Raw genomic sequence first — 144,179 nt, forward strand, 5'->3', positions numbered from 1 at the left:
TAGCAAGCAATGATTTGAGTATTATTGATGTGTAAACTGTTGAAGTGGAATGTGAGTACAAAGCTCATCTTGAAATTCAATATAATTTTTGAGATTGTCATCAAAGTGCTAAAGTGGCAAACTGATTAGGACAAGAGGAAGCATGTAAACATAGACAATTGGAAAATACTCTGTGCATTCCACCCGGTTGCTAACAGTGGCCTCTGCACAGGACAGGACATTGCACGCTAAAAATAAAAATATTAAAAATAAGTCAGGCAAAAATAAAAGCTTTTGATACAAATCCAGTGTATTTTTAAAACAACAAGGGATCTCAGAAATAAATACTGAAAAGCTTAAGAGGAAACAGGGGTGGTTTTGGTGCTAAAAGGCAAAAGATATCAATCTATACATATCAGTGAAAACTTAATAGGTATTATTATTACTGAAATGCCCTGGAGGAGCCTAAGATATCTAAGAAGTGTGCATAGCCTGTTGTAGAAATCCATTCTCAGAATCACTCACACCACTTAACATTGCACACCATCTAGTTAGTGGGGGGAATTACTTGGGCTGCAAATATACCCACTTACCTGTAAATGAGATCATTGAACTCAAGGGTGCTTATTTCTGGGTAGGAATGTATAGGGTTGTGCTATTTGTCTGCTAATGTCAAAATCTGCCCCTTTATCTTTTGAGGAGACTATGTCTCTCTATATAATAAAAATGTAAGAATGTCATCATGCAGCCTCCATTGGGGGATTTGTAGTGGCACATCACAATCCTGGATTTGCATGAAGTCAGGGTGGGGTAAGGGAATGAAAGTGAAGACAGGTTGCACAATAGCAGTAGCCATGACACGGGAGTGAGAAGGCAGAAACTGTGAGTGGTGATTTACTACAATAGAAGAAGTTTGACTAAAGCAGAGGTGGAAAAATACAGAGAGGAAAATGGCAATTTTAAACAATGGCTGAAGTTTTAGTAAAGCCAGGATGGAGAGCCAAGTAGCAATTTTTAAAAATGGTAGAAGTTTGAGTAGAGCAAACAAGGGGTAGCACTGGGAGGGGAGTGGCAGTTTAAGACTTGAGTGCAACCAGGGAGTTTGAAAAGGTTCAGTTGTGTTAACGCTTTTGTGTTAGCCTCTTTGTTGTACTCATCTCGATTTCTTGTTGAAACTTCTTTTAAGAACAATCCCTCAGTGTTCTTCCCATCCCTGCTTTAGTCAAACCTCTGCTGTTGTTTAAATAGTAACTTTTTTGCTTCCATTGTGCCTCCCTTCTTTCTTTCTTTCCATTCCTCAGCTGTTTCATGTAAGAGAAAAATAATAATATGGTGCTCTCAAATATTCCATAGTACCTTCCCACAATGTATTTCATTCCTGGTACCCTGTGTTGTCTTCAACATGAAGTTTCACAGTCAACATATTAATTTATAACAGGTATGTGGTGGGTGTGTAAGAAGATCAAAGCCTTCTGGAATGAGATTTATTTAGAACTTTAAAAAAAACATTAAATTCGGTCCTCCCTTAAAGAGGTATTGCGGTGAGACCCGGAAAACTGACATCCTGTGTTGTGGGTGGGTACGATTGGTCAGCCACAACACCCAATTGGTAGGTCCCTCGAAGCTGGGTGCAATCTGGCCAATGGGACGCAGTCCAAATGGTTCAAGGGACCTATTTATGCCCATGCACGTGACCCAGAGCTTCCTCTTTTGGTGCGTGCATTCGGAACACCCGCCCACCTCTCCCTACTTTTAGGGCTTGCGCTTGACCTTGCTATGCCATCGTGTGTCATCTGCCCTTGGGACGGGGCATGGCAGGAATTTTCCCCACTTGGCTGATTGGCTTTTGCCATTTGGGTTTCGCCTGCCACACAGCAAATCATCACAACTTGTAAGGTTGCGGATAGGCTCTGGTTCAGGTGATAGGGATGGGAGAACGCTCTCGCCATCCCTGTGTGAAGGGTATTCCGTTAAAGGAATCCAGAGATTCAATGGTTTGGTCAACCCCTGAGAGGGGGTTGTGCCCATGCCTGAGTCTAGGGGGACACTTGGGTGGCGGGTTTAGCCCATTCCTGGCTTTGCGCTTATCCAGGTGCTCACCCTTGGCTGACCTGTGCTGGAACCCTGGGTCAGCGCTACCTGCAAGGGTGCAGGGAGCTAGTCGAACCAGAGCCTATGCAACCAGTCACTTTCTGCAATCAATAAAGTTGTGGCCTAAATTCTGCAAAAAACCAAAACCAAAATTTGAGTCAAGTGTGAATTTATTTAGGGGGGAGGTTTCTGGGTCTGAACATGCAAAAGTACCTCTTCTTTAAAAACCTGAATCATTTTTACTTGGCATTACAGGACCTACATCCCTTGGAATGTAAGAAAAGTTTTTTTTATATGCCACAGTAGCTGCGAGGGTTCTCATTGCTACTTATTGGAAAAGTGATAGAATCTTATCATACCACAAATGATGGTATGTGGTATGATAAGGTCAAAACACATAAAGTGTTTAAAAACCATATTGTCAGGAAAGCATTGTTTAATGTCTGGACAAGATATAAGGACCTACTTGAAAATAAAACCCCAAGGTGGTTGTCACCGATGGAAGCGAAGGCTCAGAAAAAGCTCAATATGGAGGCCAATGGCCGAAATATTGGGAAATTTTGGAACAAGAGGGAGACAAATTAAAATTGCAGAGCTTTGAAAAACTAAAAAACAAAGTGCGAGATTGGCTTCATTATTATCAAATAATGGAAGCATACAATTTGGACAAGAAAATTGGCTTCCAGGTGGAAAAATCAAAATTGGAAACAGAACTGTTAGATCCCAAAACTAAGACCCTGTCAAGGATGTATAATCTGCTGCTGAAATGGAATACTCAGGATGAAACGGTGAAATCTGCTATGATCAAATGGGCACAAGATGTTGGACACAACATTATGTTGGCTGACTGGGAACAGTTATGGACCACAGGTATGAAGTTTACGGCATGTAATGCCTTAAGAGAGAATATTATGAAAATGATATACATGACACCAGTCAAGCTTGCAAAAATATATCATTTGCCTGATAATAAACGCTGGAAATGTAAAGAGACTGAAGGTACATTCTTTTACCTTTGGTGGATGTGCCCCCAAGGATTAAGGCTTTCTGGGAGATGATCTATAACGAAATGAAAAAGGTATTTAAATATACCTTTTTGAAGAAACCAGAGGCCTTTCTCCTGGGCATGGTCGGCCAATCGGTGTTAAAGAAGGATAGAATTTTCTTTATGTATGCTACAGCAGCAGCAAGAATACTCATCGCAAAGTACTGGAAGACACAAAATTTACCCACCCGGGAAGAATGGCAGATGAAGGTGATGGATTACATGGAACTGGCGGAAATGACTGGCAGAATCCGAGACCAGGGAGAAGAGTCGGTAGAAGAAGGTTGGAAGAAATTTAAAGACTATCTACAGAAACATTGTAAAATTAAGGAATGTTAGAAGGATGCTGGAATGAAGGTATGTGGTTTTAGCAGTAATGTTACAGAGGAGTATGTAAAAATGGATTGTTAACAGGTGAGAATGTAAAGTTACAATATATTAAGATAAATTATTAAGATAAAAACAAAGATGGAAAGGATTTGCTGAATTAACTAACTGAACTAGAACACAAAAAAGGGAGGTGTGAGGAGGTCAAGGAAACAAGCAAATGAAAGATAAGATATGGGGGGGGGGGAAAGGAAAAGTGATAGAATCCCCTCTAAATCAGAATGGATATTGAAGCGTGTAGACTATGCCGAGCTAGATAACCTTTCTGAAAAGATCAAAGATAAATCTAAGCAGGAGTTTATTTCAAATTCTAACAAGCAGGTCAAGTTAGGCAATAAGTTTAAAATGAATGAAATATGGAAAGGACGGGAGGTCAGACGCTTTGGAAGAAAAAAATATTGTTAAAATGTTTGTATTTTTGTGATTTTTAGTGACTCAGTTTATTGATAACAACGGATGTAACTTTATGTTGTATAGATGTAAGTAAGTACAATAAAGCATTGAAAATCTGAAATAGTAATAATAATAATAATAATAATAATAATAATAATAATAATAAATATAACAGGTATTTTATCAACAAGCAAACACCCATTTGGTACAACACCCAGCAACTAGACTGAACCTTCTCTAACTGAACAAGCTAACTGAAAGATTTGCTCTTCAGATGGTATTCATCATAAAGATACAATAGCATATTTCAGCATATGGTCAAAACAAAACAAAAAATTTCCTTCCAGTAGCACCTTAAAGACCAACTAAGTTAGTTCTTGGTATGAGCTTTCGTGTGCATGCACACTTCTTCAGATACCAAAATTTTTTTTTGTTTTGACTATGGCAGACCAACACGGCTACCTATCTGTATCAGCATATGGTGTGTGTGCAAAGGGGGCTACAGAATAGGAGAGAAGAGAAGGCATGAAAATGGGTTGAGTTGAGAAAAGGAGGAAGCAGGGGAGAAGGGAGAGAAGGTGAAAATGTGCAAAAGGAGTTGCAAAAAAAAAGGAGGGAGTTGGAAGCATGGGAATGTGGGTGGAGAGGAAAGCAGGGGCATGAAAGGGTTTGCAGAATAAGGGGATGGTGGCTTCATAATTGGGCAGAAAGTGGAAAGGTGCTTAGTAGTTGCAATGTGTAAGCAGAGGAAGATGCAGGAGCAGTGTGCAGGGCAGGTTGCACAAAAGAAGGTGGGAGGTGTGGGCAAGGGGGTGGAGGCGACAACAGGTGCCAAGTGGGGGCTGCAGAATAGAAGAGACAAGTGGGGTTGGGAAGGCGAAAGGTGAGCTTCCTAGCTGCATGGGGTGGGAAGGGGGAGGCAGCTTTCCCCCACCCTAGTGCTGGAGAGGCGTTTTGCTCTGCCTCCGCTATCAGAGGCAGCATGCCTCTGAACATCACTTGCTGGGCATTGCCAGAGGGGAGGGTGCTCTTGTGCGCAGGTCGGGCTTGCGAGAGTCCCCTTGGCATCTGCTTGGCCACTGTGAGAACAGGATGCTGGACTAGATGGGGCCTTGGTCTGAGCCAGCTGGCTCTACTTATGTCCCCTGACCACTGACAACACTGTGTGGGGCATACGTAGTCTAAAACATATAGAGGGCAACAGGTTGGAGAAGGCTGCTCTAGAGAATAAATTTAGAGTATAGGCAGGGGATTTTTAATCACTATATCTCCTGACTTTTTTTTTTGAAACTTAAAAGCTGGAGGGTATTTGCCTCATGGTAACAGTGCTGTGGAACAACTGTTTAATCCACAGCCTAGGCTATTTTCCTGATAGGTTTGTCCGCCCACCAGTGGGCAGAAAGAAATGTGTGCCCATCAAAGGAGTAATGTTTGTGGGGTTCAGTTCCCCCTCTGGCTGTATTCACTTTCTTGGGTAAGTGTACTTGTCTCATAATCTTGCTGGTTTTTCCTCTCTGGGTGTTTTGTATTGAAGAATGTCTAATCAAAGCGCTGGCGTGGCATTTAGCAGAGCCCGTGGCCTTGGGCAAATCACTTGCCTCACTCTAGTTCTGCGTTTTGTTTCCAAGATCAGCCACTGACAACCAAATAACTCTGCAAAGGTTACAAGCGGGACATGAGGGCAACAGTAATTCCCTGCCATTTGTCCCCAGCACCTGCTATGCAGGAAGAGAGAAGGGGATTGTGCTTGTAGATTTTTGTTGCATGAGCCCAATGGGTGTTCCCAATCTAAAAAAAAAAAAAAAAAGTCTTCTAGAAGGCCTTCAACATGTGTAATTCCTTGTTCATGTAAAACATATCATGCATGGCTTGGCTCACTTTCTTGAGGTAACTGCTCTGTTTATTTCCTGCTTCATGACTATGGCACTTTTGTTGTATGGATCTGCTATGTGTGGACGATATTTCTTGGTGACAAGGGACTTGAAAAAACACATGGTATTGCTTTATAACCAGAGGGCTGTTTTTCAAAAGCTATCTATCTTCAGGGGACCCTTTCCATATTAAAAGCTCCCTGGTGTTTGCCACAAACCTGCATGTTATGAGAGGATCAAGGTGCATGTTCTGTTCAAATATGTCCATTGAGCCTGGCTTCCATCTTTTGTATTGTCCCTCAAGGGTGCAGGCTCAGATCACAATCTCCAGGACTGAACATTCTAGAGGAAGATATCCCTAGCAAAGGTCAAACTGTCTTTGAGGGAGGTTTGTCTACCATCATCGGACTCCTTTGAGAGACCCCTGGTAAGCTACCAAGAAACCCAGGGCTCCACAGAGCACAGTTTGAAACCACTCCAACAAACAGAGCAAGCTCTGCACCATTTCAGTCTGTCACTATGCAAGCAGAAACTCATGTGAGCACCTTCTCTTGCTGCTGCCCAACTTTTTTCCCCTGGGAAGGAGCACAGTGTATTAAGAGTATAGATCAGTTTCACTCGCATATCACTTAAAGGGCTTTTGAACCTCTCTCCTGCTCTTGGTATCATTACACGAAAGACACCCCCCCCCCAAAAAAAAATCAGTTTTAAATGCTCTGATATCAGATTTTTACATTGATTTATGACCACGCAGGAAGTCCCATTTACAATTGCTTGTCAGCCTTCCTGACATTATTGTATCATCTCTGTGAACAGAAGCACATTTTTGTATTCCCCCCTCCCCCATTTTACCACAAAGTAGCCAACATTTGGGAATGGCTTTTTGACATGTTAACCTCTTCACCTCGCGTGGTGGTGTTGATTTGATCTCACTATTAGCGAGTGTCATGGTTATAAAAATTAACAAACCAATAATCAAAAAGTACTATCTGTCTAAGGCTATCCCAGACACAGAGCCTCTAAAGAAAATACAGTGGTACCTCGGGTTACATACGCTTCAGGTTGCATACGCTTCAGGTTACATACGCTTCAGGTTACAGACTCCGCTAACCCAGAAATAGTGCTTCAGGTTAAGAACTTTGCTTCAGGATAAGAACAGAAATCATGCTCCAGCGGCACGGCAGCAGCAGGAGGCCCCATTAGCTAAAGTGGTGCTTCAGGTTAAGAACAGTTTCAGGTTAAGAACGGACCTCCGGAACGAATTAAGTACTTAACCTGAGGTACCACTGTACATACATATATTTGCAATAAAGGCAAATGGACATCTTGTTTTCTTCTATACTCACAGGGACTTTCCTACTGGCATTTTGTTTTTGCTGGTATATTCTGCAACATTTCACTCATGCAATGGTAGCGCAAAAGTGATGGGTTTATACTGGGCCATCCACACACAATTCTGCCTTGTTAGTTCTTCTGTGATGCTTCTTGAGTGTTCTTGCACTAATGTCATCTGGAGGAGCAGCCTTACACAACAGGGAAACAAAAGTGGGACAAAAATAAATAAACTAAAACATTTGTTATATTAAAAGTTACAGGATTTCAGCAGGAAGTTACAGGAGACACACTGACTGGAAACAAAACATATGTAACCCTGAAGCATATAATTGCCCTGATACCATCATAAGCACACATCATAAATATATAATAAAAAGGATGCCAGGAAGAGCCCATAGAGCAGGCCTGTCCAAAGTCCATTTCGGGGGCCTAATCTGGCCCGCCACTCAGTTTAATTCAGCCCCTGTGCCAGTTTATTTCCTGGGGTAAAATCTTTTAAAAAGCTCAACTTAAATCCTAAAAAAAGCTCAACAACCTTGGTCGGTCCTCACGCATGTCCACTTCATCAAATCTGGCCCTCTTTGAAAAACGTTTGGGCACCCCTGCCATAGAGAAAAAAGTGGTCTGTATCCTTCTCTCTTCCTCTGTGTTGCCAGTCACTCGTCGCTTTTTTTTAAGGCTCTGATTATCTGATTGATTTAAAGGACCTGTGTGTATACACCAACCCTGTAATGCATAATAATTGTTCAATATTAAGAAGGAATGAAGGATGGAAGGTAGGTAGGTACTGTACTGTAGAAGCAGCATTGACAGGAATGCTTGTCTTGTATTACACGTGGGGGGGGGGGAGAGTGCAATTGCTCCACTCTGCTGGGATCTAAGTGGGTAAATAATATGTAAAGGCAGAGTTACATGCAAGTACTATGTTATGGGATTGTACCCAGGCTTATTTACCAAGTTCTACGGCTCAGCATCTGAGGTAGGCAATTGAGGTAAACCTTTTTCCCACATTCATTCAAGGAGTGCATTATGGCATTTAAACAAAGAAAAGTGTCATTGAAATGGGGGGGGGATATTTCACAGTGATAATTCACAGTGTAAACCTATGCACAATGATGGCAACACTTCATACTACGTGTCTGGTTTTTGCCAGGGATAATATTTGCTAACTGCTATCAGTTTGGCTTGGATCAAAGCATCACACAGGTTTGAGGGACATTAGCATTTTTTCAGGTTTAGGCCTCCATAAAGATAACAGGGAGTAAGGAAGCAAAGGAGAAAAGAGGGGCAAGATAGCTGGTGGAAGAGTGTGGTATAAGCAATGGGCTTAGAACCTGAAGGAAAAGGTAGATGAAGGGGAAACTGATGAAAGGGGAAGTAAAAATAAGGAAATGTGAAAGGAAAAAAGAAGGTGAGGCAATGAGCTGACACAAGAAGACATACATATATGACACCCAAACTTACATTCCTCAGTGATTCGCCATTCTGTTATCTGCAGATGGGTTTATTAACAGCATCCATTGAAAGCAATTGTGTTTGATATGAAATCTCCATCTAATATATTTGATGGGCATTGGCTTATTCACAAAGAGAAGTCATCAGCTGACATTCCAGTCATGGAGTGGTGAGCATACATGTGTGAACACATCCTCAGAAATGCAATAGAGTGTGTGTTTCTAGAGAAAGATGGGGAGATAGACAGGCTGAGCAAGACACTGTGGCTTTTGAGAAGCAGAGGTCATCAAAACCCAACAAGTGGAAGAAGCTGGCTGTTGTAGCACTGGCATATGGAGAGGATTAAAAGAAGGCATGCATATGCAAGCACAGAAAACCCAGATATAAACAAAGATAGCCTTTTTGTTTGCTACATGCAGGATGCAGACACATTCCTAAAAGTAACTGGAGCACTGCATCCTATACACACTTTAAAGACGCTACCAGTGCAATCAAGACTCTGTGGGTGCAAAATTGGTCTCTTGACTGACATGTTTTTAATTTTCAAAGGATTGTATTCCTTCTGTTCCTGAAATGCATCCAGTGCATTCAATTATAGCTAAACAGCTTAGGCCAAACCAACTTAGGAGTTTGCTACCTTTACCCTCCAAATCTCTGTGATTAATTTAGGGTGTCCTCCATCCACAGGGAGGAAAAGAACAAATGAGCTGGCGCTGTTCAGTGCTTTCATGAAGAAGGTTCCCAAGTCCATTACCAATCGTCAGCAAGGTTGAATGATCCACGGGATCCACGTGTTAATGATGTGAGATAAAGGCTAAATGAATGAAATAAATGAAGGCAAATCCGTCTTCATGACTTTGCTTCTTTTACAGCCCAATCCTGAACTCAGTGCAAGGTCTGCTCACAAGTGAGTTCAATGAGACTTACTCCTAGGTAAGTGTGAGCATGGGGCAGAGCTGGCCTACCCATTATGCAGGGTGAGGAGCTGCCTCAAGTGGAAGGGGGCGGCACTCCCGGAAGTGCCCTGCCTCACTGCCACAGAAGCAAATCTGAGTAAGGGAGGTTTTAATGCTGCCACAGCAGCATAGTGTTCTACCACCCAGCTTCACCAACAAGTGGGAAGGCAAAGGGTTTCTCCTTAAGGTGCCAGCCCTTGCAGAGCCTCGTGCCCACTCGGTTACGGGGGCAGTAAGAGGCATTTCACCTCAGGTACTGAAAAGTCAGGGGGGCTGGCACGGGGTTATAGCCTTATTGCTCTGACCACAGTTGCAAACTTACTGGATCGAGCATGTCATTGAAGATTAAATGTGGTTCATTCATTTATAAGGATTTTTTTATAATAAAAAATACCTTTTAACGAAAAGATAGAATCCTGAAGGGTTCTAGATCCAGAGAAATTCAAAACAGAAATTACATGTCTGATACAGTCCAGTTAATAGTAACAATGGTTGTTCAGTGATTTATATATATTTCCAAGAAAGGATGTTTAAAGTTGCATTCCAGTACGTAATACCTACCTGGAAGTAGTCTCATTGAACTCGATGTGACTTACTTCCGAGTAGATATGCATAGGATTGCATATCCAGCTCAAAAGTGACAGGTCCTTCCTGCTGTGCAGTTTGATACCTTCCTCCATCTGGAAGTTCAAGACTAAATACCTTTAAAAAAGGTAAAGGTAAAGGACTCCTGACAGTTAAGTCCAGTCGCAGACGACTCTGGGGTTGTGGTGCTTATCTCGCTTTACAGGCCGAGGGAGCTGGTGTTTGTCCGCAGACAGTTTTTCCGGGTCATGTGGCCAGCATGACTAAGCCGCTTCTGGCGCAATGGAACACCGAAACCAGAGCAACGCACAGAAGCACTGCTTACCTTCCCGCCGGAGTGGTACCTATTTATCTACTCGCACTTCATGCTTTCAAACTGCTAGGTTGGCGGGAGCTGGGACCGAGCAATGAGAGCTCACGCCATCGTGGGGATTCGAACCGCCAACCTTCTGATTGGCAAGCCCAAGAGGCTCAGTGGTTTATATAATACATTTCCATGGGGCTTACTTCTTTAAAAGCATACTTAGGATCTAAGTCAAAAAATGAAACAAAATCAAAACAAGGCTCTTGTTTGATTGATGGTGCTTGTGTTAGAGGGCTAAAGGACTGAAATGAGAATGTGTTTCTGACGTTCCTCCCTATTTAAATCTCTCACTTCCCAGCTCAGCCCAGAGAATGATCTCTCTAGATGCAGATTTGTGGGGGGGCGGGGGGGGGGGGAGAGAAAAGGCTTTGGAATGACAAATATGCAATAATTGATATCCTTAGATTCTCTATAAATTGCAGAGTTATCTTCAAGATTTACAAGCCACTTTGAACCTGCTTTTATTGGACAATCTGGTTTACTGGAGGCCCACCTCATGCTTCATCAAACAGTCCAGTTTAAGAGAAGGCAGGTTGTGCACAGGTTGTCAGCCAAGAATGGCTAGAATGCAGTAATCAAGTGAAGAAACAAGCACTTAGTGTTTGGTTTAATTTTAGAAGAAAATAAAATTTCAGGTGCTCAATATATATACAGGCGCTCTTGAATCTTCATGGACACATACAATAAAATCCTATACATGTTATTCATAAGTAGGGATGGGCAAGAAATTTGGTTTGGTTCAAATTTTAATCTTAATGTACCTCATTTCCACTTTCTAAAACAATATTCAAACTGAGACAATAGCTAGCCTTTGGAAGTCACACTTCTTTGAACTCTTATTGTGCAGTTCTCCAACCCCAAAAGTGTGCAGAAATGTGTATATTAGAGGGAAGTAGCATACAAATGCATTTATTGCTGAAAATAACATATTACCTGCAAAAATGTGTATATCAGGAAAAACTGTATTACAAAAAATGAATGAATAAGATTGCACTCTGAGTTATGATTAGCACTGACTATTGGACCATGCACTATGGTCTTTATACATCACCTGCATCTGGTGAAATGACAAAGATGTACAAAGTTCAAAGTGTATTTTCTTTCCATTGACCTATCTCTGTCTCTGCCACTGAGAGTTTCTGAGTCATGGCCACCATTATTAGGCAGAATGTTTTCCACAAGTCAGGCTTTCATGAGAACATTACAGCTGTGGTATAATTGCCCCAGTTAAAACCAAAGGGTTTCTCTTGGTATCCATTTGTAATTGCTATCTGCTATTAGCACCAGACGAGAATTACCAATTCCCTTTTCCTTCGGTGATCTCATTTCAAAGGCACATCAAAAAGAAAGGAAAAAAGTAGCAAGGCACCAACATAATATCATGGTCCCTTGTACTCTATCTGGATTTTGTGGTGTCCACAAATGTGATCCACAATGATTTATGACTTCTAGCCTTCCCGTAGCACAACTGCTTACCACATGGTAGTGTGTATGACAGGAATTACTTCTAAATTTATACAAGAGGTTTTTTTAGTTCATATGTCAAGAGTTTGCCATTTTCAATTATTTATTAAGAAAGCAATATTTTTCTAAGGTGGGTACAGAACTTTTGTTCTCTGCTTTCAATTAGCTGGGAATTTACTGTATTCAGCCAAATGTCCATTCATCAAATTCTCAATTCCTGGCAATCTGGACAGATTCTAAGTTTACTTCTTTATGGTTAAAATAGAGGAGGATGCTTATGTCTCGTGCTAAATCACAGCTGAGGACAGACTAGTCTGGAGGGTGGAGAGATCTGTTTGCTGAAGCTCTTTATGTGTATTTAATAGATGTTAGGCTAAACTCCTCTTTCCCTTCCTCACCTATCTAAATGAGGGTGGCCTTCTGCTTGCTAAGAACATACAGTGCAAGCCTAGGCATGTCTCCTCAGAAATAAGACCCACTGACCACAATGAGGTTCACTCCCAGGTATGTATGTATATAGGATTGCACACTTAAGCATATAAGAAAAGCCCTACTGGATCAAATCAAAAGTCCCACATGTTACAGAGGCTATCAAGATGCTTCTGGGAAGCCCATAATAATCAGACCATGAAGGCCAGGATGCCCCTGTACCCCCTGGCAACTGGCGTTCAATGGCATATACCTCCAGCAATGGCTTAAGCATAATGGCTAACAGTTGCTTATAGATCTCCATCAATTTGTCTACCCGTTTTTAAATCCATATAATCCAATGGCCATCAGTGTATCTTGTGACAGTAAATTCCATACATTGATGCCTCGGGCTGCAGCAACTGAAATTCATCCATAGAATAACAGCAAGATAGTGCCCATCTTTAACTTACTCTTGGGTGGCCTTCTTCTTGTTTGTGATTTCTGTTGTAATGGCCATTAAATCTGACTGACTGATAACACTCAGAATTCGTACCGTATGGTCAACGACCACTTTGCTCGGGGGTTTCCTTTCCAGCCCCCATGCTTGTCAGTGGAGCCCATATAAGCATGCCCGCTCCCATTCCACCCTGTTCTACCCTTTTTAAAAAATGTTTTTGGTCACTTCCTGGTTCGACGCTCTGCATGCGTGCACAATCACGTGACTTTCAGATGTGCATGAAACGATCACTGCCTGTATCTCAAGTGGTGCCCAGTATGGAATCAATGCAAGTGATTTTATCCATAATGCTTTGTAGATGACATAGTAGCCAGCTAGTGGTTTCTTCTAATCACTTAGGAAGGGACTACTTGGAGCAGGATTTGTTCCACTTAGAATAGCTTCACAAATGCAGTAGCGGGGGGATGACATATTCATTTGTCACCGTTATTGCTACAGAGAAGACTCTAAAATGTGTAATTTTTTTTATACGCAGGGAAGGATGGGAATTTCGTTTCATGTTTTCTGTGTTATTGGCTATTTTAAAAAAAAACAATGAAACAATAAGTTACCAAATATATATGCAGTTTGAAGAGATCTGAAAAAGTCATCTAGTCAACCCCCTTATTGATGCAGGAAACCTACTACTACAATCACCTCTGATAAGTGGCTGTCCTGCCTTAGTTTGCAGAAGAGTCCACCACCTTCTGAGGCCTTCTGTTGGACAAATGCGGAGGAAGCTAATTTAAATTAATTAATGATATGCCCAGTCATGTTTCTGAAAAAGGAAGTGGCTCTGTAACTCTGTAATAGGATGGCGGGTTGGTCTGAATGACTTCTCAAGGATCCTCTCAACCCACAACTTTGTGAGTCTGTAACTTGGCCAGATCTGTCCTAGGCATGAAATCAAACCTGTGCACATGCTGTACCCCTGGGCTTCTCAGACTCAGATCATTGTGGCACATGTAATCACACTTTCTTCAGCAACAGGCATAGCGGCAATGTATTCACCAGCCTCACCTTCTTCCCAACAGTTACATAGCCACAATCACACATATGGTGATGATAGATTCTCCAGCCCGGTCCAGCAGCAGTTAAAATGATGGTATCCTTGCTTCACTTTCTCTTTGAGTAATTCTCTCTCTTCTCTGAATCTTCACAAAACTGCTTTCTTGGAATATCTCCAGCTAGCCCCATGAACTATTTTCTCAGCACTGTACATTGAAGTCAAACACTGCAGCATCATGCTGATCTTGGAAGACTATCACCTGTGCTTTCATATTATCCCATCCCCATCTGGAATAATAATCCATATTATTACTTGTTATTGCTCAGGCCTTTCTCGATGCTTCCCAAGCAGAAAATATATAGCCCTCAAAAGCAGCCCACAGCCCATCAATCTGTCCTTATTTCCACACTATCACCAAACCATGCAGAAAGTTTGCTCTGGCTCTATTTGACGGTCAGCCAGGAATCTCTCCCACACAAGATGCTTCTTTTCATCCCCCCCCCTTTTCCCATTGCCTAGTTTCCTCCCTTCCCATTGTGTCCTCTAACAGACGACACTGAACCACAGCTCCGATTCAGGCCATAGCTACCACCAAATTATTCTTGTCAGCACAAAAGCATATAACTCCAATATGCGACCCCAGTAATGGATCGCCTCAATATCTAGTTACACAGTTTTCCTCACAAAACCTAAATGTTTTATGAGCCAAACAGGAAGAATACATTCAAAAATATGTGTGTGTGTGTACACACACATACACACTTTCGATTACTGGCTTTTTTCTCAGTAAACAGTCTTGACACACCAAAATAATTCATGTTAAACATCAGGATAATATTAAGTTTCTGTGTTTTCTTTGCTTTTCACTATTCCCTTTGCTTGTACAATAGTTGTTTTCAGTCGCTCTGTGACCCTGGGGTGCTTCCAGACAGGTGTTTATTAGGGAATTGTTGCTGCTCCCAAATTTTGTGTGGTGTCCACGCGACATCATCATATTATGTCAGCCCATACTTCTGTTTTTACATTTAATCTGGTTTTTAACTTTTCTGTAAAAAAAACCAATAGAAATTTACAGGTGATAATGCTGTGAAAAGCTTCATTTGCAAGCTCTCTCCCTCTCTCTCTCTCTCTCTCTCTCTCTCTCTCTCTCTCTTTCTTTTTCTCTTTCTTTTTGACTAGTTAATAACTTTAGAAAATAAGCCAACAGGGTGGCTGCTCTTAGAAACCCACTCCTATAATGAATTCAGGTTGTGGGCAGCTTCTCACAGACATGGTTGTGGGAGAATTCAGTTCACATTTAAAGGGGAAGCTGCGTAACTCACATTATCCAAAATAGTACGCAAACTGAAATGGAGCTACCATTCAAAATGTGCTCTTCTCTGCATTGCAATGCACTTCAAGTCAAACAATGTCTACAAAAATGCTAAGTGGTGCCTAAAGATGCACATATCAGTGAAAACAACATACAAAAAGGCATCACATTAAGGGAAAATTGCTTTGCAGAAAATGTGTATAGTAGGCCAAAAATGTGTAGAATAATATGTAAACGAGAAGAAGTCCTCACTAAAATGCTCATGAATTTTCACGAGGACTTTTTTAAAAAAACAAATTGCAAACTGATGTGGAAATATGAAGAAGTGAACTTAAGACTGGGAAATTGAGAAACTGAAATGGACAGATATGCCCTTTTGTACTTGCAGAATTTTAGTAGTAGTCAGGGTTGCAAAATAAACAGGGGCATGCCAGCTAAACAAAGACTGTCTGTTTGTCCATGCAGTGGTACCTCAAGTTAAGTACTTAATTCGTTCTGGAGGTCCGTTCTTAACCTGAAACTGTTCTTAACCTGAAGCACCACTTTAGCTAATGGGACCTCCTGCTGCCGCCACACCACCGGAGCACGATTTCTGTTCTCACCCTGAAGCAAAGTTCTTAACCTGAAGCACTATTTCTGGGTTAGCGGAGTCTGTAACCTGAAGCATCTGAAACCTGAAGCGTATGTAACCCGAGGTACCACTGTACTTTCTTCCAGAAAATGCCCCTGGGTGAAGATGGTGCTTTCAGCATTCAGGAGAGGCCTAAAGCATCTACCTGTCATACAGAAATTCCCAAGTTCAGGAAAGGTCTGTGAAGGACAGACTGGATACAAATATAACTGACAGTTAGTGATTGGTGGCTAGTCATCACCTGCAGCCTCTAGGTGGGGCTAGCAAGGAGCAGTTCTTCCCCAACCCTCTGCAGAGCAAAAAACAGTTTTTGTTTGATCTCTGACAGGGTGGTGGTGAAGGGGAGATACTCCTCCTCGCATTGATAACTCCTGTTTTCAGACCTGATGCTTCTTTAAAGTTACAAAATCCAAGACATAACTCAGTTATCCCCTTTCATCATTCCCATTTTGCATAAGCAATATGGGTGGTGTCTATTCATTTTTACATATGAAGTGTTTTTCTTACATATGAGCTCTCCTTAGCATCTGTCTAAAGTTCTACAGCCCGGGCAATTGTGAATTGGTGTGTTTATTTTACTAGCAGAATACACCTGCAACCTAAATATTGTATGATAAGCAGATGTTCGCATCTATAAATTGCACCAAGCACCATGATTTATGGGCCCATGAGCATCAGAGTTAGCAAGTGAGAGCCAAGGTCACTGTTGGACTTTTCACAGGGAATAAATCTTGACATTGTTTGGGAGATGGGTGGGGAGAAACCAAATAATTATAACATATAACAATCTGAGAGGTATGCCACTGATGATCTGTGAAGCAGATGTAAGACAGGTTGATTTTGATACATGACACTAACCTTGAAGAGCAGATTAAACTAATGAAATTTAGGATTTAGAGTAAACCATGAATGAGAATGGTAATAAGCCACTGTGTGTCTAGGGCTTCCCTTCTGTTCTGGGAGTAAGCCCCACTAAAATTAATGGGGCCTACGTCTGGGTAAAAACATGCCCAGGAGTGGGTTGCACAGCTGGAAAATAAATTGTGATTTTTAAGTGGCATGGGTTTTTATAACACTTCAGCCTTTGTATGGCTTGATCCTGTGTGTCGCATTTTGTTGTACATTGGATTGTAACCATAAAAATGCCCCAATATTTCCATTTGCCCTTGCCTACACACCACAGGAAAAAAATATCTCATTTTAGAAGAATGGTGATTCTGTTGATCCACAGTCTCAGTACTGTATCTTTCTCTGCATGATCTTTGCCACCTCATCATCCATTCAGACCACAAATGATTTAAGCCAGTATACCTATAATTCAGCCACTAGATTTTGAACACACTTCATCAAATAGAATTGATCCACAGCAATGGAACTTCGTATTTTAGACCAGGCTCTTGTTCCAATAGCCTTCATTGGCACTTAGGGTGTGTCCAGATGGCCTGCTTATTGAGTATTCACTCTGATTTTTTTCCCCCCAGGAAGGCCACACAACCTTGCATCACAGCAAGTGTCACCCCACACTTTCCTGAGCATTTCCCACTCACTTTACTTACCACAAGAAAAATCTAATCTTTTGTGGAAATGGGTTTGTTGTTCATGAACTCTAAATCAGCTTTCATTGCAGAACCTGAATCTGCTGGTATGTTATTGAATCACACCCAAACATAGGGACAGTCTGGAAGCTCCACTAGGCTTTGCCTAAACCAGCTTTTCCCCATGCATTAGTACAAGGCTAGCCAATGTGGTGCCCTCTGGAAATTGTTGGCCTACAGCTCCCATCATCCCTGACCTTTGACCACATTGGCTACGGTTGATGAGAGCTGGAGTCCACAAACATCTTGAGGGCTCCGCATTGGCATTCATACCTATTTAAGTTGGGTTTCCAGCTGTCACCACAAAGATTATGCCTGTCTCTTCAAAAACTCTGAGGCAGTGGAGGATACAGTCCTTATTGCTTCCTCCAAGCGCCCTTCAGATCTCCTACTGGCCCTCCTACTGACCCATCACCTGCCTCAGGAAAAATCTAGAGAATGGACTTTTAGGACTGTGATGCCTCTCAAGGAAGAACAACTGCTGAGTCAATGTTTTCTAAGGAGAGGCAGTTTCCCTTTCTGTTATTACTCTAGCCAAAGGGATATATTTGCTGTTTAGAATTCAGCTAGAGCCCTTGGTGCCTAGCAACACTTATCAAAATGATATATTGCAGAAGTGCTGGTGGCTAAGAGCATTAGGTGAGTGCAAAAGTAAACACTGTATTACCCTTTATTGTCTGTCTTTATACTATGATCCATCTAACCTGGATAATAGAGTCTGTGGGAAGGGACATTTGTCTTTCCTGAACTTCTTTGGAGGTTTATCAAAATCAAACAGCAATATATTTGGTTCCTGGAAAGGAGGCAGCCTTCGCACCTGTTCTAGTGAGATCACAAACACTGTTGGGAAGGAGAATAAGGATGAGTCATGCTATCCTGCATCCTGCTTGTAAAGAGCAGTTAGGAAAACATGCCTTGCCTTGTAGATTGTGCTACCTGTGTAAATGCTGCCTTCTAAATGACTTTTAGCCATTTGGCAGCTTCTGAAAACCTAGAATCATAGAATCATATAGTTGGAAGAGACCACAAGGGCCATCAAGTCCAACCCCCTGCCAAGCAGGAAACCTACTGTGCTTTGATCAAAAAGCATCCTCAGCTCTACAGTTTAGCATGCAGAAACTTTGCTCCATGCTAGCAGTGAGATCTCTCTTGCTAGATCTTTCCACGTCAGGCAGCCATTGTAAGTGCACAAGGATGGCTGGTTCTGAAGAAGAAGAAAACAACAACTTGCAAGTGAAACTTCTACTGTAATGGAGATTGAGAAATGAAGAAAGCTTCCTCTGCTTATTTCTGTATATCAGGTTGCTAATAAAAGCACAAGGGGAGGCCAATAAAAAAGATGGCATCCTTAACTTAGGCAAATGGGTCAGAGTTGGAAGACCACTCCTTGATTCTTTTATTTACTAGGTGACCTTAAAGGTCATTCCAAAGCTGTTTTCCCGCCATCACCACACTTGGTATCTCAATAGCAGAAGCAACAGTTCCACAGATTCAGAACTACCCCTATGAGTGATTGGTAGCCAAGGTAAGACTGATAATGTCTTCACCTGCCACTAATGGTTTCCAATGATCTTGAAGCCATCCTTGGATAGAAACACATAACAACTCTGTGGTGTGGGTTAAGCTGAGAGTAGATGACGTGCTCAAGGTCACCCTGTCTGCTTCATGGCTGAGGAGATTTGAACCCTAGTCTTCCAGGTCTTTGTCTGACACTCTAACTGCTACATCACCCCAGAGTAGCAATGCAGCAGACTATTGCACTGTAATTCTACCTATGAACATATGAAATGTGAGAGAGACTACACTTGGAAGACTTAGAAGTCACCAGCATTTATAAAGGAAAAAAAATCAATTTGGCTAAATCATTCCGCCTGCCCCCTCCACAGCCTTTTCCTACTTGCCACCCCACATGAATATGTAGATTAAGTTGGTTCATTTTTAGTGCTTCCTATTCATCACAAGCTGATTGCTCCTCCATTTCTCATTACTGTAATAAGGCTCTAAAAATCAAAGTCATCTCTCACTCCATGGAAGATAGTCCAGACCAGACAGCTGCTTCCTTCAAAGACTTTCTCTCTTCATTCTCGCTTCAGCCTCCTCAGGGAGTTGAAGGGGATGCAGGGCTGTGTGGGGTACCAACTGTGAACTATTCATCATGGATCTTCTCTCTAAGGAGCCATCTACCTTGAACCATTTATTAACAGGGCAGTGTGTGTGTGTGTGTGTGTGTGTGTGTGTGTGTGTGTGTGTGTGTTGCTGTAGAAATAAATCTGCATGGGGGACACCAGATGCATCACATAGTTTGTGTTAATTTATTAAAGTGTGTTGGGAATTTGGGGGAGGGGGTTCAGCACAAATGAAGCTGTGAGAATGAAATTTCATAAATAAACATTAGAATAAGTGGCTAAGGGGCAAAGTAAAAGCAGACATGCCTGGGAAATCCAAAGCAATGGGGAATACAGTGTTTGTCTCTTACATTGCTATCCCATGCATCCTGACAATACGGAATTGTTAAAACAAAAAGGGATAGCGAAGAGCTCCGAAAGGACCTCTCCCGAGAGAGTGAATGGGTAGTAAAATGGCAAATGCAATTAAATGTAAGCAAGTGTAAAGTCAGGGCAGAAAAATCGTAATTTCACATCTACTTTCATGGGGTCTGTACTGGCATTGACTGGCCAGGAACAAGACTTTGGGGTCACAGTGGATAGCTCAAGGAAGATGTCAATGCAGTGTGAAGCAGCTGTGGAAAAGGCAAATTCCAAGCTGGGGATCGTAAGGAAAACGATTGAAAATAAAACGGCTGATGTCATAATGCCATTATACAAATCTATGGTGAGACCACACTTACTGTTTACTCACCTTTAAAAGGATATTCTAGACAAGGGTTCAGAAAGGGACCACCAGGGTGATCAAGGGGTTGAAGCGACTCTCCTATGAGGGAAGGCTACAACATTTGGGACTTCCTAGTTAACAGAAAATGTGAGTAAGAGGCAATGTTATGTACTGTATGGAAAAAGTAGATACAGAAAATATTTCCTTCCTCTTTCATAACACTAGAACTTGGGAACATTGAATGAATCTAAATCTTGGAAGATTCAAGACAGATAAAAGGAAGTACTTCTTCACAAAGCAGATAATTTCATTTCCACAATGATGGCTATGTTCTACTTTCAGGGCTGGAGGCAGTACGCTTCTGAATACCAGTTGCTGGAAACTGCAGCAGGCTTCTCATAGGCATCTGGTGGCCACTGTGAAAACAGGATGCTGGACTAGATGGGAACATTGGCCTGGTGCAGAACGTTTTTTCTTAAGTTCTGTTGCTTACTCAGACATAAGTCACACTGCATTCCATGGTGCTTACTCCAAGGGAAGTGTGTGTACAGTTGCAGCCACAATTAAAATGAGAAGCAAGATTTCCAGGAAAAAAATAGCAGGTATATAGGTTGGTGGTTTTGGGGGCTTGGATGATAGCTTGAAAACAAAACAAAACACTTGAGTTGTGATGCCACAGGACCCAGAAACCCAGGTTTTCCTTTCATATTAAGCTAAAGTTACACACTGTATGATTTTGAAAGTCTAACAAATGAAAAGCAGCTAGCCTGCCAACATAGAGAACTCATTTGCACAACTGCTTTGTCCAGCTGAAATTTGCCCAGTTTTGGTTCACGGAACCTGTGCTGACTTAGTATTTGGTTGTTTGCTCTTAAAGAGGCTGCCAAGTCCTGTGTTTACGCAGCAGTGGGCTTTCCTGTGCCAAAAAAATAAAAATACAAAATCCCATCTCTGTCCCTGGATTGTGGTGTTTCCTGCCCAGTAGTTTTGGTTCAGACAAAATGCCTATCATGTGATCATTGGTCCAAGTGGGCCCACAAGTGAGCTGGCAAGAGCCCCCATCAAAGGAAGTGGAAAATGGCAGCAGCACATATCTGGACTGATCCTTGTAGGGGCCAGAGGTAACAGTGTTCCTAAAATATGATCACGAGTGGTCTGAAAGATGGCAGTCCAGCCACCCTTTTGGAGGTGTTAATGCTGTGAACCCCTTTATCATGGGCTCAGGTTGTATATACTGTAAGTGTAAATAAACCAAATGTCATAATGACACCACAGACTCCGCTGTGCCTCATTTCCACAGACCCCAAGTAAACGCCTGGAACCCCAGGAATCTCGCACCACTTAGAGATTGGGGTGGCATGCAACACTCCATAATGAAAAGTGTGAGTTACTTTAGCCATACCTGCTGTTCTCGGTTTTCCTTGTTGAATTTCACTCTCATTCCTGACTCTGAAGTTTAAGGTGGCTAGGTGCAAAAGAGGACAGGGCTCCTGAACTTTTAATAGCCATGTAGTACAGTGGTACCTCGAGTTAAGTACTTAATTCATTCCGGAGGTCCGTTCTTAACCTGAAACTGTTCTTAACCTGAAGCACCACTTTAGCTAATGGGGCCTCCTGCTACCGCCACGCCGCCGGAGCACGATTTCTGTTCTCATCCTGAAGCAAAATTCTTAACCTGAAGCATTATTTCTGGGTTAGCGGAGTCTGTAACCTGAAGCATATGTAACGTGAAGCGTATGTAACCTGAGGTACCACTGTAGAGGGAATTGCTGCAAGTGTAACCTATCCTGTAAGATTCACCTGCTGAAATTCTCTCTTCTGTGGCCTATTAAATGTGCAGGAGCCCTGCCCTCTTTGCATCTGGCCACCCTCCTGGGTAGCCTTGTAATGTACATATGCCACAAGGAATGGGGAGCTTTCTGCAAGGTGCACAGTGCCGTAAAACCCCACTTGCACAAGCAACCCTACAAAGAGCTCAGCACTCTCTCACAGTTGAGGCTGTTGAAAGGGGTTTTTTATGAGGTGTTGGCTGCAGTTTGATGCACACTTCCCTAAAAGTAAGTCTCACTGAAATCTGTGGGACTTACCTCTGAGTAAACATGCTTAGACAGGGGCTGCATGGATATTAGGCAATCCCTCTTGGCCATTGAGGAGGTTTGTTTGTTCTTCTAATAGAACCCAGATTCCAGCAGAGCAAGACCATTCTCTCCTGAAAGGCAAGCAAATAGCTGAGAAATGCCATAAATTGCAAGAATTCAACTTAAGGGCGCAAGAAAACATGATCTGCATTATAACTACCTTTCTGTCATGCACTACTTTCTTTGAGGAAAGTTCTCAGTGGGAGCTCAATCTTTTATCTCTGACTAAAGAAAAACGTATTTGGGGGGGGGAGGTTTGAATAAAGCAATTTCAGCTGGTTTTAATTTGCCCAGAAGGGAAAAGTGCATATTTCCCAATATAAACATGATTTTTTAAAAAAACAAAAAACTTGAGAAAGTACATGCTATGGAGAGTTTTATTTAGAATTATGTTTTACACACTGGTACTGTGAGGTTTCTCCCACCCCGTCCCCCTGAAATATTTCCCCTCCAGGCTGTGAAGGAAGTTTGGCTCCAGTGGAAACTTTGTAAACCTGAAAAGAACGGCTCAGAACGAGCTGCTTCGATGCCAGCCCCCAAAAGACTTTGCCAACACAAACCCCTTTCCGTTTACTAGGACTTCCCTGAGTGCAGCATTTTAACAATCAAGCTGATCCTTAGGAAAATCAAAATCATTATCAAACATTCTTTGTAAACAGTTTAAGGTTCAGCATGAGAGAAATTAGGCTGTCAGTTAACCAGCTATGTGGGACCTATATATTGTGCGATCCTCATAGGGTTGCCAGCTGGCCAGAAAAAATAGCAACCCCTCCGGTTCCTCCTCTGGTGCCTTTAAGGGCTGCCTGCACTCAAACCTCAGCCAGGGTAAAACTTTTCACAGAATGGAGATGCCTGCTAATTATCAGCAGATTAAATTGTTTCTAAAGGTGTTTGAGGGGAAAGGGGGCTAAAAAGTTGACAACTCTGTCCAGTCGCAAGTTCTTCCACAACTTCCATGTCCTCCCCAGTAGACCTGGTTGCCCACACTCCAGTTGGCACACAGGTGGTCGCTTGCACATTGTCCCCAAAAAGTTCATACATCACTTAGGGGGCAGGACACAGGAAAAAGACACAAACTGTGTTCCATGTTGAAGGAAGGGCAGGGTGGGAAAGTGATTTAAGAAACAATGAAGCAATGAAAGCATTTTAAATTGCTGTTGACACTTATGCTTTTAAAATTGGCTGAACTGAATCTACTGTGAGGAAGAAATAAAAACGCTAAAGTGGTTTAAATGCTACAAAAAAGGATTTGAAATTTGGGCTTTAACAAAGGGAGGTTTCCTTCTTTCACGGGAGAGACGATTACCCTTCTTGGGTAATTGGGGGGGGGGGGAGATCATGCAAAAAAAAAAAAGCAACTTCAGCCTGCAGCCAACTCAGATTGACTGTCATCCCATTTACTACACGATCCCTAATTATCTGGGAATGCCTATGTCACTCGCTACAAAATGGTGGCACAAGCAGCACAGCAAGTTGGGGAAACTGTGGCAAACCATCATTGAACAAGGTAACATCATATAATTTGATAGGATTTTTTTTTATAAGTGTTTCAGCTCTTTTGAAACCACTACCTTTGCCTTTAAAAAAGAGAGGAGCAACCTTATTAATGGTGGTGATGGTGACAGTGATGGATTAGTATAACTTAAGACCAAATCCCTCCCTGGCCATTAAATTCACATAATGGCCTTGGAAAATCACTATATCTTCAGAAGTACCTGTATTTTCCAGACCCTGGAAGCCATGAGGACTGAAACCCAAACATGCCAAACAGCCAGTGACAACGCTATAACATTGGTTTTCTACCAAGTACACAATTTAGCTTTTGCAGGGCACTGCACACATCTTTAATTCCAGCATTGTGCCCAATGTTTAATTTGCAGTAAATTCTACACATGCTGCTAGATTCTCATTGCCACCTAATCAAAGGGCTGCTTGGGCTAGAAATCAGCCAGATTGCCTTATTTCCCCCACTCTAGCCAACAGCTACCAGATGAATGACTGTGAGAATATAAACCATACCCTTGTGGTTAAACAAAAAGAGAGCCACAAAGTGTTTTGTACACCAAAGCTTAAATAGAAATTTTGCGGATAAAAGATGCCTGCCCTCAGGTGTGTTTGCATAACAGACTCTGACTGGGTGCTGTTCTACAAGGATAAGAAGAGAATAGGGTATGTGGAAATAAGGCAAAGGAGGGGGTCCTTAAAGAAATCCACATATGTCCCATCCCATCACCTCCCATTTTCAGCCAAATCATGCACTCCTAATATCCCTCAAAATACAGTTGTTATGGGAGCAATCACAAAAAGTAAAGGGTTGCTTCCCCTCTGGTAAGCCAAGTACTAGAATGCAGTATAGGGAATTATGGATTTCGGAGAACAGTTCAATGTGGGTTTCCAATACCTTTGAAATGAGCAGTGAATCTTATTGGCTTCTAGGGGCTTTTCAAAAGCCATGTGTCAGCCAAGCAATTATTCGCAAATTCCATTGCCATTCCCAAGTATTTGTGGAGTTGTGGGAAAAGTATGTGGATATTTCTCTGAATTTTGTTTCCCTTGTCCCCCACCAGTTTTGAGTGTGTAGCCCAGTCATTAATTCTGGTAAAAAAAAGGATGAATGAGATGCCCTCTTCAAGGTCAGTAGTAAAAGGCTAGGCAGCCATAGCGCTCTTTTCAGGCACATTTTCTTTGGGGTTGAGGATGAACAATGTGTTAATGTCTCCAGCCCCACCCCCCAACCCAAACTTGTTAGCAAAACAGCAAACTGCTCAGCTGTAAAGGTCACCAGAATATTAATTCATTGGGCTGCTGACCCTTCTGATGCGCTGTGTGAAGCAGAGCTAGACATTTGCACTGCTGGGAACATAAACTAAAATATGGGCTTTATATTCCTCTTGTTTTCATTGGAATTCTCTTCAAGCTCCTCCTCTATCACCTGGAGAAACATCTTCCAGTGCCCAATGAATTCACTGGAGGTAGTTTCAGCCAATGCCAACATTTTCTCAAGCAGCAGAGATTCCGTTTGCATGAGGCAAACTCCCACACCAACCTCCTTCCGTGCATGGCCATACCGACACTATTTTTTTAATAAGGCAGTGCCAATGAGTTCAGCTTCAAAACAAAGTTTGCAAAAAGGTAAGAGCACTCTATCCCACTTTCCCTGATGTTGATGTTGACAAGTTCTGGGCAGCCAGATAAAAGGCTGTCTTTATACTAATATACTATTCAGATCAACATTACCTCATCACCATCCACATGTAATAAAATCTAATTTGGAGTTTACCGGCAGAGTCCAGCTCTCCCACTGTGATTTTAGACTTATGTTTGGTCTCTAACCCTCCAGAGACACTAACTATATTTTGACCTGTTCGCCGGATGGTACAGACCACAGTGTTGATGCATAACAGGAGCACGCCTGCTGCTGCCACTGTTCTGTGTCATGGACGTTGAGGTAAGTTGGCATGCATAAAGTCAGATCCTGCTGCTTATCTGTTTTCAGGTCATAAATATTGCGGTGCTGATTCTAGCTATATTAATTTGCTTTGGACTTGCTGCAAGCGTTTCCTTCCTCGTGTTCTTCTAGCACTCTTAGACAATTTGTCATAGCTCAGGATTTCTGTTATAACCCCACAGCCCTTCCAAAATAATTTACATCCTTTGGCAGGTGTAGGATTGGAGATACGTCTGACCTTCATAAAATGGGAACATTGCGCCCCCCCTTGCTGAGGCCTGCCAAGCTGTTCAGAACCTATTAGCAGTATCCAAATATTAACTCACTGTTTTACAAAGCATCCCTGAGTCTTGTCCTGAAATTTTCAGAGGAATCAAAAGTCATGGGCAATACCTGCAGAAGGGCTCCTCCTGAGAGCAGCAGGGTTGGTGTGTTAATGGATGTGTCCACACTACAGTTTAGAGTGGATTTAATGCATTCCATATATGCATGTTTTTCTCATTGTCCAGGATGTCAATTTCGGGTCTATCCATTTCTCATTCTTTTTGCAGTCTTAAATTCTGTTCTCCACATTTCTGCCGCAATTTGAGAATTTGGTTTTCAAAAATCCTCATGAAAATTATTCTAATGAAATATCTCCTAATAAACATGTTTGTTTGTAGTTTTGATTAATGTACACACTTTTGCAATTTCTCCAAATGTAAAGCATTATCATATGTTATTTTCACTAATATATTCATGCTGTGTACACTTTCCCCGAATCTATGCATCTTTGAAAACATCATTTGGTTGGCAAACTGCATTGCATAATTCAGAGAGGTGAGAATTCTGAAGGCCAGCTGTGCTTCTGGTCTCACACTGTTTCGAAAAGTGCAAGTATGATAGAGCCAGATTTACACGTGAAATAAATTGTATTTCTCTGCCATCCCTAGCACGTACTTTCCTCCCATTATTCTTCAGATAATCAGATTAGGAAAAATAAGCCATTCCTCATCCACACACCACACGGAAGCCAGTGCGGTGTAGTGGTTAAGAGCGGTGGACTCGTAATCTGGTGAATTGGGTTCGTGTCTCCGCTCCTCCACCTGCAGCTGCTGAGTGACCTTGGGCTAGTCAGACTTCTCTGAAGTCTCTCAGCCTCACTCACCTCACAGAGTGTTTGTTGTGGGGGAGGAAGGGAAAGGAGATTGTTAGTCGCTTTGAGACTCCTTAGGGTAGTGATAAAGTGGGATATCAAATCCAAACTCTTCTTCTTCTTCACAGTCACTGCTGGGTGGATGCTTCTTCAGAAATCTCTCATTGCCCAGAATCTTAATAGCAGGCCTGGTGTCAAGAGTGGAAGACCCAGCAGAACCAGCAGCACCAACCACCAGCAGGCTGAGAAGCAGCAACAGCCAACACTGGCAATGAAAAATGCCTCTCCAAGCTGGCATGGCCCTCCTTGAATGGGTAAACCCATCTTCTGTGCCACACTGCCATATCACCCAGGTGGAGAGTCTGCTTCTTGCCATGGTCATTCAGTTGCTCACTCAAGGGACGTGAAGGAGGTAAAGGTGGGTTAGAACTTGGAGGATGAGGGCATAGGTGTGCCAAAACCCTTTTGCTGAGAGCCACCCCACCCTCCACCCCACAAATAGATCCAATCTGTCCTGTTTAATAGTAGGTTGTAGGGTTCACTTTTGATTGGAAAACCTGATTGGCCTTTCACCATATCGGCACTGAAATCTGGAACCAGATAAAATCCCTTTGTGGCTGTATGTGGTTTGTGTGAGCTGCTAACTGGCTACCCCCCTGCAAAGTCAATGAATTCATCTCAATGCATGCCAAGTGGGACCTTTGAGACCTTTCAAGTATCTGACCTTGCTGAGCAGGCCTGAGAACATCAGCCAGTGTTACTGAATGTGAAGTGTTCGCATGCATTTGTATGATGCCCTGGGAACAAGTTATTTGGATGATGTAGCTGTTCTTCTCAGAACATAAAACCCAAGGAGTTTGAAGAGAAGTTGAATTAATTTTTTTTAAAAAAAAAAACTTGTACATTAAATCATGCCGGGGGCAGGGAGAATGAAAAGAGGCTATTTCTGGGTGGCTTGCTTCTGAGGTAGTTAATCCTTTGGCTGCTAAAAGAGCAATCCCCATGGTAAAGATAAGAATACTCTAAAGGCCATGAAGGCCCCAGAGGTCAAAAACATGAATCTCAAAAGCAGCTTAAAAGAAGGCTTATTTCATGGAAACAAGCTCAGCCAAAATGGCAAAGCCTAACAGAAACAGTGGTGTTAAGCATTGTGCATTGTTTGTAGGAGAATCTGATTGAAAGAAATGGCACAGATCAAACTGGGGGGAGGGGGGCAAATGAAGTTAGGTTGGTTTGTAAAGCTCTCAGTCATTTTGGGTCATCAGCACGTCAAGCAACATTATGAATGCATTTTTGCAAAGAGTTTGATGGCACAATTACATTCCTAGCTGACTGACTGCTTGACGGAATGAAGCTGTGACATGTTATTGAAGATGCTTCACTATTTCAATCATTGTTTTTAAATATCAGAGAAGGCTTGGTTTTCTTTTCAGCTGGACTCGTTAACCATCCTCTCTGTTCTGAACAAAAAGGAAATTCATTCTTCCTATAAACGAGATGTCTTATTAGCTCTCAGGTTGTCATTCACGGCCATACTTCAGCCACACCATTCACTATTCTGTGAAAGTGGGGAAAGGATGGTGATGTGCAGTTAAAGGGGACCCATAAATTCATCTGAATTTTCGTTGTTTAAAGGCTGCTATGCAATTCAAACTGTGTATTGACAAGGGCAGAGGAATTTGGGGTGTGATTTCTCTCTGCCAATATATCTATCAGATATATGCAGTGGGGGGGGGGCCTGCAATGAGAAGCAGAATGCACACACCACCACAACCAGACCACCTGGGTCATGGAGAAGATGGAGGAGCTCCAGATGGGTCTGAAGAATTCGTTGTTATTTATACAGCCAGCATAAATGTTTTTCCCGAGATAACATTTCTCCTGGTATATTGGGACCACCAACAAAAGGAGGAGGGACTGAAATCTTGCCGCGTTAATAGTGGTGGTGTTTATGGCTTTGGCATTTATTAACTTGTGGGGGCTGTTTATTGGTCCATAAAATTTACTAATGGGGATATTATCTGTAAATTATATGCTTCCTCTACTGTTCAGGTTATTTATAGTGGCATAGTTATAGTTTATCACCATTTACCGGCATAAATCCCATAAGGGGACTTTAATTGCAAATTGCTTGTTTATGCTGTGAATAAACTAGAGCAGTAATGTACAATATGTTGAGCGTGCACATATACACTTCCTTACACAACTACCTCCCTCCACTTTATATTATACTTCTATAGTACAGTCACAAAAATCAACCTGGACCCTATGCAAACTCTTATCTTTATAAACAGAGGCTTACATGGCATTTAAGCCAGTACTTCAGTGCATTGCAGAAAGCAGGAGTGAATGTTTTCTGTAACAGGAGCAGACAGAATAGTCTGGCCCAAATTCAAAGCCCTCTGGAGAAATTGGTGTCATTTAAATTGAGCTTTGAAACTGGTCAATGCCCAAGTTTGGAACGTCTCATACACAAGATGTGATGACAGTTCATGAGGGCAATCTAGTGTGAGAGTCAGTGTGATGTAGCAACTGCAGCAGGACTGATATAGTGTCTCCAGATGTGGTTGGAGTCCCAACTCCCATCAGCCCTAGCAAGCACTGCCAACCATCAGGGATGATGGTAGTTGTAGTTCAGCAACATATGGAAAGCATCACATTGGCTAGTACCATAAAGCTCACCCTGGGTCAGCCAAATTCTCTCCTTAACCTATGTCACTGGCTTATTTGTTGTGATGTTATTTTATCACCTTTCCACTCTGAATACAATGCACTCAAGGTGGCTAATGTCATACTGAAGAACAATGCATCTAACAATGAAAAGGAAAAAAAAAAGCAAGTCCCATCCCTACAAAACAATGGTATAATGGTTTGTGTTTATGCCCTAGTTTGAAGCCCTTCAAGCTTCTGATCACAGTCCAATCAACTAAAGATGCATACAGTGTTTCTGAATTTGATTTAGCTGAGTAACCTGCTCGACCAAATGATTACAAACATTTGTGAGCTTCTCCTTAGGCTGTTTTACTCTAATTGTTCCACAAGTTTGCAGATGATAAACCAAGGACTGTAACCAGTGAATTTTTGTGATATTGGTTTATTGTTATTTGAGCTCTTCCTTTTAGTTTCCTGGACTTGTAACTTTATTTCCAAGCAAAATTCCATGTCGGCAAAACAGTCGCAATCAATAAAACTTTGAAGAGAGAAGATACAAGAACTCAAAGGCAAGGGATACAAAGCAAGACAAAAAGAAACACAAACAGCACCAGATGATTCTTAATATAAAGAAAGCAAAGCATAAAGGTACATTGTCAATTTTATGTTTCCTATAATGAATAAAAAGCCAAAATTCTCTAATTTCTTGAATAATGGAAACCTTTCTTTAATTCGCTTGTGGTCTTCAAAAATCTGCCCACGTTCCAAATTCCAGTTGTATATTCATAAATGCTTGGAACAGAAGTGCTTTTCCGGTTAGGAGCTATCATGACCCTTTCCTGGCTGCACAAACTATATATGAAAAATGACCAAATTGCAATTTTCCACCCCCACCCCCAATAAACCAGACAAGAAGTTGGCCAATAGGTCAAAAGAAAACTTATAATTTGCAATATCCTTTCTACTTTCTATCATTTGCCCGCCTTGATGTTTCTTTGTTTTTGGATAATACCATAAATGTGTATCTTATCTGCCACAGTCTTACCACATCTCCAAGTTAGAGTTTCAAATGCCACTGAAATTATGTTTTAGATTTTTTTCTTCTATTACCATATAGATATTAATACTGAGAGAAAATTATGGTAGATCCACTGTTATATTTGTCGTGGGACTGCATAATTAAAATTTATTCCCAGCTATGATAGAAGTCTGTTTGCAAGAACCTTTTTTCTTCTTTCACTGGGAAGCATTCAAGCACACAAGCCCTTACCAGAATCTGAAGCTGCAGAACCAGGAAGTGTGCTTTCACTTCATCTGGCATTTGCTAAAACTAGATCATAATGGGGCAATTTGCAGCCCTTACAACCACAAAGTCAGATCACTCAGAACACTCAGATCTGTAAGCCGCTACTTGCAGATCTGGAATGATACTGCAAGGCACAAGATTGCCATCTGAGAGAGGACTAGGCCTGTGTCCAAGCTCAAAGTAACGTATCATGTTTTTATTATGAAAGCCATCCTACTGCAAAAGTGTTCGTATCTTTTCCAAGTTGCATAAAAGGCAAAAGTTTTGCCAGGCACATCTTTTCCGAGTGAAGATATGCAGCTTTTAAAGGGTCAGGAGTCATGTCAGGGTCTGGATCAGCATGGCCACTATCCCCAAGCAACTTGTAAGAAAACAGAAGGGCAGCAGAGTCTGGCTGTGTGTATGTGGTGGTGAGGGACATGGTCCTTAGCTAGAAACTTCACAAAAACATTTGGAAACTCCTGAGTTACCCAGTGCTCACTGCACATATAACAACCAAGAGTAAAGGTAAATTTAAATGATTTTAATTGTGAAAGTGCATGTACAGTACAGTCTATTGAAGTTTGAAAGAATTACAAAAGTATCTAAATTATATTTCTACAATAAAGTAAAAAAACCAAAAACTTACATTTCCCCAAAAATCTATAACTGTGATTCTTTTATTTAAAAAAGCATGTACAGTAAGTCTCCAGAGAAAGGAAGTTGCAACATTTATCTGCAAGAGGTGCTAAGAATCTTCATTACCAAAGAGATCCACCATGAGAGGTAAGTATTGAACCTTCTTCACTGGAAGGGTCGGTGGCTCCCCTCTCCATTCATCTTCGTACTAAAAATAATAGAATAAGTGGTCAAAACACATTTAGGGCTGAAATGGAAAGCAGCCAGAAATGGCACAAAACACAATGAAGCCATGCTGTCCTCATTTCCGTCCATAAATCGTTATACAAACAGAACTATGGTATTATAGAGTAACATTAACAAGAATACGTTTAAGCTTAAGAAATCAGATGCAAGTTTCTAGAACGAATGGCCTTAAAACAGAGGCAGAGACAAGGAAAAACCTCAGCAGCATTAAAACTCACCTGGGGAATGCAAAATCATTCTAATCAGCCTTAATTTGAGGAGAATCAGTAACAGGAGACTAGCAAAATCTTAGAGGCTACTCTGAAGGCAGGACTGAATATTGATTCACATGCCCAATCTAAAAATACACCACCACCACAAGAATCCACTGGTTACGTGCAACTAGTGAGGAGCTTGCTCTCCTCAGCCCACCTTGTAATCAACTTGGGTTTCCATACTTTCTTAGAGAACCTGCAGAAAAAGCTTGAGCTTTCCATGAGCTTTCCAAGAAAACTCAAAAAGACCAAACCCAAAAAAGCTCTCCACAGTGCTTCCTCCCTCCATGCTTTCCTAAAACTTACCATGATAAAAGGGTGTTGGTGCGAAAAACAGCTGAGCTCAGCAGTGGCAGAAGCCTCATCTTTAAACCAGACCTGGATGTGCTTAATTTCCCAGTGCCTCACAGAAAACTCCCCTTTCCCAGGCTCCAGAGGCATGCCCAGGCCCATCTTAAGGATGAGGTCTCTGTAGCTCCAGAAGCTCCCTGCACTATCTCTCTTTCCATTTGAGAATCAGTGCGATAAAAACAGAATACATTCAATATACTCCACTAACAATATAATATGACCCAGTTGACAGTTTGATGGCTGTCGGGGATGGGAGAAGACCTCATCTTTAAACCAGGCTTTGGAATTTTGGGACATAAATTGTTTAGTTTTTGCTAGAGATTAAGCTAGCTGGGGAATAGTGATCTTCAGTACAGCATTCTTGGAGAAGATATCAGGGCAGTAAACTGCATCTATGAAGCCATGGGACCAGCGAGGAGAAGATTTATTTCCTGGGACCTGTTAGCTTAGAAACTGGTAGACAGATTAAATAAAACTCTCTGGATTCAGTTAGTCAATGAGAGCGCAGCCTGAGGTTTCTGTGTGTCAGATATAATCATCAAGCACTCCAGAAATACTCAATCCTAAATCACAAGTGAGATGAAGATATAATGGATAAAGTTCAAAAATCCAACAGGGGGATTCAAATTCCATTCCTTCCTTTAGTTTCCCTCAGGACCCCCTTTTCATTAAAATGTACTCATCAAAATTATCTTCAGCGATTTAAACAATTAAAACAAGGGGGGAAATACACCAAAAATACTTTGAGACAAGCTGAGCATAGATTTTTACTTTCAATCCAGATGTCATGCAGCAGCAGGAAATCGGTTGGAAATTTGATGTACTGAGACACCCAACATGTGGCTTATGCCTCATCAGAAGAACGTGCAACCTCAACAGTAAAGTAAGAAGTGGCCCCCGGAATATGAATATAAGCGTAGTGAAGTTTCAGAATCCACAAAATGTTTTGGATGTTTTGTTCTCATTCATTACTAAGTACATTTTTTATTATTTGACTGCAATAAATTTTTGGGACTTCCTTTGAAAGCTACAGTAGGAGGTTCTTGTTTGTGCAGGTCCATTAGTCAGAAATACTTTTGGCTTACCTGTAAAGGCATCAAGATGGTTTGGAAAACTGGAATTGGATGATCTCTCCAGTTTAGCCCATCGACTAGTTTCTTATAATTTACTTGCTCTTTGCAATCTTCACACCTAAAATCAGATTGGGAATGCACATATTCAGGAAGTGACTGGCTATTACTTTGCTTAACACAGCAATGATTTTTCATCCTTTACCTAGAAACTATCTTCTTTTTGAACCCATAAGAACCAGATGGACATGAATTCATGATGTGTGCATGTGTGCAGAGGGGGAAAACATACCCTTTGTCACTCATTGACAGCCATTCCCTCAGCAAAAGGCGGTGGGGCCAGTGGGGGGGCGGGTCTAGCATGTTTCATCTCCATAAAGTTGAATGCAAACTACAGCAGCCATGATTCCATGGAACCTATTTGCAACTGCTGTCTTGGTTATAGTTTTGAAACTATTTTTCACGCTGATTAACGTCTACATACCACCTTGTAAAAACAAAATCTACTGTGAATACTATCTGGACAGAACTAGAGAATTATATAGAATCCCTGGACTCCCTATATCCTACTGCAGTGTTTATCATTGCAGAGGATTTTAACACACGTATGGGAGCCATCCGTTACAATCAGATTCTGGAACCAGATATCTACTTAGCCAGAGGTACCTCCCATTTGTCTAAAGATCATATTTACAGTAGCCCAAGTTGTAAGGCGGATGGACTTGCTAATATTAAACGGTATGATAGAGGGAGATAGACCCGAGGAATATACCCACTTTACAAAGCATGGAGGCAGTGCTATAGATTACAATCTCACGATTTGCATATAAGTTTGTCATGGTGTTTGAGGTGGGCCCTTTTCCCTTCAATATATATTACCTTTAAATAAAACCTTGTAAAAAATAATTTTATGGTGATTTATTACAATAGTTAACTATTTCTGCTTTTTACCTCAAATGCAATGTATGAAATGTTTATTATTATTATTATTATTATTATTATTATTATTTACTATTTTTATTACTGTTATGATTATGACTATTTATTGAATTTATATACCGCCCTATGCCCGGAGGTCTCAAGGCAGTTCACATAAAAGGACCACAGTATATAAAATTAAAATAAAAGCAATAACCCAATAATATCCCCCCCAAAAGAGCCACATTTTAAAAGGATATGGAATGTTGATCAGGTCAACCAAAGGCCTGGCTAAAAAAAGAGCATTTTTGCCTGTTGCCTAAAGGTGTATAGTGAAGATGCCAGGAAAACTTCCCTGGGGAGAGCATTCCATAGATGGGGAGCCACTGCAGAGAAGGCCTGTTCTTGTGTTACCACCCTCCGGGCCTCTCGAGGAAGAGGCACACGAAGAAGGGCCTCAGAAGATGATCTCAGGGTCCAGGTAGGTTCATATGGAAAGAGGCAGTACCTTACCACAGCGGGAGTACCAAATGAAAATTCCAAATGAAGTGGGAGTGCCAAATGAAACTGTTTAGGTGAGTCTAGTTTGAGCAACCTGCTATTATAAGAATTAGCAAATGATGTAGAATAAAGGAAAATTACCATGTTCATTTATTTTGATTTCATATGCTTGGAGTAGACACTGAATTATATCTGGAATTCTCCTATGAAAAAAGGATGAACACCTGGTTTGAACTGGTGTTCATGTTCCCTTCTCCTCTGTCTGGGAGGGTACGCAGTGAGGAGGAATGTGGCAGGAGTATTTTCTGAATATTGTGCTGGCCTGCTTATGTTTGCTTTCTCTTCCCCAGGCAATTCATGCATTGATGCTACTATCAGCTAGCACAATTTAATGGCAGGGAGGTTGTGGTCTCTGTAGCTCCCATGGTTTATCTATCATAAGGGAATATTTCTTATAGGCTGATTCCTATGGGACTCATTTCTGAATTTAGAAGCTGAATTCCATGAGGTCCGACCATCCTATGTGAAAATTTTAAAAACCTTTGTTTATCAGCAGTATGCAACTGGTTTAGGGATGTTCATTATGTTCCTGTGTTTGCTTGCTGATGGGGAATCTGGAAAATTGCCACAAATATGTTTTACATTATTATTTTTTCTTCTGGTTTGGGACAAGTAATCACTTATCACATAAAAATATTGAACCAATAAAAAGCCAGAATTTTAGAGATTATATCCAAAATCCTGGATAATAATTATTCCCAATCCCTTATGTTTAAATAGCAAACACACCCAATAAAAGTCAACAGGCATTAAACCTGATTTACACTTCAGTCTAAGAATAAAGTGTATTCTTTCAGTAAGCTCTATGGCCCTTGTAATATATTCTGTGTGTGGTTTTTTTACAGCTACTATTACAACCTTTCATCACAAAAGTATCTTTTGGGAAAAGACTAGATGGCTACACTATGCTAACCTCCTGCAATTTTATTAATAAGTTTTTGCTATTCTCTGCTCACAGGGTGCTTCTTTTGGCTGACTCGGAAAAGACCGGGGGGAAATGGAAGAGCTACAAGGTTCTAAGGAAGAAATGCTTGCAATGCATGTACAGTGTCTGATGAAAAACTTCAGAACTCAGAAAGGGACTTCTGGTGGTTAAGCAGAGGTAATGGCCCAGTGCCCTGAAAAAGCCTTGTTCTTCTCAAATAGCTACCATTCTCCAGCCTCTATTCCACAGTCCACCTGTCTCCATTTTCCAGACCCTTCTCACCTTCCATTTCCAAATCATTACCCCAAAATGAATCAGTCAGTACAAGTTAACCTGGCTACCCGGATCTCAGAATCAGAATCTATTATGCACAGCAGCCATATGCAGATTTGCTTAATTTGTGTCATAGGTTTTTGAATAGAAGGCAATTTTTGGATACATATATACCCAATTGTTTATTATTTTCCACTGGAGGGTATGCACTTTATTTTTTAAAAAAAAACAAAAACAAAAACAGAAGGCAGTATTTTGACACTGTGTTTCTCTTAACTACAATAAATAGTTGCTCCATGCATGCCGTTCCAAACAGAAGCCCAGATTACCCCTTCTGTTAACTTCAGGTCCTTTTGCATGCCCATCAAGTTTCTTCTTCTCCATCCACACTTCCTTTCCTGGTAACTGATTTGCAGTACAATCTATGCATGTTTACTCAGAAGTATGTCTAACTACGTTCAATGGGATTTGCTCCCGGAAAAGTAGCAATCTAGCTGCTGGGTTCTGAACTTAAGTTTCTGAGCACTCTTCAATGGAAACTCCCCACAACACACTTCAGTAGTCTACACCGAAGGTTATCGGAGCACAGGTAACTGTGGCCAGGCTCGCTCTGTGCAGAATGGGATTGTGCCCTAAGAGACGGCGTAAAAATCTTTGAAATAAGTGAAGTGGGGAGGGGAGATCAAAAGCAGCCATGGGCCACAGGGACCAGTTGGGCCTCTAGTGTCAAAGCTACCTCAAACTGCACCTCCTGACTGTGTTCCTAATCTTTCACAGGAAATGCGGCCCCGTGAAGATGGGGTTGAGCACCAGTTATCTACCTCCTTTTTCACTGTTCCTATCAAAGCCTGAGTTGTGTGTTAATGTGCTTGTGGAAAAAGCAGTACATGCTTTTTCTACCCCTGTAAAAATAGTACTGTATAACTCAAGAAATAGCTGGGGACATGCTCCAGTTTTCAAATTTGTTGGATCAAGTTTTCAAAGAATATTCTAACAAGTGTGGCACAGTAACATGGGAAACTATTCAAGCCCTTAGCCTTCATTGCTATCAAATAACCACAGCAAATTCAATTAATGTCTGTATTTTAGATAAGTAATGCATTCCTTTGGCCCATTTCATATTTTGCGATATGGAGCCCTGTAGTTTATTTTCAGATTAATACGCTGATTTTAAACACACTGTTCACAGGAAGCAAGGGTGGGCTTCTCTTTCAGATAACTGGTGCAATACAGTTCACTTTATGAAATACATTTAGGATCAGGCTACACATCACAAATACAGTTTCATATTATTGCTCGATGGTTTATAGATAACAAGGCCCCCATGTTTAATACTTATTACATTTATCGTAAGTGATAGAACATAACTCTCTTTTCTGGTTGCATCTATTTAATTACTGCTTTCCAGAAGTAGGAGAGAATTCTTCATTTCACTCCTGGATTCTAGCTGTCCCAGAACAACTTTTGGCAGTTCAGGTTAGTGGGAGTTCTAAAAATGAATTATTTTACTCCCTTTGACTAATGCTCATGAGCAGGTGTCAGAAATGATGAATGTGCAGCAAATTGCAAAAGTCATCCATCTGCCTACCGCAGGGAACTCCCTGAAAAGTTCTTGTTTTATGGAGGCACCAGATTTTTTAATAACTGTGCCTTATTTTTATTAGGCATTTCAGAAAAGAGGGAAAAGACAAAAGGTTACCTACTGCTGTCTTATGACAGGCCACAAAGGGCTTTAAAAGGTGAGGAACCATTTCACGTTCTGAGAGGTTTCACTTTTAACAAGGCAATACAAGGCAAGTCTGGCATTATATAGTCTTTTAATTCAATATCAAAGCCCTCAGCAAAACAGGAGATGGGGGGGGAGAGGGGGCTGTTTGGTAAGGAGGAAGTGACCTGAGCAAGAAGCCTCATAGCTCCTGAGAGCCCAAGATGGGTTAGTTAGGAGGAGGAAAATCTGGGCATCAGCAAGGGATGACAACTTGGGTGGCCTTGGGCCAAGAGACTGCATGCTTCTCCTCCAGTGTACTGCTTTGACCCTTCCTTACACAGAGGCTTCCCTCGTGAGTTTCACAGCACATCTTGAGAAGCCCATGCCAAAACACAGTAAAACTGCAGGTTCATTCTCCCCCACCTCAATGCAAGTATGGGAGCTATAAACCTTGTAATATTCCTAAAGTCACACAAGTTAAAGCAATAACCCTACACTCTCATTTTGCAAGCAGGTTGCTCAGTACAATAGATGCCCAGCGGAACTCTGACATCTGTGCCATGTCGTTTTCAATCTGAGCAGCCCCACGCCTCAATAACAAATGCCCCTCTTTTCACTGAATGTTGTCAGATTCAGACCGCATTTGCAATCTGTGTATTATATATATATATTTAAACCGTCACTATTGAAACAGCTGTCTGAACAGCACAGTTCCTAAACAATAATCCAGGCTGTTTCAGCATCTCTAAGACATTGAATCAGAGTGTAATGTACACACACAGAGCTCATGTGATCCATCTTGTTAATAAAAAGTTAAGAAGGGATCCACAGAAAGACTGTTTGCAATGAAGACAAAAATGAAACTCTCATGAATATGTGAAGCGATCAACGGGGAGAAGCACAACTTGGCAAACTGCTGACAGCTTGCCATTTTATTCAAGTCAAGCTACAGATTCTGGCGACAATTTGAAGGTAGCTGTTTATTGTGGGTACACTCATCTCATTTTCACCTCAGATAAACAGGTTTCCCAGGTTTTCCCAACTGTTTCAAAAGTTTGCAACAGGAGGCAGTTCCCTCTGTATTCCCCAACAGCCTCAGGTGGAGATGGAAGGCTGTTTGCTTCAGCCTGAGTGAGCTGCTCCTCAATCCCTAGTCATGCAGGAATGCTTTGAAGTTGCACCAGGCATGCCTCCTCCTCAGCTGTCTCATGCACCCCTTTGACGTAGGGGTGAGGAACCTCTTGCCCCACCAGCAGGGCCAATTTGGCCCACAAGGCCATTTCCCCCAAACCACACCCATCTGTTAATCAGCTGACATCACTCTGATGGGGGAGTGGGGTTCAATAATATATAACTGGTCCATGCAGCCAAACCATCAGGATTTAACACCCCATCAATTCAGCAGCTGATGAGAGAACTGGCAAGCACAGCCAACACAGAATTGCACCCTACTCCCACTCAGATACATGGGTGGTGGGTTGAATCCTGCTCAGAGCATAGCAGAGAGCAAGACTGAAGTCACTATTCATCAGCTGGTGAGCAGAGAGTTCAATCCTGTTGGGTACTGCTTCACCAGAGTGTTTGTCCCCTGCAGAAAACAGGCTGGTGAAGCTGACTTCACATGTCAACTCTAGACAGATGGGCAGGGCCACCCAGCTAGCTGTCACCTGATGTCATCATGATGTCAGGTGATTGGCTGGTGGGTAGCCCTGGCCACCTGTCAAAGCTGGACTTCAGGGGAGAGGGTAAAGGTAAAGATCTGGACTGACTCATGCTTGAAGGAGAGTGCAGCAGACTCCCTTTTGCAGTATAGCTGGAATTTTAAGAGGGAACAGCACTTCTCTCACCGTGGCAAGATTGTTAGCTTCTACCGTGGGTCATGGCCTATCACATTTCACTTGTTGACCCCAACAAAAACTGCTTTTTAATATGTGAGACATCTTAGTGTATTTTTGGTCTTTGTGGAAGCCGCCCAGAGTGGCTGGGGAAACCCAGCCAGATGGGTGGGATACAAATAATAAATTAGTAGTAGTAGTAGTAGATTGTTGAGGCACCCCTTGTTCTACTTCCGGATATCAGCAAATCCAGCCGCAGCAGTGAGACAAAAGAAACGTAGGTGTATGCCCCGGGAGGCTATGTCTCCTTCAAACCTTCCTCAACTTGCTTAAAAACTGTTCCTGGTTTCCAGCATTCCTGACTCAACACACCATTTACATAAATTCATATAATCTTAGATTGAGACTTACGCAGCCAATATCGCTCGCAAAAGATCATCTGCTACTGGTAGCCTGAAGGACTTGCATATGGTCCTGCACTTGTCGCTGGCCAGCAGTCCGCATCTGCACAAACAGAAATGTTTCTCATGGAATTCATTTTTTAAATGAAAATAGAAAAATGTAAAATGCTTGGTTTAAGAGGTGTCAATATCTGCATTTTAAAAATAGTAACCTGGAAAAGATGGTGGGAAAGCTTTTGGAAAGGAAAGCTTCTTAAAATGCAGTCCGGTGACTGTTCCTTGCCTTCAAGCTGCTCCATTGTGTGGAGCTTTGAGTACCAGGGAAGGCTAATACTCATGCCTACTTATTAGGGTCAAGGGCTACAGCTCAGAGGTAGGACATCTGCTTTAGCTGCAGAAGGCTCCAGGTCACTCCCCAGCGCCTCCAGATCCTGCTCAAACTCAAAAGCTAGATGGGCCATTGGTCTGACTTCGTGTTCCTTTTTCCTAAGCCACCAGTCAACCTGTCCATCTCAGTGCTTCTGCCAGGGCCTCCCCCTCATGCACCCTCAGAGAAGGACTGCAGCTCTCTGGCTCTTCTGGCAAAGGAGAGAAAAGTAAAAGAAGAAACCACCACTAGGCACCAGGCTCGTCTGCCCACCCAAATGACACTCACGCCACGCCCCAGAAATCCCACTTGCTCAAGCACTTTGCCTCCAGGATGCTAAAATGTGCTGAAGGCCAGTGGGAAACAGATTGATATATTCTCTTCCAAACCTGGAGCTTTGAATTAACAGATTGCAGACCAAAACAATTAAGTCAATAGGATTTAAAAATTGTTTCCCTGTAGTAATTAGATTCAGAACATAACAGTGACACTGGATTCTCAGAGCAGCAAAAAGGACAAGCCCTGCCCGACAAAGGGAGGCAAGGAAGATACACTGGGTCTTTCCAAAATGCCGCAAAGGACTTTGAGACAGATTACATATTTTGCCTATGTTCAATGTAAGGAAAGAAGCAAAGCTCTCCGATCACTTAAAGCAGAAGAACACTCCCAAACCACCATGGGCAAAGCAAAGGACTTTAAGGTCTACAATCCAAAGCAGAGGAAGTACTGAACTTACTTCCAAGTAGGTGTGATTAGGATCAGAGTGTGATTCCCACTAATTCCAATGGGAAAATCAACACAGACAGAGATGGCCTTCCTCACTAGGTGAGGCCACCATATTTGCAGGAGGGGCTTCATAGAAATTAATAGGAAAATCAGCTATTTCCTCATACCTAACGGAAACATCTACATCCAGCTGCTTACAAGCCATTAGCATCAGAAATGCAGAAGCTAAATAAGAACAACTGTTTTGAAAGTTCAGAAGCTGTATCCTACTGACAACATACACCTTCTGTAAATATATTATAACTTCCCTGTTACCCACTAGCACCCTTTAAGTACTTAGCTATGTACACAGTCATTCCTTACTTGCTCCGGTCGTTGTACACAAGCATTGCCAAGAGTTGACCAAAATTCTCAAAGCTATTTTTCTTAAGTTGTTCCTGGGCCACTGCTAGAAGATAGGTGGTATCCATTTCATTCTTATCTCTCAAGCTATAGTATCGCCCAAGGGTCATAATTTCATGTTCTGATAACTTTCTATCTGAGATATTCAACAGCAAATTTCTGAGGAAGGAAAAAAATGCATATTATAATTGCTTGCATGAAGTGTACCTGAAAAGAGCAACAAATGTATACAGCATTTTCTGAAGTGGCCTTCCGTTAGTACAAAACTGTGTTGGCACAAAACATACCGCTAATTTTTAACTAGCATCTACACTAAACCTTATTTTCGTTGAGCTTCAACACAATGAAATGGAATGGAAATTAAAAAATGAAATGGAAAAATACATACAGGCATACATCATTTTATTTGTAGGCCGCCTTTCCATAGTTAAAACCATGTTCAAGGTGGCTTACGACATGCAAAAGAACATAATTACAAAAATATCAAAGGTAGTCATAAACAATAAATGAAACACATTGATACAAAAAAAATAATATCAATAACAGCAACAACCCCCCTAGCAAAAACAATTCCCTTAACAATACCCCAATTCCAAAATGTCGTAACTGTGCTAATAATTGTGCTTTTTGCAGCTGTTTTATCTGCTCATCCAGCATAAACACTTTTTTGAATAGCTGCATGTAGAAATAATAACTAATTCATATAACACAGAAACAAATAAATTAATTTTTTTAAAAAAAACAAAAACCCAAAAAAACCTTCTTCAAAAGCCGTTATATTTAAGTGATGCACAATCTACTGATTTGGTAAAAATATTAATGTTATTTTTCTTTTGCTTTCCAGTGTGTTCTGAAGCGGCTTTGCATTAAGAACAAAAAGTAAACTCAATCTGTGTCGAGGCAGCAAAATTTTCTTAAAGCTATCGTGTTGTTAAACTGATTGCACTATAATTTGAAAGTGTTGGTTTGCAAAGTTCTCTTCAAATTATTACACATGTTAAAAAGCACATTGCACAGGATGGGTTTAAGTCATAACAAAAGCCAAATATTTCAAAGAGATGTATGGATGCTTGCTCAAAATCAGTATAACTTCTCCTGATATAAGAAATTCTCAGAAATATAAAACCTCAATATGTGCATGGTACTTTGCCATTTGATTTTCATTTCAATACAAAGACACAACAATCATGCACATTACTTTAAACATCCAAATTGAGTCCCGGGATATGATAAAGATCCATCTGTGCTTACAAAACAGTGCCCAGTTGTAAAATATGTTTGTAGAAAATGGATCAAACCAGGCCATTAAAACATAATGCCAAATCATCAACTGGAGTTACGAGAACAAAATTTGGGGTCGCACTTTAGCTTTCAAGGGAAAAACAAACAAATCATCTGTTTCCAGGCTAGATGGAAAATAAGATAAAGGGCGGGGGGAGCACAGTAACTGGAAGCTTCAGAGCAGAGTATAATTTTTGCATATTTTCTGCCCAGATGAAAATGACTTGGAAGTGGAGTTTGTAGATCCTAGTTTAAACATTTTTACTGTTTCAGGCCAGTGTCCTGCAAAACACTGGAAAATGCCCTTAATTAAAAGACAAGGAGAAAGTGAAATAAGTTTGCGTTTCCACAGGGAGGTTTTGTGTTTACTTTGACAATGTTTCTGCACAAACCTGTAATTATTGCATGTATCAAGAAAAACACAAACATGTATGCATGTTTAGTGACAATTAAATGTGTTTGATGGGATTTATGTAAGTGTGCATAGACTGCAGCCTTAAGGATTTCAAATGACAGAAATTGTCGTATAATGAAAGAACAGGACTGGAAATCAGGAATAGAATATAGGAACAATAAAGTGGGTTTGTCATCTGCTTCAATTTTGCACTCGTCAGTGAGGCTTTTGTGTTCCAACAAGAGCCTTAGGAACAGGGTGAGGTGCGCATCATCAGAACATGCCAGCAACCAGAGTCAGGTGTGTGGACCAAGGCTTGATACCTCACACCTCTTTTTAAAAAAATGGATCTCGGGCAGCTGGAAAACCCTCTGTCTGAATCTTTGGAGAGCAGCTTCTAATCAGAGTGGGAAACGCTGATGAACTGGATGGTCCAAAAGTGTGACTCAGTGTAAGGCAGCTTCACACGTCTGAGGCAGTATACACACCATAGATTTAAAGCACAGCGGCCCTCCCCATAGACTACAGTGGTACCTCAGGTTACAAACGCTTTGGGTTACAAACACTTCAGGTTGCAGACTCTGCTAACCTGGAAGTAGTACCTCGGGTTAAGAACATTACCTCAGGATGAGAACAGAAATCGTGTGCCAGTGGCACGGCAGCAGCAGGAGGCCCCATTAGCTAAAGTGGTACCTCAGGTTAAGAATGGTTTCAGGTTAAGAACGGACCTCCGGAACAAATTAAGTTCATAACCAGAGGTACCACTGTACTGGGAACTGTAGCTTATTAAATGTGCAGGGGGTGGGGTGAAAATGTGCTTTAAGTGTAGGGTGTGTATGCAGCCTGTGTGTATTCATTGCACCTATCATTTATAGCAATGAGACTGCCAAAACTCCACACAATATGTCCCTCCTACTAAAAGCTACAAATTCAGGTCAGAACAAGACTCCATAGGTGCTCCACAGGTACCACTGCTAAGGACCTTGTGTTAGTTAACCTGTTTGTGCTCTATGTAATAGAGAAAGCCAATATCCAACACCCTAGTAGATTTTCTCTCTCTATTATTGATGATATGAACCTCACAGATGATACCCTAAACTTAAACTGCCTTTCGTCTAGGCATTCAGAGACTTACCTAAATTCATCATAATCAATAGTGGTGGTGTGTTGAGGATCAGCAGCTGCAAAAATCTGCTTAATCTCTCTTGATCGAGGTTCTCCTATCGCCTTCAGTTTGTCCAAAATTACGCAGATATTGGCCATAGGAAACTGTAAAGAAAGGGTCCAGGTGAGACTAACAGAACATATATTTAATACATACAAAGTACTAATGCACAGCAGCTTGAAAACTACAGTAGCTAGTTATTCATATCCTTTATGACAAAGACATGCATTAGTTGCATTATATTGGCATTATTTTTAAAACACCAGCACTGAATCCCAAAGTAGCTTGTATAAAAAGTTTTCAAAGTGATGCCAAGTTCAACCTGAGAAAATCAGTGCCAGTCAAAGACATTGTGCTGCATAAGATGTGGCACCCCCTCCACATACAGAAGCCAATTGGACTTGTTGCAGAATCTTACTTCAGCACCGGAAATGGAACAGCATTCACCATTTGGGGATCTTGCACAACAAATCAGAACGAATGTTCAATAAATAGTGGTTGGCATCTAATCTCCCTGCAAACTTTGCTCAATCACATCAGGATGAATGTTCAATAACAGGTTGTCTGGAAGTGACCCTAATGCAACTTTATTGAAACATGGCTATTTCATTAGAATACGTTATAACCCATAACATATGACTTTTTAAAAACAGTGTCCCTAGTGCTGTACTATCTTTTTCAGAATCCTAATTTTATCCCTATTTGGTTGTTCTTTCTCCCAAGGGCTCTTGCACAACTCCTTTGTGGAGAAGGAACCATAACAACTATCAGATGCTCTTATGGATTTTGTTTGGTTAGCTTCGACTCCTTTATCTTTTGCACGGGAAAATTAACTGGTACAGTGCAGACTGTATCAGCAGTTCTCTTTTTTTGCTTTTGCTGATTTATTCTTCCAGGAACAAAGGCAGGATTAGGACATTATGAAAGTCAATCTGCGAGCCTGAATCATCAGGCACAAAGTGCACTCCATGACATTTACCAAAGACATTATTTGGTATGTATCTCGCAGAGAACAGGTTGAGAACATGGACCCGTTTTTCTCACCGGGTCGTTTTCAAATGAGACAACGGTGGCTCTGTGTTGATCTTGGGGGTGAATAAACAGTGGTTTTCAGAGCCACCATTATTTAAGCAAGATAATAAAACTCCATATGCTTTAAAGGCCAAATAAGGATTGGAAAGCACAGCTTGCCTCATTTGCATGTTTCTCCATGTAGTTGAAAGCATACTCATCAGCATCCACCAAAAGAAAGACGTGTCCATGGAAACACACTTTAGCTCCGACATACAGATCCTTTGCTGTGTAGTACTCAGACAGTTCAGCCTTATATAGCTCTTGCCCAGGCTTCTTAACACGACCTCTTTCCAGGAATTTCCCACCAATTATCCCTGTAACAAGAGAACAATAAATAACAAGTTGTATATTTCAGAAAGAAACCAAAGAAACTGCACCCTCAAATTTCCTATCAGCCAGCTGCCCATACCACAATATTTATTTCCACCTTTAAATGCAGATTCCTTGATATGGCCATTTCAGTGTCTGACAAAGGAGTTCCTCATCCTTCCTCCCACCCACAACAACTAAGTACAACCCTCATAAAGTTTCTCCTGCGGGTTGGGAATGGTGTGGGATGCGATACAGGAGCCTGCTGGAGAGGAATATGAACGTGACCCACTGATTTCAATGGGTTGGATTCCACGTTATGTTAACTTAAGGAATTCCTGGAAGTAGGGGAATGGGAAACGTTCCTTCCATCAATTTCTTTAAGTTATCTTATCACCCAAGCCTAGGGTGATTCCCATCAGTCTCCCACACCCCGTCACACATTGTTCAGGAGTGTCTCTGGCCCTCAGGAGAGGTTTTTCAAGGGGCTCCTGTGGCTGAAAGGAGATGGGAAACTTTCCATGCATAAACTTCCCTAAGTTAGTTTATCCTAGAATCCAAGTCATTGAAATCAATGGGAAAAGTTAGTTATCCCTGACCTTTGGGCCATGCAAGCTGGACTGATGAAAGCTCAGTTGAACATGTGGAGGTACCACCTGGTCAACCCCAGATTTACTAAGTACTTTTATATTCTGGTTCATTTCCTGCTTATACCTGCACTCCCAACCAAAAGCCCCAAAGTATGCATTAGGCATCATAAAATGTTTCATATGTATTATTTGGTGATATAAGTGTCATAAAAAGGGATGGGCAATACAATGAAATTCCATTTAGAGTCCAAATTGTAAGTAAATGCAGAACCTGTAATGCTTTATTCAACCTGAGTTTGGTTCAGAAATCTTCCTTTCACAGTAAAACTGAAAGGTGAAAAATCCATTAAGGTAAAATTCAGGATCTGACTTAAGCCTGTAAAAGCATGAAAATTTAAGAGTCAAGAATAGAAGCCAGGTCACAACAGCTTCCTCCCATCTAGTTACTGATGCATATAAGACCATCAGTTTGAGCAGACAGCTGCATTATCTAGTCAACAAAAGCTTTTAATGCCATTATTGGTTCTGGGTTTCTTCACTTAGAGACATTTACTTTCTAGCAACTATAAAATAATTTTTGCAATGAAAAAATATATGGAAAAATAAAACCAATTATTCAGAAGGTACTGACAAAGACAGCACAGCCCAAACTTCTCTCTCTCTCTCCCTCCCTCTCTCTCTCTTTCTCTCCCACTAGTGTAAGGATCTAGGAGGTTGGAGAAGGTGCGGTATTTGGTTTTCAGAAATACAGCACAACACAAAGTATACCATCTTGTTTACCCGAGCACAAACAGCACCTAGGAAAGAGTTTCTATCACTTCCTCTTGTTGCAATTCCCCAGAATGATGGAGTATACCAGACCCAACCTTCTTGTATGAATTTTGATGGTGATGATAAGCAAGTCTGTCCCCATTCCTATCACCACTAGCTGAAGAAAGAATGGCTACTAGTCTTATCAGCTGTTATCACAGATGGGGAATTTGTGGCCTTCCATATGTTGGTCTTAGTCTGAACTCCCGTCATCCCCAACCAATGGCCATGCTGCCTGGGGCTGATGGGAGTTGGAGTCCAATAACAGCTGGAGGGGCACTGGCTCCTAATCCCTGGGTTATCCGATGGCAGTAAATGTCTCTGAACACCAATTGCTGGGAATCACAAGTTGGGGAGAGGAGTGTTGTGTTCAGGTCCCACTTTCAGGCTTCCCAAAAGGATTTGGTCAGCCAAGCACAAGAGTCTAAAAAAAGAGCCAGAAGCCAGCTCACACATCCCTTAGGATTGCCATTTTCATTGCCAATGGAGCCTTCACCCTATTCTTCACACACCAGCAAACTACCCAACTTATTGTCAAGTCTCCCAACCTGTTGGCAGTACCCCCATCTCAAAAGATATGCACAACTGCCTCTGAGGCAACAGGAGCCACAAAGTGCACCAGATAATTATCATAAACACAGGGAGAGAAAAGGGTATAATCCCTTTCCATCACCCCGGCCCCACCCACCAACAATGAACCTTCATCCAAATCCAACAGACTCTACCACCTGTGATCCATTTAGGCCTGGGAACTGCAGTTGCATTGCGTAATCTCCTTAAAAGCTAAACTGCATTAAATTCTCAGACCACCAATACATTACTGAAGCATCAGAAAAGTGCACCTAAATTTGCTTTCCCCCGCCCCCCATACAGCATGCTGCATATTAAATGCCCATACAAAATCAAGTACTCTTTTGCTACCGTGGAAAATGGTGGATTTCAGTTTAGAAATCTCTATCCAGTTACGCAGTTTATGGCCAGAGACAGCAGGAGCTTTTATTGGTGATTAACACCTGAATAAGAACAAATTGGGGTGTGTGTGTGATCTAATTGGAGGAGGTGGCTACCACAATTACAAACCACCCAGATACTAACCAGAGGACATGCAGCCTCTGAGGTTGTGATTTTACACAGCCTTGTATTTAAGGATTTGCCTGCTAGCCATAGGATATCTCCTCATCATAGAAACACCCTCCTTTCTTCCTCTGCTAGCCCCCAACAGACTAGCAAAACATTATTCTGCAGGGCAGGGACTTTTGTAGGCTTGTAGACAAGACTGAGTAGTAACCTATGTGTCCGGGGCATACAAACATGCTACAACAATTTGGGTTTTTAGAAATAAGCAAATGTTTAAAGCTTCCTGCACATTCAAGTCTTCACCCTCAAAGGAGTTTGGCCACTGCATCTCTGCATGATCCATTGTTATGCTGGCACTAGTTCGTTCCAATCCAGCTCTGCTAGGGGTAGGTAATCCTGGGATGGTGCTACCATTTCTAACGCAACAGGTCTGTCTGCCTTCAAATGAATGTGTGTGCCTTGTGTGTCCTTGCACGAGTTATTTCTCGCATTGCTTCCGCCCAACTGACAAAGGTTGTGATCCTTTAAAATAAATAAGTAACTAAGGCCCTTCGCCCTTTCACTAGAATTACCTAGAACTGAATCTGCCTCTCACCTGTATTTCGTTGGGGAGGCTCAAACACTTGAATGGTGTCATCACTCAGATAATAAGAAACAATGAACTTCCGGTCTTTGTCAATGGGATCAGTAGTAATAAATTGTGCAAGAAATCGCAGTAAATTACTTTCGAGGCCTTGCCTGTAATAGCAGAAGAGGTACAAATTCAAGATTTGTCTCCTTTTCCTTTACATGGAGAAGTCCTGCCATTTGTTTAGTAAAACGAATAAAAAGTTAACAGTCTTCGGTCAACTTCTACAACAGTTTGAACCACTGAGAAGATTGCCATTACCTATGCCCAGGTTTTGCCTTTAATGAGTTTGTTTTTGTGTTTCCAAACACATTTTTGTTTGGGGGGGTGGGGTGGAATAACCAACCTAAGCTTAAGCAGTAGAAAAATATCAGAAGCTGTTTACATTCTAAAAAGTGTTCACTCTGTGAAGTATCTGATTAAAAAAGCAGCATACAATTTTATAAACTAAAGCAACAAATTGTAAATGGCACCGCAATAACAATGTATTCTATACCACACCAGACAAGAAACACATGATTTTATGGATCTGGAGTTACCTGGCAGGACACGACTTTACAGAATGCTTACTTGCACGTCCAGGGCCACACACTAAACTCCCACCCCCAGCTCAGGTGAGCTACCAATAAAAGAGAGCATACAGTTGAATGGGATCAAACCAGGCCACAACTTTATTGAAGTGGTTTGGCATAGGCATTGGGTAAGCATTTATTTCCGGGCTGTCTACCGGAAATGACATCAGGGTCAACCCAGCAGCAGGGATTCCTATGACTTACATCAAATAGGGGGATCCCCGCCTCTAAGAGTGCTGAGGCCCAAGCCCCCCATCTGGGCAAATGGTCAGAAGCAACTCCATCACGGATCCCTTTAACGGGATACCCTATTTCTGGAGGGGAAGGCGAGGGTACAAGCCCCCCAACCAAGGCTGAAAATCCTCCGGGTCTTGCGCTGAGCTTGAGCCAACAAAGCCTGGCAATTGTGATCCCACAAAGAAGAGCTGGGCATTGGGGGCTGGTGAGAGCTATTTTAAATCCCTCAGGAGTGGGCCTGAGGGATGCCTGATTGTTCCCGAGAGCCTGCCCCCTGAGAGCCCAGCCCTCCGCACCACTGGCCAATTTGGCAGGCTGACGCAGAGCAGGATTTCAAGCCAGCAGGGAAAGCTGAAGCTCGTGCTCCGGCAAGGATCAGACCTTGACAGCCAGCCCTGCATCGTCAGCAGGAGGGGAGGCACTGGCCGTCCCACAAAGCTACCGCACCACCAAAAAGGGGGTAAGCGGACATGTCTGGGCTCTCCCTCCATCATTCTGCTAATAAAAACTCCCAAGCAAACCATAGTAACACAGAAGCACTGATTCCAAAAAAAGTTTAACAAAACCCAGAATCCCTTACAAAACTGATAAAGCATCACTAGGCAGCACAGCATGTGATTAGACAGTGGAAACAGGAAAAGTAAATGGGAAAACAAAGGAAGGAGAGGACAGCATCCCTCCCCCATTATATACTGGACACTAGCGTGTCACTATTGTGGTTCTTGTTATCTCTTTTAGAGCTAAGCCTTTGAGATTAATGAAAACAGGCATGTATGGTAGGAACACAGACTCTAAATTCTGAAAATCTATTATCTGCTTGACTCATAAGAATTATGAATAATACAAAGCCCTTTTGTAAAATCGGTTGACATAAAAACGTTTAAGGGTAATTTCCCTCCCCCTCTCACTTTCCATTTCAGGAATCGAGGGGAGGGGTAGGTTCCAAATATTGCCTTTGCTCAGGTACCTGTCTTTTTCCATGAATTTCTTGAAGTCTTTTTGGGGTGGTTTGGGAAGCAAGCCCGTGCAGGAGCAAAGGGAGTCCTCTTCAGAGCCAAATCCATGATACGGTGGGAACTTTCTTTCTACTTTCGGAGGAGGTGGCGCTTTGTACGGAATTGGAGTAAAGTCCTCTGTAACACAAAATTGGCAACTGACATTTTACTGTTCAGTTCCTGAATATGTTAAGAACGGCTCTGCATTTGAAGATATGAGGTCTCAATCTAAGGAAACAAAATTGTTCTCCCCTTTTGGCAGATATATTACTGAAGAATAACGTGTGCATTTTAGAAAAGCAAATGTTTCCCCTAAACAGGAAAGCCCAATTTTGAAAATATTTTTCAAGTTGTTTCCTCTGGGAGCATACTGTGATTGATATTTTTCTCTGCTTTCTGTCAACTTCTCTCTATGGATGGGAAAAACCGAAATGTTTCCGTGAGCCTTGGGAGACTGCCAACAAACAAAAGTCCTTCTTATCTATGCAATGGGCTCAGCCTTTTCAAACCTGTCTTTTCCACTCTGTGTTCTTTTCTTAAATGCTGCCTTAATCCCGGTGAATTGATCTCCACTCATCTCATAAACATAATTTACTCATTGACATCATTACCATAGTCAACAATGTGTAACTTCCATGGAGGACCCAACCTTTTACATAGTGACTGCCGGGTTAAATAAAACTATTTGGGGGTTAAGCCAATTCATTTCCATTGAGTTCACTTGGTTTATATCAGTACATTTTTGCTGTTTAAAAATAATAATCATGGACAGACATCCACACATGGCGGTTGAAAAAAAACAAACAACCAGATCTAAGAAGGATGCGTGTGCAGAATTAGAAAGTAATGGTGGGCATGTGTCCTTTGAGAAGAAAGAAATGTAGCGTTTTCCAATGTATGGGTAGCCTGGTGCATCTGGGTTTCAGGGCTTGCATAACAAATACGACTCTGATTACAATCTCTCTTGCATACCAACAGTGCCATCTAGTGCAACGCTAGCAGATGCACTAAAGAGAACTTGCATGTTGAAATGGCGTCCCAAAGGAGGCCAAAAAAGCGGATGGGCTGGGGAACAGCTTACTTTCTCCTACCAGGCAGTTCACAGACTACACTGGCTTCAGTCTGGGATCAACAGGGATATATTGTTCAATGGGCCCTGAATTAAGAGAAGCTGCTTTCCTCCCCCAGGGAACATTTTTGCCACTTTGCTTGCTCAGGAGGTGGGTAGTGACAAAAGCCTTCCCCCAAAGCAGCCGCAGATTTCCTTTAGCTGAAGGATGCCAGGTAGAAACACTGAGGAATGTTAGAGACAAGGAGGTATAAATCCTAGCAAAAGTTAACAACCTTTTAATACCACCTATCTGAATTATTTAGGGTGATACTTAAATCTCCAACTGCATTCAATGATAATTAAAAGGGCTGAACTTTAACTGGATGAATCCGCTATTTTCATTTTTCAGTTTTAAGTGCAGTATGCCCACACTTCCACATCAGTTTATGCTTTTTATTATTATTAAAGTGCTCCCCAAACTTCATATGCATTTTAATGCACATTCCTCCTAATACAGAGATGCATAAAATCATGCATGGTGTGGTTAGAGACAGATTTTCTCCCTCGTATTATTAGAACTCGTGGACAGTGAAACTTAGTGTTGGAAGATTCAGAGCAGACATCAGGAGGTACTTATTTACACTCGTTGGCATCCATCTGTCTCAAAAGACAATGCAGTGCACCTCCAGGGGCAAAGTCAAACCACTGGAGTATCACAGCACCCACTGTGGCTGCAGAGACCAGTAACTCATAACTGCTGCCTCCCACATTGTTTTTGCTGCTTTGGCAGCACTGAAGTTATCTCTCTGGGGCACAAGCCTGGGCAGTGTGTATAGAGGTCCTGGGCTGCCCAGACGACAATTCCCCCCTCTTGGCCTCGCTGATGTGGTCCAGTATGTCATCTACTTCCTCACCTAAGTAATCAATGTTGAAACTTATGTCAATCTAATCCTGAAATAATTGCTGGGTTAACTTATATAAATAATTTACCACAAATAGATAGGAGCAATCTAGGTAAAAGTAATTTATACTGCATAAGAAAAACTGCATTATATGCAGATTTAAGTATATTTACTTGGAAGTAAGTTTCATTGATTTCAATGAGACTTACATTCAAGGAATTATGTTTAGAACTGTAGTTCCAATCAGCAATATATTCAGTAACTGATTAGGGGTGAAGTCAGCAGAGAAATATTTTTTCCCCTCAAACTGTAAAGTTATCCTGACATTTTCTAAAGTAATGAAAATATAACAGCAAATGACAACAGAAATGCCAGTAGATTTAGTGCAATCTGTGATAATTAGGATTTCACAATAGTACAATCAACTTGTTATTTTCTCTAAGCAATGATGTTTTTAAAAGAATGTGACAGAGAACAGCTTTAAAAAGATTAGTTAATATATATCTCTGTGCTGAACACATCTGTCGTCTTTTGGTGAGTGGAGAAAGTTTCGTTTTTGAACTCAAGTAATTTCTTGTCAGAGAGATAATGCATGGCACTTTGCCAAAAAAACAAAGCAAAACTTCCAATATATCCATCACATGCAAATATATAAACACTGGCTTTAAAAGATTACTCCAATTTATAGTGCATTAAAAATAGAGTTGTTGGGAAATTATGCCTCGAGGGGAATCCACGCAGCCCCAGGTTTTGTGGGGAAATGTAATAACATCTGCCTAGAGTTCAGTTGTGTTCCAGAGGTTTCCCCTGTCACCTGGAATTCACTAGAAGCCTCTAATCATGAGGGTGCATAGGAAGCTGCCTTACGCTATTTGTAATCTAGCCCAGTATTGTCTTCTTTGACTGGCAGAGGACTTTCCCATCGCCTTCTAACTGACCTTTTAACTAGAGATGACAGAGGTTAAACCTGGAACCTTCCGCATGCAAACCAGGTGCTCTAAAAGTGAGCTATGGTCCCTTCCCATAACCCTGTGGTAGGCTGATTATGTAATTGGCTATTTACATAATATCTTTTGTACCCTGACATAATCTGTCCAGAGGTGAGCACAGTGCAGATTCTGCTCTTCCTCCTGTCCCCATTGAGTTATTTATTTCTTGTTGGGTATATTTATGATCCACCCTTCGCCAAATGGTCCCCTAGGGCAGGAACGTACACATAGCATTAAAACTAAGTTTTATGTTGTTTCAAAGCTATCGATCGGGGCAGGCCCTATGTGTTTGGTGCAGCCGACAGCAAGTGTGAAGGGCACAGATTGTCCTGCCCGTGCACAAGAACTGCTGTCTGCCCACAAAAGGCTTCGTTCAGAACAGAAGTCATAATACGTAAGCTTGCTCAGATCAGTCACAAATGCCTGGCGTAAAGAGATGGTTGAGAGTAGCAATCAGGTTAGAGAATTGCCAAGGGGGGTGGTAAATGAAAAAGAGGTCATATATGTACAACTGATCCGCAGAGCAAGAAACTCTGGCTGGCGCTTCTGAGACCAAGAAAGTCCATCTTTCAAGCTCTCTTCTTTCCTCCTGTTACTCTGGCTCACACAAACAGAGCCCACATGTGAGCCGTTAAAAACTTGGTCACCACAGGAAATAATGTATGAGGTGGCTATGATCCCTAAAACACACAGTCAGTTCAACATAATTAATATTTTTTCCCCTAGCATATTTTAAAACACTTTGTTGGTCCAAATTCTCTCTGTGTATGTTATTACTCAATACAGTGCCTCAATACCATCTGGTCCAGATTCCAATGAAAGAAATGTAATACCACTGAGTGGAATTCAACTAAGTTTTACACAATGTAGACCCGCTGAAATTAACGGACATGACCAAGTTAGGTCCATTCATTTCCATATGTCTACTCTGAGTAAAATGTTGTTGAATACCACTCACTGCTTTTAATGGTTGTGGATAGCATCCTTCTGCTCTAATCTAGCAGTTGGTGTCATCAGTGTTAAGACTAGTAAGGTCTTCTCCATCCGTTTAAATGGTGGACCCATATCTGCATTGTACAAGTGGAGCTGTTTCATTTGCTGAAGCAACTAAGGCAGCCAAAACTGCAGGAATTCCATTATTCCTTCACTGGGCATAATCTACATTTTTGCTTCTTACTAAATATATTGTTTACATAGATTTCAAACCTAAACCTGTCCTAGGAATACAAAACTACTCAAAAATATTTTTACCAAAAAAAAAGACACCCTCCCCAAAAAATAGCCACTCCATGTAAATCCACAGTTCAAAATTAGTACATAAAAGTATCAGTACTGTTACTTACTGACTCCATACTTTGTCCTATAATATTCTTTGGTAAATTCATCACAATCGCAGAGAACTATCTTTCTTCCCCAAACATTGATTACTGACCCGATGCTCAGGTCACAGTCTTTATAAAATTCCTGGTGCACTGCTCCTGTCTAGCAATGGGAAGGAAAAATACAGAAGTCTGTATGAATCTCACATTGAAATGAAAGCTTTTTTTGGAAGTGGAAACTTGGCATAACATAAAACAGGTGAGTGTAATAAAATGTTTTATTTCACCACCACCACCACCATCACCTTCATTCCAACAAATGCTATAATACAGAAACAGAAACATTGGATTTTGTGGTGTGCATTTTTTTTTTAAAAAAAAGGAATCTTGCTTGCTTCACATAGCACATACGTGGAGATCAGAAACAAATGAAGTTGCATTCTGTAAAGTATAATTACAGAAACTAGCTTACCTTACGATTGTCCAGAATGTAACGGCCTTTATTTCCTACTAATCCTCCAAACACATTCAGGACTGTCCGATCTGTGATTGTACCAGGCTGGTACAGTCCAATTGGACCATACTGGGGGCGGGGAAGGGAGAGGAATAGGCTGTTAATATGTGTAACTGTCAAGGCAACATAAGAGAATATCCTGCATTATCTGGTACCTGAGGTTCTACAAAATACAAAGAAGCCACCTAATGCCAGGTCAGGCTACCTGTCCACCTGGCACAGCATTGCCAACTCAAGCAGAGGTCTTTTGCATCACCTGCCACTGATACTTTCAGCTGGAGATGCAAGAAAGTGAACTTGAAACCTTCTGCCTGCAACACATATACCACTGAGCTACAATCTGCACTCTTATTCCATATCACTATTATCTTACTTATTTCCATATATTTCTATATATTTCTTATATTTCTATATATTGCATTTTTATATATTTATATTATACATTTCTATATTTTCTGATATTTATATTAGCTTATTTATTTTCATACATTTCTGCTTTCTCTTACAACCAAAGGTGGCATAATGTGGTTTCCCTTTCTAAACCACTGAGCCTCATGGGCTTGCCAATCGGCGGTTCAAATCCCCACAACAGGGTGAGTTCCCGTTGCTCTGTCCCAGCTCCTGCCAACCTAGCAGTTCAAAAGCACGCCAGTACAGGTAGATAAATAGGCACCGCTGAAGTGGGAAGGTAAATGGCGTTTCCGTGCGCTCTGGTTTCCGTCACAGTGTTCCGTTGCGACAGAAGCGGCTTAGTCACGCTGGCCTGGCCACATGACCCGGAAAAACTGTCGCGGACAAATGCCGGCTCCCTTGGCCTGAAAAGCGAAATGAGCGCTGCAACCCCAGAGCCCAGGGGTCCTTTACCTTTACCTTACCCACCCAGGTACTGAATAGAGGTAAACCTGCTTAAAATAACCAAGGTGGGAGCCTCAAGTGCCTTCAGACCATGCCCTGGCCATGCTGAATAAAATGATATACGTGAGCTTCTGAATCCACTCTGACATCAGAGGCCAAGCATGATAAAGGAAGAGATGGGTGAGATCTGCGGCTGTTGCTATGCAGGCAACAGAACTAACAGGCCATAAAGGATATTTCTGAATTATGAATTAAGCCACTAAGAGTTTTGCACAAAGGCAAAATTCAGTGTCACCGCTTGCATCCCATTCTACATTGCAGTAGAGGCTCCTCCTGCAGTGCCCCCACGGCTCTGCACCCAGTGCAACCAAACCAGTCTCGCTCCCCTAAGTCCACCTCTGGGAACAGATTAGAAACTACCTTATACTGAGTCAAATCATTGGTCCACCCACCTCAGTACTATAAACAGTGACTAGCAGTTGCTCTCCAGGATTTCAGACAGGGGTCTCTATCAGGTCTACTCAGAGATGCTGGGGATTGAACCTAGCACTTTCTGCATGTAAAGTAGATGCTCTACCACTGAACTATGGCCCTTCCTAAAGTAGAACTTTCCAACATGGGGGAAAACTCTTAGCCTCCCTGCAAAAGTGGTTTTGACTTTTACTCAGGGCAGCTGATTAGTCACTATGGATAGCAGGGTCCTGGACCCAATGGACCTTTGGCCTGATTCAGCACTGCTCTTCTCATGTTCTTCTCCCATGGAAATGAATAGAACATGGACCACAGGTGGGTAGTTGGCATCTAATACACCCCAATCATCTTAGGAAACAAATGAATAATGACTACCACCCATAGTTTTCAAATATACATAATTTACCTTGGGTAGCTTCTTCCTATTGAGGAATAAAGGCACGGCATCCCGACCTGAATTCAGTGGTATCACTTCTTTTATTTCAATGGTGTCATCGGCCAAAAAATAATGTAGCACCACTTCTCGGACATCCCCAAACATGCTTTCAGTGTCATCCCAAACGCCATAAAAACGTAAAACGTGTCCGTCATGCTCCAGAAATTGTTGAAGTGTATCAAAGCGCTCATATGGACGTAAAGGTTTCATACTATCTATCAACTGCAGGTCAGGAGAGAAGAGGTAAAAGCTTTTCTTATGTACAGAAACATCTAGTTTTCATGATAAGCATTATTTCTAAACATTTCAGCAGCTTTTAAAAATGTATTCCTTACAGGAGCCACAAGGGTTAGAGTCAGGAACGCCCACTCTCTGTTGCGCCTTGTAACGAGTCATTCAGGATTTTCACAATGCTGGGGTATATGTCAATTGGGTTAGAGCAGGTATAATATATGCTCAATGTAAACAAGCATCTGAATAACACTTTCACCATTAAAACAGTTTCCATAAAGTGAGGTGCTTGAAATCCACTTTTAACACCAACTTATAAAACTGAAAACCCTCAGTAAATAGCAATACTTCTATGACTACCTTACCATCAGATGACATTTTATTTTTAGCTATGTAATTACCTGTGGAAGGGGTAAAAGGTATGGCTTTTTTTCCCCTGAAGTTTGTCCTCCCCATATAAAACAATACTAAACAATAAACTAAACTGTGCAGTCCTTATTAATCAACTGGGGGGTGTTTCTGTTCTCAAAGGGGACCTGTTAGTATTCTTTAAAATTATTAACTTAACTTGTTAGATCAGGGAGAGCATGAAATGGAGATGGCAGAGAGAAGGACAAAGGAGAGTCAGGAGTGGTGGGTGGAGGGGCTGGGAAAGAAAATATGTGAAGAAGAAATTGTTCATGTCCAGAGCTGGAACATCCTAGTGATGAGACAAAACAGCCTATGGGAAGTCCATGTGGTACCCTCCAGAAGCTGTGGACTACAACTCCCATCAGCCATCAGCCTCAGCCAGCATGGTCAACACCAGGAATGAGAATTGTAATCCAAAACACCTGAAGGTTACCACATTGCCTACCCCTGCCCTAGGCATTGCACGAGTAGCATCAGAATAAGCTTGTGTACTTTCAGAAGGCTGAACTTTTACCTTCAAATTACAATTAAATAAACCTGGGTGAATTGGGAGCAGAGGAAAGGAAGAATGAAGGAAGCACAAAGCAAAGAGAACCTTCTAATTTCTTCAGAACACTTACTGCTAATATTGTGACATCACAGAAGCAAAATGCAGAAGGGGCAAGAGGAAGACTGGGAAAGGAGTCAAGGAGGAAGCAGGGATCCAAGATAAGAAGGGATGGGAAAGAAGATCTTTTTGCCTCCCTATCAGCACATGGGTCCCAGCCACTGGTTAATCTGCCTTGATGTTGCAAACTCGAAAAGTAATCATCATAAAACATTAAAAACTAATGCAACAGCTGTGAGGAAAGAGAGAATTTCGTTTAGTTGGGAAGGACGTAAGTGGTAGGAGAGCTGTGGATATAGCAGGCTAATAGCCAAAGCAGTGTAGTAAATAAGAGCTCTGGACTTTGGCCAGGAGGAGCTGAACTGAAATCTTTTTGCTCAGCCATGAAACTTAGTGGGTGGCCTTGGACAAGTCACTCTCTCTCTGTCCATTGCACAAAGTTGTCGTGAAGCAAAAGTGGAACAAATTCCAGGTAAACCAGCCTATGCTCCTTGAAGGAAAGATGGAATAAAAGCATGATGCAAGTAATAACCTAGAAGATGTCAGTACTCTGAGGAAAGTTTCTCACAGGACCTGGGGACCTGAAAGTACGTGCTGCTGCTAAAGGGAATGAGTATACAGAGTGCAGGGACTTTGAATTTCACAGACAGACAATAAATCATTATACCTTGTATTAAAGATGACCATAACAAACCAATATTGCTGTTGTTAAACAGATATTTCACAAGATACAAAGAGATGAAGACATAAAAAGTAACAATATGGTAGGTGTTCACTTGGTGGACGGGGGGGGAACAACCCATAAAGAAGGTGAATCTAGGGTGCCACCATTGAGAAGGCCCTTTCCCTCACTTCATTTGGTGGGGACACACAGAGCAAGTTTCCCATTATATGGGGTCTATGGATTGCTTGTGTTTATTTATTTCATTGCTCATTGCTACATGTACATCTCCACTTTTCCCTTCAAGATGGCATGCATGGCTTTCTCCCCCACCCCATTTCATCCTCCCAACAACTCTGTGAGGTAGTTTAGGCTGAGAGATGATCACTGGGACAAGCTCTGGACATCATGGTGAAATGGGGATTTGAATCTGAGCCTCCCAAATCCTTGTCTAACACTCTAAACACCACACCACATCACTGTTATTGACTACTACTATGCTTTTCATGTCTTTCTTCTGTGGCTAATTTTTATGTTGATTGTTCTTTGTAACTTGCCTGTTTTATTGATAACAGATTTAACTTTATTTTTCAAGAAAAGTGGAGTGCAAATGCCAACACACAGAGCTAAAAGATACTACAGGCGCCACTCACTTATCAGTGAAATATACTGTTGAAGGAGTTATATTCTACAGTGCATTATTATAACAATAGAGAGATGAACAATTCTTTAAATCTGCCATGGACTGACGCAGCAGTCCTCCTGGAGAATAGATCACAGTTAGATTTGCCCGATTTAGCTGGGCTTAAGATATACATTCCCAGTCAGTTATTTTACATGCCAGCTAAAACACCAAGTATGGTAAATAAATAACAATGGCCATATAAATAGAAATATAGCTTCCCCAGCAGTTGTTATATGCAGTTCAACTAAAAACAGTTCCATCACAATTCCTTTTAGAGACAGAGGAACGGATAAGGGAGGAAGATTAACAATGCAATTCCATACATGTCTACTAATAACTACCTACATGTCTTACTCAGAAGTAAACAGACATACAGGAGATTGCACTGTAATCCAATTAAGGCAATATAAAGCTATGCTCTGTGGCTTATTGTCATCAATTTGCAGTGCAAAAGATTTTTATTTATTTATCAAAATTTGCAGTTCGCAAAGGACAAAGAATCACCACCCTCTTCCTACAGTTTCTGATTCTTTTTGCCTCATGTCATCCTGCAAAAGAACTGTAATGCTGGCATAAAACAGGACAAACAATACCATAGAAAGTGGCTTTAAATGCATCTAAACGTTACTAGTATCAATATGCTTAAACTAGGATCACAATAAAATTTGCCATTCAGAAGGTTGCCATTCAAAAGTTAGATTGTTGTCATCCCAAAATATATTACAAATTGGAACTATAATAGTTCTGCATGTTCATGCTCATATTTTAGACTACAGCTAGGTTTCTGACAAACGACACTGAAGGTCATCAGTAAAATGTAGAAGGCAGGTTAAGCTTGGCCAAGATATGACAGATCAGGAGATTTATTCTACTTAATCTCTCTCTGGAGTATTTATTTATCACTATGTTTCTCTCCCAGGCTTTAAAACAAACTTGCTATGAATACATTACACCCTCATTCAGCAAAACAAAATGTCTACCAAAACATTCAGTGGGATCAGCAGGAAAACAATTGAATTGGAATTGTACTACAAGGGATATATAGATGGACAAAGCAAAAGTTTCATATACTGGGGGCTTTTTTGCATTTTTTATTTATTTTAGAAACCTGAAGGCCTACACTCAGCATCAATTGCATCAGTAAGTAAAATCTAGCTCACATCTTCATAACAACTTTACACTGCCTTTCTGGTTTTTGCACCCTAGGACCTAGGTATGCTTTTCCCGCAACACTCAATGACTATCTGCTTTTCCTGGCGGATGCTACCCTCATTTTCAGCATTCCATGACTTAATCTGTCCACTTAGGAATAAGAAAATATAAGAATATTCTCTGACATCACAGCTACTCAACCTTTGGTCACAAGGGAGTTGCAGAACAGTAGGAAAAATTCCAGCTGCTTCTTGCCCGCGTCTCTACAACCCATTTCCCCACAATTATTTCCTTAGCTCTCTGCTTATATATGTATCTCTTCATAAATTGTTCAATTTCCCCAACCATGTGTTGTCTAGCTGTTACCAAAGAATCTCTTTCCCTCCTCCTCTCAACAATATCTCACTTCCCATTACTTCAGCTCTGTAGTCTGAACTTTCTCCTCTTCCATTCTCCTCTTTCCTCCATTCCATTATCTCTTACTACTCTTCCCTTGACACCCTCTTCACCCTATGTCCCTCTTCACCCTTTTCATTATCATTGTTCTTCCTTTGGTCTCTGCTTGCTAAATTCCTTTTTATTTCCCCTTCAGGCTCCATCTTTAGTCCCATACTCCAATCCACCGCTTTATTTTCCAATGTCTTTCCCTAGTTCTCCCTCAGGTACAAGAAACTTAGGTATCCTTTCCCTCAGTTTCGCAGGCCCTCTGGTTGCTTACTGGTATCCTGCAAGATAAACTAGCGCTTTTGTGAAATGAGTGGTTTTCAGCCATAACATGGGACCTTTCCTCATCTCTCCTTTTTTCATATTGTGCTTATCAGCCCATTCTTCCTTCAGCTACTTGACTTGCACCTTTATTCTCACTCACCTCCCTAGATTTCTTATTCATCAATCCCTACTCTATTCCATGTGAACAGAACACAATAATTCCTATCCCTGGGAACTGGATGGGATCTTTCAGCAACCTCATTTCCTTGGAGTCCCCATTACTGCAACCCCCTCTTGCTTCCATCCATCTTTCCCTTAGGTTTCTGCTTCTAAGGCCAGGGGTCGCCTACTAGGTCCTCATCCCTTTACCCACTCTGCCACTGGACCGTCTTTCAGTTCCCTACCCCCTGTGTCTCCTCCTTATTCAGTGTCCCCTCCTTAGCCTCATTGCCTACCCAGAGCTCCAGTCTCTTAGCCCCACCATCCTGCCAACAGCCCATCATTTCTCCAGCACTTAAGGCCAATGAATCCAGATCTTATGAGCCCACATTAAATCTCCATCAGTTCAACCATATGGGTTACTATCATCTAAATGATTGTTTATCTGACAAGGCTACCCTTGCCATATAATGGTATTATAGACAAGCAGGCATTAGACATCAGTAAACATTCAAGATTTATTTTTTTTTAGAATTCATCTCTACTAGAAAGAGAGCACATCCCTGTGTCTGCTCTCCTTCTTTTCTGCAAATGGTATTTATGCGAACATGAGATGGGGTACCTATATGTCAACTAGTCACATTTATTACTGAATTAATCAAGATTTTCAGCTCAAATAGCACTGATCTGTATACATAACCAGTTCTGCAAAGGCTCTGGGGAGCTTAAATAATAAACTGCAAAAACCTTTTTGATCATCGGTTAAAAGGTCTCAAAAAGATGGGGAATAGGGTCTGTGTGTGTGTGCCTTTGACCAGAGCAATAAATTGATTAAAGTAACAAATCACATTGCTTTTTCCGGGAGCTTTGGGTTTACAGTTCATTAAACACCATTTTGGATGTCAAATTCATAGCAGGGAATATGGTATATACATTTTAAATAAATAAATTCAAAGAAAAACAATTTCACATAACATGTACTGTACAAGATTGTGAAGTTCAACTCAGAAGGAAGCCTCATTGTGTTCAATGGAGTTTATTCCCAGGTACGTACACAGAGCTGCAGTGTTAAAAAATAATTATAAGCATTTTCTTTTCTACTTTTACAGTTTTCACTAATCTGCTGTTCAATATTTATTTACATATGACAGCAGTATGCTATATAAATGCACCGGATTTAACAATAGCCACTAATGTCTACCGATTACAGTAGTATGCTATGCACAAAGCAAAATGAAAGAAGGAAACCAGATTTTAACAGTCTCATTCATCACCGGATGGATTGAAAACACTGGATTTTACATCAATGGTAAATATAACACTATGCAAACACAAATTGTGTGCTATTTTGCATCCATCATCTGCTCTCCATTATGAAGAGAACAGAATTCAAGTCAAGAAATATGCTCAACAGTTTGAGGCTGAAATCTTATGCACAGTTATGTGGGATCAGCAGTGGCCTGTGTGATGGGGCAGAGCCTTCTCAGCACAAGCATCGCTACAGCTTGCCTAGATGATGCTGAGGCCAGGGCTGCATAGATGCACTGGCAGACTCAATTCAGCAGCTCACTCAACTCCACCGCCATCCTACCCCATCCCAGGACCCTCCAGTAGCAGTGACGATGGTGTCAGGAGGATGGCTCTGCAGCTCTGCCCCACCATACTACTTACTGCTTCCTGGGAGGCATAAGCGCCATTGAATACAATGGATCTAACATCTGAATAAATATGCATGGGACTGTGCTGTTATTACATTATGTGGCCTGTTCAGATAAACTTTTTACCTTAACCGGCACATTCTGGATTTGTTTTTCTTCTAAAATAAAATAAATTCACAATGTTAACAACTCTGCATTTGAAATCCCCTGGTGTCAGGGACTGGGCATAGGAGGAATGATGGAGACCACCTCCCCATCCCAAGGAGGAGGGAGAGAGTATAGATTTACAACAGGGGTTTGAGGGAAGTACAGTGGTACCTCGAGTTACAAACACCTCAGGTTACAAACGCTTCAGGTTACAAACTCTGCTAACCTGGAAGAGTTACCTCGAGTTGAGAACTTTGCCCCAGGATGAGAACGGCAGAAAGAGCCCCCATTAGTGAAAGCATGCCTCTAGTTAAGAATAGTTTCAGGTTAAGAACGGATCTCCAGAAAGAATTAAGTCCGTAACTAGAGGTACCACTGTAGCAGCTCAGAGGCAGATGAGGGGGAAAGCTAGGAAATCATGGGAGAGCCAGAAAAATACCCAGCTGACATGTTGTCATTAGAAAGCATTCCAGATTCTCCATCTCCCAGAACCTGGCAAGCCTTAAAAGTAGGAAAGCAAAGAGCTCAAAGACAGAGGGCATGTAGCAGCACCCATAGAGGAGATGATAAGAATGATGAATGAGGAAGTGGGAGAGACGGGGGGTAGAGATTCACTCAGGACAACAACGTTATCCAAGAGACTGGGTTCTATAGCCTCTCTCTGTAAAGACTGAAATAAAAAAGTATGGTAAGGTAAGAAACTTTTCCTTGTCTTTATACTTTCCTGGGCAACCAGCCGGGAGCCACTGACAGCATCCTGTCACCTGTACGAGAAGGGGTTTTATCATAAGCATGCTATAAAAAAAAATTCCGATTATTTGGGCAATGCAACCAAGCATGTACTTAACCAGGACTGCTAGAGCTAACCTTCTGACGTTCTTTGGTATAGGGATCATCTGGACACTTTACTGGACAGTTCAATCTGACTCCCATTTTCCTCAAAAAGTTTTTGGTGAATTGATCACAGTCTATAATCCTATATCTTCGACCATAAAAGATTAGATCTGTATCGATGTTGAAATTATCTACAGTATAGAACTGATCTTCATTAGGAGGCGGGAGTGGAACCCGATGACGCCGAAGAATTGTTCCTGTATTGAAGAGGAAATGCAGTTAATATCATATATTCCAACCTCTAACATTACACTAAAGTTACTTGATATGGAAAATACTGTTACTGATATGAAAAATTGAGACCCCCAAAAGAATAATAATAATAATTCTAAAAGCAGAAAACAAAACAGTTTTTAAAAAATCATAAAGTTATAGCACTTCAAAAAGATAAGAAAAAATGATATTCTCTTAATACTTGTATTCCAGCATATTATAAATATGTACTTTTACTGAAATCTATCAGTCTGCATTCCTAAGAAATGAACTGTGAACCAAAAGCTAACAGTAGTCACAGCCAAATAAAAGAAATTAATTCTAACTCCCAAAATCACCGGACCAGTTTATACATTTGACAGAATCAATTGCTGAATCTCTTTCAGGCTTCATCAGAAAATTCAAACAGTATCACATATTTGAATACTTCTCCATCTTAAAAAAAGAAAAAACATATAAAATTAACATATCAGAGGATTTAGCCTAGGTTCATTATTAACATGCTGGTTTTTTTTTTCTTTGTGCAGCGTGTTTCTTTTACATTCTCTGTAGCTGCTCCTGGTCAGTGGAACTCCCTGCCTCAAGAGACTCATCTGGCCCCACCTCCTATGGCATTCTATCGCCAAGTTAATAAGTTTTCATTTAGGCAACCATTTGGTTTGCCTTCTGCCAGAGTGCTTAATCTGCCTGATGTACTGCGGTGCTGTGCTATGTTTTTAGTTTAGCTTGTAAAGGTATAGTTTGATTTTAAACTGCATTTAAACTGAATTTTTCAGATAGTATTGTGAGCTGCCTTTTAAGAGTAGAAAGGTGTGTTATAAATCCAATAACTGAATGAATACACACATAGATAAAATGCAACCATCCACATGCAACTAGAAGTGGTTTTACAGCTTGATATCTGAATAACTCCAAGCCCTGAAAAAGTGGCCCTGTGTCTGAAATATTAGCATTGCAGTGAGTGGGGAGGAGATTCAGGGCAGTGGCAGAGAAGAGAGTCAACATGGGGAATAAGTCATCATAATGATTATGAAAGTTATAATTTTTAAGAGTTTTTAGGAGCATTTATTTATTTATTTATTTGGTCTCCAGCAACATACAGCATATTTAAAAACCAAAAACATAAATACATTACAGTACTATTGACACATTCATACAAAAACACATGCCAATACAGAAAAAATATACATGGCAATCCCACTCTGAAAAAGCCGCTGGAAGCTTTCACAGCATACTGACTGCAACATCATTATCATAGTCTATCAGAAACCACAGGGGAAAATGTGATTTTTTTTTAATTTGGCACCAAAAATATGTCAGCCAAGGTGGGTGGACTTTGCTGGGAAGAGCATTCTACAGATGAGGAGCTTAACTGAAAAGGCCCTCCCACTTGTCAGGGAGAACTATCCATTAAGTTTTTCTATAAACCTCCAACACTTAAAATTGATAATAATATCAAAACAAAGCTTTCATGGTTTTTGCCAAGGAGACAAAGGTTTCGGAATAATGAGAAAATATGCAGAACACAATGAAAAATCACAAAGGTGGCAGGGCAACTTTTAAACTGCTTGCAGGGGGAAAGCCAACAGGAGCTGGGGAGGGTGTGGTTTAGAAAGAAGATGGAAAACTTTATGATAGTTTAAATGGCGGAGGGATAGAACTAGCCATTCAGATTACAGGGCATGGGTTAGCAATTCAAAGAGGCCAAAGCTCAATAGCTTAAAACGCAAGCACAGAAGACATTTGGAGAGATATACTATATGTAAGTGTATATATGCTAAAGCTAGAAGCCTCCAAGCCAAGATGGATGAACTGGAATGCTTGGTCGTAGAATACAGTTTTTATATAGTGGTGGAATGAAGAGAATGGTGGGACATCTTGTCTGTGGATACAAACTCTACAGGAAGAGGACAGACAGGCAATAAGTGTTGGTCTGTACATCAAAAGACAATATAGAGTCCAACAAGCTAAAAATCCCCAAAGGGGAAAACTCCTCCATAAAATCACTTTGTTTGGTGATGCAGCCCCCCAAGATTAATTTAGTACTGGTGGTGTGCTATCACCCCTTGACCAAAACACTCAGAGTGATATTGAGATGGAGACTGAAATCACGGAGGCATCCAAAGGAGGAAATACTGCAGTAATAGGTGACTTCAATTACCCTCACATAGATTGGGTACATGTGTGTTCCAGTGGTAAATATTCTAAAGACACTAAATGACTGTGCCTTAGAACAGTTAGTCACGGGGCAGACACTATACAAGATATTTGATAGCATTTATTGGTGAATTCCACATTTCTTTGTTTCTTTTGCATGTGCCTGGAAAAAGGATTTGGGGATGCTAGACTTAGTGATTGTTGGATCAATTCATCAAGCTCTGATGGATGATTTAGAAGGACTGGATCCGGCATCACTTTCGCTGCCTGTGTGTGCCAGTATCCATACTCAGCAGAGTTACATCTCAATGCAGCTCCTTCCTTGGAAGTGTCTTCAGGGTTGAAGTAGGCGATAAACACTCATGGACACCCGAAAGATTCAGTCAAGTGTAGAAGGTTTACTTGACAGGCATAAAAGCGTATTGGTAGCAAATATATAGAGGCATTCACCACTGCCGTGGTCAAGGCATGCTTAGAGTCCAACAAGAGTCCAAGACTCACTCTCTGCTTCTCTCACCGCAAGGCACAAGGAAGAGACTCACAACAAGTTACACAGAATCACTGTTATCAGCATTTCCTGTCACACTGCACCTGTCCAAAGAACAGTTCCCACAGAAACTGTCCTTGCACAGACAAAACAATCTCAGCCTTCTGCTGCTTCTTGAAACTTCTTCTGTTTCTGGAACAAATGATTCTCACAGAGAGAGAGAGAATATCAACACCCGTCCTCATTTTTATAGAAACAATAGGGACCATGACCATATAAGGAGTACTTACACATCATGCACTGCAAAACCCCAGCATTTTAACCAATTCAGCATGTCTCTGAAAAACTAAGATTTGGTTACACACCAGCAGCAATCAGTTTGCTTCCTGGACGTCCACCACACCGAGGAATCACCAAACTGAAACACCATACTCGACACTGACTCCCAGTCAAGCAAGCAGGACCAGTCACTTTATACAAAGCACGTCAGCTCCTCAGGTCTTGAAGATGACCACTTAAGACAGTAACTACAAATAACAAAAACATGTTCCAGCCCCCTCCAGACTACTACAGTGCAAGTACTTACAAACCCTACTCAGGACCCTAACAGAGTAAATTAATCTGGTCTACTCTATTGAGAAATATACAGCAAACTTCCAGTACCAGAATGATACAGCTCAAAATCCAATGGCTCTGAGCTATCCACCTCAGTCTTGACACCACTGGCTGTACACACAGTTGCCAGTCAGACTTCCTGACACTGACAACGTGGAACGACTACCTGGCTCCAAAGAACCTCAGAGACACCTCCAAAGACACCTGTTCACAGCCCATGGTCAAAGAACAATGAAAACACTTGCGCAACCTTTTCAGAGCTACTTTTCCTGTTACTTTAGAATTGCTAGCTTCTCTGCCATACCACCACTTCCTAGTGAGGCAAACATAGAAACTTGTGATACACAGAACACCATCTTTCCATCTTTTTCTCTCTGACTTCCCTCCTCCCTTCACGTTTGGGAGAAAATAGACTCTGCCTTTTGGGAAAAGAGCTGAACACCTCTTGGCTTCTTCACTAGCCTAAGAAGAATGATCACAGAGAAAATTGCTCCCCTTCTGGGAATTCTCCTCCCAGAATACCGAGTCCACTCTGGCACAGAGCAAGAACCCCCTCTGTAAATAACAGACATCACTCCCTATGTTCCTGGAGATTTAACAGCTATGGGCACTATACTCAAACTTGACTGCACAGCTTGCACACTTGCATCCCCTACTGCTCCAGAGGGATACAAAACACTCCTGCTTTCAACTCTGCAGGAAACTGACTTCAGGCTAACCAGCATTACTAGACTGCTGTTGGAGCAAACCAGCTACCATCTACACAGCATCTGTGGAACTCACTGCCACTAGACTATAAACACCACCACGTAGGCAAAACCACTGACCAACTAGTTATGCAAAGCACAAGTCGGCTCTTCCTGAATTCACCTCAGGAAATGGGAAACACTAAGCATCCAGCTTAAGCCCAGAAAACACAGCTTGTGCAAGCTTACCCCACCTGTTGGGTACCCCAAGGTCTACTTGGCACAGCCTTTAAACAAACATTGTCAACCACCGACAACATCACCATCTAATCAAACTGCAGTACCCCTCAGGGCAATACCTCTCCCCTCTGGGAGTGGGAGTGGCACCTGCTCCTCGCTGAGAAGAGTGTGGATGATGACACCAGCTCTTTACCATGGTCTGAAACTGAAACCATTTGAGCTGTTACCTGGAACCAGCCAGTCCAGAAACGTCTGGTAGCTGAATCTGGCCCAATTCCAGCCAGTCATCATTAGAGTGAGATTGATGCCCTGTTGAAGGCCTTACACATCTCCTCCCTAGATGCAGACACAGACTAAAACAAGCAAACTTCCAGCTTGTGAGCCTGAGGGGAAATCAACCCCCCTCTTCTGCTTCTGCCTATCAGCACACCAAAATAAAACTCAGCCTGAGCTAGTTGTTCAAGGCAACTCTGCATTTCAAAGCAGAAAAACAGATAGATAGCCCTGCCAAACTCGCCTCAGCGATATCAGGCACCACTTTTCAGTTGCGAACGCCTGAAAAGTTTTGTCCTCTATTTTGAGAGAACTCCATAAGCAAAACATATTTAAACAGTACATATTATATACACAATTAAAACAGGAGAAACTTCAGGGGGGGGAACAACCCCTCTCCTCTCCCACTCACAGCTTGCAGACTGTATTTGAGCTCTGCATCTGAGACTGTGAGATTTATTGCAAACTTTACTCCCCCCTCTGAACCAGGGGAAAACCAATTAACATTTTACATTTCACCTTGCGTAAATCAGAAACTATTGCCCAAGGCCAATGAATTATGTTCTGAATATCACCATATCAATAGAATTCACACCTGAATTCACATCGGAAATTCAAAGGTATCCCAAGATCTTTACAACTGACAGACTTAGTATTGTGAGATCGTAAAATATAAAAACAAGAAAATTTAATCTAGTACAAAATGCTATCTTTCTACTGTGTCTCAATTAACATGATTAAAATCTGTCTGCTGTTTCTCAGAGAAATGCATACATCTGATTGCAGACTGTGAGGTCTTTCAACTATCAATTTCATGATATCTTAATTCTTGTCTTATGACTGGGTACACTATGGTTCCATCTCTACTACTCCATTTAACACTGCTGGGGTGTTGCGAGTCTGCAATCATCTAGAAGGGGAATTCGAGTGATATTAAAACCTGAAGTGGCCAGCCACATAGCAAAGAAAGGAGAAAATGCCTTCTGCTAAAAGGAATGGATGAAGGAAGCACTTTCTGAGTATTCTTTTAAACTATTTTTAACATTTAGTAGCAGAATGCTGTTCTACACTTCTACACTCTGCATCACATTTTTCCAAGAACTGCTTTGCAACAAAGGAGCCAGGATAAGCAAAGGGTATCATTCTGGCTCTTCTGGCTCCAGAGAAGAGCAGGGGACTCAACACAACTCAGACCCAATTGTTTTGTGATGTCCTTGCAGCAAGACTGCAAATCAATACTTTCCCTTTGGATGAACAAATTTTTAAGAAGGTACACAGTGCAGTGTGGTGCTTTGTGTAACCTATAAATTTCTGAAGCAGATGTTCTTCCTCCAAATTTAGCTAAACACCAATTAAAATCACTGGTGTTCTGGCTAGCTTTCCCTATGTTTACTTGGAACTAAGTCCCATGGATTATATAATAACTGTCTAGTGAGCAATACTGTCTTCTTACCATCCCACTGTACCTCTGTTCTCAAATAAGCAATAGTACACATGTGGGGATGTCTCCTTTGGCACTGGATGGATTTCTCCTTGCCTGTTATGTCTGACTCATGCTCCTTCAAGCCGTTTTTACAGCCCATTCCTATGCATGTGTATGCGTAAGTAAGTCCTACTGTATTCAGCAGTGCCCAAAGAGACCATGGCTGCACAGGATCACAGGAATACATTAAGTGGCAAAACTATTTATTAAAAGGTAACGGGAAGACCGTTACAGAACAGGTAGCAGTATTGCAAACAGAAATGCTGGAGCATTACCGAGCGTGCAATCAACAAGCCACTCCTCCCACAAGGTACCTCAACAGTGCTCTTGCACAGGATGGGCTAAAGCAGCAATCATGCTCATCATCAGAAAAATCAACAAAAATCAGAAAAGAATGAGAAAAGAATTCAGAAATTAATAGCAATGGCACTGTCTGGACTCTCCACAATAACTGAATGAATAAAGGACTGCAGTTCTAGAGCAACCTACAGCTGCCACTATATATACACGGATGGATGAACCAGTTAGTAAATCAAAGCGAAGTACTTATTATGGTAGGCTGTCCAACAAACAAGGTACAAAATATGAAATAGAAAAATATAAAATCACAGCCTTAATGGAACCAATTCTTAATGGTGGCTCTTACAAGGATAAACCCTTAAAACATATTTTTTTTAAAAAAAAATACTCATGCATTTCTTCTCCATTAAACTGCATACACTTGAATCTGCAAGGAAATATACTGGTGCTAATAGGCAAAGATGGAGAGGGGCAATGTTTTGACCCAGAAACATGATGTCAATAGAGACGTGACTGATTACTATACAGTACTGACAGCAGGTCAAACAGGGAAAATGCTGGTGTATAATATGCAGCAGATGAACAAAACTCTGGGCTCCATAAACAATTTCATCCATAAGCAAAATCTGAGCATTAGGGACAACCTTACTTTTAATGCCTGTTATACACATCAAGTCTGCATCTTTTCACAATTCTTCCAGTAATTATTTCATTACATCTGTATCTCCTCCAGCAATTTTCAGTGCTCTCAGTGCCAAATTAGGCAAAAAGTTGCAACCCTAAACTCTTAACCCACTACACCACAAACACAGTTTTCAATCTGTGGCTTTAGATACATCCTGACAATAAACTGCAGAACATTCTGCAGAGAACATCTAGCTCAAGGTCAGTGGAGGCTATATTCCCTACCTAAATTCACTGAGAAGTAGTAGTTCCTAAAGAGTGGAACAACAATTTCTTTGAGAACATGTTTCCTGTTCACCCAACAGCCTTTATGCCCTATCGCCCTCTTCCAGCTAGGATAACCAGACCATGAGTATACACAGCGCCAAGTTTCTAAAGTATTTGGGAACATCCGATGCCTTGAGACAATCAGTGATTCATTGAGGCTGGAGGATGTGACCGAGGCCTTATGTGCCTGACTGCACTTTCCTTTCCCGTCCAGCTGGCCTTGGGGAAGCCCGCCAGCAGGCAGCGTCTTTCTTCTGTTCCCCTGGCTGACCTTGGAGAACTTGGCCAGCCCCTTCTGAGCTGTGCTCTGGATTGTGGGATCTGGACTACACCAGAAACTAACGTTAACCCTAAGGGACAGATATAACCCTTCCATATCAGAAAACATTAGCCAGTCAGTGTTCAGTTAACAAGAATAAACAGTATACGTATGCAAAAATTTCTCCATTCAGTCAAATCCCCGAACACAGACACTTTCTTGTTACCACTATGGTGTGCATTCTGTCTTTGGGAAGGTAATAGAGATTTGAATTTATCTTTCAAGGTGATCATTCTCACCTTCAGTCCAGAATCTTGCATCCTCAGGTGTTTTGAACTAGTATTTGAAGCTTTCATTCTGCCCGGTGGTTTAGTCCTGATCAAGGTTACACACATTTCTGTCCCACATTGACTTTGCCGTTTGAACTAGTTTACTTCATATGCTTATGTTTTATTTTTTGCCTAAATGTTTCCTACAAAAACAGAGAGAGGCTGAAGGTGACATCTCTCTCACCTAGAGTTGATGCCAAACCATACCACAAGGGGCCGTATTCATCTCAATCCCTACACTAGTGGAAGCCAGTACAAGGACTCCCATTAGTGTGACAAAAATTCACCCCTCCTCCCACTGCATCATCCCCAAAATCTTTTGTGGTGGGTTGGGAAAACCCCAAGAACAAATGTAGAGGGTACACAGAGGGAAGAGAAGGTTCCATCACTCACAGAAAACCCTTACACTGACAGAACCATAGCGCTACATTGCAGCCTTATATCTCCACTGGGAAAGACACACAAAAATAAATCTCTCTCACTGGTTTTGGCAAAGTTTCAATCAAGAGCCTCAGTTCTGATTGGGTAAGATTCCCAAAAAAGCGAATGAAATGTGTTGCCCATGCTATCTCATTCAAATAAGTTTAGGAGACACCAAACTGGTTACTGATTCACAGCTGGCCTTAACCTGAGTCACTGGAACTTGTGTTGTAACTGAACCTAAACTTGAACTTCTTAACATTTAACTGTTTCCCGCTTGTAAGCAATAATAATACTATGTAAAGAACAAACTGTATCAGACAGGCAAAGATTACAGTTTATGAAGAGGGAAGCTTCAAGGAGAGCATTTGTAACTAAAAAATACCTTGTGGAATTCCACTGTTCTTCACTTGGGGCTCAACCACCTGAATTGTGTCATCTTCCAGATAAAAATATATTTTACAATGTCTTATTCTGTACAGCTCTTGATTTTTGTCAGGAACTTCTTCATCAAAATAAGCATCAAAAGACAATACCTATACAAAAAACACAAATTAAAATCAACAAGCACTGGTTGTAAACAAGTAATGTGAAGCTGTAAATTAAACAAAGCAGTGCATTGAGCAAATGTAAGCACAGAGATTTGGATTTCAACATCTGAGCTTTCTCTGATAGTGCAATCCTATATATGTCTACTCAGAAGTGAGTCCAATTAAATTCTGCGTGCAGGACTGCAGTGTGAGTCATCCTGTTGCACATGTGATTTGAATTGTTTACTACTTAGAGAAGTCCAATACTCTTGTAAAACTTGCATTGATTAGAGTGTAGTGATGTGCTAATCCCTACCTCATCAGCCAATGTGTGGACTCATTTTTTCCCTTCTATTTTCCCACGTTGCATGTGAAAGCAGGGCTTTGCTGGTCCTTATCCCCTCCCCCCGCAATGAATTAGGCTGTGTTCATGTACTGCTCATCATACTTACATTTACTCATCTTCATCACGCTTTCATTACATAAGAAATCACATTTAATCAGGCCTTATATTTACCACTCAAAAAGAGGAGGGTTACAAACCAGTTTCTTTTGTTAACTTTGCATAATTAAAGAGTTGGCTGAGTATGGGTGATTTGTTGCCATAGTCAGTGATGTTGTTTGGAAGCAACAATATCGACATAACATACACCAATTATGTTGTGTGTGTGTATGTTTCATGGAGCCAAAAACCACTCATTAATTCACCATGATTGAGCATATGAGATTGGGGAGGTGGGTAGTTGCAGGGCAGAAGCCCCACATTTGTGTATGAATGCAAATCTGGACAATTTCTGCAACATCCCTGTAACAGTGTACAATCGAGTACTGTTTCCCAGCTTCTCTCATTGACAACATTCATACATGGCACAAACGACATGAGACTATCACTTGAGAAAACAGTTGAAACGAGTGATGGGAAACCCGCAACTGGCTGAGGAAGCAGGGAATCCAACAGCATCTGGTGAGCCACAGATTCTCCTATCCCTAGCCTCAATGCCACGTTCTTACATTACCTGGCATAAGTCCCAGTGAACTCAATGGAGCTTACTTCTGTGTAGACATGTGTGGGATTACAACAGTCTGCAAGCTAACACATATTGTGAAAAAGATTGGCAAGTATGTGAAAGTTGTGCAGAAATGCTACAAAATATAAATTACAAAATAATGTTATTTTGACACACGCACTCCGTGCACACACACAAACACACATTAGTTCTGTTCGGGCATCAGCTAAACTCTTAGTTGCTCTTGCAAACCTTTGTAACTTAAGAAATGTTTCCTATACAATCTGCTATTGTACATATTGCTGATCTGTTGTTTTAATTGTGATTTTAAGACTGTTTTAGTGTGTCATTTTATTATTATTGTAAGCCACCCTGGGCTCTCTTGAGAGGAAGGGCAGGCTATAAGAAAAATGCATTTATTATTATCGTTAAATGATTAATGGTCCTTCCTAAATCAGATCTTTTCTGGAGCCAACAAGTGTTACAAAGTAATCCAGACTAGCTTCCTGATGAGGTGATCACCTGGGTGATGGGCCATTAGGGTGAACAATGGAAAGGGGCTCTGTGTGAAACAGCAAATGGATGAGGCCCCTCCCACAAATTGCAGCTAGTTAGAAGGCAGTTAGAAGGACAAAGCCAGAATGGAGTGGTGTGAGCAAAAAGAAAAGCAGTAACCTAGAGTGAGCCAGAGTGATGTTTGTTTTCTGATTGAGTTTACTGAATTATTAGTCCATCCCCAATATTTCAAGCAATAATACTGTTATGAGTTGTAAGGGGGGCTGTATGCAGAGAACCTCCAGCAATTTTCTTTTTTTATTTGTCAAGAAAGACCATGCATATCACACAAGAAACAGCCCTCCTCAAAGTCCCCACTGGCATCTACTATATACTCCTGAATCCAGACCAGAAAGGACAGCATCAGGATACAGAAGAGTGGATGATTCTCTCTACGGATGGTGATCAACATTACATCTTCCTATTTGTGCTTTGAAAAATAAATGTAGGAAAGTAACTTTCTAAAAGCCAGAGATACATAAATATAGTGCTGCATGAACTCTGGCAATTCCCCAGAAGGTTTATGGGATGTTAATTTCACAGTGAGGCCTGATTCCTCCGATGCTGCAGAGATGTGTAGCTCTGATTATTTTCCAGCTTTGAAAATGTGAATTGGAAAATCTATTAATATAGTCCTAAGACAGGGGACCCCAAGCATGGACACCTTTTGGGGAGTAAATCCCTTTAAACACAGAGGTATTTACTTCTGAGTAAACATATCCATGTTGCAGGAAATATGAAATCCTGTAGTGTGGCTTACTGGAAAAAAATGCCAAAGTATGCCTTGCTAGCAAGATAGAGTGACAGCAGCTGTGGGGGTGAGAGAAGCTATTAATGCAGAGTAAAGTCTCGTCTGAATTTGCACTTAATGAGCAGATTTAATCTCCTAATTAGATAGGCTGTGCATAGATAATTAAACACTGATTATATGGCTAACATTACAAATATCAAAAGGGAACAACCATAAGCCTCGGCAAGAAGAATTTTCAAATTAGCAAAGAACTGAATGTTGCAGATTATACCTTCCGATTCCGATCTCTGAACTTCTGCAATATTCCTATTTCATGTATGCATATAACTTTTGTGACAAAATATCACCAGCTGCCTGGTGTTTGGAGTATCTCTGTGTTAATGTTTATTCTCTCTCTTTAAATAAAATTAACAGAAGTTGTATATCAAGTAGAGATGATGGGTGGCGGGGAGAGAGAATGGAAATCAGCCAAGTCCTGTGGGGCACTCTGGAAAATGCATTATGTTTGGCTTGCTTGGACAGTATAATTTGATGAACAAATTTTACGAGGAACATTTTCAAGCATGAATTGTCCCATATGCAACTTAACTATTTAACATCCTAATCCCAAGCCCAGTTAAGTAATTGTATTTGGATTTATGCTGATTGTGCCTCACTGGTTTCACAGGATAGGATATGATTTAAATCCAAAGCACGTTGGCTGAACTGGCTTGTAGATCATGCTGCAAGCATTATAGCCTTGTAGCAAGCATTACACAATGGAAAAACTAAACACACCATTTTATGTATTATTAAAATGAAATATGAGCACGCGCTTCTCCTTCAGCTTCATTTTAAATTTTCAGGAAGTCTACAAAAGAGGGACAAAAAGATACAATTCTTTTAATGCATAACTACTTCATAAACCACAAATTTACAATGCTGAAATACCAAGCCCAGAAGTGAAAGTACCTTTAGATGGCATAAGAATAACAGAACAATGCTTATAGTACTTAACATTTTTTTGTTTTTTAAAAAACATGTTATTAATAACACTATTTAATAAGTGTAACAATATAAATTCAATAAATTAATAATAATACATTCATCACTCATATTACACTTTTTCCAGTGTTCAAAGCCTCTCATCTCTATTATTTGGAGGATAAGAAATAAGTATTCATGCGCTCCACCCAAGGTCTTGCACTTTCCACATGTGATCTCCCTTTCCCCATTCCCTTCTCCCCTTGTATGCATAGCTTAACAGAAGCCTTCCTGGCTTGGATGTAACAGCAAATCATGGTTGTCTAAGTGAGCCGTCAAGGCCAGGATTGCAAACTACAGTTGGATCCTGGTTAGCAATCCTGGAGTAGAGCTCTTGCACAAACCACAGGGAGCAGATGAGCACAGAGCTCATTCCCAATCCTCTTTCAAACCATGAATATGATGTCTCGATGCAGTAATTGTCATTAAGTAATCCCCACAAAAATGCTATAGGAATGGCTATCACAATTATTGCCCTCATCCTGGAGATGATGGGCTGAGGCTGAGAGACTGTGGCTTGCCCAAATCCACTAAATTCATTCACACTAAGTGAAGTTCATAGTTGAGGCTCTTGACTGTTCCACTACCCCAGCGCAGTTATTCATTTACACTCTGTTTCCAAGACTAGAGGTGTCTTAATATTAGTACATAGGATGGGGTGGCCCAGCAGCTGCTGCACTTCACATTCACAAAGCACAGAGTCAGTGTTACAGCAAATTTATGCCACGATGTTTACATAATCAGTTTATCTGAAATAGCAAATGCTTAATTCTCTTCAACCTCTGATTTCTTTACAAACTGGAAGGGTAAATCCGGGGCTGAAGTGAATTAAATGGGACAAAAAGAACTTTTGGGGAAATTGGAATTCATTCATTTTTCTGTTTTCCTTGGAATAAATCATTGTGTAAAATATTGCAAGGCAGGGTGAGGTGTGTAGGGCTCTTTGGAATTAGGCAGGTGCCCAGGGAATGACATAAAACAGCAGCCAATAATATGGCAAATACTCTCTGGAATTGTTTTTCTACGTAGACAGATGCTTCTCTCTGAAGGTGACAATTATGAGATGAAAAGCAACCTCTGAATTCTGAAAATAAGCCACAGTATCAGAGACAAAATAAATTTCAGGAATGGCATTCTGGTGATTCAGGAATGGTATTCTGGCTAGAAGCCTACAGCACAAGATCAATCCAGACCCCTCTACCTGCAGCCCATCTCTTTGCTGGGATAGCTCAGTCAGTAGAGCATGAGACTCTTAATCTCAGGGTTGTGAGTTCAAGCCCCATGTTGGGCATATGATTCCTGCATTGCAGGAGGTTGGACCAGATGACTCTCAGGGTCTCTTCCAACTCTACAGTTCTATGATTCTATTATTCTTTGGAATCACTGGCTCAAGAGAGTAAATTGCTTAGAGGTTTTACTCAATTAAGCAGTATATAAATCTTATCAAATAAATAATTTGAAATAATGGTCCCCTGTTCCCTAAAATGTCCCTTGTGCATCCAATCCAAGAGCATGAAACTGTCAGATGTCAATAGTACAGAATATCACCTAGTTGCGTGTTACAGGTAGGTAGCCGTGTTGGTCTGCCTTGGCACACGAAAGCTCATACCAATAATAAACTTAGTTGGTCTCTAAGGTGCTACTGGAAGGAATTTTTTTATTTTGTTTCGACCCTTCTAAGTGCTACGCATATTTCAGGTTTCACCTAAGGATGCTGGGGTGAAGGTACACACAAGCCACTGGAAACATGCAAATAATGTGAACCAACAAATCTGTCTCACTGTACCTGTTTATCAAATGCTACCCACGAAGGCGCATCACATCCAACCCCTCTAGGAAACACACTGTACTTTGGTTTCAGCTTTTGTCCAGGCAAAGGTTCGCCTCCTATTCCAGGTTTGTCTTCTCCCACCAACATAGAAACCTTATTGCAGTAACTCCAGTGTTGAGATTTATGGAACTTTTCTTTCCCTAGCTGCAACCAAGAGGAAATAAATAATGTTTTCAAAAAACACAAAAGGGCATTTTTAGATTGCAGTTACCAGAATGAAACCTATGGATTCTGAATCACACAATTCAGAATCCATGAAGCAATGTTAATCATGATAAAATAATAATGAAAGGGCTTTAAATCTATTTTAATTTCAGTCTAAATGCCCATGTCAATTTTTTTATCATTTTCTTGACTCAGATGTGATACACAGAATGAGTCCCTCTTGGAAGTAGTTTTTCTGGGCATATCTGCCGAACAATTCCACTGATTTCTGCGGCACTGAGATGGAAAGCCATGAAATGAATGGGATTGCCCTCTTTAGGAAAAAACTGTGGAAATGGAACCACCGAGTGTTGTTGAGCTTGTAGGTCTGAAATAACAGGAATGCCGTGGAATCTATGGCTCTGAGTAAAGCAAAGATGGCAAAACACAAGCACTCAGCTCTATTATTAAAGTCTTCCATATTATCGGGTGTATGGGGTAGGGCACAACTGCATGGCATCAAAAACTAAATCACAAGTGGGAAAAGTAGTGGCATCTTATTTATGACTGCAAATGGGGGGCTAAATCTGGCTAGCCATCTTGGCTGTGAGCCCTGGAAGACCTGCTTCTTGCCTTGCAGTCTTTTCCACCTAGCCTAGGAGAGAAGGGCCCCGACTCCAGCTGCAAAAGCTGAGGCTGCTGAACAGACTCTTGGACACGGGTATTGTTTAGGCGGAGTCCGTGGGGGTTGTTGTTGCTGTTATTGATCTTAACTTTCCGTATATTTATTTTAAATCTTCTTACAATTTGTGTGGAAATTGTTCAATTTGATTGTGCATTTTCTGATGTTTCGTTTATAGTTTGACTACTTTGGTTATGTTTGTAATTATGTAATCTTTTTCATGTTGTAAGCCACCTTGAGCATGGTTTGAACTATGGAAAGGCGGCATACAAATAAAATGATGGCTGGATGGATGGATGGATGGATGGATGTAGCCTCAAAGTACAACATACAGTAGTTATTTGTCAGTTTCACCACCACCACTGTTTCCAGCAGGGAGTCTTCAGACTTTAGCTGAACTATTAAAATTGACAAAGGGCCTCTCCAAACTTGGCTTTGAGGCAACCTGCAGTCAAACTACACATTACCTTAAATACTACAGAGAAGTATGATCAATGCTATTTTTTTCAGAACATGCAGGTTAGGCTTGTTGGGCAGCTCAGGGTGGAGAAGGGTTAAATCAGGTATAGGCAAACTCAGCCCTCCAGCTGTTTTGGGACTACAACTCCCATCATAAGGGGACGCGGGTGGCGCTGTGGGTAAAACCTCAGTGCCTAGGACTTGCCGATCGCATGGTCGGCGGTTCGAATCCCTGCGGCAGGGTGAGCTCCCGTCTTTCGGTCCCAGCTCCTGCCCACCTAGCAGTTAGAAAGCACCCCCAAGTGCAAGTAGATAAATAGGTACCGCTTTATAGCGGGAAGGTAAACGGCGTTTCCGTGTGCTGCGCTGGTGCTGGCTCGCCAGGGCAGCTTTGTCACGCTGGCCACGTGACCCGGAAGTGTCTCCGGACAGCGCTGGCCCCCGGCCTCTTAAGTGAGATGGGCGCACAACCCTAGAGTCGGACACGACTGGCCCGTACGGGCAGGGGTACCTTTACCTTTACCTCCCATCATCCCTGACGACTGGTCCTGTTAGCTAGGGTTGATGGGAGTTGTAGTCCCAAAACATCTGGAGGGCCGAGTTTGCCCATGCCTGGGTTAAATCAAAAAGAGCTGTGTGCTTATCTTTTTGGAGACATACTGACAGAATAACAAACAAAGGAAAAGAAGAGCATTGCAGAAGAGCAGGAGCCATGTGTCCATGCTCCATAAGGAAGACGCTTGTGTATTGTGCCATCAAAACCAACATGCTTTATTTTCAGCTTGGTCTTGCTTGTAGTACCAGCACAGACAACACTCAAAATATACAGCATGTTTGTTTTGATGGCACAACGCCAAAGCACCTCCTTCTGGAATTTTCCTCAGATTCAGTTACCAATTTTTGATTCAAGTTTGTGACAGCATAATGCTTCATGATTTCTGAAAGCTATCACATCCATCACAATGCTTTTTCATAAGAAGGCTAGTACTGCATACAGGCAGCCCAGCCTGACAAAGCTCTGGGCCACATTTAAACAATGGGACTTAAGCAGGCGCTTGACCTTACCCCAATGGCTAGAACTAAGCAAGGCTCTGATGATATCAGGAAGTCAAGGGCAGCTTATGCCTTCAGTTTTTGAAAGTAGTAACAGATGGGTAGTAGTGACTGGTAACAGCAGGTGAGGAGGATGAGAATCTCACCCCCATCATATCACCCCCATCCACATAGTGGGTGTGCACAAGCTGTTTCATTTACACATGACCATCATACACCAAGCTGCAGCATCCAATAACAAAATGATTTAATGTGTAGATCATGCTTGCAAGGTCATGGGGCACAATTTTTAAATAGTGCTGATCCTGGCTGTTACATTTGGATTAGCAACAATCAGCACAAAGACCGGCACATCCAGAGACACAAGTTGATCATGCTATCACACCAGCGTGCCCAGTACTCACAAAAGCAATACACTCGCTGAGGAAAGTAGCCATCTTAAAATGAGATCTACCACCACTTTGTTGCTGAAGTGGTGTAGAGTTGTATCTTATGAAAACGAAGCTAGTGCTCTTCTCATTAGAAACCTATGGAGTTGTCATACAGCATTATTGCTCATTGGGGAGAGATATGTCTTTCTTCCATACACTGTTGGACTCCATCTCCCCTCAGTCTCAGCCGGCCTGGCCAACAGCCACTAAGCTGCCACCAAGGTCAATGGCTGCTGTAAAATGAACTGTAAAAGAATAAGTGCTCTCATGCTCAATGAAACTGGCCAAAATCAGCTTTTGGTCTAACAGACTGCTAGTAATTTTGGTTTATTATAAAAATGTAAGAATTGCTTTGTGGGATCTGACCCAAGACCATTCTGTTTCTAACAGATACTAAAGGAGCAGTGACATGAGGCAACAAAAGAAGAGGCAAAGCTTCAAAATGGTCCTGGAAAATAAATCTCTATCAAATAATAATACCCCTTGGGAAACAATAAAATGCTCTGACACATTTTGGTAAATGGTAACCTTCCTCAGGGGGAAGAAACATTATTATTTGATAAAGAATAATTTTTCAGGGTCATTTTAAGGCTTAGCCTCCTCTTTTGCTTCCAACAGAAAGAAGTTAGCCAGATGTCTCTGAGTCTGGGCACTCACAAACAAAACACAAAGATAATAGTCCTGTTTTGTCTGGCTTTGGCATACAATAGTCAGAGGTGTTTGTTGCTACTGTACAAAGGGACAGGATCTAAAAGTGCCCCAAACCTGGCCTAAACAGAAGACATAAGAAGTTTCTATTCAGCAGGGAATAATGTTAAGTGGCTGCCTAGCTGACAATCCATCACCAAGGTGCCTGTGGAAACACAAGTAAACACTTAACAGTTCCTTACAATGCATTCTGCATTCTGCTGAGTAAACCAACTATTTTTAATAACCAAGACAAACTACAGTTTTCACAAAAAGTCTGGAAAAGCAACATTTCCTTTAAAACTTCTTCCAAAGAACTTCAGGAACAAAGTGATGGAATACACTTCAATAAAGAGCAAAGCAGAAGCCTGGTTTAAATCCAGCCCTTACTGTATTGGATAACCCTAGAAATAACTCCTGAACCTGTCATTTAACAAATAATCCCTGCAGATAAATTGTCACTGCAGATTTATGCTTCTTCCAATAATAGTACAAATCCATTCATAAATATTTTCTTGGAACACACACAGATATATCTATGACTTTGACTTCAGCGCTCACTGAAATCAACAGGATGTTGTCATTTTTAGACCCAGCTTGGGCTTCAAAAAAACAAGTCATGCCAGACGAATCTCATTTCTTTTTTTCTTTTCTTTTTCTTTTTTGATAGAGTTACAAGCTTGGTGGATCAGGGGAATGCTGCAGATGTACTGTAACTTGATTTCAGTAAGGCTTTTGACACAGTCCCCCATGATTGTGGAGAAGCTGGTAGAATGTGGTAGATATGATAGCCATCTTCAAATATCTAAGGGGCTGTCATGTGGAAGATGGAGCAAGCTTGTTTTCTCCTGCTTCAGGCGGTAAGACCCAAACCAATGGCTTAAAGTTACAAGAAAGGAGATTCTGACTAAACATCAGAAAGAATTTTCTGGTAGTAAGAGCTGTTTAACAGTGAAACAGATGCCCTTGGAATGTGATGGGACTCTCCTTCCTTGGAGATTTTTAAGCAGAGGTTGGATGCCCATATATCATTGATGTTTTAGTTGAGATGCCAGCATTGCAGGAGGTTGGACTAGGTGACCCTCTGGATCCCTTCCAACTCTACAATTCTATGATTCTATGCCCATGCAAATCATGCTGCTTTCAAGACACTAAAATCCTTACATTAATCCAATAGTAACTGGTACCCATTGGGACTGACAGGGCAGAAGGCAGGGAGACAAATAGTGGGTGGAGCCAGAGCCAATAACAGACAGAGCCAACAAATTATAGCTTTGCCTCCAATATTTTCCCTGGTTCGTTTTACAGAGGAAACAATACTAAGGAAGAGGAAATGAGAACCTGGAGTGTTTAAGGAAAAAGGAAGACAAAGGGGGGCTGGCTGAGGTTGATAGGGCAGTGCCTCATTCACTCTAACGGACCTGCCTCCCCTGCTGAAGTATTCCTTTGATACATGTACCTTTGTATTGAATATGGAGGTGTGAGTGGCCGGTAATGCTTGGGGTATATTGAAGACAGAGCTTGCAAAAGGCCCCATGCACGTCATGCATTTAAAGCAGACGGCTCCCCACCAAAGAATATCAGGAGCTGCAGTTCATCCCTCACCAAGCCACAATTTCCAGCACCCTTAAGTGACCATTCCTTTGATGTGAACCACGTGCTGAAAATGCATGTTGCATGTGCAGCCGAAGTTGTTATAAAGTGTAAGAGGGTTAAGGAAAGACCTCTCTGCCTCTGCACAGCCACAGGCAGGCAGCAAATACAGACAGCAGGAGATGAACTACGGAGATCTATCTCAACATAAGGCATTTCCTGGTAGAAAAGAAGAGGTAGTATGTAAAAGTGATGTTACAAATCACACAGGGAGGGTGAAAGGAGAAGGGGATAAGTGATTCATATCTCTTCCTCCCCACCCCACTTCTTAACACTTTTCACCTTCTGGTGCTGCCCCACCCCACCCTATCTGCTAAAATGACAAGTCCCCCAACTTGAGCTGGGGGGGGGGCATTCCCTGTCTAGCTTCATAAAGGGAATACAAGGAAAGTGGTTCTGCCATGCAGTGGGAGCCCAATGCAGCGGGAGGGGGGGTGTTGTTATCACGTCTCGTGTTTCATCCGTGGCGGGTCCTCCTGAGCCGGATTTCGGGAGGAGATCCGCGCAAGCACGTGGAGGCGCGGCTCCCGCGAGGAGGAAGGCAATGCGCGTTTCGGGGGGCGGCGCCGGAGACATGGACTTGGGGAGCCCCCGGGCGGGGGGGGAGGAGGCGGCGGGAACCAAGCCGACCCCCACTTACATTCTTGTTGAAGGAGTTCCCGGGCAGGAGCGGTAGCGCCATGGCTGCCCCGGTCCCGCCCGCCGCCTCGGGCTGGTGTTGCTGCCCGAACCCGGCCGGTCGCCCTCCGCGCTGCCCAAGGCCGGAGCAAGCGCCGGCGCGCTGTTTGGAGTCCGGTTGCCTGGCGACCCCCCCTTTGACGTCACAGAGGGCGGCCGGGAAGGGGGCCGCCGCCGCTCGCTCCGCCCTTGCTCTCTGCCGCCCCCTGCAGTCGCACGCCGCTTGCTGCAAGCTGGTCAACGCGGGAAGCCTTTGCTCCCCTCCGCAGCTGCTTTGCTCCCATCGCAGCAGCATCTTCCAGTCTGGAAGCTTAGGTCCCGCGACTTCGAAACAAGTCTCTCTCTTCCTTCTCACCGCGCGTTAAATACGTATTGCCAAAGCTGCCTCAGAGACTCAGGCAGTCTCAGAGCATAATGCAGTTCAGGCTAAGTGGCCAGGGTTTCCTTTGTACAACTGAGGTTGTTATTATTGTTATTCGTCATGTATTTATTTCCCACCCTTCACTCTTAAGGTCCCACGGTGGGTTATAGTATTGAAACACGGTATAAAAACAACAACAACAACAACAACAACAACAACAACAACAACAACAACAACTAATAATAATAATAATAATAGTAATAATAATAATAATACTAATAATAATAATAATAATAATAATAATAATAATAATTTATTTCTGCCCCACCCATCTGGCTGGGTTTCTCAAGCCACTTTGGATGGCTCCCAACAGAATATTAAAAACATGATAAAACATAAAACATTAAAAACTTCCCTAAACAGGGCTGCCTTCAGATGTCTTCTAAAAGTCAGATAGTTGTTTATTTCCTTGACATCTGATGGGAGGGAGGGTGTCACTACCGAGAAGGCCCTCTGCCCAGTAAAACAACTTAAAATCATCAAAATATTTTTTTAAAAAAACCAATACACCTCAATTGTCAAAAGCCAGGATAAAGACACAGAATGTGTCATTAAACTATGGGACTTGCTTCCAGAAAATGCAGTAATAGTCACCCACCTGGATGTTTTCAGAAGAGCGTTAGACATATTTGCAGAATAAAATGCTGTCCATGTCGATGCTTTTCCTCCATTGTTAGAGGCAGTATAGCCCTGAATACCAGTGGCTGGGGAGCACAAGGGAGGAGAGGGCTGCTGTGCTCTTGTCCTGTCTGCAGCCTCCCCAAAGTGAGGTTACCAGATTTTTTTCAATGAATCTAGGGGACACTTTTCAACTTCCTACTAAATAGATGGATTTTGTCAGGGGACTGTTTTGTAAATCTAGGGTCTGTCCCCGGGAAACGGGGACATCTGGTAACCTTACCCCAGAGGCATCTGGTTGGCCACTGTAAGAACAGGATGCTGGTCTAGATGGACTTTAGGCCTGATCCAGCAGGCTCTTCTTATGTTCTTATGCATCACTTGGTCTCCCATCATCATCCAAGCTGCAATATGCCCTGAGCTGTTTTTATATGACCTTAGAACCCACAAAGTTTCACCTTCACTAGTTGATTACTGTGATCAAGACACATTTGTCTCCTGTGCCACAAGTTCTGTCACCTCTGAAGTGAATCATGGTAACTGGTTGGGATTTTCTAAAAGAACTACAACAACACGCATGCACACACACCTCACTACAGGTGTTATTTAATTTAGGAATCCTAACATGTCTGCATTGTAAGCAATTAATGCTGCTGCTGTAAATGTTGGCTGTGCTGCTTTTACCATGTAAACTTTACATCATGTAAGCTTTAACCCAACCGGCACCTCATGTGAAGGAAGTGGACTCCAATCCACAAAACCTTATGCCCTAATGAAATTTGTTTGGCAGTAACAAGGGGGAGGTACCCGTAAGCCCTCCAGATGTTGGACTAGAACTCACATCAGCCTCAGCCGCCATAGCCAATGGTGATGGAAGTTGCAGTCCAGCAACATCTGGAAGGCCGCAGGTTTCTGATCCCTGGAAGATGCCACAAGCCTCTTTCGTGTTTGTGCTACAAAACTGGTCTTGTAGAGACTATAACATACCTAAAGGAGTGAATTTTATGTTTAGACAGTAATTCTGTCAGAATTTGAACATTTTAAAAAAGTACTTTCTCAAATATCCACAGTTCTGAAGCAACCTAGACTATAAATGAAGTTTGCATACACACTTCTCTTTTTTGCAATAACATCCATCACTTAATAACTGCAAATTGTCAAATTGCTAAAAAAAAAAACCTTTTGCTTTTACAAAAATCAGTTTCCTCCTAACAACTTTAAAAATGTGTGCTTTCATCTGTCAGGAAACAGAAATAACATATACTTTTGTCAGCATCTTATTAAGTAAATTGCAAGTGAGACTGTAGAAGCCATCATTGCAACAATTAACATTCTGCAAAAACATGTTATTTGCTTGGGCCCATATGGTTCTTTTCTCTCTGTATTGATATACGGAAAGAGAATGCAGAATCCCAAAGGATCTCAGGCTATGCAAAGGACTTCTCCTCTCCCTCCTCAACTCCCAACCCCCTGCCTCTTCAGGCTTGTTTTTACCAGAAAAGTAGGTCATGACAGAACATAATGCTAAGACATTGCGATGTGAATTATGAGTCAGCAGCAGGGCTGGATCAAGACCTTTTGAGGCCCTAAGCACTGAAAATATATGTGATTCAAAATAAAAACAATGCTAAATTGTAAAATAAAATTTTATTTTTCAAAATGATACAAGACTTACATGTATGCTGAAATGTAGGTTCATGTATGTCATGTGCAACAAATGACAGACTCTGATTTTCTCACATTATTTCGATCTACATTAGTAGGGTGCCCTCTGTTCAGGTGAGGAGAAATAATAAAAAGAGAAAAGAAAAATGGCAGAAGAGCTGGAGCGGAGCGTAAAGAAGTCTATCAAAATTCTGATTTTCCCCGTGATGACTCCTTCAGTGCTTTTTGTTAAATATCTTTTTAAAAAAGAAACAGAATTCTCTTTAGTAAACATGTGCTTAATCTGCCTATTCAGTAATTCAGGACTGCTCAGTAGTTTTCTTCCTAGGATGGATCAGCTGTACAGGATCTAAATTTACAACCAGTTGACCAAGTGCTAACCATAGTTTGTGCTCATTTTTATTGGCTGCCATTTTTTGTTGAATTTTAAAAAAACCCAAAACCTTCGTAGTAAACAAGTCAACAAAATGGCCCGGAATGGAAGGCATGCCTTCTGCTACTTTTTTATGTCCCCAACACCGACAATTGGGAAACACTGGCCTGCGAGCATTCCAATTGGAGAACAGCCTTTACCAAAGGTGTCATGGACTTTGAAGACACTTGAACTCAGGACGAAAGAGAGAAATGTGCTAAAAGGAAGGCACATTTTGAAAACCCTCACCATGATTAACTCCCACCCGGAAACTTACGTCCCCACTGTGGAAGGACGTGTGGATCCAGAATTGGCCTCCACAGTCAGTTATGGACTCACAGTTATGACCGTGTTAATGGAAGACAATCTTACTCAATTACTAGTGATCGCCAAAGAAGAAGATGTCCCCAGCTCTAGTCAGCATGAATCATTATCAGTTCTTCAATATTAGAAATATATTTGTTGCTCACCCTAGTGAAGAGGAACTAATAGACAAAATCCAGGCCACAGTTTTATACAATGAACGCAAAGACTGAAAAGACTAGTAGATGATTGACATATATGCCTAATACACATCAAGCATTATCAGATTCACCCCCTCAACACATTCAAAAAATGGACCCTTTGTGTCTCTATCCTGGGAAGCCTGTTTCATCACTTGATTTTGAAATCATTGTGATTTGAAATCACATGTGCATGTGTGAAGTGATTTTTTTTTTTTTTTGCAATAACGACTCCCTTACTTGCACTGGTATTTCACCAGACTAAACCAATTGCAGATTAATGTCAAAGAATCTGACTGTATTACATCGTCAGAAAAAAGACACTGTTTAACTAGTTGAGCCTTGTGAAAAGCAGCTAGAAGGATATGGATTCCTGTTCAGTGACAATGAAGCGGGGGGAAACTTTAGTCCATACTGAGCTACTAGCTTTATTTTTTTCGCAATCCCTCCTCACTCATTACCTTTTCAGCACAAATAGACTTATTTCATGTCCAGCCTTTGCAGCCAGTGAAGCCATTATTCCTTGTTCAGCATCTTCACACAATGTCTAGGTGAAAAAACCGCCCTCGGATATCAGCATCATTTCCAAACCAGAGTTCAGTAATCATTTCCTTTCAGGCACAATCCAACTCAAATAAGTCTCTTTTCACACCACTGCCTGTATGGTCTGTTTCCTTGGGGGCTTGGAACTGATTCTTTATAGACAGGGGATAACAGAATGAAAGCAAATTCCAGTTCACAAATGTTATTGAAAAAGATGTGAATATCCCTCTCCCCAATTGTTAAATTAAATGGATTGCTTTGTAAACAGTATAGGCTTAGCAATGATACTAAAGAATGTATCCTACACAAAAGTTGATTTAATTTTGTATCGGTAAAGCTCAACAAGTAAGGTAAAACATCACATCAAATGGCAGCTGGTAAAATAAGGAACAAAATCTTCATCTATCAGCCGAATCAACCCTGGTGTCATAGGATCCAGCTCCCACAAATTATATGAGTCCCCCGCCACAGTTGATGGGCATTGCCATTCAAATGGTGGGGCCCCCAATATTTTATTCAAGTTGTCACCCCTGACTACGAAGCAGTAACAGATACTTAGTGACTTTATTTTCTGTTCAGATGTGTGTGGGGTACTCCTGTGTCCTTCGCCTTACAGAGGATTATTCAGGTATGGGAAATCTCTGGCCCACAGATATTACTGAACTATAACTCTTTTTCGCCTTAGGAAGCATAGCTAGTAGCCAGCAATGATGGGAGTTTAGTTCAGCAACATCTGAAGGGCCAAAGGTTCTGTATTTGAAGAGCTGTACTTTATTTTATTGAGCTCCTCTGTTTCAACGGCTGGCCCTTCCAAGTTCAGTTTAAAGATAAAGAAGTTGAACTACAAGGGGACCAGAGACCTTAAGAATTAGCACCAGGACAACACACTGGTCACAGTCTCCCCCAGTGCGATGAGATTTATTGTATTTCTGATATTTAAATAATAGCATTTACTGCCTTGCAGATGGGCGGGGTATAAATAATAAAATTATTATTATTATTATTATTATTATTATTATTATTATTATTACATATAGATTAGCATGTGCAAATATGTGTCCTCTCTTTTTTGGTGCTGTGTTTCCCCTTTTTTGACAATGCATAAGTGACCACTCGTCAATCATGTGTGTGGAGCATTTGTTATAACAAAAAATAGATGTTGCCCAGACAATCAACTTGCCTAGAATCTGGTCCTGAATTATATTCTGCTTACTTTGACAGACACGTAATACTTATTTGTATAGTACTGAAAGCTCAGTTGCTGGTTCCACTTAGAAAGAGCTCTTAACCTGCTGCTTTCTGCTTTGAAAATCCCTCAGGCATTACCCCCAATTTTCCCTGGAAATGACTAAAAAAATCTGTTCCCTTTCTCCTCCTCTTCTAATCTTTCTGAGAAGAAGGGAAGTATCCCCTCAAATTTTAAAATTAAGTCTTCTTTTGCTAATTTGTCTTAAAATCTAATATTGATCAAGGGTTCTTCAAAGATGTGCTAGTATTCTCTAATTGGGCCACTATACTGTTCTGTCCCACATTCAGCATCTATTTCAATTAAGAAAAATAGGAGAGAAACAGCCTTATTTTTCTTAATAAAAAGCATTTCAGCTGCCCTTGCAGGCCTCTTTGAGGATCTGTTGATCAAAGCTGCTCTAAAAAATCATCTTTTATGCCTGGAATATGATAGTCTACTTTCAGCATAATGCACTAATGCAATGTAAGATATTCATACAGTGGATATAAATTGTGTTTTGAAGTAGGAGGGAGATAGGAGAGGGAGGGAGAGAAAGAGTCAAAAGGCTCTTTTTTCATTGAACTCAATGGGGCTAGATAAAAAACAAAAGCTTTGATCCTTAATTCTTCATTATTTTATTTCTCTTTTGTTTCTTCCCCTCCCTTCTGAATGTTTACTTGGGTTTTTTAGCACATTTTCTAATAATAACAACAAGCAATTAGGTGAATACACCTTCATTTGAAGGGCAAAGTACATTTGCCTACATTCCATAGGGAAGCAGGGGTGAAGAATTTGTGGCCCACAAGAGGTTGAGCAAATGGCTGTCAACAGCCAAGGTTGTGTGTGCATGTGGACTGAGAGCTGGATGCTGAAGGCAGGGAGCTGGAGGCAGAGAGCCATGTCTTGCTGTCTATTGGAAAGCTGTGGCTTGGGGCATCCCTGGAAAGCAATGGGGAAGTCAGATCTGTTGGGGTATTAATGGTGTGAGCGCCTCAGTCCTATGCTCAGGTTGTATATATGCGTAAATAAAACCATATATCCCAAAGACACCCCGGTCTCCACTGAGTTTCATTCTGAGGAAACCAAAACCCGGGGTAAGATTTGAAACCCCTGGAGTCGCTCACCGTTCTGAGGTTGGAATGGGTGTGACATTGTTCATCATCTCCTGTGTCCATTTTTTCGTTACCTCAGATAAAAGGGGCTAAAGGGATTATTGACCATCAGTGGCAGACCCTCCAAGAGTCCTTATTTTCTAGGGACAGTCCCGGATTTACAGAAGCAGCCCCGGTTTCTGGTTTGATCCTGGAACGTCCCAGTTTTCCTTAGGACATCCCTATTTTTATCAGAGAAATGTTGGAGGGTATGGAGCTATGTGACCCCCCAAGCAAAAAAAAAAAAAGTAACTATACAACTTTTAGAAGACATCTGAAGGCAGCTCTGTATAGGGAAGTTTTTTAATGTTTTATTATGTTTTCATATGTGTTGGAAGCTACCCAGAGTGGCTGGAGCAAGCTTGGTGGGGCATAAATAATAAAATTGTTGTTGTTGTCATTGTTATTAAGGAATAGGACATCCATCCCTATTCTCATTGGAGAAATGTTGGAGGGTATGCAGGTGCTCCAACATGCTTCATGTAGCTTCTGAGGCAACCATTTAGGCATCTTTGGAGAGTCTTTGTTTTGGTTTATACATTATAGCTGCCACATTATATTAAAAAGACAAGTTTAGATGGTTCTATGTAGTGAGCATTACAGTGGTACCTCGGGTTACAAACACCTCGGGTTACAAACACTTCGAGTTTACAGACTCCGCTAACCCAGAAATAGTACCTCGGGTTGAGAACTTTACCTCAGGATGAGAACAGAAATCGTGCGGTGGCAGCGCAGCAGCAACGGGAGGCCCCATTAGCTAAAGTGGTACCTCAGGTTAAGAACAGTTTCAAGTTAAGAACAGACATCTGGAACAATTAAGTTCGTAACCCGAGGTACCACTGTATTGCTAACAGAGCTTACACAGTGCAGGTTGAGTGACTCTCACAATTCCTCCGTGTATCTCTCCTTATGGCAATTTGGAGCTGCATAGTAAAAGAAGCCTCAATCATTCCACGTAGGAAGCTCATGATGTGGAACTTTTAAAAATGGGCACAGAGAGAGCACCCAGTAAAACAATACAACTTCCATGCTTGCAGCCTTCAACTGTTTCCCCCACTGGCTATGTTCCTTATCCCCAAGACTATTCCATTCGGACCATTGCAGCAGGGCTGATAGTGAACTTTCATACCATCCCACATCTCACTCAAAAGTAAATGTCCTGACATTTAACACAATATACATGCACAAAACTCTCAGCATACAACTTAAAAGCAAAATATTAAAAAATGCAATGCTAAAATGAAAACACAGCCTTTAACTGCTTTTAATAATACAACTCCCTGTGCATTATTGATCTGAAGGGCCTGCCAGGTGGCACAGAGAATGAATGAAAAGCATCTCCACCTGGTGGCTGAAATGTATAAAGTGGCCATACGCTTTAAAAAATGGGCAAATAGACAAACTCCAAAGGCCTTTCCAGGCCTCGCTGATTGCAAGAAGGCGGCGGGGGGGGGGGGGACTACTAAAGTGGGCTTTGTGCTTTCCCATTTCAACCTTCAACTCAGACTGCTTGATTTAAATCTGCTTTGGAGTTGCCCATTTTACCACTGCCAGGCGTTCTGTCATGTTGCTTAGGGATGTGTATGGGTTCAGCATTGATCTTTTGGTCCCAGTTAAACATCGTCATGGAGGTGGGGTGGTACATCAAGCCACGTCAATGTCTTAATGGGTAAGTTCAACTCCCCCCTCCCCAGATTTGAAGACTTGTGTTGCATTATTCCTTTCTTTGTCTGAAATACCCAAGGACTGCTTTAACTGCCACAGAACCTCTGTTGAGACCGGCCATCAGCTCTAGCAACCTTTTCTTCCAGAGACACACCTGTTTACTTTGCAGATTTGCTCGACTCTAGCTAGAAGGCAGTACATGTATAACTTTCTTTGTGTCGTGCCAAAAGGGTTACGTTTAATGTTATCATCCTTGACGTGACTTCCTTGTGCCCTTCGGGGTATGTTTTGGCAATGGCAATTTGTCCCGGTGATATAATACCGCTGTTAATTTGGGCTGCCTTGTTCAGGTCACTGAAATGTTGCCCAGAGGTTTCTGGGGTGGAGTTCTCAGCGCAACAAGCCACACCTCACTCCTTCTCACAGTTCCGTTTTACAGCAGAGCCAAGTCACACTTCTTGTGGGTGTGAAAACACTCGACTATTTCCTGTACACAGTCACAAGACTGGAGGTTGACACAAAAAAAAACCCCAACAAATTATGTTACTTGGTCTAGCTCTTCTGATACGTATAAACTGCAAAGAATCCTTAGGGCTAATTCCAGTTAAATGAAACAAGTTAATGTACATTAAAACCTTAGCGGGACTGACATTGTTCCTTTTAAAACTGTCCTTGTTAAATAAAAGAGAGTCAATATGTTACGTGTTGTGCATATATTACTTACAAATGGTTGCACAAATATTTGGCTCGTCGCTTTGAGCTAAATGGCATGGTATTTGCGCTGGGAGAATTAATAGCTTTAACATGTGCTATATAAAATTATGGGATAACCATGGATTGCACTTGGATGCCATTAAAGCGTTCTAAGGGTTCACTCAACATACACGTACACTCAGGAGTAAATACTATTGAACATTACAGGAGCTACTTTTGAGCAGACAAGCATAGAATTAGGTTGCAAGTCATTATGACCTAAGGAAATTTATAAGACATATACTGGACATACAGATAGATGCTGTAAATGTCAAAAGCTGAAGGGTCTTTTACAGCCGAATAATTTTTATGTGACTAAGAAAACCAGGATCAGTGACATCCTCAAGCCTAAATTAATTTAGAATGCAGCTGCTTTGCTGCAACTTGGATGGAATAATTTTATTATATAATGTGCCACCACCACCCCATTTCAAGTTGCAGCTCCTGTGTTAAAGATGCAAGAATTTTAGGAAAATTAAAAAGAATGCAACTGGTATTAGTGTCAGGGTTAAAATTCTGTTAAGATTTCCAGATTGTTGATATAATCATGCATTCAATACCATCTCACATTCTCTGCAGATTTCAATTTTATGACATCTGACAGTTGCACACAAGGCTGGATTAAAAGCAGGGGCAACCGTCCCAGTGGTCCACCGGCACATGTGTAAATTACTGCAGCCCAATAAGTTTCTATCCTAACAGTAACATCTTGAACTTGGCCCGATAACAAATCAGCAGCCACTGCCGATCTCTGAGCTGACAGGATCTCACTCCTGTCAGCAGCCATGATGCAAGTTAATTATTTGCCAAAATGGGCAAGATTTTTCTCGTGTGTGTGTAGTGTGTGTGTCCCACTCGCTGGGTCATCACCTTGTCGTGGTGAGTGGGCTTGCATGTTCCTATGACCCTTGTGAGCGAAGCCGTCGGGAATCTCGTACTCCCAGCAGGGTCACCCAAGGCGATAAGGTCAAAGGGAAGGAGCTAGACAAAGTATGACCCAAGAAGTCCTCAACGGCAGAACAGGTGGATGATAACAAGTGGTATGTTACAACGGCTGTGAAGGCGGATGAAGGCTGCAGCAGATAGGAATCTACCGGTTTGTCGTGACTACTTCATGCCATCGGAACAGAGCCCTAGTGCAAAGACTGTGTGTTGGTCAGCGTACACTGATCAACACACATAAAACAAATTCACGCACAGGTGTCTTCCAAAAACCCAACCCAACCCCCCCCCAAAGCCCCTAGTCATGAACCAGCACATGGGTGGTGGATACAGATTCAGTCGTTCTGACTCAAGGAATGAGGCAGTTGAGCAGCTCAGCAGCTGTATCCATGACTGAGCAGCCCTTTTTAGGATCCACTCTGCTCATCCCCAAAATGGGAGGGGCTAGAAAAGGTGCCCTAAACATAGTCTGCCTCCCTTTTTCCCTGACTGGATTACCGCGCCCAGTGGGGTCACCACCTAGCGGTTGTAAAAGACAATTGAACTTTGGAACATGGAATATACGGTATATTTGGAATATACCAAATGAAAAACAACAAAGCCAGTGAACCTGATGGGATACCTGCCGAAATCTTCAAAGTGGGCAGAATTGAACTTACACAACAACTTCACAAGCTCATCGAAAAAATCTGGGAAAGAGAAGAAATCCCAGCAGACGTTAGGGATGCCAAAATTATCAATCTCTTTTAAAAAGGTGACAGAACTGATTGTGGAAACTAACGGGGCATCTCTCTATTAGCTACGGCCGGCAAAATTCTTGCAAGGATCTTAGCAAACCATCTCGTAACAATATCCGAGGTGACCCTTCCTGTATCCCAAAATGGTTTTTGGCCTTCTAGTGGGACAGTGGACATGATTTTCACCATTCAACAGCTTCAAGAAAAATGCAGAGAGCAAAACCAACCTCTCTTTATGGCGTTTATTGACCTGACCTGACACAGTAAGTGCTGCACCAACAAGTACAAAATAACCCCTCTGCAGTGTCACAAATCCAACTCAGTAGTGTAACATTGGAAAATGTTGATCACTTTTCCTACCTAGGCAGTTATCTTTCCACAAGGGCCAACATTGATGCCGAAATCCAGCATCGCCTGAGCTCTGCAAGTGCGGCTTTCTCCCAACTAAAGTGCAGAGTGTTTGAGGACTGGGACATTCACAGGGAAACCAAAATGCTTGTTTACAAAGCTATTGTACCACCAACCTTACTGTATGCTTGTGGAACATGGAGCACTTATAAATGCCATCTCCAACTCCTCAAAAGATTCCATCAACGGCGTCTCCGAAAAATTTTACACATCACTTGGGAAGACAGGCAAACTTCTATCAGTGTACTGGAAGAAGCAAAGATCACCAGTGTTGAAGCAATGATTCTTCAACATCAAGTTCGTTGGACTGGTCATGTTGTGTGGGTGCCTGATAATTGTCTTCCAAAGCAACTATTCTACTCCAAACTTAAAAATGGAAAGCGTAATGGTCAACAAAAGAGGTTTAAAGACTGTCTCAAGGCAAATCTTAAAAAATGTAGTATAAACACTGACAACTGGGGAACACTGGCCTGCAAGCGCTCCAGTTGGAGAACAGCCTTTACCAAAGGTGTCATGGGCTTTGAAGACACTCGAACTCAGGATGCAAGGGAGAAACGTGCAAAGATGAAGGCACGCTTGGCAAATCTACACCATGATCAACTCCCACCCAGAAACCAATGTCCCCACTGTAGAAGGACATGGGGATCCAGAACTGGCCTCCACAGTCACTTACGGACTCATTGCTAAAACCGTGTTTATGGAAGACAATCTTACTCGGCTACGAGTGATCGCCAAAGAAGAAGTGTGTGTGTGTATATATATGTGGTAGATTATCAGTGAAGTGTTAATGTCAGCTGTTTTTTGCCCTCCCCTTCCTATTACATAATTTTATTCAAGCAGACTAGCTTGTCAATTGAAAATTAAATTGATGAGAGATTCAATTAATACATTACACTGCTCACTGTCAGTACAAACATGACTCACAGCAGTTTGTGCCGAAGACTAGCTTTGGCTTCAGCTGTGGCACGCATGACCTGCTTTGTTTTTAATGTGATACCATCAACCTGAAATTGAGGGGCTTTTGCCTCTGCCAAGCTCGGCAGCTCTTTCAATTGCAATTTTAATTAAAGATTTGTTTCTCTCCTGCTTCAATAAAAGAGACGGGGGGGGGGTTAGGCAAATTAGAAAGCTGGATTATGCATGAAAGCAACATGGAGGGCAACGTTAACTAACATCGGAGTTAATCAGAGCATTGCGGTTGTGAAATAGAAGCAAGTCATGGAATCCATACAGATGGGCACATATACCACACATTCCACCACACATCTGAGCCCAATGTGCAGTTAGCAATCCTTCCCATCACTTGTCAAAAATGTGTAAACTGGACACTGGCAAGGACCCATGGGCCTTGATAGTCCATATAATTCTCAGGTAGTTGGAGCAATAGTTGGAGGAAGTTGCCCTATCTGCAAGTGTGCAAGGTGTGGGCTGCAGTAGCAGTTTGCATCCAGACTGTAGCACTGGTTCCGTATCATAAATCCGAATTGCTAAAAAGGAGAATGGTTTCATGAAAGCTGGGGATATAGGAATTATGGTTCAACTGGAGGGGGGCTCCCCCTTATTGATGCCCATTGCTGGAGGGAAAACCTCAGGGGAGGACTGTTATCTTTGAGCCCTGTTTGGGGAACTTGCTGGATGCATTTAAATGACTACTAAGATGCAGGCCTAGATGTACCCCTGGTCTTATTCAGGAGTTGCCCTTTCTTCTTATGCATCCAGGGAGAAAATTATTTCAGACGTAAAGAACTTGAGTAAACATCATGCTGGTGGAATCATTAATGTTGTCCAGGAAGACTGCGACTTTGTACCTCTGACATTTTTTACACTGTTCTTGATTTCGCTATTTTACGCAAAAGACACAAGTTGGGGGTACAGAGAGCACTGTCACTGTAAAGCCGCCATTAATTGCACTGAAGTTTCCGCAGGAGTTGTAAGCGAGTTTCGCAAAACGAATGGAAACAGTGAAGCTCAACAATTGGTCCTGTAAAAGATTTGTTTCATTACCAGCCTCATCCCACTCTGGAAGAACAACATTGTGTTTCCCAAGAAAGCATATGTCAGACATTAATTTTGCACTTCATTTATCAGTGTCACTTATAAGCCATGAATCATACCCAATGAACTCAGGGTCTACACATTTTGACGTAATAAGAATCCTTGGTTGAACTTGCAAGGGCAAATCAGTCTTGTAAGGGTTCTTCAAGTAAACTGTGCCTATTAATACAATAGATTTTCTATCTGCAGTCAGATTGAGTGATTTCTACACAGTCCACAGCCCAATTAAACTAGTACTTGGCACTCTGTCAGTTTAATCCCATCGGCTTCAATTGGGCTAAATCAACTTAAATCCAAGTACTTCCTTCACATGTGGATCAAGTGGTAAATGTGGTAATCTGAATGACCCAAGATTAGAAAAAACAAAAAGCAGCTGTGCTCAGAGGCCAGTATCTGGTAACCAGATTTGCTTCACTGATTCGGAAACATGATGGTTTTATCTTATTTCTTTGAATGCTTCTTTCTCAAAATCATTGCTCAATGTAAGAAACGCCTTAGAATGTCAGCACCTTTCCTCATTGAAAAAATACAGGCAAGTTTGTCAGGAAATGGAAATGTCTTACTTGCTAAATCTAAGCTTTTTAAAATGGCGCAGTTAACATGTAATTTCTAAGAGATGAAGACAGATTTCCAAAAGATGCAAAATATCACAGGAAGATGGAAGTTCTTTCCCTTCCAACCCTAAAGATCTTGGAACATGACACAGCAGATGTATCCTTCCACTTTAACAGATATTGTCACAACCACCAAGAGAACAGCTATCTACTGAAGATTTACAGCTAAAATGCAGGATTGTACAGCAGCCTTTCATACCTTCAGTTGGGAACATTAGTATGGACAGATGGTGAAGGTGGAGTAGCCCATCAGGATTCCATTTCTCTGCTTTGATGCATACAAGTCAAGGCAGCTACTACATCCAGAAGATGAAAGAATGTGGAATTCAGATGTGTGTGTGCATGTGTGAGTGTGTTTCACCATCAGTCAGCCTGGATGGTGCAGCAGCTAAGTATTGGGTTCAAACAAGTTCAAATCCCTGCACAATAATGCTCAGCAGGTGGTCTGCAGCCATAGACTCATCACTGCTGAACTGAGCTCCTCAGGGCAATAAATGAATGTTAATTAAAAGATTACAGAATTCTCTCCATTTGAAGCTCATTGGAGAATACTGATCAACCTAGTCCTCATGCTTCATTAACTAGCAGTAGTACTGCCTATTTGCGCTTTATAAGGATTTCCAAATTCAACTTCCTCTCCAAGAAACCATATCCCAATTTCTGGGATATTGCAGTTATGAAGCAAAATCCTTAATGCTCTGTCTCCTGTTCCTGCAATGTCAGGCTCCTGGGATTTCATAACTTGTATTTTGAAATATTTCATTTGATTGCAATTGATAGTTTAGAAGTATTTATTCCAGGGGTGATGGTGTACACTTCCATAGGTTTTCAGTAACTAGAAAAAAACAAGCATTTATTAATCAACTATCTTTTTGCGGTGTAGGTCCATCATAAAATATCACCTTTACATGTTTTGTAATTTTTAATATTTGGGAGCTGAACTAACATTCCAAGTTCTTAAGAAATAAGAGCCCTGCTGGATCAAGCCAAAGGTTGATCTATTCTAGCACTCTGTTCTCACAGTGGCAAACCAGATGCCTATGGGATACCTGCAAGACAATATTAACCAGAGGAGTAATGTGATGAAAGAATGAAAGGGCTATCACCCCTAAAGTCTTAACTTGCTGAGAAACTGAAGAAGGATATTATCTTATGAGGAAGAAGGATAACAAATTAAGTGTTTAGAGCAAGGGAACGTCTGTTGCCTTTCAGATGTTTTTGGACTACAACACCTACCATCCATTGCTAATGTTGGTTGCAGCTGATAGTAAATAAGAGTCCAGCAACTGGAGGGATATAGAATCATAGAATTGTAGAGTTGGAAGGGACCTTGAGGACCAACTAGTCCAGGCATCCCCAACCTGCGGCCCTCCAGAAGTTTTGGCTTACAACTCCCATGAGCCCTAGCTAACAGGACCAGTGGTCAGGGATGATGGGAACTGTAGTCCAAAACATCTGGAGGGCCAAAGGTTGGGGGTGCCTGAACTAGTCCAACACCATGCAATGCAGGAACATACAGCTGTCCCATATGGGGATGAAACCTGCAACCTTGGCCTTATCAGCATCGTGCTCTAACCAATTGAACTATCCAGGTTCCTATCATGAGTTCCAACCATTGGTTTGGTGGGAGGAAAGGATGATGGCACAAATTTTCTCCTTTGAGTATTTAAAAATCATTACTCAATATCCAAATAGAAATAACTGTAAGACAGTTGGAATGAGCAGAGGAAGAGGAGAAAAAGAGCTGAATTCTCATCAGCATCACAATGAGACTGCAGGCCAAAATAAATTAATCAAGTCTGTAGACTACAGAAACCAGAGAGAGAAAAGGTGGCCAAGAACTGAGTCCTGAGGGACAGCAAGAGAGACAAGAACTGGGAAAACAACGTTATATTATTCTAAAGTATTTGCTAATGTATTGCAAGACAGAAGCGAATGCAAGAGAGGACCAGTAAACTCCAAAGAACCCAAAAGTGAAGAGTGCCCAGCAAAAGTGGCATATGAAAACTTTTAAGCAAAGGCATCAAATTGTTTTTCTTTTTTCTTTTTGTCCCCACAAGAACTGTGTAACTCGGTGGCAGCACTAGAATAGAGAATGGGGCAGTAGCCTTTAATATCACTGTGAGCTGGAGAGTAGACTTAAAAAATAATAATTTGGCCTGTAGCTTGCTCTGTACAAGTCCTTTGGCAGAAGATTCTTGATTTGTTGCAAGCTTGCACTCTCAACCATTTCATGTCTTCTTGGATACTGGAACTACAGCTTCCCAGAGTTAACAGCTAATCCTTATTTAGCTTCTGAGGGTTAAAAAGGAGTGTGTGATTTGGAGCTCTTGGGTCCCCCTGCTGAAGCTAAATGCCCACAGAGATGCAGGAGAGAAGCCAACTCTTACATACACAAATAACAGTTTTAGCTGCATCCTTGGTCACTGGTCCATTTACTGCATCTTTGCTTGCAAGTCCATTATACACATGCACATGTCCTTTTGTATTCTGAACACTTGCTCCTTGTCTTCCCAGTATACTGGCAGCAGTTTCCAACACCACTTGTCCTGACCAAGCCACCTTTCTAAGAATGCTCCCACTGTACTGCACCCGAGAAAGTAAACTGTACAGCCTGGTTGCACATAGGGATCTTTTCGTATATATTTCTCCACTGGACACTTGTTTGCATCTTGAAGCTGTTCCTGGAGCAATCCTAAAAGCTGCTACCACTAAAATGTTTTCTGGAAATGGGTCATTCCTGCAATTTGCTTATAAACGATCCTCTGTTCCTCTGATTTTTACATTTGCTATTGCCCACAATCTGCTTGTGTGATTGAGGATGGAACCACATCAAGTTGATACAACATATGAAAACACACGAAAGCAAAGATCAGGCACTGATTGATCTTCACTCTTTAATAGGTTCACAATTGCCTGTTGCTTCATCTTTGCAAAAAGGTATTACTGATGTATACATTATTTTTATTGCAGTGGTTTCTACAGAAGATGGCTAGTTCTGCGCTTGAAGCACAATATACACATTTAGTCATAGGCATGATTAAACACAGCATGGGATTGTCTTAAACAATAATAAAAATATATCCCTAAAATTGGGGAAAAAAGATGTAGAACCAAAAGATAGCTTATTAAATATGCTGAATTCTGCATGGAGATACAATAATAAAAATCATGACAAAAGTTAGCCAGTTCTTGTTCCTTCAGGAATGCTATGCAACACACTGTAGATTTTTCAGCAAACCTGTTTCAGCAAGCTTAAGGAGGCAAAAGCCTAAAATGCAAAATACTCAAGATTTGTCTGGCAAATCCATCCATCTTGCTCTGGAGTGATTAGAGAGCGACTCAGACTGCCTCACTTAAGAACTGTGCGTTGCTACCCTTCTTCATTATCATGGTTAAGCCAGCAGGAAGAGAAATGTCCTTAAGATGCAAGGCCCAACAAGAAGCCGCCGACAAACCCGCCAGATACAACTATGTTCTGTTTAAGGAATTCTGTTGTCTGAAAAGGAAAGAGAGTTCACTATAGGCTGTGGAAATGGCATTACAGCAAAAATAAAAAAACATTTTTAAAATAAACAAATACTTTTTGCACTCAGATAACCACCAGAGTTACAGAATACTGTAACTCTAGGCAGAGCTTTGTTAGTTGTGGAAAGATTGTTCATTCTTTTAAAAAGGAACTATCTACCTTAGTCTTGAATTATAAGTCCATAATGCTTGTGTAGAAGGCATCTGCAACCACCCTATGACCTTTCAAATGTTTTATCATAAATACTTTAAATAATGAACCCCTAAATAAAAATTCCAGAGGAGTAGTCTGTTGCAAGAAAATCTGCAGTCCTAGGGCACCTTTAAAATGTATTGTGGTATACAGTTTTGTGCATTTGATGCACCAGAGTTTATGCCAAAGTACATTTTTTTAGTTTTTTAAGGTGGCATTTGTTCTCAAATAAAAACCTATTTCTAAGGAAATATAATTGTTTCATGGATACACACATCTGACTCTTTAAGGCCAATGGAAGATAGTCAGATAGACTGAATAAATAAAATATGCTATAGAACCAGTCAAAAGGCCTCCAGGCACCAAACAGTCAAACATTCAAGTCAGGCAATATACCCAAGTGAAGGACTCTTCCCATGGGGGATGGGGACTGCATTCCCTCCCTTCCTGCTGAAGTCCAGGGTAAAACAAAGGCCATCTGGGGCACAGCACTTGAAGTGTGCAGCCCAAAGCTTTACTCAGCACCCCTTTTCCTAGAGACAAGGGTCATCTAACATACCACAGGTTGTTAAGATACGGAACACCTGGAAACCCAACATCACATCAAGGCCGCAGCAAAATCAATATTCAAAGGCAAGTAAGACATGCTTTACCTCCTCAATCAATGTGTTGATTTCAGGAGCTGCCTTGTTTGCTCGTTTTTTGAGTTGCTTCTTCGCTTTGTTTACATCTTTTTCAACCCTTTTCCAGTCAACCTGTACATAGCCACTATGACTAGCAATCTAGGAAAAGTAAAAGACAGACATCTGAGGAGCTAGAGCAAAAAAAATTCTCAATGCATTTAAGGAAATGTACTCATTTAGGAAACTATTATCTGCTAAAAATAGGTCACCTTCCACATTTTGTAACAACATAATCCCCCTAGACTGCATATATCTTTAAACTTTTAATTTTAAGATAAATCAGCAGAGAGACTGCAATAAATATTTAAAGGCTAGAATAGTATTTATGGGCACACAACTTAAAACCTATCAGTTTGTTTACAGAATCTATTTTTGGCTTACAGTCATAATGTCTTTAATGGTACATTTACATACGGGAATCCTAATCCTTGCTGAAGGCCAGCTTGCAGCGGGGGGGCGGGGCATTTAGGATGGGGTGGAAGTGTGGCTCCACTTGCAAGGAAAAGCTGTACTAGTTGGATGGTCCATCCACACTGGAGGCCCTTGGTACATCCACACAGAGCTCAACAGGCACAGAAGTACCACCAGCAGTGGGACTCATTCAGCAGCATTCTGGGGCATATCATATTGCCCTGGAATGCTGAATCCAAAGTCCTCTCTCTTCCTTGTCAGTCTCCTTAACTGAGCCAGCCTGAAACTCATGCCCAACACTGGGGGTAGGGCTTAAAACTATAAGTGAGGGGAACACCCCCCCAACCAAAAAAATGCCTTTCATGTTCCACCTTGGCCAGAGCAAATAGCACTTTCCACTTATGATTGCTATGTTATATTTTACAAAACACCCCCCTCAATGTCTCATACTTAAATAAGAGACATGAAAACTCTTAATGCTAGATGTTACAAGGTAACTATGTTCACATTGTGTAGTCATATTTACAAAATGAGCATAATGAGATTTTCACAGAGAAGAGACTTTAATTTTTAAAGTGTGCGTGTATAAATGAGATAGATAGACTGACCGACCGACACTTCTTCAACCCAAACTCTAACGTTTTATTATGGGCACTTCTCACATGGATTTTAGCAGAGCTGTACCAGCAAGAGGAGATCTGGGAAATACCTTCCAGGGACCACTTTATGCAAAACCATTCAGCTGTTGTTACAGCCTCCACTTCCCTTTCTGTTTACTGAGCAGTTAACTTGCCTATATTCAAATCATAGCACTTTCTAAATAATTAAAGTCTGCATACTTGTAGCAAGAGAAAGCCGCCGCCTACTGCAGTCGCTGCAAGTTTTCCAACCTTCTGGAATAAAAATCCTGCACACCTTGGAGGAACGAGAGAAAAAAAGGAAAAGACAAATTAACAGCGCAATCTTATACACGTCTACTCAGAACTAAGAACCTCCAAGTTCAATAGGGTTTATTCCTAGGAAAGTGTTATTGGATTACAGTCTGAGTTGTCAAACTGTGCATACTTACTGGGCTCACAACATATTTACTTTCAAGTAAATGTGCACAGGAGAATAGGCAATGAGGATAATCTGATAATTGGTTACTGTGTTCCAGAATTCTCATTCTCGTGCTCAAGATTGTGCATTTTGAAACTCCCTAACTGAATACTGTTGGCAAGTGTAGAATCTCATGGGATAAGAAATATGCAGGAACTCTCATTATTCTCATTGGCAACCCAGACAGAGCAACATGAGACTAACAGCACAACAAGAGATATGATTTAGTGGTCTTTGCAAAATATGAGGCTAGAATCTACTTTCCTGAATAAATAAGCCTACATGACATTACTGCATGCAATCAGTTTACAGTGGTACCTCGGGTTACAGACACTTCAGGTTACAGACACTTCAGGTTACAGACTCCGCTAACCCAGAAATAGTACCTCAGGTTAAGAACTTTGCTTCAGGATGAGAACAGAAATCATGTAGCGGCAGCGGGAGGCCCCATTAGCTAAAGTGGTGTCTCAGGTTAAGAACAGTTTCAGGTTAAGAATGGACCTCCAGAACGAATTAAATTCTTAACGTGAGGTACCACTGTACTTGATTGTTAACTTCTATAGGTGGATCCTGTTGATCAAACTAATCTGTAATAAAGATGCTGATGGATATAAACTGCATTGTCATAATATAATTTACACCGCTATTCTGAATACTTTCTTTTTAGGTTAGGTCCCTTAATGCTGTGGAACTTGTGAAGATTATTTTTTCTACCTAGTCTTTGAACATTCCTTAATATCTAGCTCTATTTTATTTTGCATTCTGAACGGCAACATTATGGTGCCACAGGAGGGTGGTTTCACTTTACCAACCCACTTTTATTTCCAAATCTGTTAATGAAACCGAAGTTAATTAAATAAATACTGAACTAGAATACCTCATTTGTAAGCATTTGTAGGTTGCAAGGTGTAAATGTAAAAGTATGACGTCACACTCAGAGTAGGTCCATTCAAATCAATGGTCTAAACCAGGCTTCCTCAAACTTGGCCCTCCAGATGTTTTGAGACTACAATTCCCATCATCCCTGACGACTGGTCCTGCTAGCTAGGGATCATGGGAGTTGTAGGCCAAAAAAACATCTGGAGGGCCGAGGTTGAGGAAGCCTGGACTAAAGTAACTTCAGTCCATTGATTTCACTGGTCCCAGTCCAATTCAACTGACATTGAATATCACCCATTATCTTTAGTCACAGTTAAAAACGCCAACTACTCCAATCCAGTCTCATTATTGTGCCATCCCTGCCCTATCTTAAAAAAAAAGATAGCAATTTCTTCTCCAATATATTTTGAAAACTGTTTATAAGAATGTTTGAAACCTCTTTTACTAGTTAGGTGTGATCTCAAAAATGCAAAACTTCTATCAGTTTAAAAATACTTTCAGAAGAAAATTGTTCTATCTATTAAAAACACACTACAGTATTTAAAAACAATTGGTTCTCACCAGCCTGATACGCCACCCATTACAATCTGAGTAGCTACGGAATACTTTTCTACAATAGGTCCAGAATTCCTGCCAAACACTCGGTTCCACCAATGATGGCGCCTTGCATATTCTGTTAAATCCAGTACTTCGTATGAATCCTCATCACTGTCATGCTCTTTAAAAGAGAAATTGATAGTTAGTTTCCCTCTACACTTTTATAAAAAGAGTAAATGTGTTGCAGCTCTCAGCAATGCTAATTCACAAACATATGCCTGATGAAAGTGATTTAACTGAACACACTAATAATCCAGCTGTTCAGGAAGAGAAAGCTATATAAAAACAACTGGGAGATATTACTCTAATTATTTATATTAATCTCTTTCCACATAAATCCCATGGCAGTGTACAAATTATAAGAACAGCAGCTTTTTAAAACAAAAAATATGAGGTGAGTTTAAAAACAATATGAATTAGACACCTATGGCAGGGACCCATTCATATAGCTGGGAAAGCTTGAAAAATTGTTTCTGGAAAGTGGAGAGTGGCTGCATGCTGTTCCACAGAACAGGAGCAGTCATAATAAAGCCCTGTTCCAATTATGTCCACTCGCTTGCACCACAGGACTTCTCTTTTCTCTTTTCCTTCTCCCTCCTCCAACCCCTTGCAAGCTCCCCAAATCTGTTCTAGAGGGTCCCGCACCCTCTGCAGCATATTTTGGGGGATGCCTATGGGGCTGCAGGGGGCAGGAGAGGAAGGAAAAGCCCTGTTGCACAAGTAGATGCCTCCTCACACTATGCAGGATCTCACCTACTGCATTTTCTTAATTATATGAATATTGATAAAGATAAAAAGGTTATACATTCTAATGTACAATTTGAGTGTACTATGGAAAGGCAACAAAACTTCTAGATTTCTAAGCTTATTAGATAACGGGTCCCATTCAATTTAAAAAATATATGGCATATGCATATATATCTTGTGGATATAAAATGTTTGCTTATGTGGCACTAATCTAAGAACACTCTCTCAGGAATCCACAAAGCAGAATACTAGCAAGTCAACTAAGGTCACAATACTGTAAATATTTCGGATAGCACCCTTCATTTTCTGCAATGTGATATATGTGTTTCAGTGACATGCAATCATTGAACATGTCCTACCATTAGTCTCCATGGCCATTCCAAGGCCTTGACCTGCAGGTTTACCTCCAGTTCTCCTCTTTACACATTAAACACACAAGCATACAGAAATAGGCACATCCCTGCAGTGTAACCAAAATGCAGAGATGGCAACAACAACCAAAGTACTCAGAAGAAGTTCCGTGCAAGAAAAAAAGGGAAAACAAAGGCACACAGACACATAAGCATTATATATATATATATATATATATATATATATATATATATGAGAGATATGTATATGTATGTGCATGCACACACACTCACACACGCCCCTACTGCAGCCAGATTTTCACGTTCTTTCAGTAGTTCCTTTAAAAAATTGAAAAAGGAAAGCCGAGACACTCACAATTTTTAAGATCAGGCAATCATGTCATGGATTGGTGGAGCATTAAGTCTGTATTTTGTACTTCAACATAATGGGAGAATACTCGAAAGAGATTTCACAGCAAAGAAAATCAAAAGAGCTAGGATGAAAATGAACACTAGCCTTCATTTCCTGTGCAGTAAATCTGTCAAACATGATCCCTAAGGATGTAAGTTTTTAGGGTCATTAGGTGAAGGACACCAATGCCATTCTGTCTAGAGCTCAAAATCCCCATAACTTATAATGTCATGGGCTTAGTGTGAGCCCTAAATTATCTATGCTTTCCAGTGTCATTCACAGCTGACATTTCCTCAACACCTACCTAAAATATTTAAAATTATAAATAAAATAATTCTCCCTAAGGCATTCGAAGTGTAAATAACACTAACCTCAGTTATGCAAAATTAAAGCAATGGCAAGCCAAAGAGCTGCAAGGCAGCCAAAGGGAGCAACTTTCAACCTCTGAATAAAGGGGAGTGGAGTGGTGTCAAACATGGCTAGTGGCTGAGCGCCCATTTCTCATTTTGAGCCATGGAGGACATTTGCTCTACTAACACACAAACACCAGATATGGATTCCCTGTCTGCCCATGTGGGCAAGACCAGCAAAGACAATGCATCAACTTTCTTGCCATCAGTATGGGAATACTTATGCAACTTGGGTAGCCAACATGGTGCCTTCAAGGCGTTGTTGGGACTACAGCTCTCATCATTCCTCTCATCATGCTGGCTGGGGCTGGAGGGAGCTAGAGTCCAACCATGTCTGGAGGGCACCAAGTTGGCTTCCCCTACCATACAGGGAAAAGACTAAATTCAGGTAAATGTAGTATGGAGCTGGAAGCACAGGCAGCTACATCAAGGATGGAAGAGATGAAACGTAAAATAAAAGACAGCCGTTAACACATTCCCAGAACAGCTTGCATGCAACATTACAAAATCTGGAATAACTACAACCATTCATTAACACGGATTAGAAAACACACACCTCACCCACAAGAACAAATGGAGCGAGCAGAGGAATCTATCCTTTTAAATTCTTTACTATTCTGACTTCATATTAGGACCTACATAAAATATGCCAAGTGATAACTGTTCCACATGTAGCCATCTTCTCTCTGTATGTGACACCTTAGTCACTGCACAGCCTTACCCTAAGAGTCATTTCACTCATGGTAGAGCAACAAACTCGTTTGCCAGCCAATCTCTTCTCTCAGGCAGGCACACCTGTATGATATATATGCTTTTTGGTGCCTGTCTATCACAGCCACGCTTTAAATTTTAGGGGACTCATGAGGGGAAAGAATAGCCGTACACCTAAAAGCAGTAATCTGAAAACTAGACTAGGGGACGGAGTGGATAGGGTGACAAAAGAGCAACTGTATTTTTGCTTCCTCGGAGAAACCAAATCCTCCCCCTCTTAATTTCTCCAGCAAATACACTGCATTGTTGCACATCCTGGATGAATTTTTTGTGTTGAATCTCAATCAGAGTCAAAATCTGAGTCAAAACAATCAGTCTCGCAACACCGTGAAAACTAACTAATGTATTTATTATACCGTAAGTTTTTGTGGACTCAAGACCACATGGATGCATCTAACAAAGTGGGCTTGAGACCATAAAAGTTTATGCTGTAATAAATACACCAGTTAAGTGTTTTTAAGGCGTCATGAGGCTTTGACTGAAGTAAATTAGTGTTGGATGAACCTACCAAAAGCTAATACTCCATACTCTAAGCCACAGAGCCTCCAGAGTCAGCAGCATGCGTCTGAATGCTAGCGGCTGGGAAGCTACCAGCAGGAAATGGCTCTGCTTGTTAGAATCATATAATTGTTGAGCCGGAAGGGACCCCAAGGGTCATCCAGTCCAACCCACTGTGAGCTCCCTATGGGCATCTGGGTAGCCACTGATCCTAAAGTAGGTACAATTTTTTTTTTAATCAGACCCAGCAGGCCTCTTATTATGGCCAACCCTCAGCACACTTACTAAATAAGTGAGAACCACTGAGCACAGAGAGCCTTACTTCCGAGTAAGCCTAATTAGGCTGGCACTGCGAGAAAATGTCCTGGCTGGAGGAGGCCCCTAAGCGCGCCCTGACCCTCTCCGCCTCTAACTAGGCAGCCTGCCCTCTACATTTGTGCCCCCCCACCCTCCGCCCCCTTGGGCAAGGGGTCTGCGCAAGCCCCGCCTCCTCTGGAGCCGCGCGCATCCAGCCAGGCCGCCCCAGCCCCACGGATTGGGGGTGGGCGAAAGGGCAGGGCAGGATTGAGAGAGAGAAGCCCGGGAAGAGGCGGGCGAGTTGGGCTCCCAAGTCGAGACGACTGACCAGCTCCTCCATCAACCGGCTCCGTCTCTCTGCGCAAGGCAGGCCATCTCCGCTCTGGGAGGCTCGAGCGCCATGGAAACTGCGCCAGGCGGCCCTGGAGGAAGCCGGGCTCTCAACTGACCTGAGGCGGAGCGAGCTCTCCGAGACGCCATATTAGCAACTGGGGAGGACAGGCGGGCGGGGCGGGGGGGGAGAGAGAGAGGCAGCCGCAACTGCTCCGCCCACTCGCCGCTCTACAACATTCCACCCCCGCCCCCCCTCAGGGAAAAAAAAAATCGAGGGCTCTGGCAGCAGCGCATGCGCGACCTGAGGAGAAAACCAGTAAAAGCGTTTTTGTAAGACTCCCCTCGGGGCCCCCGGCTGTCAGGGAGTCGCGTCGCCGCAGAAGCTACTCGCGCGGGATTATGGGAGTTGTGGTTTTGAGTTCACTTCTCCCTCAAGCGAAAGGATAGAGTGTGCTGAGGAAGAGGGCCTGCCCAGAGAACCGGATCATCCGGGTTCCTTGGACGCTGTGAAAGCGAAGCGCTGCGCAACCGCCCCCTGTTTCTGGAGCGCGCAAAGCGCCGCAGAGCAGCGCAGATCTTCCTGAATCTCAAACGTTTGTAGAACGCGGTGTTGCCACAGACCGCTTTACTGAGTGAAACCGCAAAATACAAGTGAAAGCCAATTAGAAGCAGCAAGATCAAGTCTTCTAACCATCCCTTCTAACCCAGTGCTTCTTTTTCTAAAAAGATAATAATGTTTAGGTGTACTCTGTTTCCTACTCATATTGAAATACTGCCCTTCAATGAGGCCAAACTTAGAATCACAAAATGTTTAGGGGTATGTGTACTCCTGCTCCCCCCCCCCCCAGAAAAAGCACTGGTCTAACCTTCCTCACAGGACTGTTGTGAGGCTGAAATGGGGTGGAGGAGAACTAGGTATACCATTTTGAGGTCCTTGGAAGAAAAAGGTGGTATATAAATAAGTAATGAAACCAGACAATGAAATAGAGTTTGAAAGGATTGGACAATAAAAAGACACCAGAGTAGGCACTAGATGAGTCTCGCCAAGGCAAGGTGTAGGAGGCAAGGTGGAACAGAATTGATTTAGGCTAGGAGCACATGATCGCTAGAGCCCATTACAGTATATTACTTCACAGGCTGCTGGGTAGGAAATTCCCTGTACATGCACATACACTGGATTCTCTGAACGCGTACACCAAGAATCAACTTTTCAGATGCAGTGTTGTTGTTTTCTGGTTGTTTGGAGGAGTTGGTTTCTGCCTGGTTTTGGTGTTTCTTGGGAGTGAAGTAGGAATTATTAATCTCAGGCTTCTTCTGATTACAGCTACAATTCAGCATTCTTTCTCATCCCTGAATTAAATTGCCTTCTTGCTGATCATGTGAATGAACGGATAAGTAAATCAATTAAAGGGCCAGAACTAGCAAAAGCATAAGAAGCAACCAAAAGTGAGAGCACAGCATTTGAGAAATTCATTAACAGAGATCTTCAAAATTACAGTCGGAAGGATGTGAGTGTGGCTAACTTTGACTTAGAAATAATTAAACAGTCATGGTTGTATGAAGTTCTTTATTTTATAATAGTCCTGCCTGATGCTTGATGATAATTAACATCACTTGAAACAATGGTTGTAAACATGTTATGTTGTTTATTACAGTGCCACATAGCCCAAGTCCACTTTCACCAAAGGTCTTGCCCCATAGCCCTCACCACCCCAAAAATCTAAACATGCCTGTCCCCCGTTTTAATTCCTAAGGGAAATAGTAATGCTGAGCTTAGGCATTGTTGGGGCAGCACCAGCACCTGAAAGCCTTGAACCAGCTCTCAAGGCCTATCTTTGGCCTACCATAAATGTTTTTTTCTAGCCATGACTGCAAGAAGCATCGAGTGGCTGGATCCTTTTAATTTCCCACAGTGCGACGTAATATACCGGGTAATTTTGGGGCAAAGGGGAAACGGTGGCAAGTTGTTCAATACATTGCTTTTCACATAGGATATTCATCTGATGGCATTTCAGTGAGATGCAACATACAGCCTTAAGAAAGCAATTCCCATGGGAAAATTGATGCAGTTACTTCTGCTTGGAACCATGTTCTATGCTATACAAATGCTCCCAAAACATTTTCTGTGCCAATCCAAACATTAGTAAATCATGAGTCACTCCCCCACAAAAGAGCCAAGAGATTGTACAATAAAGAACAGAAACACTGTCCCTTTTTAGTATTGCTTCCAAATGCCAGGATAGGCTCATACCTTCATTGGACCAACCAAAATGTCACAAAAAATAGCAAACAAGCTTTCCTGATATTCAGAATTGTTTATCAGGCTAGATGTTTAAGCAGTGGCAGGGGTGTGGGAGCTAAAGAGAGAAACTGGCTTGAAAGACACATTCCCAGTGACTTCCTATTTCCCCACACACTAGGAGCCAAGGACGGCAGAATTGGGCAACAGCCCTTTAAAGAGCATAAAAGGGAGCTGGGCCAACAGCAGGATCAGACCACTCAGCCTTCAGACACCCCAGTCCTCAACCCTCTACAGTCCTTTGCCCAAGGTGGTTGTGATAAACTCAAGTCCATTTCTCCCATGAGCTTCCATACGTTCCCACCATACGTGCCCCACAACCTTATTAAAACCAATGTATCTTGCTCTGTTCTACAGCTGAGCAACAAATAGCCATGATACCATACCAGGCAAACCAGAAAGGAAAGTGTTTGGTACTCAACTACTTCCGCCATGGGGAATGCATAATGGAAGTCTGCAGTAGCTTGTGGCTGTGCACTTTGAGCCACTTTAGCGCATGGGTTCTGACTTCAGCTACACAAAGCGCAAGGTGAATTCATTATTTATTATAAGCAAATGAGATGAATTTAGGTCAGCTGCAGGTGAAACCATCGTCAACACACAATGACCCTTGGTAAGGGAGCAACAGAAAAGTAACAGGATGCGTGCCAAGTGAACAAGGAAAGGAAAGGTTCTTAAACTAGTTGAAAATGCAAACTTTTGGAACCAAAAGGCAAACATGTCAAATTCTCTCTGCAAGGCCATTTATCTCATTTTGAAAAGCTCTCATGCTTTTCAAGCTAACTTTTAACATTAGCATTAAAAGTTATTAAATGGTTGCATGAGCTGAAGGTCAGTCACACACCCATCCTTCTCCTCCCCCTGGAAAGCCTCTCTGAAGGATAGAATGTGGACTCCTGAGCAGTTTGAGCTATGACTATATCACCATTGGAACAACAGTGGTGGTGGTATAGGGAAATTACTCAAAATTTGGTGGAGGAACAATTCTACCGCTGCCTGATTTGGAGAGGTTCCTCTCTCCCACTGCAACCACCTGCAACGCAGACCATGCTGATCCGGAGGGTCGTTACAAGAGCTTGTGCAAAGGAAAAATAGATTGTCCAAGCAGCTTTCCTGTACCCTTCATGGGTTCTGAGCAGATGACAGACCTGCAACAATCCACAGGTAACCTTGAATCTAGTTGGCACTCCCCAATTATTGTGTCCAAAATGTGGGCTTCTAGAGCACCAGTGAGGGGTGTATGCAGAAGCGTATGAAGTGGGGGGTGGGGGGGACGGGCCACCCTGGGTGCCACTCGGGGTGACAAGATGGCCCCGCCTCCCCCCAGCTGTAGAGCGGCCGAGGGCGTGCATAGTCCATATGGGCAACGCTCATGTGGCATCCGTACAGGCTGCCACTCTTGCGCACCATCCGTACGGTCTGCCTCTCGCACAGCGACCATATGGGCTGCCACTCTCACACGCCATCCATATGGGCATCCGTACAGGGTGCCACACGTGTGCACTCTGTACGGGATGCCGCACATGCGCACTCTGTACGGGCTGCCCTCCCCCAGGTGCCGGAGAGGATTCCTCCGCCACTGGGTATATGGGGTGTCAGGGAGAGGTAGTACCTCTGGTGGGAAACACATTTTGCTCCTTCTGAGGTAGTTTGTCCACCTTTGGTCATCACCCTGCTCTCAGCTCTCACCCTGTGGCTCCTAGAAGCTATCGATGTGTGACAGCAGCCACATTCTCGGAATGGCTTCGACTGGCCAGCTAAACCAGGTGAAGGTAGCTGATGGGGCTCAAACCCTTGGTGAGTTAGAGATGCCCCTGCACGTGAAGACAGGCTCTGGAGGACTGAGTGGATGAGACCAATAGTGGGTCCAATGGTCAAGAAGGTGGTTTTTGCACAGTGTAGAGGGAAGTGAGGGGCAGATGGGGCTCATTGACCTGGGAAGGTAGCCCATCTAGAAGGAAAAGTCTGATACCAAACCTCCACTGCCCTTAAGGATATCTTAGGAGAAAAGGCTAAGGAGCAAACCCTACACAAATCTGGAATGGAATCCCTAAAACACTTGGATAGTGCCTTGTACGTCTCTTTCTGGCAACTGTAGCCAAGCTGGTGTCAAATGTATTGCTCTGCTTTCCTTTGGACTACATAAGTGAGACCGAGAGTGGGGTCTTGTTGTCTGGGCAGCCCGGGACTTCCATACACACTGCCCAGACTTGCGCCCTGGGAAGGTCCCTTTGGTGTTGCCAACGAGGCGGTTTGACCTCACCCCCAGAGCCACACTCCATTGTCTCTTGAGACAAACAGATACCAACAACAGCTCTGTAATAATGTAAATCCACAAAGGTTGTGTGATAATTAGATATTTATGATAGAGTGTGGCTGTGTAAACTTTTGGCATTAGAGTAATTGAATTATTTTCTTTTTATTTGTCTACAAATTATGCTTACTTTTCCTGTCTCAAACACACATTACTGTTTATAGCTTGTGATTTTTTACAAATATTGATTCTCTCTTCTTAAATTCTTCTTTATTTGTTTGGGCATACTTATAACAACATTGTTTTCCTGCCTACATGTTTAAAGATTTTGTGTTATTTAAATAGCCCTCTAGATAGCAGAAAGGCCACAATTCAGCAGTAGAACATTTGCTTTGTGAACAGAAAATCCCAGTTTCAGCCCCCCCACATTTCCAGGTAGGGCTGAGTGAGACCCCTAAAGAGCCACTTCAATCCAGCGTACCCAGTATTGTCCTAAATGGATCAACTGTTGGACTTAACACAAAAAATCTTCCTGTGTCCCCATAGCTCTCCTTATTGAATCTATTGTTGTTTCTCTCCTCTTCAATGATTTTTTAAACATTATTTTAAATTTGGCTTGATATTTATTTACTTCCTGCAACTGTATCCCACTCTTCTTGCAAGGAACTCTGGGCAGTGCTGGTTAGAGAGTCCCTGGCCCAAGGTCACTAAGGTTGCTTTATGGCCGAGCACAGGATTAAATCTGGGTCTTTGCAGTACTAGGCCATCCCTGTTCACTGACACCATCACACTGGCTCTGAATATATCTTCCTAAAATATATTTCTAAATAAAATATTGCATTTAGATGAAAAACAATGGAGAAAGCAATGTTTTAAAAGGCTTTTTGTCTTGAGAGGTCTTGTGAAAGAGAGCCCTTTCTTCAGCTCACCAAGGAAAGAATGAATATGAAAAAAATTAATGTAACATCTAAGGTGCCAGACTGCATTCCCCAGGAATTTGCTACCTAACTGAAGGGATACTGAAGGGATTTTCTGGGAACAAGACCCACACTCTGTCCCACTCTGCCAGAGCAGATTGCCCGGTGGCTATAAATTAATTGGTGTGAACTACTGCCAGGAAAACAAGCTTTACCAGCTTAGCAATGGTAAGACTTGCAGAGAAGTGGCCTCACTTTCTACAGGTTGGGCTCCAGTGGAGAGCTTAAAGTAAGATAAGGAGCTGCTGCAGTGACCTGCAACACCTGTGCCATGTTTGTCTTCCTGCCTGAGAAAGTGCAAAACTACACCTGCAGCAAATGCAAGCTGGCTGCCTTGCTGGAAGAGAAGGTACAGCAAATTGGGGCTCACTTATCCACACTTGGAGCTACCAGGCTAAGATGAAGAAATTCTCACTAGACCAGAGTGGAACAGAGATGCAGGCAGGGTGTCCCTAGAGAGGAGGAGGAAGATTGCCCATTGTAGGAGACAAACCTGTGGAGGAATGTGACACAAAAAAGCAGGGTTGTCAGGAGTCATGCTGTGTCTCGATTCCATGCCCTCACTTTGGACACCGATTCTCGGTCAGAGGAGCGAGAACTGCAGTTGCAGATCTTAGAACACACTGAGGTGGCTATGGAAGATACAGTGTACAGAACAAATCCTGCAGCTTCCCAGAGAAAGAAGATACGTATGGCGGCGGCAGGTGACTCCCTGCAGAGGTACACAGAGGTAGCAGTGTACAAAGGTAACTGCCACATGGAAGATGGAGCAAGCTTTTTTTCTCCTGCTCTAGAGGATAGGACCTGAACCAATGGCTTCAGGTTACAAGAAAGGAGATTCTGACTAAACATCAGGAAGAAATTTCTGATGCTAAGAGCTGTTTGACAGCTAAGAGCTGAGAGCCAGTGTGGTGTAGTGGTTAAGAGCGGTAGACTTGTAATCTGGTGAACCGGGTTCGCTTCCCCACTCCTCCACATGCAGCTGCTGGGTGACCTTGGGCTAGTCACACTTTTCTGAAGTCTCTCAGCCCCACTCACCTCACAGAGTGTTTGTTGTGGGGGAGGAAGGGAAAGGAGACTGTTAGCTGCTTTGAGACTCCTTCGGGTACTGATAAAGTGGGATATCAAATCCAAACTCTTCTTCTTCTTCCCTCTGAAGGTGGTGGACTCTCATTCCCTGGAGGTTTCTAAGCAGAGGTTGGATGGCCATCTGTCATGTATGTCACTTCCAACTCTACCATTCTGTGTTTTTATGATTCTATGAAGTACCACTGCTGACACACGAACATACATTTTCAGCCCTGTTTAACTATGCAGGAACTGCTATTACATTTCTCAACCCAAGTTCTTTGGGTCTTGTGACTCATTAGAGTTAATTGTGGAGAAATCCAAAACTCAATAAAGGTTGGATTGTTAAGATAAAATGGAGTCTAAATTACCTACCTTCAGGGTTCCTGTGCAAATAAAGAACAAGACATTTAGTTCTGCACAATATCAGAGCAGATAGGGAGATGCTGTATTCAGGGTGGTCTAAAAAAGCTACAGGTCTGAAATAGTTCTGATTGTGTTTGGTTAATAAGTTATTTTCCCAGCATGTTTGGAGTGATTTCCCCCTCTGTTTTAATAATGTATTTTGTAATGCTTTGTGAATCATGCTCTATTCTAAGTCTGCTGCACTTTCTGTTAAATTTTAAAAGAAAACTTATTTTATCTTTGCTCATCACCTTGCATCTGCTTTATTATTCCCCATTTATTATTTAGTTTGTGGGTTCACTCACACTGAACTAAGTGCTTTTTAAGAAAGGAGAAGGCAGAGTCCCTGCAATGAAGAGTGGAACTGCTGATGATTTAAGGAAAGGAGCAGCCTGCTGTAACCACAATGGAGAGAGGTCACCAGAGAAAACTCTGTGCCCAGAACCATTTTTGTGGTGGTGGAGATATTTCCTTTTAAATGCTGCATCCCTGAAAGTCACCATGGGAACTGTTGAGGTCTGGTTTGCTGACAGAAAAAAAGAGTTTTATGCATAAAGCTGAGTGGAAATTTAGAGGTAGCTGCTTGGAACATAAATCTCATGTATGGCACATGGCCTTGAACATGCATGGGGGACCTGTGGCCCTCCAGTTGTTACTGGACAACAGCTCCCATTGCTCCTGACCATTGGGTGTAGCTAGAGATGTGAAGGCCTGCAAAAAAATCCCCCTTTAATACAAAAAACACTCCCCTTCCCATTTTTTTCTAAAGCTTTTTTGCCTGTCCCCCCCAAAAAAAACCCCAGGAAAATTGAAATTTTGGATTATGAAATATTTATAAAATGCTTAAAGCAAGATATTCATGCATTTACTCTCCCAAAACAACTTCAAAAAACTGTAACAGAAAGACATTAAAATAATATGATGTGCAATATCAGATTATTTCACTTCCTGTATGCTGAGAACTTTGCCCTCTCAGGTTTTCTCTGATTGACTTCTGCTCCCCCACCTCTTAGAAGACAATACTTTTTAAACTTAACTGGAATAGCTATGCAGTGTCCCCAAATATAGCATCAGAAGTCTGGAAGCAAAGTTGCTGTTCCTGTTCCAGCTTAAAACAATGACTGGGTGCTGCTAAATTGTCCAGATCTGGAAGGACCCTCAGATTCTATCAGTTCTAGGGAGGGCTCTGATGAAACTAGTGATCCAAGGGTGATCTGAGGACCTTTAGACTATTCATCCCAAATCTGTATACAATTCTGCTGTTGGTCACTTATGTATATGGCTCTGTTACAGGGGTGGCTCGTCCTGTTTCGCCACCTGAGGCAAAAGAAGAATTGCCTCCTCCTTGGCCCCACCTACCACACTCCACTTCCACTGCTGTGGCACCCTGGTTCTCACCAGTCTCGGTGGGAGCTGGCCCGCTCCTCCAAGTGTTGCCAATCAGCTTCCTCCTCCCACCCCAGGGTGTGGGGAGCCCAGTGGCAACTGACAAGCAGGGACACCCCAGCTATGGCCAATCCTGGCAGGAGCCAGTGAACTCCTCCAAGCCATGCCTCTTGCTGGGCTTCTTTGCCCAGGGCTGGGGAAGATGAGTGGCAATGCCACATGCCAGAACACCTCCCTCTCGGCAGTGGAAGTTGGGTGGGCAAGCAGAGCACTGCCTCTTGCACTTCTGCCGCCTGAAGCGAGTGCTTCACCCCGTGTCATGGGAGGGCCGGCTCTGTTCTGTTCTGTTCCATGTGGGATTAAAGGAAACTGGCATACCTGTTCTGACGGCTGTTGCAGTCCTGTGGTCCTAAACGCCACATCTTTTCAACAGCATTGTCTACAGAAGGCAATACATGGGATCTGTACATACTTTGCTTTAGGAGCAAGTCTTCTAGATAGCAGAAGGATTTTGTCCCCAGCAACTACGAAGAGGAGAAGCACCAAACTCGCTTTAAAAAATGACTTACTTGTTCACAACAAAGGAAAAGGTTTTTGTGATTTCAGGCTGCTCTCAGGATGTGAAAGCAGATGCACTGCTGGTGTTGTCAGCCTTGAGGTTATACAGGGCTGTTCCCAAAAGCCCCATTTCTTTCTCAGTATTTCTTTCTCCTTGTCATATGCAGATCCCAGAATAACATTTCCTGTCTAGAAGGCTATGATACTGATGCATTCCTTGGATTAGTGGAATTGGATCTGTTCTTAGATGTCAGTTTTCTTGTAGAGATTAAGGTCTGCTCCAGCTGGGGAAGATAGTCAGCAGATCAAAGGTGTATTTTTAGCAAACTTCCATGGGGTAATATTGCTTTAATGATCATATACGTGCATAATATTTAATATCATTAAACACTAAATTATCTAAAGCACAGATTTAATTCTGAGTATCTTCCCTAGGGAGCTGGATAATAAATGTTAATTTTCTATTTTATTTTTAAAGTTCGGTAATATACTGCCCAAATCTAGCACTTGTTACTCTGTCACATAACAGATTAGTATGGCACTACTAGCTAGGTTCTGCATTGGATTTGAATAAGATTCAAAGCTGGTATTTCAGGAAGAGCAGTAGCTCAGTGCTAGAACATCAGAAGGTCCCAGGCTCAACTCCTGGTCCCAGGCTCAACTCAACTTCCTACTCCAAGTAGGGAGGCGAAGGACTTCTGCCTGAAACCCTGGACAACTGCTACCAGTCACTGTAGATAATACAGAGCTACATGGACCAATAATCTGACCCAGCTTTCTATGCTCCAATGTTCTGAAGAAAGTCACTTCAGAAGGTTCTCTCATGAAATCTGGCATTGAGCCTTCTGCGTGTTCCATGGGTGGCTGGTGCCCATTGGCATTTGCAGAGCAGAAGACAGGGAGACTACCAGTTGTTGGAGCCAGAACAAACGATAGGTAGAACCAAATAAGGGCTGTCAATGGCTGCTGGTCATGATGGATGTACTGCACACTATTTTCCAGGGTTAGAGCTATGGTTCCAAATGTCAGTTGCTGTGGGACAAAACAGAGAAGGGCTACCACCCCATGCCTTCTTTGTGGACTTCTTAGAAGCATCTGGCTGGTTACTTTTGGAGATAGGTGGACTTTTCATCTGATCGAGGATAGTACTTACATTTTTACATTCTTCAGCTCCCTGGGGATGCTATTCAGGTGGCAGTGGCAGGTGGCAATTAATCATTTGGATGATTATTAGTCTTTTCATTTGTAATTTTGCTTCACTCTAATAATAGGTTATACTCAAAATCACTAATAGGTTATTGCTTTGTCATCACCAATCATATCCAGACTTTGCAGCAATGAACAGTTTTAATTGCATTAGCCTTCTGAGTTCTGTGTAATTTTGAGGCTTTCCCCTTGTTCATCAATCTAATAGCTCATCTGCGGATGTTGATTAATGGTCTGTTTCCTGGCATATTTGAGGAAAGTGGGTGTCATCTTCCTGATGTCACTGGAAAAGAAAGAAAGAAGGTTAGGATGGCCTTTGTTAGAGAATACTTTTATTATTTTAAGCCTTCAAGTAGGGATACTCCAAGAGAGTCCTAACTGATAATCTGAGTACAGAGGCTGAGTAACAGCTAGTAGTAAAGTTAAAAATTTGTTCAAACATGTCCAGTTAAGTTAAACACTGACATCAGCTCCACCACCCTCTCCAAATTATGATGTACTGGTGAAAGAGTACTGAGTCCTAAAAAGCAATTAAGCTTTTAAGAAGAATAGTGTTCATGTATGAGAAAGTGAGGGGAGAGCCTATAGATGAATTCTATATGATCTCTCCTGCATTCAGGTGCAATTCTGGGGAGCTGATCGTTCTTATGATAAGACACCAAATTGTACTTGGTATCAGAGTAGTTGTACTCTAGAAAAGCCTCCTAAGAAGCCCAAAGCTCACCTTTGAAAAGGCTATTGAAATCTGCCAAGCTTATGAAGTAGCTCATAGCAAGCTACGTATATGGACTATATATGTTACTTCAGAATCTTGTCAGATCCAAGCTTAGGTAAACCTGATACAGTAAAAAGGATCCAAGTAGCAAAGTTAGAGGAAGCAATGCAGAAATTAGGGTGCCCATAATGCACAGTCCAGACTCGGATTACAATCCAAGTTGGAGACGAGCTATTCTAAGCAGAGACAACAAATCCATTTTGTTTTAAACTGGACCCTTTGTGGTTTGGAAAGTGATAAGAAATTGCACTGGAAAAGGGTGGGAAGACATATGAACACCCTCCAAACAATGCAGGATGAATGCAGAACGAATGTCCATTGCGGTATACCCATTCCATAAACAAATCAGAACAAATGTTCAATTAAGACCGGATATAATTTGACCTCTGTGTAAGCTTTGTGCAAGCAGATCAGGATGAATGTTCAATAAATAAGTCATCTGGAGGAGCCTTTAGTCTGCAATACACATCCTTCTCAATTATTTCTATTGTAAATTGTAGTGTTATGAGGTTAAGGGGGGGGGCGAGTAGACTGCATGCTAATGCCTGGATCCAGCAAGTGTAAAAATATAACACAGGCTAGGGAACAAAGGAAGTGAAACTGTCCTAGATGGCCTTCTCTTAATTTACTGGTAGTTAGAAGAACAAAGGTGAGAAGGGAAAGGTGAGTGGTGAGCTAGAAGTGGAAAAAGTAGCACACTGGGAATAGAGAGAGAGATGTTTGATTTCTATTTGAATCCAAGGCTGCAGCTATGGAGGAAGCAAGGCCCTCCCAGGGTGTTAATGCTTTGAACTCCATTGTAGGCTCAGGTTGGATATATATGTATAAATAAACCATATATCATAAAAACACCACGGTCTCTGCTGTGTCTCATTTCCAAAAGGAAACATGGACCCTGAGTAAGCACCTGGAACCCCTGGAGTCTTGCACCACTTGGAGATTGGGGCGGCATGTAGCAACACGGATGTCTTCTTGGAATGCTCCCAGTAGACCATGGGGGCAGGGATTCATTTGAATGGGTTATGTAGCCCACCTCTTCAAAGATTATCCCATAAACTGGATCTGGTATTTTTATCCAGCTTCTGCTCATGCAATTGGCTTTGAGCATGGATGACTTCTTCCAATTACATTTTGCATGTGTGTGTGATTTGCTTCTGTGGAAGCCTTCCAATAGTCAGCCTGTGGATATACACATTATATTGGGAATTGGCTCATAATCAGACAGTTTAATTCTCTGTCAGCCCATGCTCCAGTTAAGTCAAGAACCTGAACCAGCACAGGACTTTGAGAAACAGGTTTAGTGCTTCTCCCAATCTTTTTCCAGACTTGCTCAATTATACAAATGTCAGGAGCTTCTGTTATATTTTAAACCATGCACTTAATGCATACATACTTTAATCTTAAAGAGCTCAAGAAGCTGAGGGCAAGTAATAGGTTGAAAACACAATATAATTACTAGCTCTTGACTCACCCTGAATTCGGCAGGGCTCCCCCACAACAGGCATAGCAAGCCATAATCTTGACAAGTGGCATGTCAACAACCAGATTATTAGTCGTCCCATGATGGGCAACTTCTACCAAAGATGTTTGTATGAAGTGGTTTTTCATGCAGCTTGAAGGTAGTTAGTAGTTAGGAGCTTGAGCTACAAGTTGGGAAATGCCTAGTTCAAATGAGATCTCAACTCAATGAAAAGTTGAGGCAAGCCACTACAGCTGTAACAGTGGAATAATGACACTAGCCTATCTTGCAAAGTTGGGTGAGAAGCTTTATGCAAACTGCTTTGGGCACGTTGTAAAGTGAATTTTTGGTAAAATTTTGATGTTTAAGTTGCTCTTCACTGTTACAACCATGTTATCACATCTTGATTGGCTTGGCTGAAAATGAATTACTTGGGGAAATGTTCAAAGAAATTGCTTTTTTACATGGAAAGATGCCCAGATAGTTACTTTTTCAATTCACTACCACCCTACTATTGTAGCATACAAATAGGGTCTTACATTATTTTTGGAAACTAAAGTGGTAACATGCATTGTTTGTTACTTTCATCATCATCATAAAAATAATAATAGTAATAATAATACATTGATAATGACTTCTGGACCTTTAAGAAATCAGTATTGTTTGTTGCATTGGCTTTGATACTAGGTAAAGGTAAAGGTGACTATGGGGTGTGGTGTTTATCTCGCTTTCAGACCAACAGAGCCTATGTTTTCCCACAGATAGCTTTCTGGGTCATGTGGCCAGCATGACTGAAGTGCTTCTGGTGCAATGGAAAACCATGACGGATGCCAGAGCGCACGTAAACGCCATTTACCTTCTTGCTGCAGCGGTACCTATTTATCTACTTGCACTGGCGTGCTTTCAAACTGCTAGGTTGGCAGAAGCTGGGACAGAGCAACAGGAGCTCACCCCGTCACACAGATTTGAACTGCCGACCTTCTGATTGGCAAGCCCAAGAGGTTCAGTGGTTTAGACCACAGCGCCACCCACTTCCCTTTGATACTACCTGGTAGAGTGTCAGCCTTCCTTCCTTTCTTTCTTTGCAGTCACAGATTATAAAATTCCTCCTTTACAGCCCTGACTTTAATGCGAGTGTGGGCTGCAAAGGAAGAATTGTGAATGTACTTAAAGAGTGCTCCCAATTTTTCCATTGAAATTGAGTCAGCTGATGTCATATGATGCCAGGAGATTAATATGAAGGTAGTCACACCTACCTACCTGTTAAAAGTAGTTCACTCTGATTTTGGCTCAGAGCCTCCATGGCTTGTGCCAGTAATCTTCCTGGTCCAGTTGGTTCCTCTTCCTCTGTGCCAGAGGCCTGATTGTTGCTCAGGGCCAGAATAATGACACCCATCCCAGCTTGCAAGTCTTTTAAAGCCACCCCCATGAGGCATGAGAGGACGCTTCCAGAAGAAATGTTTTTTTCTTGTGTGAATGCAAAAGCACTTTCCCTAGAAATCAGCAAGATTCCAAGGATATATCATAATTTCTCTTTCAGAACTCAGATCCCAGTTTCTTCCCCTTCCAGTATGGCACTGCTGCAGCTTACCTGGATAGGGCAAGATGTCTGCAAGGTCAGGGCACTGAGGGAGTCTATCAAAGATTCTGCAAGTGCACCTGCACAGCCCTGACTTTGTCACTGCCCTGCCACATCCTGATGCTGGTGACGGGAGGGCAACTGTACCCTACCCCATAAGCCACAACTGTTTCTTCTTTCGTTATTTCCACAGCCTCTGATGGCAGTGCTACCTATATTTTTAAAAATAGCATTTGTCCACCCCACATTGCATTTTTGCCTATTCCACACTGCTAAAAGCTCTAAAATATAGTCTTCAAAGGAAGAGTGGACAAAACTTCACTAGAACAGCTGGTGGTTTTTCAGTTTGACATGTTTAAATTATGTACTTTGCATAGAAAGCTTTCCTTATGAAAGAGTGTAGGATCACATGCATTTTATCTCTGCTAGTTGGAGCCGAGTTAAAACCAGAGCCCCCTTCAGAACAACCTAAAGTAGGGGAATCCTTCAGGCCAGATTCTAAACTGACATCCAGAATTATCCAGCCAGAAACAGAAACATGACAAATCCTTTAAAAAGTGGTAAAATTAAAAGGAGGAAAACTCCTTCCTGTTCCATAGGTGGGGAAAAAAAATTAAATGAGGCAGCAAAGTGAGGTGGAAAAAGAATAATAGGAACAGGGTTGCAGAATGATTTAATCCATTCAGGCAGGTGCATTCAGGGGTTTTAGCAAGGCACTCAAAAAGGTGTGTGCTGAATGCTTGATTGGTACATTATGTGGATTTTTTCTTAAAGAACAAAGAAGAACTATTAAAGATTCCAAACATGTAGGCAAAACCTAGAGATGCTAGGTCTTTACTGTATCTACATGGCTATTTAACTTTTGGAAATAAATCATAGCGTGCCCTATGTCAGGAGCCACCCTTTGGGAAAACCTCACATTATGCTCAGGTTGGGTGCACACCATACATTTTAATCACCCCCATAAAGAATCGTGGGAACTGTAGTTTGTTTAAAGTGTTGTAAGGGGTGAACTACAGTTCCCGGGATTCTTTGAGGTGCTATAAATGTCTGGTGCATGTGCAGCCTGAGACTCTTAAATTTATTTATTTTAAAGATTTATTTTCTTCCCTTCAGCAAGGTTTCAATGGCAGCTGGTGGCGGCAGCAGCAATATAAAATACATAGGTAAAATATACTAAGCAACAGCAACCAGAGAAAAAGCCTTCTTGGTGGTGATGCCCCATTTCTGGAATGCTCTCCTCAGAGAGACTCTCCTGACATCAACACTGTTTTAATTTCATTGCCGGGCAAAGACAGTTTTATTATCCTAGGATGTTAAAGGTAGTTTCTAGCCTGGCACTGAAAAGATAACAGTGTTGGTTGTTACACACATTGCTTTGGACGGCAGGGGCACCAGGACGAAGGGTCCAAAAATGGAACGAAGCCCAGACTTTTTTGAAATGAAATGAAATGCAGCATCAGGAGGTTGGAACTGAGAGCAGACGGGTGAAGAGGGATGAAAGAGAGCAGCAGTAGAGAAAGGGTTAAATCCCCCCCCCCCAAGTTGCTCTATCTTAATCCAAATCTCCTCCTCCCCTGGCTGCTATGTTGCTGAAGTTTAAAGAGTCTCCACCGTCCTGCCTGGCTTGGTCTCTGGTCTCCCAGGAAAGAAACAAAGAGCAGTGACTAATAATGCTGTGTCCCACATATAGATATAAAATATTTAGCACAGCTTTCTATATATTTAGCCTATATTTCAGAGGACAACTTCAGTTTTGTACCTCACAGCCCACTGTTAACAATTAAGTTGTCAAGCAGCATATTGTTCTGTCACGTTGGTTGCTAGAAACATTTGATGCCTACTCTCAGAGAAAATAAGGCTTAGTATTGCAAAGTACTTGAGCCGCCATCGCCTTTCACACTTGATTTGTGCCTTATGTGCCCCCTAGCTAGTAGGTCCCCTAGGGTTACCATATTTCAAACAGGGAAAATTGTTGACCTTTAAAAAAAAAATTGCCCAAATTCCCGTTTTGGAGCTATTTTTATGGGAAATTGCCAATTGCTGAAGACATGCACTGCTGCCAATACAGTGTTCCGTATATGTCTGGGAAATTCCGGGTGTTTGGCAACCCCTCTTCACTTGGCATCCATTGCTTCCCCATTGCAACAGTTTCCCTCTCTTATCCCCAGAGTATGATTACTGTGCTGCATTCAACATGGCGCTAAGGGGAACATTCCACGGGTGTCCATGTCTTTAATCTGTGGAGCTTGTCAGATCTTAATGAGGGGCATCACAGTTGGATAGACCTAGGAAGTAACCAGCAGAAGAAGCAAAGGTCAAAGAAAGGGGATAGGAAAGGCTAAGGCAGGATGAAGAGTGGTCCAAAAGGATGAGCAGGGGGCAAAGGGAAGATTTTGAGAGGAGGGAAACTGGAGGAGACCCTGGACAGAGAGAGAAGAGCTACATGTGGCTAGGAGGTGAGGAATATTGATGTTTGCTTTGAACTAACCAGCCAAGACTTCGGCTGCAGACCCCTGTTCTTTCTACAAAGGAGTTGTTCGAAAAAAGAACATTCTGCTCCTGTGTTATATTAAACTAGCTGTAGATGTTTCTCTCCACCGCATTACACTGTAAATGGATGTGGTCTATTGTCTCTTGTTATTCCCAAGGTCACCTTCAGCATTACTGCAGCCCATATTTCCCCATCCCATAAAATATTTAGATTATTGGGGTTTCCCTTTTTTTTTTGGCATCCAGATTCATGCATTCTCCTTGTGTTTCAGTATATTCGTGAAATGCAAAGACTGATGCATCCACAGCTTCTTGCATACTGCTCCCCGCACTAAGAATCCAGTAAGTTGCCAACTGCTTGCAAAAGAGGACAAGGAAAGTCCCTGGACATGCATTGGAACAACTGGATTTGAAGCTATGTCTATAAGCTTTGAATACATTTTCTGTTATGAACATTCAAAATCTATTACTGGGCAGGATGCAGGAGAACTAATATTAATCAAACTACCCTGCAATTTAAAGGAGACGTTCTGCCCATTGTTCAATAATCTGACTTGAAAAAATATATATGCATGTATCTTTTTGCAAGTGAGTGATGTGTGTCTCCAGTTATAACCCACAAAAGAAACATTGTAATAAACCCACCAGTGGCAATATTGATTAGATTCAGTTTAGCAACTGAAACATGCATGTTTAAATATATGTTTGAAAACTGACAATTGTTTCTTGATGTGCAGTTATATCATATCTAACTGCTCCATCAGCTGCCAGTTTTGTGAGTTCATCATCAAAGCAATTGTATAATTCCAAATTTATTTTTATGATTTGTTGGGGGGGGGGGCGGAATCATGATCACAGCAGTTACTCAGGAGATGGATAGCTGGAAAGGCAACAGCTATAAAATACATCAGTTCCCGCTATGAAAAATCAACGAAAACACTATTGAGGTATCAAGATTAAAAGCACAAACTATTGAAAAGTACTAAGAATAGCAAGCTTTTCAAGGAAACATTTATTCTAAGTGAGTGCCCCAAGGTTTATTTTGAAAAGGGGAAACAGGATGATCTTTAATAAAACATGCTCCAGCTAAAGGAGGAGGCTTCAGTCTGAACATTTGTCTCTGTTTTTTATCCTGTAACCAGAGATAACAGAACAGCCTCATCGGCACAGTAATTAAACAAGATATATGTATCTGGCTCTCCTAGGTCTCATTTGGCTGGAAAAAGTTTTGGAAACCCAAGAAAGCAAGTTCAGAAGATAAAGTTAACAAATGTGTATGGCTGTTATGGGTTATCAGGAACGAATCTAAACAAAATGAAGTGTTTTCTAATACAGTAATAAAAGAGAAACTTCCCATACCCTGCTGCTTTCCAAATCTTGTTAATGAGTTGTTTTTCACAAAGCACTAACAAGTTTGAGGATACTGGAGATAGTAAAAAGCAAAACTCCAGCTGCTTGAAAGCCATTTGTAGTTTTGCCATTGGACTTCAAGGGAGCCAGAATTTCAGCCTTTGAAACAGAAGTTATGATGTAAGCTTTCTGGTGAATTATAGGTGGTGGTGGGAATCCTGTTGTTGAAACCATGAACTGGAAGGAGTTTAAGTCTCTCCACCCCCCCATACCTATCTCTCATGCCATATGGGGGCCATGGGGTGCGGGGTGACCAATGGGTTTTCCTCACTCCAGTGAAATGGAAGCTGTTGCAATGCTGCTCTTTCTGTATCATGTTTGGGTAAATGTAGCTCTGAACCAACTGGGAGGATCTCAAGATGTTCCTCCTCTGCACACCAGCACTGGACCCCCAGAAACTGGGGGGAAGCTGATGTTGGGAGGACGGACAACATGGGGTCCATCGTACCATCTAGGACTTCTCTACTGATGACATAGGAAGGAATAGCATTGTGCTGGCTGCCACACCAATTGAGTACAGTGGTATCTCGCTTCAGGTTACAGACTCCGCTAACCCAGAAATATTACCTCAGGTTAAGAACTTTGCTTCAGGATGAGAACAGAAATCGTGCTGCGGTGGTGCGGCGACAGCAGGAGGCCCCATTAGCTAAAGTGGTGCTTCAGGTTAAGAACAGTTTCAGGTTAAGAACGGACCTCTGGAACAAATTAAGTTCTTAACCTGAGGTACCACTGTAATGTAAAAGAGTAGTGTAAAAGTGCCAGTGTGGTGTAATGGTTAGAGTGTTGGACTATGATCTGGGAGACCAGGGTTCAAATCCCCACTCAGCCATGTAGCCCACTAGGTGACCTTGGGCCAGTCACACTCTCTTAGCCTAATCTACTTCACAGGATTGTTGTGAGTCTGAAATGGGGATGAGGAGAACCCGGTACACTGCCTTGAGCTCCTTGGAAGATAAAGGTGGCCTATAAATAAATAATAAATAAAATAGCGATATGAACAGGGAAATCTATGCTAGCTAGAGCTAAAGCGATGAAGAACTTACTAGGGTTTTTTTTTTTTTACATTTTTTTAAAAAAATGTAATAATATGTTTTGAATGCATTTTGGTACATTTGTAGTATAATAAATATTTTCAGTGTTGCTTACCACGACTCTCATAGTTTTAGAAAGCAAGTCTCGTCATAGTCAATGGCAAAGACTCCCTTGAATGTGCAACCAACTTTTTTAAATTATATCCAGGATATGGAAAATGGCCCAGGCATTTTAAGGGATGGGGAAGCTAAAAACAAACCCAGAAGGTCAAACTGTGGGATATCCAGTCTCATATAACCAACATGCTTAATTCTAATTAATGCATGCAGGGGATAAGACCAGAGAGTAAACTTTTTGCCAGGCTTAGCTAGGTCACACACCCTCACCTTGGGAGGAAGGGTTATCAAGCACTTTGTTCTCTCATTTTCCACCATGTAAACTCTACTAGTAAGGAGGTCTAAGCTGGATGCTCCACATTTAGGCTGCATGGCTTAAGCAAGCCATCCTTGTGTTTCTATACAAATAATTTAGAAACATGTACCATTTTGGAACTTAAGTTGTGCAGCCTGTCTTTTCTTGTTGATGTATGGAAAAACACATTAATCTGACCTTTGAAGAGTTTGCAAGAAACCATTTTAACTTACTAAACATGTGGTCTCTTTCTATGCTAAGGGAAGTGGGAAACTTTGGGAGCAACTTAGATGGGGATATTTTTAAGGCCTATATTTCCATTCTTCACTTTTCTGCATGTTTTGTTATCTTAAATCTCAGCTGGGGCTCTCTCAATAAAGAGTACTTGCCTCAAACCTGGAACTTAGGCATCCAGGGAATACTCATTTTTATTTTTATTTTATAAACCTCATTTACAAGGTATATCTATTTTCCCTTTTATGGGACACGGGTGGCACTGTGGGTTAAACCACAGAGCCTAGGGCTTGCCGATCAGAAGGTCAGTGGTTTGAATCCCCGCGACGGGGTGAGCTCCTGTTGCTCGGTCCCTGCTCCTGCCAACCTAGCAGTTCAAAAGCAAGAAGTGCAAGTAGATAAATAGGTACCGCTATGGCGGGAAGATAAACAGCATTTCCGTGTGCTGCTCTGGTTCACCAGAAGCGGCTTAGTCATGCTGGCCACATGACCTGGAAGCTGTACGTTGACTCCCTCGGCCAATAAAGCAAGATGAGCGCCAAACCCCAGAGTTGTCCGCGTTGGACCTAATGGTCAGCCTTTTTCTTTTCCCTTTTACCAAATTAACCACCACAAACAACCACCACCTAAGATAAGGTGTCTGGGGATGATTAAAGCACCTGCTGTCTGTGTGTCCTACAGAAATGTTAGCAACATTGAGAGCTGTGAGCCACAGCAGCAGCAGCCCAGGGATGGCATAATTCCACCTACATCAGCATGTGGTTCATTACCTTCACACTTAACAGTACAGCACTGTTGAAAATCCTTTTCTGAACACTGCAGCATAACTCTTAGAACTGTGAAAAGCATGCACACACAATCCCCATATGGGATATCTTCCTTTTATCATGATCTCTCATAGTTATTCTCTTCTCATGTTCCAGTTTTACCAGTCTGCATCAGCAGGGCTCCCACCTCAACATCCCTTCCTGTTTTTAAGGAAACTTCAGTTCAGACAGAATTGGGATTCAAGATGTCCGTAATGGATTGGAGGGCACAAAAAATAAGGAACCCACTGTACAGAAACATACACAAATAGAAAAAAACAGGTGATCAGGCCAACATACAAAGACACAATACATGGCAAGAAAAGTACAAAGAATGTGTTCTTCACAATGTACCCACTATTATAAGGCCTACAGTACATATAAGGGCTACTCCAGGATCAGCAAAATAAGTACAATATATTTTCATTATCTCTGATGCAAGGAAATCTTGGAGGTGGCAGAGCAGCTGTAGCAAACAGGACTGCAGCCCGGTGATCCCAGTTTCCAAGAGAAACTCCTTCAGCCTGTGAGGTTAATAAGGTCCCACCTTGGGTGCAAGTTGAGGCAGCTGCTGTATACGGATTGGAGAACTGGGCCAAAATGAACACAATGAATTTTAATAGGGGCAAATGTCTGGTTCTTAGGCAGAATGAACCAGCTGCACAAATATAAGATGGGGGACACTTGGTTTGCCAGTAGTACGTGTGAAAAGGATCTAGGGGTCTTAGTAAACCACAAGCTTAACATGTGTTCACAGTATGATGCAGAAACAAAAAAGTGAATGCTTTTCTAGGCTGCATCTACAGAAGTATAGTGTTATGATGAAAGGAAGTAATAGCGCCAGTCTATTCTGTCTTGGTCAGACAACACATGGAATACTGTGTCCAGTTCTGGGCACCACCATTTAAGAATGATATTGACAAGCTGAAACATGTGCAGAGGAGGGTGACCAAGATGATCAGGAGTCTGGAAACCAAGCCTTATGAGGAACAGTTGAGGGAGCTGAGTATGTTTTGCTGGGGAAAGGGGAGACTGATATGATAGCCATCTTGAAATACAGTATCTGAAGGGCTGTCACATGGAAGATGGAGCAAGCTTGCTTTCTCCTGCTCCAGAGGGTAGAATCTGAAACAATGGATTGAAGTTACAAGAAAGGATCTGGGGATCAATATGACTTCTAAAAATGGGAACTTATTTAAAAATAATTATGAGAAATGCTGGTCAGAAGTGAAAAAAGACCTCGAAATATGGTCAAACTTGAAGCTTTCCTTGATGGGTCGAATAGCAGCTATAAAGATGAATGTATTGCCCAAAATGTTATTTTTGTTTCAAACATTACAAATTGTGGACAAAATGGACTGTTTTAAGAAGTGGCAGAAAGATATTTCTAAATTTGTCTGGCAGGGCAAGAAGCCCAGGATAAAATATAAGATTTTAACTGATGCAAAAGAAAGGGGTGGCTTTGCCCTGCCAGACTTCAGACTGTACTATGAATCAGCAGCATTCTGCTGGTTGAAAGACTGGCTGCTTCTTGAAAACACAGACATTTTGGATTTAGAAGGTTTTAACAATGTTTTTGGATGGCATGCATATCTGTGGTATGATAAGGTTAAAGCTCATAAAGCATTTAAAAATCACATTGTTAGGAGATCTTTGTTTAATGTTTGGATCAGATACAAGGATTTACTGGAAAACAAGACCCCAAGGTGGTTGTCACCAATGGAAGCTAAAGCCCAGAAAAAGCTCAATATGGAGGCCAAATGGCCAAAATATTGGGAAATTTTGGAACAAGAAGGAGATAGACTGAGATTGCAGAGCTTTGAGAAACTAAAAAATAAAGTGCGAGACTGGCTCCATTATTTTCAGATAAAGGAGGCTTACAATTTGGACAAGAAAATTGGCTTCCAGGTGGAAAAATCTAAATTAGAAACAGAAGTGCTAGAACCTAAAACTAAGATTATGTCAAAAATGTATAGCTTGCTGCTGAAATGGAATACACAGGATGAAACGGTTAAGTCAGCTATGATTAAATGGGCACAAGATGTTGGACATAACATTATGTTTGCTGACTGGGAACAGTTATGGACCACAGGTATGAAATTTACGGCATGTAATGCCTTAAGAGAGAATATTATGAAAATGATATACAGGTGGTACATGACCCCAGTCAAGCTTGCAAAAATATATCATTTGCCCGATAATAAATGTTGGAAATGTAAGGAGGTTGAAGGTACATTCTTTCACCTTTGGTGGACGTGCCCAAAGATTAAGGCTTTCTGGGAAATGATTTATAATGAAATGAAAAAGGTATTTAAGTATACCTTCTTGAAAAAACCAGAGGCTTTTCTCTTGGGCATAGTCGGCCATTTGGTGCCAAAGAAGGACAGAACTTTTTTTATGTATGCTACAATGGCAGCAAGAATACTTATAGCAAAGCACTGGAAGACTCAAGATCTACCCACTCTGGAGGAATGGCAGATGAAGTTGATCGACTGTATGGGACTGGCAGAAATGACTGGCAGAATCCGCGACCAGGGAGAAGAGTCGGCAGAAGAAGATTGGAAGAAATTTAAGGATTATTTACAGAAATATTACAAAATTAATGAACTCTGAAAAGATGCTGGATTGAATTTTTGTGGTTTCTAGCTGCTATGATAAAGATAATAGGGATTAAAATTGTTTAAGTCATAAAACTTAAAAAGTTGATTGGGAAATATGGTGTTAACTAAAAGAAATGTTAAGAGATTAGGATTTGCTGGATTAACAATTTGAAATAGAAAACAAGAAGGGGAGGTATGAGGAAGTCAAAGAAACATGTTATTGAAAAATTGTTACTGAAATTGACTTGTTTTTAATATTTTTCTTTTTCTTTTTCTTTTTGTGTTTGTATAAAATTGGAAAATCTAATAAATATTTATAAAAAAAAAATGAAGTTACAAGAAAGGAGATTCCAACTAAACATCAGGAAGAATTTCCTGACAGTAAGAGTTGTTTGACAGCGGAACAAACTCCCTCAAGAGGTTGTGGTCTCTCATTCTTTGGAGGCTTTTAAGCAGAGGCTGGATGGCCACGTGCTTTTGTCTTGTTAAAGGCAAGGTGGTTCTTTTAAAACGAGATTCAGAAGCAATACAAAATACACAAGTGAGTGAGAAGATTAAAGATTTTCTTCCAAAACAGCAAGCAATGTATGCATACCAACCAAGCACTTTAATCTGCCACTTGGAAGCCCTCAAGAAGTGGCTAAGTGACTCCCCCAGGTAGCCTCAGTTTGCACGACCCTGCGGCTGATCAGTCTGTACATGAGCTTCAAAGAAACTTTGCCCAAACTGTTTGATTTTATAGATAGCCTGTGTGGCTTCCAAGACTGGCTACGTGCATACCATCCATTAGCCACCCCCTCCCAAGGCCTCATTTTCTCAAAACAATGTCCAACATCAAAGAAGGTACCCAGCATTATCCTCCACAACTGATGAAGACAGCTGGGGGGGGCCTTCTCCTCCCAATGTTCTCAGGACATTAAAGGCTGTTCTCACACCATCAAAAAAACTTAACAGGAGCGAGGGAGGGGGAAGGAACAGAGGCAGGAAAGGTAACCATGTCAGATCACTAACTCCTTAATACATTTTTGTCTTCCGGATGCTCCCAAACAGTTATGGGTGCTTTATGAGATTCCTGCATTGCAGGAGGTTGAACTAGTTGACCTTTGTGGTCCCTTCCAACTCTAGAATTCTATGATTCTATGATTCTAGTTCATCTTCACCTCACATAATGTCTCTATGCTTAAAGCATCTGGGAGAACAGCTTTGGATCTTGCACAGGAAGCGCAGCAACACAAAGTTCTTTTTGTGCTTCCTGTAGAAACATGCCAAGTAAGAATGTCCCTGTCTCCACCATGGTAAAATGTGTCAGCGTCACACAATCTGGGACTTGTGCATTTTACTTTGGGAGTGATGTGTGACTGTAAACCTCACACGTTGCACAGGAAGCATAAGTCACTGTCTTGGCTTCTGTGAAGAGGGTAAAACTGCTCACAGGGCACTTAAAATCACTGCTGCATGTCTGCAAGAATACCAACTCTTTAAAGCAGGACTGACTAACCTGTGACCCTCTAAATGTGGCTGTGCTGCAAGTCCCTTCACTCTTGACCATTGGCCATGCCATCTGAGGCTCATGGGAATTGGAGTCCAACGTTTCATGGAGGGTCACAAATTAGGCCTCCTTGCTTCAAAGCACCAAGCTATGTCTACTGATACAGGTCCTTCTCCTGTAAAGCTACAATGGTGGCTGGGTGGCTGAATGGGACAACATATTCTAGGAAGTTGATTCTCATTGGAGCTATGGAAGTGCAGACATTCAGAGATTCTACATTGGGAATGGTGAGCATAGTGATGAAAAGCAGCTGGCAAAAATGTCTGAAATTTTTAATGAGCCCTTTCCTTTGGTGAGATCAAATCATGAACCAGCGGATGCACCAAAAACAAGCATCCCTTCAGGCATGTGTTGAGTAACCACAAAGGACCCTATGTGCATTTTGATGTACATGTGTAGAGCTACTACAGATGAGGTGGGATCCTTAGTGCCATCTGTCTCTCCTCAAGGATTGCCAGCTTGTGAGTGACCGTGTGGAGGTGAATGGTGAATGGAAGCCTGCAAGGCCTGCTCACAAGCTCTTTCAATGCATGGCAGGACTCATTAAAACCTGTCCCTCAACCACCAGAGGTTCCCACACAATGACTTCCTAGGAAGAGTTCTTTCCTAAAAGGGTAGTATTTTAGGGAAATGGATGGGATGGGGCATAATCAAGCCCCATCATCAAATGCGTGCACTTTGCTTTCTCATAGTTTTGTGTATGATTTTGTACAATTATGAGCAACTGCCATTTGTACCCTCAAGTTGTAGCAGGTGATACTTAGTGGAGTCTGCTATTCCAGAAATACTCTTTCATAGGACTAAGCACAGTGCTTTTAGGAGAAGTTAATAGAGAGGTGTTCGTTCCTCTGAGTGCCATAACTGTTATTCACAGATGACAGCCTATATGTCAAAACATTTCTCTTAAATGTGTACATGGAAATGCCTGAACTGGCAATCTGGATTTGGAACCTGGAACAAACTTGCTTATTCTGAGAAAATAGGAGAAGAATAGCTGATCAGTCATAGTTGGGCAATAGCTTCCACCCAAAATGTCACAAATGCGTTTGCATTCTCTAGAATTCTTTATCAGGCAAGACGCTACAGAAAGTGGATGAGGGGAAGACAAAAACAAAAATAGTGAAAATTAGACAAATGATGTAGTCATGAGCCATGGGTTATATCCAATGCTTTTTTCTGGGGGTACACAGGGGTACGCATACCCCTAACCATTTTGTGAATCTTTGTACTTTTGTCCACTTACTGTATTTATTTTCTCCGAATTGAATTATAAAATTGTGATTTTCTTGAGTCAAAATGAGAGTACCCCTAAACATTTTGGGGGTGAAGCACTGGTTATGTCCAATTTAGTTCTACTCATAGCAGACTTATTGAAATGAATGTACCTAAGCTAGTCATGTGTACTATTGCCAATGGATCTACTCTGAGTATGACCAATGTTGGATACAACAGAGCATCTTGACAGATAAACAATTATGTAGCATTTTCACTATGCAGCATTTTCATGTCATTTATTTAAAAAGTGATTGAACTCATGTACTCATGAATATATGTTTGTGTTATTTGAAAGCAATAATTTAATTTTAGACAGCGCTTTTTCTGAATTAGTGGACTGATCCTATGAAGAACTGCTATATGAGTGATTGAGTACAATAGTTGTTATGCTAATGAGATGTCTAAATGTGTCATATGCTAACACTGTAACTTGTATTGCTGTTGCAGCAACAGCCACCATCTATAGTTTCTGGTGCAGTGACCTTTAACAAAGCGTTATGTAGTCCAGAGTTAGGCAGAAGGATTTGAGGTGGGAAGCAGCAAAGCAAGATTTTATTCAACTCAAAATCTTTACACAGCTAGGTAATACTTTTTATCCAAATGTTATTTATTCAAGTTCATGCTGTTACTGAAAGAGGATTAATATATAACCTAAGATTTATTTGAACCAATATCCGTAACAGAAAAAGTACATAATATTAAACATGTAATCAGCCTTTATATATTTTGTGCTCTCCACTTCCTTCTTTTTTTGGAATGCCAAGACTTTTTGCCTGCCAGCAACAAAAACCCAGACTTGATTTGAAAGCTACACCCCAAACTGCGGAACAGCTTTTTTCAACCTCCAATCAAGCAAGCAGAATTTGCCCAGTAATGAATAACCAACATCTAAGGTGGTAAACACCCTCAAGGTATACTCTGCAGGTTCAGAGAGTGGTGACAAAAGATACAGCTTCAATAGTCTGTTTTAAGATGCCTTGGGTTTTTAAAAAAAGAAATAGGCATTTAAGAAATTTAAATTTATATGATGTCAGGTGGTTGTGACTTGGGAAAAACAGCTTTGTAGGCCAAATTAGGATCTCTGCCAGGCCTAATGAAACTAGTGGGATGAAAGTCCATCACTGATTCAGTGCTGCTTATCCTGTTTTACTATAATCTATCCATCTTAATTTAATGTGTACATCAAGGCCTTTTATGCACATAGGTGAGCAGGGGCTGTCTCATTTTCTTGAATATTGGGAAAGCTCTACATTTCCTGACTCATTGAAAAGTATGGAGGAGGAAGGTGAAGAGATACCAAAAGAGGATAAAATACTTTTTATGTAGTCTAGGATGGCAGCGAGAATGCTACTAGCCCAGAGATGGAAGGAAGGAAGAAGTACCAACAAGAGAAGAATGGCAGACTAAACTGATAGAGTATGCAGAGACGGCAAAACTGACGGGGAAGATCAGAAATCAGGAAGATCAAGTATTTTTTTAAAAGACTGGGGTAAATTCTTAATTTATTTAAAAGACCACTGTAAAGAGTTAAAATCATTGGCAGGGATGTAATGACACTTGTAATATGGAATTAAGTATGGTAACTATAGATATTTAACAGATGGATAAAGGAAATAGATGCAGAAAACTTTATTTTGAATATGGAACCCATGGAGGGAGGGAAGTCCGAAGGTTCAATAGAACCATTTATTTCAATGTTTGAAATAGTTAAAGTTAAAATGTATAAAATCTTGTAAAACCAAAAAAAAATTTTTTATATAAAGAAAGGGAAAATTATGGAGGAAGACACTCTTGCAGCAAAGTTTCCGTGTAAGTTCTGGTCAGTTGATGCAGAGATATTTTAATGCTTTCAGCTATTTGTTCAAAATCTGAAAACATTTATTTGCATTTGAATGATAATCTTATAAATAATATCAACTATGATAATCAAATACAACTCATTAGATTGGGGTAAGTCTGGTCCTTTAGCATAGGAAGCAGAGAACAAAGTGTAGTTTGCAATCTACATACAGTAAAACTCTGAAGATCTGAGCAGGGGTTGGGGGGAATAATCACAAAGGGGGCTTTGGAGGAATATTTGGTTATTAATAGTGTGCTATAAAGTTTTTAGCAGTGTGGTGAATAACTGTTTCCTCCTAATTTCTAGTCTGAATAGTGTTAAAGCACAGAACACAGGGAAGGATTTAACTGAGGAGAAAAATGCAGTGACCATTTTTTTAATGGATTTCCATGACAGAACTACATTTTGAGCCACAAATCAATTTGATCAAAAAATTAATGGAAATCAGTTTTAAACAATGGCCATGACTCTAAAGATTAGCAGATCCATGCTGAGATGCTTCCTGATTTTGGCTGGAGCAGAGGCAGAGGACAAATATAGCACAATCTTCTGTTTCTGATGCAACCGACAGCACAAAATACTATAAATCATGCAAAAACAACTGTTCTGATGTTTTTCTGCTGTTTCCTGGCTAGAGGGGGAAAGGGTTCGAACTTATCTGACTATTTTGAAATCTGACACGCATATCAGCATGCCATAAATATAGAAAGCCAAATATAAAACTTCAGTATGCAGTAGCTATTTGTTCCTTTCCAGAGTTTCCCAATTCTAAATAATAGTAGAATGAACCTTTGTGTAAGGATAAGAGTAGTAGATCTCAGTGGTAAAGCACATGTTTTGCATGCATGTCGTAAGAACGTGAGACGAACTCTACTGGATTAAACTGAAGGCCCCTCTAGATCAACATCCCGTTCTCACAATGTAAACCAGATGGCTACTGGAAGCCTTGCAAGATGGACCTGAGTGCAACAGCGCCCTCCCCAATTGTGATTCCCAACAACTCCTCTGCAGAGGCATACTGCTTGTGACAGTGAGGTTAGCCGCTGGCACCTCCTGTTTAAAGGTTCTCACGTGGTATGATAAAAGGAAAGACCCTTTCCTTGGAGAGCTGCTGCCAGTCAGAATAGGCATCACTGGCTGGCTGGATCAACATTCTGACAGCATAAAGTTTCGTGAATTCAGCTCAGGACACAACTACATATTCTGAGTGGCACATGTTAAGAGAATCCTTCTTGCTCTCTCTCCTCTGTAAAGCACACTGGGAGTGGTGGTGATTTAAATAGAAGAAGGCTGGGTGCTATTTGCTTTGCAACTCACCTTACGCACATTTAGGGTAACTTTGCCTCTGTACATGGCTTTGCTTTACTCGATCATGTGCAATCAATTTTTGTAAAGGTTGAATGTATTGCTCATGATATGGTTTTTAAACTGAGGCGCCACACACCACACAGATACATTTTTATGTGAGTTTGCAATATGTAAATGAAATAATAATTTTAGTAGATGATGAAATAACAACGTGAGAAGATCCCAAGGAGTGGTGAATGCTATTTTTCAGCAGATCAATGAAGGAAAAGACAGTAACTTTTCACCTAGGCATTTTCAAAGAGGAGTGGATAGTTTGTAATTAATAATGGTTTTACAATTAATTATTGCTCCTTTAAGATATTCAAACAATTTTATGTTTTATTCTGCACCACATCAAAATTATTTAAGAACAGACAGGATTCTGATGACTCTAAATGACAAAAGATAATACAGAAATAGAAGTTCAGTCTATGTCTGATCATATGAAGATTTTAGTGATGTCAACCTTTCATTGTTATTTCACATCAAGGCACTGGAGTGCAGAGTAACTGTGCCATCTTGTTTACTCATAAGTAACAAGACTGTTTCCCACTAGTTAAACACAGGATTACAAACAAGTAAGATGGCATTTTTTCACAATAGCAGAAATAATTCAGATAACAAAATCCTGGGAGGAAATTTTAAACATTCTAGAAGTCAGCAGGAATAAAATTAGGATAGGTAATAATGATAATCTGTGGTTCCAATATTTTCCATCCAGGATGAACAAAAGGAATGAGACTTTTAAGATTAGTATGAGAACATTTTTAATAAACTAATATGAATTAGTCAATATGAATGTGACAAAAACATACTGTCTCTTAATAGATCTAAAAACCAAGTTAGGAAATTATCTGGGAAAAGTCACTGGGAAGGTAACAACAGAGAATGAATAGAACTGGTTTTGGGGTTTTTTGTTTTTTACTATGCCCAGCAGCATTTCCTATTATTAGTCTCAAGAAACTCTGGTCAGGTAATGGAATTTTACTATTTTACAGTGAAATAAAGATGGCCAGGATGATTGTTGGCATTGTAATAACCTGAGATTATGCATGGTGAATATGCCTAAAGAGAGATTTGAGTGACAAACATTTATGCTATTCAGATAATGATAAATTACATTTCATTTAAACATCAATGTTTTGTGGGTAAATGGTAATTCAGTTAGTACTGGGCACAAAATCTAATTCTGGAATCTTTTCAAAAGAGCAAAATCTTAGTGACTTTGAAATGGTGAACAATGGACTCACAACTAGGGAATGATGAGGTAAGATCCAGAAAACTAAAGAGATGATCAAATTAGTATTGTACATTTGCAGGATAAAGGAAAAATACAGGAAGTTTTGAAACATGCTGGTTATTACTGTTAACTACTGCAGGTGGTAATATCTTCAAGTCTCTTGTTTAAACTCTTCATTCTGGTTGTTAAGTGCACTTGGAGAAAAACTTGTGCGGTATGGTTAACTTATTATAGAAATCCTAGCTAGTGGTAGCGGAGCTGCAGAGGGGAAGGTGGTGTGATGAGGGTCAAGCACACGCCTTTTACTGGTGATTTTTATCCTGCAGTTTGCACTCTCCGGATGTTGTACTGTGGAGAGGCAGAAGGGGGATAAAATAGCAGAATGTGCAGTTCCATCTTTAGTGCACATTTTGTAGGAAACCCTGTGCATTACTGAATGACTTTTGTATGCTACAAAGATAATTATTTCCCTTATCAGATGTTGACACGTATGTTCCTAATACCTACCCCAATATGAATTATGATCCCCATATTAAAGTAATATGAGGAAACCAAGTTGTTCTAAGAAATTTATGACAGAAATTATAGTACAGTAGGCTGTCCTTGAAAATTGCTCTGTAAATTGTGCAGAATCAAGTGACTTACCTGTTGGTCAGAATGAATCACCAAGAAAGTGTTCCTTCTGAGCTTATGTTAAGTATTTGTATTTGCAGATCTCCAACTGTCCTGGAATAATACAAGCTATTGAGATTAACCTATAACCCCTTGTACACTAAAGTGACTACCTCCTTCCCTATCATGACTGTTAAAATAACAATGAGCACCCCTTAGCTTAGCCATTCGTGTAGCCTATGTATAAGAAAGGCACCCAGTGAAACATTATTAGTGGCTAATCCACAATTGTTGGAACAATCCCTTAGGTAGATTTTCTTCTGTAATTTATTTTATTTTTGTCAGCTTTGGGGACATTTTAAAGGAATTAAAAATTAGCAGGGTTTTAACTTAATATCCTAGATTTGTAAACAATGATAGAAAACAAAAATCTTATTTATTGTAAAATTTCTAACCTGTCTTTAAATCTAAATTGGGCTCACAAGGTGCCTTAAAGCAGAAAACAGGAAGCATTTAATTTCTATATGTAATAAACAGGATACATGCAAGTAAACATGCATAAGGCTGCATTGGTAACTATTTAACATATATTTATAACATTTCTTCCATTAAGAAATTCTCAAAGTAATACACAAGATTTACATATTTACATACATATTTACTCGAAAGCATTACTCACTGAGTGCAACAGAACTTATGCACGGGTGAGCCTTAAAGACATATCTCAGGTGTGTGATAACTTCAGCCTTGTCTAATTCCACTTATACAAATTGACAAAACTAGAAGGTATGTTGTACAGTACAGCATCTCTTAATGAGGCATAGCTTTCCTGTATTAAATGACCTCCTTCCTAAAGTGTTTCATACGAGCACTGCTCTGGGCTGCTGCTCCACTTCTTGGGAAGCTGGTGTTTTATGTATTGATTAGAATGTTTACATCTTTACAGTTATTAACAATTCTGTATATTTTAAAAATTGTCTGTACATCACTTAGAGACTGTCCTGTGTTGAGTAACTAATGAAACAAATAAATGGTGGTGAAGGTAACTGGAAGTTGTGCTTTCCTGAATCAGACCAAGGTCCACTAGTCCAACATGCTATTCAAAAATTCTAGCACCTATTAAATTGCTGATTGGCCAAGGATAACAAATATAAAGGGATGGTTTCTGCTTTCCTTTAGTACTGTGTTTACTACAGAAAGTTTATTGATGACTGTATACTGGGTGCCCATCCATCAGTTGTGAATATACAGTACTTTCATTTATGAAGACTTAGTGAAATCAGTTCTCTCCTATTTCACCAACTGGAAATTATATATGACAGTGAAACTGTACTTATTTAGAGCCAATCACCACCAACAATATGTTCTCCAAAACCCTCAGCCTTCATTTCTGGCTTTCCATGTGATGAACCTGATTTTGAAAGTATATCCCAGTTGGTCAGATAGTGAGCATACCTCAAAATTGTATTTTTAATTTAGTTATTTAGCAAAATATTTTTACCACTTAATTGCAGTAAAATCTCTAAATTTTACAATATTAAAATTTTCTATGAACCCCCCCCCCCCGTTTTTAGCGGTTCATATTTTATCTGTAAACCACCTTGACTCCTTGACAGGGGAAAATACAGGATATAAATATATAATAACAGGAATCAGTTAACACAATTCAAAACACTTAAATATAATTAGAATTAAAATATTAAGACATGTCAATGTCTATTCATCTGGAAAGGCTTGTCTAAACAAAATTGCTTTAAGTGAAAGCACTTCCCTGGTGTCAAAGGTGAACTTTCAGTACATATATTGGAAGAAACACACACTATATACATCCTATATTACAGATAGGTGTCAGGAACCAATATTTACGAAGCATCTAAATGTCTGGAAACCATCCCTGAGTAAGAGAGGCACACAGTTTCAAAGGCCATCTCCCCAGTTGCCTTGCCTCCAAAGGTCAGTTGGAGGAGGGTTTCTGAGAAGAAGAATGTTATGGGAGCAAGTGGTTCTTCAGATACCGGATCCCAAGAGTTTTTGAGCGTATAGCTTCAATCCAGCAGCCAGACACAAAGTGGCAGCCAATGCAAATCTTTCAGTATAATCAGGTTAACAACCTGCTGTGTTCTGAAACAGCTGAAGTTTACAGGGAAGTTTAAGGGAAGCCCCGTATATAAATTTAACCTAGATGCAGCCAGAGTATTAGTAACTGTGGCAAGGTCATCTCTTTCCAAGAAGCAGTGCAGCTGATAGGCCAAAGTTCATGGAAAGTACTTCATGCTACAAAAGCCCTTTAATTATCCATTAATTTGACCAGAACATCCTTTAGCATCTACAAAGATTCTGAGCCCCCCACCCCACTGCCTCCTTTGACATAGTACATAGAGCAAAAAGACTGAGAGAAGAGTGGGTACATTTTTCCATATCCTCTTTCAGCTCTGCTTTTCAAGGTCACATTAGCTGCACAGCAATGGACTGATAAGAGAGGGGAGGAGAGAAAAAATAATAATCTGGGAGACTGAGGGGAGGAAAACAGAGTGGTGGGGGAGACAGGAAATATGGGTCCTGTGATTTGTTGGTGGTTTTGTTGCTTTCCAATAGATTTGTCCCCCGCCCCGTGCAATATACCAATGTAAGTTTTAATATTGTTGTGGGCACCCCTATCTCTGAGCAGTGAGACTCTGAACGTGCTAGCAAATACTTCTGGCGATCACTGGAGACATATATACATGGTTTCATGTATATATATGTATGTGTATATATATATATATATATATATATATATATATATAGGCTTAATTTAAGAACAAATTTAAGAACAGCAATAACAGTCCAACGGCTTTGTTCCCCCATTAGGTTTCTAGCACCCCTCCTATAGTCCTGGATTCAGCACAGACAGCAAGTCAAGTTTGTGTTCCCCAGCTCCATAGAGACCGGACTGAATCCTGCTCTGCTGTTCTCTTACACCCACCAGTCAACATCTCCAGACATGCACTGGCAGAGGAAGGGGGGCAGGGGAGTGGTCCGCTCTGGGTACTATCCAGGATGGGGTGCCATCACAGCCACCTCCCAGACGCATGCCGCACACTGCTGGGGCACGTGCCATACATCCCTGTGGCGGGCGCCACGCCCCTGTGAGCAGTGCACCACGCCCCCGCAGGCAACATGCCACGCCCCCGGGACATGTGCCATGCCCCCCGGGACGTGCACCAGCTACACCCCCACCTGTTCCCCATCCCTGCTGCCGGAGCATGCAGCTCCGTCACTGCAGACATGGGGAAGCATGTCCCCTTCTAGAAGCATCACTAATTTATTATTTATTGCATTTATATGCCACTTCTTCTCCAATGAGTTCAATTTGGTGTACATGGTTCTCCCCCCTCCTCATTTAATCTCCAAAACAATCCTGTGAGGTATGTTAGACAATGACTGGCTGAAGGTCACCCAGTAACTAGCCACGTGGGTATTTTAACACTGGTCTCTGAGGTCCTAGTCCAGGCTTCCTCAAACTCGGTCCTCCAGATGTTTTTGGGCTACAACTCCCATGATCCCTAGCTAGCAGGACCAGTGGTAAGGGATGATGAGAACTGTAGTCTCAAAACATCTGGAGGGCTGAATTTGAGGAAGCCTGTCCTAGTCCGACACTCTAACCACTATGCCACACTAGCTTATCATGTCCATGGCACCTGTACTTTGCAAACTCCATAGTCATGCACAGATACACTTAATAGTCTCTGTTAGGGCCAGCCCTTAACAGAGACTGGTTTCACCATGTCAGCAGTTCCTTCTACTATAGTTTCATATATAAAACCACAGTCCAAGGATGATATCTGGATCAACACCAGAATCCTAAAACAATATGATGGCAGGGTGCCATGTAAAATTATGCAAATTCAAGAAGATCCATTTCAGTTTTACTGGATGCCGTTTTTACCCAGACCTTTGGAAAAGATGTGTGTGTGCATGTGCTCTGGGGAGGGGGGAGGAACAGTGAACCAAGGGAGAAGAGAAACAAGCAGAGAAG

The 144,179-nt window shown here is 41.6% G+C and overlaps 2 protein-coding genes and 2 long non-coding RNA genes across 4 annotated transcripts; 1 reads left to right on the forward strand and 3 right to left on the reverse strand.

Annotated features, from left to right (window-relative positions):
* The first annotated feature begins 25,709 nt into the window (after positions 1–25,709).
* On the forward strand, positions 25,710–30,524 carry LOC310762106. Its single transcript, XR_014547866.1, has 3 exons — positions 25,710–25,797; positions 27,061–27,285; positions 30,042–30,524. It is a non-coding gene; the product is annotated as an uncharacterized lncRNA (long non-coding RNA).
* Positions 30,525–31,533: 1,009 nt separating this feature from the next.
* EFHC2 (EF-hand domain containing 2) lies at positions 31,534–84,607 on the reverse strand. The gene is made up of 15 exons (XM_083612561.1): positions 84,387–84,607; positions 78,593–78,781; positions 73,326–73,476; positions 64,501–64,724; positions 57,185–57,436; positions 55,411–55,521; positions 54,963–55,101; positions 50,650–50,815; positions 48,841–48,983; positions 45,577–45,773; positions 44,356–44,489; positions 41,507–41,704; positions 40,061–40,153; positions 33,445–33,550; positions 31,534–31,716 (listed from the first exon to the last, which is right to left on the reverse strand). Exons 1-15 carry the CDS (start codon positions 84,426–84,428, stop codon positions 31,618–31,620), a joined length of 2,244 nt encoding a protein of 747 aa, XP_083468687.1. The 5' UTR covers positions 84,429–84,607; the 3' UTR covers positions 31,534–31,617.
* A 16,415-nt stretch (positions 84,608–101,022) lies between these two features.
* Positions 101,023–109,900, reverse strand: FUNDC1 (FUN14 domain containing 1). The gene is made up of 5 exons (XM_083612596.1): positions 109,463–109,900; positions 105,493–105,649; positions 103,794–103,869; positions 102,514–102,642; positions 101,023–101,638 (listed from the first exon to the last, which is right to left on the reverse strand). The coding sequence occupies exons 1-5, from the start codon at positions 109,491–109,493 to the stop codon at positions 101,561–101,563; spliced, it is 471 nt and encodes a 156-aa protein (XP_083468722.1). The 5' UTR covers positions 109,494–109,900; the 3' UTR covers positions 101,023–101,560.
* Positions 109,901–138,745: 28,845 nt separating this feature from the next.
* LOC310762105 lies at positions 138,746–142,526 on the reverse strand. Its single transcript, XR_014547865.1, has 2 exons — positions 140,195–142,526; positions 138,746–139,897 (listed from the first exon to the last, which is right to left on the reverse strand). It is a non-coding gene; the product is annotated as an uncharacterized lncRNA (long non-coding RNA).
* Between the last annotated feature and the right edge of the window lie 1,653 nt (positions 142,527–144,179).

Source organism: Podarcis filfolensis (genome assembly GCF_964270895.1).
Source record: "Podarcis filfolensis genome assembly, chromosome: 4".
Classification (NCBI taxonomy): Eukaryota; Metazoa; Chordata; class Lepidosauria; order Squamata; family Lacertidae; genus Podarcis; species Podarcis filfolensis.

Bases quoted from the DNA above. Each gene is read 5' to 3' on its own strand.
- EFHC2 (XM_083612561.1), bottom strand. From the start codon at position 84,428: ATGGCGCTACCGCTCCTGCCCGGGAACTCCTTCAACAAGAAT. The intron at 55,102-55,410 runs GTAAGCTAGTTT...TCCCATTGCTAG, and splicing joins ACATTCTGGACAATCGTAAG to ACAGGAGCAGTGCACCAGGA. The intron at 48,984-50,649 runs GTACCTGAGCAA...CTGCTATTACAG, and splicing joins AAATTCATGGAAAAAGACAG to GCAAGGCCTCGAAAGTAATT.
- FUNDC1 (XM_083612596.1), bottom strand. From the start codon at position 109,493: ATGGCGTCTCGGAGAGCTCGCTCCGCCTCAG. The intron at 105,650-109,462 runs GTCAGTTGAGAG...TCTCTTTTAAAG, and splicing joins GAGAGCTCGCTCCGCCTCAG to AGCATGACAGTGATGAGGAT. The intron at 101,639-102,513 runs GTAAAGCATGTC...TTTCCTTTTCAG, and splicing joins TCAACACATTGATTGAGGAG to ACAACAGAATTCCTTAAACA.